The sequence below is a fragment of the Desmodus rotundus genome, chromosome 5 (genome assembly GCF_022682495.2).
Source record: "Desmodus rotundus isolate HL8 chromosome 5, HLdesRot8A.1, whole genome shotgun sequence".
Lineage (NCBI taxonomy): Eukaryota > Metazoa > Chordata > Mammalia > Chiroptera > Phyllostomidae > Desmodus > Desmodus rotundus.
Genome location: NC_071391.1, coordinates 618,016 through 742,028, shown reverse-complemented (window position 1 = coordinate 742,028; position 124,013 = coordinate 618,016). Strand labels below are relative to the sequence as shown.

Here is a 124,013-nt window from a genome sequence, read left to right as displayed (position 1 = left end):
GCCAGGCCTGGGCTTGAGGACAGGGCCCCAAGAGAGAGGTGTCAAGGTGAAGAGAAGCAGATTTGGGTTGAGATGCTGTTGAGGAGGGAGAGGTGAGGGGCAGGGTGCCCCCTGACTTCCCAGACGTGCTGGGGGAGCCCCCACCCCAAGTCCTTGGTGAGCGGGGTCCCCAAGGGGCTGCAAGCTGGGGGACATTCCTCTCGGTGGCACCCACCGTCCTGCCCAGGTCATGTGGCACAGTCACCCGGGGCCTCGTGAGCACCCGGTGGGGGCTGGCCTCCTGTGCCCGGGGCCTCGAGCTGGAGCTGCCCCTTCCAAATATTCACAGGGAAGGGGGGTCAGTACAGCCACAGAGAACTTGGGGACACCCCAAGTCCCTTGGGTCAGGTTCACCCCAGTGCCACCTCCCCCCGGAGTCCCATGCAGGCCCCGCCAGGCCCCCTGTGCTGCCTCACTGTCCAGGTCGACCCACCTCCGTGTTTCCTCTGAGCTCAGGGGGCTCCTGCAGCTGGATGTTCAGGGACCCCACCCCCCTCCCCGGGGCACCGCCATTGTGCCTCAGCCCACAGCAGGTTTCAGAGGAGGGTCAAGCCAACACTGAAACCCACCAGCAGGGGGCGCCAAGAGCACACACTCATCCTGAGGGATTGTGCAAAGCGCTGGGCGTGAACAAACGTGTGCACAGGTGAGCAGATGTGGACCCCTGCATGTGTGTAAGCAGTGAGTGTGTACACAGGACCTGACGCATGTGGGGACCCTGCCCCTCGAGGACCCCGCCTCGCCACCCTGGTGCCGAACCTCGGTGCTCAGAGGAGCTCCATGGCCACCTGACCCCACCTGTCCCTCCACACTGAAGCCCCGTGGTCCCAGCCCGTCTGCGTCTGTGGGCTGGGCCCAGCCACCTGCCAGCCCAGGTGCCCCACGGGGCCTTGCACACCCACCCCCGGGGCACACGGGGCTCATCGGCTGTGGGGCGGGCACACAGCTGGGCCCAAGGGAGTCGGACCCTCCCTCCCTCCCTCCCTGCACGGCCTGGGCGGGTCACCCACCTCTCTGCGCCTCAGTCTCCGCGTCCGTACACGGGACGGGGCTTGTCTCCCCCTGTGCTGCGCACAGGTGGGGCCCCCGGCACAGTGACAGCTGGAAAGTGTCCGTCACTCCACACACAGGGACTCTTCCATGCGACACACTCAGTGGACACTCAGTCCCCAGCTACTCGGCCACCTCCCTCCGCCATGGCCCCGGGCCCACCCTGCCTGGCCCTGCCACCTTGGACCCTGCGCGGGGACCACACCAGGGGACACTCCTGGGGCTCAGCTGAACCAAAGGCCAATCAGAGCCCTGATGGCCGCCCTGTTCAAGAGGGCCCCACGGCTCCATCTGCGCGGCTGGGGGATGGCCAGGGCTCTGAGGCTTGGCCCTCGCCCAGATCTTCCCAAGGCTGTGACCCACCTACCTGTGACCCACCTACCTGGGCCCCTCCCAGAAAAGCCAGAAGGGCCCACACTGGCAGCCAGCCCCTGGGAGAGGCAACATGTGAGCATGGAGAGAAGACACAAGCGCCGTGGGGGCTGGGAAGCGCCCAGGATGGCCACCTCCTCCTCGGGAGGGCGCATGGTGGGACCCTGCCTGAGTGGGTCACACAGGCCCCGGGGCAGAGATGCCAGACCCTGGGGAGGGAGCCTGTCCCCAGGAGGCTGCGTCCAGCCTTGGCACAGCGTCCCGGTGGGGACACGTGCTCCTTCCCCCCTGTATTGTCCGGCCGGTCGAATAATTCAAATGACATACAACAGACTAACCTAAGGAGACCAAGTCTCACCGCGTGGACACGTGGAAGTGCCACACGCGTAGCCTCGAGGCATCAGCCGTGGCCTTCGCGCCAGCAGGCTGCAGAGCCGAGGGGCAGAGCCGGTGGAAAGGGGGCAGCTGGTGGGGACCGGACTGCCCGCAACCCTGCCCGGGGTCAGTGCCGTGGGGCCGGGCGGGCAGGGCTCAGTCACAGATGAGCAAAGGGCACGTTTGCCGTGTGGTCACGGCCGCCATTCTCATTGTTACCAGGGGGCCCGCCCGTGTCCCACAGGCTGTGAGCCAGGATGAGGCAGGGGCCAGCGCGCAGGAGGCCAACTGAGGCCAGGAAGGCCCATGCCTCGGGGCACTCTGTAGCTCTCAGGGACACCAAGACCGAGAAGAGGCAGGGAAAAGCGGGGGAATGGGAGGCTGTTGCCCTGGTCGGGCTTGGAGGGCGCCCCCCAGGCAGGGGTCTGGAGACCGCAGGGCCGTCTGAGACTCCGGTCCCCCCATGACAATGGCCCGGGGCCTGCATGATGGAGCCTCGGCTGTGACCGAGGCCTGGAGACGCACAGGCCAGCCCGCCCGCTTCCCCAGGGATGGCAGAGATGCACAGCACAGCCCCCAGAGCGGTTTCTGACGAGCAGAGCCACCCTGCACCGCGGCCCCACGTGAACCACTGAACACTGAAGCGTGGTGGTGGCGTTGAGCCTCGTCCCCCCTCACTCCCACGGTGGCGCCCCGACCCCAGCACCTCAGTGACCTAGATGGCAAGTAGTTAGGACCGGCTCACCAGCATGGGCCCTTATCCAATCTGACGGGGGTCCTCATACAAACAGGGAGACTTCGAGTCAGACACGCACTCGGGGGGACCGGCCAAGGCCGACCTCAGACCCCACCTCCAGGACGGGGAGAGAGTAGTGCCCGTGGGGTAAGCCCCGCTCCGGGCCGTGTGTTTGCTGTGACCACCCCAGCACAGCGACGCGGCCCAGCACTCACGCGTGGGAGACAGCCGGGGGCCCACGCCACGTGCAGGTGCGCCTGAGGGTGTGGACGGAGGGACTCCTGAGGCTGTGTTTCTCTTGCTCCTTTTTCGCCTTTTCCCACATTCTCCTTAGTGACCATGCACCTCGTTACAAGCTTAAATTAGGATTCCATCTCCTCGAGGAGCTCCACGTCCAGCGAAGAGAGCGGTAGAGGCCGACTCGCCTCCTGCTCGAAACAACGAAAAGATGGAGGAGGGCCCAGGAAACACAGTCGTCAAGACTGACGTGAAGAACTGGGCCCAGACGAGACGGGCGCGCACGAAGGAGCCCGTCCTTTCCCAGGCACGCAGGCCGGGGAAGCGGGGAGGGGCTGGGAGGCACTCCGCAAGGCCCCAGAAGACACAGGTAGTTGGAGGGCACGGGACACTGGAGAGGACAGAGCCACACAGAGCAGCTGGGACTCGGGCAGAAGACCCCCACCCCTGCCCCACCCCGGGCAGGGCGTGCAGCTGAGGACCAGCCTGAGCTGAGGAGGAGCCACCTCAGAGGGTGAGAGGGAGCAACAGTGGGGCTCCCACAAGGCAGGAGCGGCGCGGGCGTCACCGCCCCCGCAACCACGTTGGGAAACTTCAGGATCAGGCTGTGATGGGCACAGGGCTCCGTGGGGTCCCGCCTAGGCTGAGCCCTGCTCCAGTCACACCTAACGATTCGCAGACGTAAAACCCAAAAGGACCAGGCTGCTTCCAAGACCCCTAACTGTGCCCCAGAACAAAGCTCAAGATTTATGGGAGGACGAAAATGTCCAGCCCCCCCACCAGGAAGATTCACAGTGCCTCACGCCCAACCGAAGCGTACCAGACAGGCAGAGAAAAAGGACAAGTCAACCTATAATCGGAAGAAAAGCCAGTCATTCAGAGCCAGCGGGAAGCAGGCACAGGTGTGAGCATTTGCAGACAAGGACGTTAAGCTGCTCATGCCCGCGTCCCCACGTTCGGACTGCGGTAGGAAAGGTGGGACGTGTTAAGCGGACACATGGATGCTCTTTTAGAGAGACCCAAACTGCAATCCTAGTGATGAAATGACAGGTGTGAGAGAAAAACGTGCTGGAGAATGTTCACGGCAGCTTGGAGCCGCAGAAGGAAAGGTCAGCGCGCTCTGAGACAGGGCGGCAGACGCTGCCGCCCCCCCACCCCGTGACGCGCGGGGAGACAGACGAGCCCCAAACACACGCGGCCCCCGAGTGAGCCGTGAGGACGCTGCGAGCGGCCTGGCGTGTGTGACTGGAAAACGGGCTGAGAAATACAGTGGCCCCTCGGTCCTCCTCGTTAACTCGTCCCGGAACTCGCGACGGGTGCCGAAACCAGCCAGTTCCAAACGAGGACGGCGTTGAGACTCACACGAGTCCGGGCAAGTGCGAACTCGGCGCTGCGACGTGTGTTCTCACCTCCGCCCTCCAAGCACAGGGCTTCAGGCGCTCTGAAGCCGGCGAGGACCGAGTCGTGACTGTGACCCATTCGAATTTAACGGAAACCAGAAACCCACAGATGGGAGACGCTCACGTGCCCCAAGTGCAAGAACAGAGTAAAAACTCCGCCCAGACAGTCATCAAATTGCCTGAAACCAGTGATGAAAAGAAAATCATGGCATGTCGCCTGAAGAGGAACACAGGAGAGGACGGCAAACTTTTTTCGGAAACTACGTGTGGGGAAGACAGCACAGCATCGTCATTAGAGCAAAAAAGAAAAAGCAGGCTTCCGGCCAAGATGGAGGCGCAGGTAGACACACTGTGCCTCCTCACAGTGCACAACCAGAAACAGGACAATAGCAAATTTAAAAACAAAAAAAATAACCAGAACTGCCAGAAAATAGAAGTGTATGGAAGTCCGACACCAAAAAGTTAAAGAAGAAACACTCACTCGGGCCGGTAGGAGGGGCGGAGCCGGGCAGCCGGAGGGAGAGGACTCGTGGCAAGGCGGGGGCTGGAGGACCGGGGCGGGGAACGTGGCGGCTGGTGGAGCGGGCAGTCCCACGTTTGTGTGCGGATGAACCGGGAGGAACAACTGGGGAGCGAGACAGACTGCAGACCAGGGTTCCAGCGCAGGGAAATAAACCTGCAGAGCCTCTGGCTGTAAAAACCTGTGGTGGTTGTGGTGGCGAGAGGAACTCCCAGCCTCACAAGAGAGTCCGTTGGAGAGACCCACCCTCTCGGGAATCAGCACCAGAAGGCCCGAATTTGCTTGTGGGCAGCGGGGGAAGTGACTGACAGCCAGTGGAGAACCGAGCAAGAGGCACTGCTCCCTCTCGGACCCTCCCCCACGGACAGCATCACAACGCAGCCACGTGGGTTGCCCCCCACAGGCAAACACCTAAGGCCCCTCCCCTTACTACGTAACAGGTGCACCAAGCCAAAAAAAAATGGCCCAAATGAAAGAACAGATCAAAGTTCCAGAAAAAAACAGAACTAAGCAACGAAGAGATAGCCAACCTATCAGATGCACAGTTCAAAACACTGGCAATCAGGAAGCTCACCGAATTGGTTGAGTATGGTCACAAAATAGAGGAAAGAGTGAAGGCTATGAGAAGTGAAATAAAGGAAAATGCACAGGGAACCAACAGTGATGGGAAGGAAACTAGGGCTCAAATCAATGGTTTGGAGCAGGAGGAAGAAATAAACATTCAACCAGAACAGAATGAAGAAACAAGAATTCAAAATGAGGAGAGGCTTAGGAACCTCCGGGACAATGTTAAATATTCCAACATCCGAATTATAGGGGTGCCAGAAGGAGAAGAGGAAGACCAAGAAATTGAAAACTTATTTGAAAACATAATGAAGGAAAACTTCCCCAATCTGGCACAGGAAACAGACTTCCAGGAAGTCCAGGAAGCTCAGAGAGTCCCAAAGATGCTGGACCCAAGGAGGAACACACCAAGGCACATCATAATTACATTTCCTAAGATGAAAGAGGAGAGAATCTTCGAAGCAGCAAGAGGAAAGGACACAGTTACCCACAAAGGAGTTCCCATAAGACTGTCAGCTGATTTCTCAAAAGAAACCTTCAGGCAAGAAGGGGCTGGAGAGAAGTATTCCAAGGCATGAAAGGCAAGGGCCTACATCCAAGATGACTCTATCCAGCAAAGCTATCATTTAGAATGGAAGGGCAGACAAAGTGCTTCCCAGATAAGGTCAAGTTAAAGGAGTTCATCATCACCCAGCCCTTATTACATGAAATGTTAAAGGGATTTATCTAAGAAAAAGAAGAGCAAAAATGTGAACAGTAAAATGACAGCAAACTCACAACTATCACCAACTGAACCTAAAATAACAAAAATAAACTAAGCAAACAACTAGAACAGGAGCAGAATCACAGAAATGGAGATCACCTGGAGGGTTATCAGCGGGGAGGGGAGGGGGGAGAATGGGGGAAAAGGTACAGGGAATAAGAAGCACAATTGGTAGGTGGAAAATAGACAGGGGAGGTGAAGAATAGTGTAGGAAATGGAGAAACCAAAGGACATATATGTACGACCCATGGACATGAACTAAGGGGGGGAATGCAGGTGGGAGGGGGGTGGAGAGCAGAGAGGGATAAAGGGGATTTAAAAAATGGGACAACTGCGATAGCGTAATCAGTAAAATATGTATTTAAATAAAGAAAAAGCAACTATCATTCTAGAAAAACACTTGCCCAAAGCAAAGGCAAAGCGAAGGGGCTCTCGGTCAGGCAGCCCCGGCTCCGCACAGCCCTTCAAAGATGACCGCAGAGGGCACAGCTTCTGGGACGGGGGCCACTTGGGCACCTCGCCGCGACCGTGTTGCTCGTTATTTAAGTCTCAGAAAAGATGACCGAACAAAAACGACAGCCACGTCACGCAGAGTCTGCCACATGTTGAGCGCGCCCCGGTGGGCAGGTCCTGTCCGAGCGGGATGGCCGGAGTGCCTGGGAAAGACAGGCTGTGATGCGTGAAAACGAACACTGTAGCCCCTGGAGCGACCACCAAGGATCTGAGGGGAAGAGTTGCAGCAGACAAGGCAGCAAAGGAGGCGAACTAAGCTGGGAAAAGCACTCAGTCCGTCTGAAGGAAGGCAGAGGAGAGGAAAGGGGAGAACGGACGGGAGAAATAGGAACCCAAGGGCAAGACGGCGGTTTTAACAGAACCGCGCCAACAGTTGCATTAAGCATAGTCGTTGGAAACTCCCATAAAAAGTACCGGTTGTCCCTGGCTGCCTGGGGCTCAGTGGATTGGGTGTTGTCCCGCAAAGCGAAAGGTCGCCGGTTCAATTCCAGGTCCAGGCCTGTGCCCGGGTTGTGGATTCAGTCCTGGTCGGAGTGCGTGTGAGAGGCAGCCAACTGATTTTTCTCACGTCGATGTTTGTCTCCCTCTCTCCCCTTCTCTCCTCCTCTAATTAATAATAAATAAATAAAATCTTTTTTTAAAAGGCATTGATCTCAGACTTCATAGAAAAGCAAGACCCGCCCCGGCCAGTACGGCTCAGTAGGCAGGTGTCATCCTGTAACCAAAAGGTTGCAGGTTCTATCCCCAGTCTAGGCACGTCTGGGAGGCAACCCACCCATGCTTCCCACACGTCAGCGTTTCCGCCTCTCCCTCCCTCTCTCTGCAGCAGCAATGAACAAAAGGTGTGTGGGTGGGGTCCCCACGACGGGGTTAGTGCCCTTATGACAGAAGACCCCAGAGCTCCCTTTCTGTCCCTCTGTCCCCACATAAGGACGGCCTACAACCAGGAAGAGGCCTCGCCCACCCAGCCTGCCGGCCCCCAGACTCAAACTCCAGGGCCCGGGGAGCCAGCACCTGTCGTTGACAGGCCACCCACGCAGGTGCCTCGCTGCGGCAGCCTGAACTAGACACCCCCGACAAGTATGCCCCAGTGCCACCCCTCTACATGTTCCCAAGCAGGGTCACCAGCAGGGCCGGTGTCCACCGCCCTCCCCAAAGCCCCCCTCACAGGCCACCAGCAGAGAACAAACACCGCTAACCTGCTACCCACCCCCCTCTGTGCTTGAAAGGCAAACGCTGCCCATATGATCCCGCCCAGGCCTGAGGCTCCCGCCCATCCTGCTGCCGGCCCAACTCCACCTTCCACCTGGCCAGCCGTATATGTTTGCTTTCTGCCCGACATCCACTGGCAATTGGCATGGACCGGTGGGTGGCGGGCGAGGGTCTGCTCACCAAGAGTGGGGGTGGTTCTCGGGGCTAGGTGGGAACAAGCCAGGGCTAAGGGCTCAGCCATCCGTCCAGACACATGTACATGAGCCAGTGAGCATCAGAGGGGCAGCCTGGGGTCCCCACGATGGGGCTGGAGGGTGTGTGAGCAGGAGGCAGCACTTGGGGGTGCTGGTCATGTGGTGCCCACTCTAGCCACAGTGGGGCCAAGAAGGGGTGGGATCAAGGGGTCAAGCATGGTGGCCAAGCTGAGGGGCTGTGCTGAGCCCTAGCCGGGTGGGGCCACCCTGGACCCTCCCCCCAAGAGCAGTTGCCCCCCACACACCCCCAGCTGAGCCCTCCCCGATAGGCAGGGCACCCCGTAGCTGCTACCCCCTCCTGGCACCGGCTCCTGCTATCTGTGGTGTCCCCGTCAGGGCGCAGCCCAGGACCATCACCTAAAATGGGCCAAAAGGCCCGCAGGCCCAGCCTGCAGACAGCGCACAGGGAGCACCCAGCCTGCTCACCACACAACTCCACCAAGCCTGTGGCAGCCAGACATGCAGACAGAGGCGTCCTGGCTCCGGGCTCCTGAACTGCCCTGGCTGGGAGCCGGCTGCCACCAGGACCCCTCCTGCAGCCCCAGGTGCGATGTCCTCCTCACACGACGGCCACACTGTGGGGCAGTAGGAAGTGGTCAGTGCTGACGCTGCCCTGTGGGAGGCACGAGCCCAGAAGGAAGGGCAGGGGCCCAGGTGGCGGACAATGTCACCCCAAATTCAGGCCCAGGGGCAGAGGCCGAGAGTGCAAACATGGGGGCCTGGTGCTGGCAGCATCCGCGGGGGAAGGGAGTCTGGGGGGTGAGAGCCCTTCCTGGGGCCTGTCTGCCCACCTGTGGTGCTGGCTCTGGGGGGAGGGGGCAGGGGGAGGTCTGGAAAGGAGAACTTGGGGGCCAGATGGGCCTGCAGAACTGGGGTGAGGGTCCCCAGGGGGGCAAGATTACAGGGAGAAGGGGCTGCAGGCTGCTGGGCAGAAGTCTGGACCTGCTCGGGTGGCGGAATCTCCTGGGCCTCCCCAGGGCCCAAGCACCGGGCAAGCAACAACACCTCAGCCCCAGCAGCCAGGGGTCCAGGGTGGTCCCAGCTTTGCACCCAGTCAGCGGAAGTCCTGCAGGCTCTGCCATGGAGCAGCCCCATCCTGCCCGCCACCGGGGCCCCACCATGGACAGGCAAGGGCAGCTGGCCAGGCCTGGGAATGGCCGCACAAAGGCCACTTCCATGCCCTTGTCGGGATGGTTCCCCAACTCGCCCGAAAGCCATGGCTGTCGGTCCTTTGATGTGACCGGTGGTCACTGCATCCCCATGTGAGGGCAGGGAGGCCCCCTGACCAGGGAACGTCACACCTGACTGGGGGGTGTCGGAAGGGTGCGCTCCAGCGCGGGCTGACCAGCGTGGGCTCTGGCACCTCGTAACCAGAGTCCAGCACACCCAGGGTGTAGGGGCTTTCAGCCCATGACGGGAGCTAGGTGGGCCCATTCTGGAGCCTTCCGGAAGCACCTGCTTGGGGTGAACGCCGAGCCGTCCCCAGGCTTCCAGTCTCCAGCAAAGGTCAGGACAGGGCTGCCCAGCAGCCAGGGCCACAGGGACAGGGCCCAGCCTCCTCATTAAGTCAGGAAGTGGCAAGCGGTGTGCAGGCCCTTCCCCTGGTCACTGGCTCCGAGGCTGGGCCAGGTCTCAGGGCCCGAAAGGCTCCCTGCCTCAGAGCCATCCTGACCCAGGGTGACGGGTGCTGCCCGGGGCCGGCCCTGCCCACAGAGGGCCCAGAGCAGGTCTGAGCTGGGGCGTGAGGGTGCACAATCGCTCCCTTGTGCGGCCCGCAGGTTCCGCTTCCCAAGGCTTGCCAGCGGGATATGCTCTTATCGCTGAGGCCGCTGGGAACAATGGCCATACACACTCTTATCTCCCCACTGTTTGCTCAGCATGTTTGAGTGCTCCCTGGTCAGCCACAAACACGCCATTCTCCGTGACTCCCCGTGATGCCTCCCACCCCGCGCCGCCCACCAACCAAAGCACCGGAAACAGAGCGGCCCTGCGGTCACAGATCCTGGAACACACAGCACGATTTTTTCCAGGAAACTCAAACTGCATCTCACACTTGCACAGATGCACGCATGCACACACGGGGACACCCGTGCCCTCACACACGCATGCACAACAGACACATGTGAACATGCTCACACGGCACACACAGCAGACACGTGTGCACATGTGCTCACATGGCGCATGCGCCACACACGTGGGTGTGTGTGCACACACGTGCACAGCACACGCACCTGGTGCACAAACAGCAGGTACACACACGCTCACACAGGCACATGATGCAGAGGCACACATACGTGTGCGTGCAGCACACACACACATGCATGAGCATCTCGGTCTAGGCTCTGGGCAGGGGCCCCATCGCTGTCCAAGTGACATCCAAACCCTGGCCAGGGTCACAACTGTGTTCCTCAAGGTGCTGGGGTGACACTGGAGACCCCAACAGCCCCAGCGCCTCCCCAGGCCCTGCAGGTCAGTGACCCAGGGGTGTCCTGGACCACAGTTCACTCCCTCTGGCCTCATCCGTCACCTGTCCCCCAGGTGCTGGGACACCCAGAGACCAGAGAGACAGACCCCCACGGCGTGAGGCACTGCTGGGAAACCCCACAGCTCCCGATGTGGGGTGCTGAGTAGAGAAGGGGTGGAGGCAGCAGCAGGAGGGAGAAGCCGGGGACACTGGGGGCTGTGGGGGGCCCCAAGGTGCAGCCAGGTCAGGGCCTTGAGACAGGTGCCTGTGGCTGGGCAGCAGGCAGGCCAGTGGCTGAGCAGCGTGCCCCTGGGGGACAGTTGAAGCCGCTGGTGGCCCTGCACCATGGGCCACCAGAGAACAAGGCCCAGGGTTCAGTTCCACTGCCAGCCCAGCCACGAGGACCCCAGGGGACAGCCTCGCTCACCACCTCAGGCCACACCCAGGCCCAGCAGCTCCATGCGGTGGGGGATGACCTGGGTGGCCCTCAGAGCAGAGGCCCGGCACCCAAGTGCTTCCTCACCAGGGCTCCAGGCCCCCATACTGCCTGTCCTAAGGTCTGACACGTCACCTCCCCTCAGCCCCACATCTAGGTGCCAGTCTTTCCACACCCGGGCCAGGACTAAGGCCTGCAGGAACACCCACCCTTGTGGCTGTGGGACCCGTGGAGCTTCAGGAGCCCCTGTGACAGCAGGAGCTCTCCAAGGGACTGGGAACCCCCAGGGCAGGCCCTGGCAAAGCCTGGCCCCTTTCCGCATGCCCCTCATGCAATGAGCCCAGCAGGGGGCCTGAGGTTCCCGCCTCCCCCCACCCCAGCCCCGCCCCAGCCCCATTCTGTGATGGCTGCTGCCTCTCGTCCTGCCTGGGTGGGGTGCACTCCTGGGGCAGGGGTTCCAGGGCTGATCTAGCTTAAGGAGAAGGGACCGGGACAGCATCTGGCACCCGAGGGCCAACAGCTCACTGAGAGCAGTTTCTGTTAGAACAATTTTCTATTAAAACTAAAGTTTACTTCAGGTAAACAGGTGGCACCTCCTGCATTTGTGTGGCTAGGCCTCCAGCTGTGGGGAGGGGCAGCCAAGCCAGGCCATGCAGGCCCAGGGGTATGTGACCCAGTGTGCAGCCCCACATAGGGGGCCCAGGCCTGGGACTGGCCAGCAGCCCAGACACAGGTCCTTGGTGGAAGGGGCCCCGTGTCTCCACGGGAACAGAACCACCCTTGGGAAAGGGGAATCCCCCTGAGCCAGGCCCCAAGTTCCCATGTGGAGTCCCACTTGGGGCTGGGCTGCCCCGGAGAGCAGTCAGACCCACCCTGCTCCCCAGCTGAGAGAGGGATCCACAGAGGACCCAAAATACCCGTGACCTTGACCCTCACCTTGCCCTGACCACGACCCTCATCCTGACCCTTAGCCTGATCCCTTGTGGTGCCGGTGGACGTCCTGCCCATGGACAAGGGCCCTGGCCTGACACCCCTGCTCCCAGAGACGTGGCCCCCAGGAGCCACACCGTCCTCCCTGGGGGCTGGCACCCTGAGGCTGGCACAACCCTGTGGAAATGCCCCAGACAGGAAGCCCCCCCAAGGCCACCAGACACTGCTCTTGTGAGTTGAAGAGCTCAGGGCTGGGGGGCAGAAAACGGTCCTGGGAGCCCCTGGGATGCAGCATGACCACTGCTCCCCAGGACTGACGTCCCAGGAGACTGGCTAGGGAGGGGTCTCCAGGAAGGGCCCCTGTGCCCCAGCACGTGGTATCCGCCTCCAGGCCATTGTACTGTCTGAGCCCCACAGCCAGCTGCCCAGCGTGATGGCCTTGCACCTGGGACCCCATCTGAAGGGCAGTCTGCCTGCCTTGGTTTCTCTGCCGAGCATGGGGGTGGGGCCCAGCATGCTGGTGCCTTTTGGGGGTCCTGAGGTTGGGGGATAGAACCCACCCCAGGAGCGGTGCTAGCACTTTGGGCTCCTGGGCTGGGGCTGGCAGTGCCCAAGCTGACCCCGGGAACTGTCCCCCGGTGCCATCTCCCAGGACAGCCCCCAGGGATCACAGCCTGGAGCAGATGGGGGAGGTGTCTGCAAGACCCTGGAGGGAGGTGCCAGCCCCCTGCTCGGAAGCGAGCGATAATGGCAACAATTTTCCCAAGACGTCCGAGTCCTGATAAAGCAGCGCCCGAGATCCTGTTTGGACACCGCTGCGCCTGGCCGGTGGTGAGATTACAGGGCTGGGGCGTGGGGCGCGGGGCGCGGGTGGGCGCGGCAGGGGCACGGCCCACAGCCCCCATATAAGGCGTCCCGGGCTGGCTACTCTTGCACAGGTGTCCAGCGGCGGGAGGGGCCAGGTCCCGTGGTGACCTCTCTCCACTCACCATGCTGGAGCCGCAGCTGCTGCTGCTCCTGTCCTGCGGGGGCGCCCTGCTCTGCGCTGGTGAGTGCGGGCCTGTCAGCCGTGCCCAGGGGACGGCCAGATGCCCTCGGAGGCCCCTGGACATGGGAAAGCCTGCCTGGTTGCTCAGTTCTCCGATGTGGCTGAAGGTAGACTGGCCTCGAGGACGTGGACAGATGGGAGGCACTCCTCTCTCTCTGACCAAGGCCTGGGTCAGCCAGCCAGTGAGGACCAGAGGGCACCGAAGCCAAGTCCCGGGAGGATAGAGTCAGGGCTGCAGTGGGCGGGGGTCCCACAGGGACACGTGGGCTCCTCCACAGTAGCTGGAATGTCAGGGCTCGTGCTGGGCAGACAGTGGGGGCTCAGCCTGCAGCTGGGCACTCCCACCCTCCCCTTGGGCCACGGGTCCTGAAGGGTCGCCAGGGGCCCACCAGGGTGGCCATGGTGATGTGAGGGCACAAAAGCCCTGTGGAGACCTGGCTCCGTGCTTCCTGTCTGGGAGTGATGACCACTCATTGGGCACTGGGCCTCAGTCTCCCTGTCTGTGGAAGTGGGGACAACATCCCTCAGTGGCTACCCAGTCCCCCCCACAGGACCCCTTCCTCCTCCCCACCACCATACCCTCATCCCTTCTGACCAACACCCAGAACTGCCAATGCCACAGGCTCACGGGTGGTTTCCACACCTGCCCCAACCCTGGGAAGGGTCACTGAGGGGTGAGGGGGCCCAGGGGGAAGACCCTCCTCAGTGACCGCTGGCACCAGGCTCTGTGTCTTCTCTACCTGCCGGAGAGCCCAGATGGCTGAACCCAGGGGGACTCACTCCTCCCTGCTTGGTTCTTGGTCTGCTGTCCCCTCCCTGGTGGCCTCATATCCCCACCAGCCTCCCCAGGGAGCCAAGGAGTGTGCCCAGGTGCAGGGGGCAGGCTGTAGACACCAGCCCAGTGGGTCTCCCTGGGCCAACCCTGCCCCCGCCCTCCAGGCACAGTCATTCCCACCAGGGGTTGCTGGGCGCACTGAGGACCTTAGCCCAGCTGAGGCCACTTCCCCGACCTGGCCCCAGAACAGGGCAGAGAGGGGGGCACACTGGAGCCAGCAGGGGGAAGGGCAGGCCTGCAGGCCTGGGGAGCTGAGGGGGCCCAGGCTGTGCATGGGGAGGGTGTGGGTGGCAGGCTCTGTCGGAGTCTCAGGACCACCTTTGCTGGCCTGGGATGGAGGGGAGAGGAAGGGAGGGGCCCTGCCCTCCGGGACCAGAGGCATGAGGTGTGATGCCTGGGTCTTGGGGGCCCGAGGTGGTGGGGCCAGGAAGGAGGCCCCTGCCCGGCCAGGCTTGGGCTAGAACAGGTAGGGGCAGGGGGGCTGCCAAGCGTGGAGAAGGAACAGCAAGGGATCTGGCCACCACAGGGCCAGTCTGGGGTGTGGGGGCTGACGGCCAGCTGCCCTGCAGCTCCGTGGGGCCCAGCCAGGGGTCAGTGACTGCTCCAACAGCAGTAGGGAGCACAGCCAGGCTCCTGAGCGTTTTCCAAGGAGCCCCTGCTGGTGAGGTGTGAGGAGGGGCCGTAGTTCAGACAGAGCTGGAAGCCACTGGCCCGGGTGGGGACAGAGCAGAGGTGGGGCGGGAGGTGTGGCAAGGCCCTGGGAGGCGGCACCAGTGGGTGAGGAGCCGGTGAAGGGGCCACTTCAGTGGGGTCTGGGAAGCGAGCCTCTCAGGACCACAGGTGTGAGCAGAGACCAGCCCTGCCTGATACCCCGTGTGGAGAACGGCCGGGCCTGGGGTCACCACCCCAACGGGAACGTGGATCCTGCCCCCGCAGCCACCACAACCCACGTCACCTGGGCATTTCTCTGGCAATGGTCACCACAGCCCCAGGATTCTCTGGGAGGCTGACAGGTGCCCAGGTGGGCCAAGCTGGGAACACAGGGTGCAGCCAAAGAGAGGCATCCCGCCCCACAGAGCTCTTCTCCGGCTGTCCTGTTCTCCACCTGCCCACTGACCACCGAGCCCCTCTGAGCTCAGGGCCCCCCCCTTCACCTCCCCACAGCCACCCTCAATGAGATCCACGCAGGAGCCCAGCCACCCCCCACACTCGCCTGCCCACAGTCAGCTGGGCCAACAGCCCACTTTCCCCATAGCCGCGTCTGCCCTGCACTCGGGGTCGCCAGCCAACCCGAGGGCCCTGGCATGCCCGGAAGTGCAGGAAAGAGGGGAGCCTGGCGGGCTGACCAGCAGAGGCCCGGGGACCCTGACCCCCCACACTCCCAGCCAACCTGGCTGCCGTCTCCAAGGCCTCGGGCCACCCTCACAGCCCCTGTGCTTGTGTGAATGGGTGCGTGTGCACCTCACCTTCCTTGGGGGCTCTCGGGAGCAGGGACCTCGTGCCCACTGTGTCTCCTGTACCCAGCGGGTGACAGGCACACAACAGGTGCTCACTCCACACAGAGGTATGGATCTCGCGAGTGACAGTGAATGACCGAGTGAATGAGGAGGAAGCACATGGGACAAGTCGGAGGTGTGGAGAGCGCGCCAGGGCCAGGCCCAGGCCTGGGGCTCACGTATGGTCCCCACCCAACCCTGGGCCCTGCTCACAGCTCAGCTCTGAGCAGCAGGCCAGAGGTCCCAGCACTGACCATGCACCCTGCCCACGCAGGTCTCAACAACACCTCCTTTGCCCACCCAGGCCTCCAGGGACTGAAGGACTCGTCACAAACAGGTGAGGGCTACAGCTCTGCCTCGCGATGGCTGGGATCTGGGTTTTCCATGAGGGGCGTCAGTCACAGGAGAGCCTTGGCCAGCTGTTCCCCTGGGGGGACAGGCCTGTGCTGCTGATAGGGGGGGGACCACGGGGCAGGGGCTGGGCTACAGCATCGTGTCCTACAGCACCCAGCACTGGTAACACAGGGACCCCCACTTGGGGCCACGGGGACAGACCCCAGCTCTGGGCATGGGATGGGGCCTCATTCCCCTGCCCCGGGAGGGTATGGGGTGGACGGCATTTGTCTCTGAGCTGAGCGTGGGCTCCCCAGGGGCCCAGCTCTTGCAGCCAGTCTGCCCATGCCAGCTGGGGGGCACAGAACTCCACAACCCTACCCCTCTCCACAGCTCTGGGCAGGGGCTGGTGCTCCACATGGGGGGCTGGCCACTTCTCCACCTTTGATGGCCACATGTATGACTTCGAGGGGACCTGCAACTACATCTTCGCGGCCATCTGTAAGGACACTTCACCCACCTTCAGCGTCCAGCTGCGGCGAGAACCCAGCGGCAACATCTCCCGGGTCATTGTGGAGTTGGGGTCCTCTGCAGTCACTGTGCAGCAGGAGGGTGTCTTTGTCAGAGATGTGGGGTAGGCAGCGTGGCCAGGCACCTGGGGGCTGAGGGAGGGTGTGGCCAGGGGGCCGAGGGGGCTGCTGCTGACCATTCTCACCCCACAGAGCCGTCAGCCTGCCCTACACCAGCAACGGGCTGCAAATCACCCCCTTTGGCCAGAGTGTGAGGCTGGTGGCCAAGCAGCTAGAGCTGGAGCTGGTGGTGGTGTGGGGCCCAGGCGCCCACCTCATGGTGAGGACGTGGCTGGGGTGGTGGCAGCTGCACCTGGGGACAGACACTTGGTGGGCAGAGCTGAGGGGCTGCCCTCCTTGGGGTGGGGGCCCCGACCAGCCCTCCAGCTCCTACAGTGTGGCGCTGACCCCAGCCAGGAACCTGGGTGGGCCTGGGCTTAGCTGGCCGCTCAGTTTCCTCTCTTGGAGATGAGGGCCATCCAGGGAGAAAAGGGGTCCCCAGGGAGGGGCAGGGAAGGCAGCCACAACCTACACGCGGACAGTGTCCTGGGCCCTGCAGTGGGCACAGGCGGCCTCTGCATCTGGCCGCGGGGTCCTAGAGCCCCAGCAGCCCCCATCCTCCCCACCCTCCAACCCCCACTCACACGCAGTGGTGCCGCCCCATGGCCCCAGGTGCTGGTGGAGGCCAAGCACAAAGGCAGGATGTGCGGGCTCTGCGGGAACTTCGACGGCAAGAGGACCAATGAGTTTCTGAGTGAAGATGGTAGGTGTGGGCAGGCCCGGGCCCCTATGTGACCAGCTCCTTGGTGCTGACCTGGACCACCCCCACCGCAGGCAAGCTCCTAGAGCCCCACAAGTATGCGGCCCTGCAGAAGCTGGACGACCCCAATGAGATCTGTGCCCACGAGGCCATCCCCAGCCCCCAAGTCCTGCGGGCAGAGCATGTGAGTGAGGTGGTCGGGCTACCCGGGACCCGGGTGCCCTTCAGCCATGGGGGGCCAGCTGCAACATTCCAGGGCAAAACACTGGGTGTGGGACATGGCCTTCCCCCCATGACTCAGTGGCCCTCTACCCAGGCCCAGACCTGCGCCCAGCTGCTGACCCTGGTGGCCCCCGAGTGCAATGTGCCCACAGAGCCCTTCTTGCGGAGCTGCCAGGCAGACTTGGCTGCATGTGCCCAGCCAGGCCAGCAGCGCTGCAGCTGCGCCACACTGTCCGAGTACTCACGCCAGTGCAGCCTGGCCGGCCAGCCCGTCAGCCGCTGGCGGGGCCCCGGCCTCTGCTGTGAGTCCCAAGGGGGGCGGGGGATGGCAGCACCCCAAACACTGCCTCCTCCTTGAGGCAGGAGGCCCCCTGGAGGAGGGGCTGGGCAAGGCCATGGGGTGCCTGCCTTCTCACCAGGGCCCCATGCACCTGCAGCCCTGGGCCCATGCCCCGCCAACCAGGTGTACCAGGAGTGTGGCGAGGCCTGCCTCAAGACCTGCTCCAACCCACAGTACAGCTGTGCCAGCTTCTGCACCTCCGGCTGCTTCTGCCCGGAAGGTGAGGCGCCACTCCTTGCAAGACCCCTCCCACGAGCCCAGAGGCAGGGCATCAGCCCCCACCCCACCCAGCACGGGGCCCCACCTGGCACATTGGGACCAGAAACCGCCTGCCACTCCCAAAGTGTGCCTACGGCCATGGGTGCATATCCATGGGATAGTAAGCTGACGTCCGCTGGAGGGTCCAAGAGGCAGCTGGGAAGTGGTCTCTGAGCCAGACCAGAGACGGGGCCTGCGCTCACGTGGGTGTGAAGACGGATGTGGAGACGAGAGCCTCCTGAGGCACGGGTTGGGGGAGGGTATCTCTGCCACACAGCCCCAGGAAGCCCCTTTCTCCAGGTATGGTTCTTGATGACATTTCCAAAAACCTCACCTGTGTACCAATCGCCCAGTGCCCCTGCACGCTCAGCGGGGTGGCCTACGCCCCTGGGGAGGTCACTGCGGATGCCTGCCGCACCTGGTGAGTGCAGCAGCTTGTGAGGGCACAGGAACAAGAGGGAATATGGGGGGCCTGGGTGTCAAGGGGTCAGCAGAGGCAGCCAGCTCTGCTGGCCCAGAGCACCCTGGGGTGCCACCTGCCCCTGCAGCCCTGCCCACCACTCCGGGTGGCCCTCCCCACCCACAGCCAGTGCACCATGGGACGCTGGAAATGCGAAGAGCAGCCCTGTCCCCGGAGCTGTGCCCTGGAAGGTGGCTCTTTTGTGACCACGTTCGACACCAGGCCCTACCGCTTCCACGGGACGTGCACCTATGTCCTCCTCCAGGTGGGGCAGGCCCACCACAGGGACTGTCCCAGGGGTCCCGCCCGGAGGGGTGAGCCCAGGGTGGGGGTCTCACAAGGGGTCCCGCTAGGGGTGACACCAGAAGCCCCAGCATTCTGTGCTCACTCACTCCCCCCAGAGCCCGCAGCTCCCCGACGGGGCCTCCCTCATGGCCGTGTATGACCAGTCGGGGCACTCGCACTCGGAGACCTCCCTGGTCGCACTCATCTACGTGTCCAGCCAGGTGAGGCCGCTGCCTGCAGCTGCTGCGCCCACCCAGGTCCCCGGGCAACCATGTGTCCCCACCACATCCCCCTCCTGCTGCTCCCCGCATGGCCCATGGGTCCCCGCACTCCTGTCGCCCCAGTGACTCGGCCCACCCTCCCTCCAGGACAAAATCGTGATTTCCCAAGATGAGGTGATCACCAACAATGGACACACCAAGTGGCTGCCATACAAGACTGGTGTGTGGGCAGCCCCTGCGGGACCCGGGGGTGGGTCCTGGAGAAGACCACCCACTGAGCCCTCTCCCTGCAGGCAACATCACGGTGTTCAGGCAGACGTCCACCCACCTCCAGATGGCCACCACCTTCGGGCTGGAGCTTGTGGTGCAGCTGCAGCCCGTGTTCCAGGCGTACGTCACAGTCGGGCCCCAGTTCAGAGGCCAGACCAGAGGTGAGTCCCTCCCACGTGGTCCCAGGGCCAGCCTGGTGGCCACAGCCCAATGGGCTTGACCACGCCAGAAGCAAAGGGGCCTCAGAGCCTCACACAGACTCAGGAGGTCCAGCTCCTCCCGGCGGCCAGTCCTCCTGAGGGAGCCGGCCTTCTGCCCAGGGCGTGGTTAGGGGGATGCAGGGCAGAGCAGGGACGCAGGCCGGCCCATCCTCACAACCTGGCCTGCTCAGGGCTCTGTGGCAACTTCAACGGGGACACAACGGACGACCTCACGAGCAGCATGGGAGTGGCCGAGGGCACCGCCTCCCTCTTTGTGGACTCCTGGCGGGCTGGGAACTGCCCCACCGCCCTGGAGCGAGAGACCGACCCCTGCTCCATGAGCCAGCTCAACAGTGAGCAACGGGCCCTGGAGGGCTGCGGGGTGGGCGGGAGACCCAGGCTGGCCAGGCAGGAGACCCACCGGTCCTGTCCCCGCAGAGGTGTGTGCAGAGACCCACTGTGCGGCGCTGGTGAACAAGGGCACGGTGTTTGAGAAGTGTCACGCCGTAGTGAGCCCCAAGCCCTTCTACAAGGTGGGCAGGGCCTGCAGGCAGCCAGGAGGGCTGTGGTGGGGGCGCCTCGGGGACTCCGGGCAGAGGAAGGGCAGGCGCCCACGCTCCTGTCTTCCTGCAGAGGTGTGTGTACCAGGCCTGCAACTACGAGGAGACCTTCCCGCACATCTGCGCCGCACTGGGGGACTACGCCCACATGTGTGCCGCTCGGGGCGTCCTGCTCTGGGGCTGGAGAAGCAGCGTGGACAACTGCAGTGCGTGAGGCCATGTGGCAGGGGCAGCAGGGGCCCTGGGGTCATGCAGAGAGTGGGGTCACCATGAAGGCCCAGGGCCTGAGCCCTGTCAGCCATCCTCTGGGGACCTGACGCCCAGGTCCCCCACAGCCGTCCCCTGCACGGGCAACCAGACGTTCAGCTACGATAGCCGGGCCTGCGGCCATACGTGCCTCTCGCTGTCCGATCGTGCTGCTGAGTGCCACCCCAGCGCCATTCCCGTGGAAGGCTGCAACTGCCCAGAGGGCACCTACCTCAACCACAAGGCTGAGTGTGTGCGCGAGGCCCAGTGCCCCTGCCTCCTGGACAACCACAAGCTCGTCCTGGCCGGCCAGTCCGCCGTGGTCAAGGGCGTCATCTGGTGTGTGAGGCGTCCCGGGTGGCTGGCACTGCCCCATCCCACCCCGCCCCCAGCCCCTGTCCCGGGGTCGCCTGCTCACAGGGTCTCTCTTTCAGCTACTGCACGAACGGGCGGCTGAGCTGCCCTGGGCAGCCACAGATGCTCCTGGGTACGTAGCTTGGCTGAGGCAGCAGACCTGGACCACAAGGAGCCCTGGCCCCCACTGACTGCACCTCACCCGGCCCCTCTTCCCTGCAGCTTCCTGTTCGGCCCCCAAAATGTTCCAGTCCTGCAGCCAGTCCTCAGAGAGCAAGTTTGGGGCAGCCTGTGCCCCCACCTGCCAGATGCTGGCCACTGGCACCCCCTGCGTAAGCCTGGGGCAAGTGAGGGGCAGGGCACTCCCCATGGGGGACCTGTGCTGGCCATTCCTGCAGTTGCCAATGCAGAGCCTCTCTCTGGGCCAGGACAGGAAGTCCACAGAGCCCTTAGGAGAGGGGCCGAGTTGCCCCCCCAGCCAAGCACCCCATGATAAACGTGGCCAGTGGGGCTGGGAGGCTGGGCAGCTGGAGGGCTGTGTGCTCCATCTGTGGGGTTCCCTGCGGACTGGAGCCCTCAAGTTGGGAAGGGAGAGGAGGAGTCCAACAGCCCAGCCATGAGATCCAGACATGCCAGAACCTTCCCTAAGAGAGGGGTGGCTTTGCTAAGAGAAAGGCCGGAGCAGAGCAGATACAGGCAGTGAGCCTGGAAGGAATGCAGGGGGGTCTCCAAAGGGCTGACGGCCAGGCCCCCCTCCCAAGATTGCCACCCCACCTCCCTGCAGGTGCCAACCAAGTGTGAGCCTGGCTGCGTCTGCGCCGAGGGACTCTACGAGAACGCCAGCGGGCAGTGTGTGCCCCCTGAGGAGTGCCCATGTGACTTTGCGGGGGCCTCGTACCCCCGGGGCGCTGAGCTCCACACCAACTGTAAGACCTGGTAAGCCACAGCCCCACCCTAGGGACCCCAGTGGCCCAGGGCCGTCCTCAGGGTCCTCTGGGGCTGTCAGGGGGTCAGCATTCTGTGGGGGTGCATGTGGTCCAGGTAGCTCAGAACCCCAGAGTACCTGCTCCTTCCTCAGCACCTGCTCAAGGGGCAAGTGGACGTGCCAGGAGAGTGCCCGCTGCTCATCCACCTGCACCCTCTATGGCGAGGGCCACGTGGTCACCTTCGACGGGCAGCGCTTCCTGTTCGAGGGCAACTGCGAGTACATCCTGGCCACGGTGAGGCCATGGGGGGGGGGGGCAGGAAAGCCACAGGGGCGGGGCACAAGGAGGCCCTGGGGGTGCTGCGGGGAGCTCCCGGCTGGCTCCTCCTCAGCACTCCCTCCCCACAGGATGGCTGTGGCACCAACGACTCCCGGCCCACCTTCAAGATCCTGACAGAGAACGTGGTGTGCGGAAAGTTGGGTGTCACCTGCTCTCGGGCCATCAGAGTCTCCTTGGGGGTGAGCAGGTGGGGCGGGTGTCCCCACCTGGCAGCCTCTGTGACACTGGCCACTCGCAATGGGCAGCAGCATCTCTCCAAGCTGAATGGTCATGGGGGGTGGAGAGTGGGGAGTTCTCCCAGAAGTTTGACTCAGCCCTCAGGGCAGTATCCATGATGTTCCAGAACCTCCTGCCCAAGGCAGGCTCCAGAAGGCATGCACTGGCCCACGTGTGTCCCTAATGGACGTGTCCACCCTGCCTGGGAGAGCACGGGCAGGGAGGCAGAGTTGGCAGCATTTAGCGGCCCAGGCCTGGGGGGCAGGCAGCCGGTGACATCCCTGTCCCCCAGGGCCTGTCCATCGTGCTGGCGGATAGGAACTACACAGTCAGTGGGGCCGAGCCCCATGTGCACTTCCGGGTCAAGGCTGGCTCCCTGCACCTGCAGCTGGACATCGCCATCGGCAGCAGCTACAACCTGACCCTCATCTGGAACAAGCACATGACCATCTCCATCAGGATCTCGCGTGCCACAAAGGTACGGCATGCCTCCGCCCAGGCCGTCGGGGTGGGGTGGGGGTACCCACGCACCAGCTGACCCTGGCCCCTACAGGACGCCCTGTGCGGCCTGTGTGGCAACTACAACGGGAACATGAAGGACGACTTTGAGACACGCAGCAAGTATGTGGCGTCCAGCGAGCTGGAGTTCGTGAACTCGTGGAAGGAGAGCCCAATGTGTGGGGACGCCAGCTTTGCACTGGAGCCCTGCAGCGTGAACGCCTTCCGCCACGCCTGGGCCGAGCAGAAGTGCAGCATCATCAACAGCCAGACCTTCGCCGCCTGCCACAGCCAGGTGGGCCGCGCACTGTGGGGCCGAGCTCCTGCTGCACAACAGCTGGGCCTCGGGCCGATGGGGCGGGTGGACAGAGGCCACTGAAGGCTGGCCCCCACAGGTGTACCACCTGCCCTACTACGAGGCCTGCGTGCACGACGCGTGTGGGTGCGACACTGGCGGGGACTGTGAGTGCCTGTGCGACGCTGTGGCTGCCTACGCCCAGGCCTGCCTGGACAAAGGCGTGTGTGTGGACTGGAGGGCCCCCGACTTCTGCCGTGAGTGCCCTGTCCCACCCCCGATGGGCGGCCCCAGCGGCAGCTCCCCTCCCGGGTGGGTGGCAGGCTGAGTCCCTGCAGTGGGACCCTGCAGGGGACCCAGCACCTTCCGGGCTTCTGCATGGGCTTAGGGCCTCCTGTGGGCATCTGTCCCCCAGCCATCTACTGCGACTTCTACAACACGCACGCAAGGGCAGGCGCCGGCCGGTTCCAGCACACCCAGGAGCCCAACTGCACGTGGCACTACCAGCCGTGCCTCTGCCCCCACCACCTGCAGAGCCTCCCGGGGGCCAACGTCGAAGGTACGGGGCACGGAGAGGGAGAGGTTGGCCCAAGGGACTGATGGCTCCCTGGGCCAGGTGGAGACAGGCATGAAGGCCAGGGCACGACAGGTGGTGGAGGGGAGAGCCTGGAGCCAGGGGGCTGCAACAGGCAGGATGTGGGGGGTGAGAGGCCCAGTGCAGGGCGGCTGGGGATAGGGGACAAGGGGCAACAGCCTCTGCAGCTCAGGGCAGAGGCTGGGGCAGCTGCGACAGAGAGGGCAGGAGCCAAGGCCTGAAGGAGAGGGGCCTCCAGCCCCAGCACTGAGGCCCAGCCGCTCTTGGCACCACCCCCAGGTTGCTACAACTGCTCCCAGGACGAGTACTTCGACCACGACTCGGGGATGTGCACGCCGTGCAGTAAGCGCTGTCCACGGCCCGCACCCACCCACCCCGCACGCACCTCCAGCCTGCTCTCCAGCAGCCCCTCCCCAGGCTGCACCCTGCAGCGCTGAGACGGGGAGAACAAGCAGGCCTCCCCTCCCCTCCCCTCCCCCATGTGCCAGTCCCCACACCCAGCCCCCAGCTGCTGGGTGCAGAGCAGGAACCACCTGGGGCTCAAAGACTGTGGCCTGGAGAGCTGCCGTGAGGTGGGCACTGGACAGCATCCCGCTGCCAAGCTGCCACTATGGTCAGGGGGTGCTGCTGAGAAGGGGAGAAGATGGGGGTAACAGGACAGAGGAGTAGGGGCTGCCTCTGTCTCTGGCAAGCCCCCGACTCAGGCCCTGGGGACGACCAGAAGGCTGGGCCAGGCGGGTGGCAGGAGGGAAACAGCGCTGACCACCCGTCCTCTTGCAGTGCTGCTGCCCACCACACCACCACCACCGCCACCACCCACCACAGGTGATTGCATGCGCACTAGGTGCGAAGGTGAAGCAGGCACTCTCCTCGGGCTCCTCCCTGGACACCCATCGGCCCAGCCTGTCTCCGTCCCAGCGCCCCTGGCTGGCGTGTGGCACAGGGCTGCAGTGCACCTGGGCTGACCTGGGCTGCCCCCACTGTAGGAACGGCTGTGCCAACCAGGAAAGCAGAGGGGAGGGTCGAGTAAAGCTTAGCTCCTGACCAACCAACAACCACCCCGCCATGACCCCACTGCACGGCCACTGTCACAGCAAAGCTGCTGGGACCGCAGTGCCTCAGAGGGCCACAGGCTCACCCCTGTGCCTTCTGCTCTGTCTGCCTCGGGCGGGGAGCACTGCATGGCTCAGAGGCTCAGCAGGCAAGGGAGGGGGCTCCGCAAAAGGCTATGTGCACAGTAATGGCCCATCTGCCTTCCACAGAAGCCAAGCCCACCACGGCCACCCCCAGAACCACGGGCCTCCACAGCTCCACTGTACCCTCAGCCAGCTCACCCCCCACACCTGGGACCCCCACGATCAGCTTTATACCCACGGCCATGCCCATGGGAACATCCACAGCCACAGCCACGCACACAGCCTCAGCACCCTCCTCCGCCCAGGCAGGAACAGCCCTGACCACCCAGACAGGGCGCACCGTCTCTGCTGGAGGTAAGGCCACACATCGGGGGCAGGCTGTGTGCAGGACCGCAGACCCCGCCCCATGGGGGCACAGGACAGGGGCACTCCACCTCCCCACAGAGCGTGTGTTCAGGCACACGTGTGTCTGCAGGATAAGCTAGTCACAGAACGTGGCCCTTCCCTGCCATTACTGTCCTGAAAAGCGTGTGGGGTGTGCCAGGCGCAGGCAGCACGTGCCAGCTCTCCGTGAAGCCACCCCACTGTACGCAGTGGCACCCCCGTCCAGCTGCCCAGGGACCACGAAGGGACAAGACGTAGGTCCTGCAAGGGCAGGTGAAGAAACAGCCAGTAACCCAATAAGCCCGTGGTCACTGGAATGTCCCTGAGGCCACCAAGTCCAGGCCAGCTGAGAGAGGACATGAGGGTCAGCTAGAGGAAGACATGTGCCCCTTTCAAGGGAATCAATGGCACCCTGCTGGCCAGGGTCTGGTGGCACAGGTGGGGCAAGGACCTCGGACTCAGCAGGGAAAGGGGCCAAAGCAGATAGTCCAGAGAAGATGTTCTGGGCCCTGTTCTCTGCAGAGTCACCTCACACGACTTCTGCCATCACCATGCAAGCCACATCACCACCGGCCCCCACCGCCACTCCCAGGTCGACGGCCACAGGACCGACTGTGACAGAGGCCACGACGCAGCCCACAGGACCGCCACTCAGCACAGCCACACGGTCCACAGCTCAGTCCACAGTGCGCACCACAGTGGCAAGGCCAACCCCGACACAAGAAACAGCCACAGGGCCACCCAAAAGTAAGGATACCCCACCTTAGGGTACCCCTAAGGATACCCCCCACAGAGGGACACAGACAGGTGCCCCAACACCCAACCTAATCTAGGTGGGGCTGCATACAAGAGCTTGGCCTCCAACCACCAGTCAGGGACGCCTCCAGCTCAAACAAGGGGGCAGCCTAATCATCCATAAGCCTGAGCCCACCTGCTAATCACACTCATCCATCATTCTTCCTGGACACAGCATCCCCAGGCCCATCCACAAGGCCACACACACACCAAGTGGTGCCACCATCCCAGGAACCACAAGCTTCCACAGTCACTGGTTCTGAAGTGCAGGGCCCTAAGTCTGCCTTCAGGGCCACACGCCCAAAACTCTAATGAACGGCACAGGAGTGACACGATGGATGACCAGAGCCCATCACAAAATGCTCAGAGGGGGAAGGAGGGTGTCATGTAAGCTCTAAGGACAGGCAAACTCAACCGCCAAACATGACGGGAGAGGCCAATGAAAAGACAGCCCTTACGGAAGTGAGGGGTCATGCTGATTCAGGACCACAGTCCAGAGAAAACGACCACAGTGAAGGCAGGCAGACAGAACACTAGCCTCACAGAAAAATGTAAAAACAAATTAACAAGCACGTGATATTCCAACAGCCCACACCACCCATGACCGACCCGAATGGACAACAACCCACGAGATGCAACCCACGGAGCCATCGAGGTCACCAGAGCCCACAACAGGCCAGAAACCAGAGCCCACAACCGAACACACACGCCCAATAACAGCCACGCACAGACCTCCACACACTCCCTTCACCACGCCCTCCGCCCACCCGGGAACCCTGTCCACCAGCTCCCACTCCTCAGGTCCCCCCACGGGAACATCTCTGCCGACCACCACCTCCTTCCCAATCCCATCTCAGTCCACGACCACCCAATCCACCCAGCTTCCAAACTCGGCCACCTCCTCTGTCACTCCTACTTCTCACCCAGTTATCACAACGACCCAGCCACACACCCACTCTCCTTACCCATCCACTGCAGGACCCTCAGGCACCTCGCTGCCACGCACACATGTGCCAGTCTCAGGCTCAGTGCCCTCACCCTCCACTCCCCCAGGGACAGTGAGCACCACCGGAACCACCCAGGCCCCTCACTCTCTCAGCACAGCCACAACCTCCACCTCCCTCCCATCTCACCCTTCAGCACCTGTCCACTCAGGGACCACCTCCACTCCACACGCCACCCCGCCACACACCACCACCCACAGTGGAACGGGCACTTCTGCCACACACACGGCCACGGCCAGCAGTCCACACACTCCCTTCACCACGCCCTCCGCCCACCCGGGAACCCTGTCCACCAGCTCCCACTCCTCAGATCCCCCCACAGGAACATCATTCCGGACCACCACCTCCTTCCCAATCCCATCTCAGTCCACGACCACCCAATCCACCCAGGTTCCAAACTCGGCCACCTCCTCTGTCACTCCTACTTCTCACCCAGTTATCACAACCACCCAGCCACACACCCACTCTCCTTACCCATCCACTGCAGGACCCACAGGCACCTCGCTGCCACCCACACAGGTCCCTGTCTCAGGCTCAGTGCCCTCACCATCCACTCCCCCAGGGACAGTGAGCACCACCAGAACCACCCAGGCCCCTCACTCTCTCAGCACAGCCACAACCTCCACCTCCCTCCCAACTCACCCTTCTGCACCTGTCCACTCAGGGACCACCTCCACTCCTCAAGCCACCCTGCCACACACCACCACCCACAGTGGAACGGGAACCTCAGCCACACACACGGCCACGGCCAGCAGTCCACACACTCCCTTCACCACGCCCTCCGCCCACCCAGGAACCCTGTCCACCAGCTCCCACTCCTCAGATCCCCCCACGGGAACATCTCTCCCGACCACCACCTCCTTCCCAATCCCATCTCAGTCCACGACCACCCAATCCACCCAGCTTCCCAACTCGGCCACCTCCTCTGTCACTCCTACTTCTCACCCAGTTATCACAACCACCCAGCCACACACCCACTCTCCTTACCCATCCACTGCAGGACCCACAGGCACCTCCCTGCCACCCACACACGGCCCTGTCTCAGGCTCCGTGCCCTCACCATCCACTCCCCCAGGGACAGTGAGCACCACCGGAACCACCCAGGCCCCTCACTCTCTCAGCACAGCCACCACCTCCACCTCCCTCCCATCTCACCCTTCAGCACCTGTCCACTCAGGGACCACCTCCACTCCACACGCCACCCCGCCACACACCACCACCCACAGTGGAACGGGCACTTCTGCCACACACACGGGCACTTCTGCCACACACACGGCCACGGCCAGCAGTCCACACACTCCCTTCACCACGCCCTCCGACCACCCGGGAACCCTGTCCACCAGCTCCCACTCTACAGGTCCCCCCAAAGGAACATCTCTCCCGACCACCACCTCCTTCCCAATCCCATCTCATTCCACGACCACCCAATCCACCCAGCTTCCCAACTCGGCCACCTCCTCTGTCACTCCTACTTCTCACCCAGTTATCACAACCACCCAGCCACACACCCACTCTCCTTACCCATCCACTGCAGGACCCACAGGCACCTCCCTGCCACCCACACACGGCCCTGTCTCAGGCTCAGTGCCCTCACCATCCACTCCCCCAGGGACAGTGAGCACCACCGGAACCACCCAGGCCCCTCACTCTCTCAGCACAGCCACCACCTCCACCTCCCTCCCATCTCACCCTTCAGCACCTGTCCACTCAGGGACCACCTCCACTCCACACGCCACCCCGCCACACACCACCACCCACAGTGGAACGGGCACTTCTGCCACACACACGGCCACGGCCAGCAGTCCACACACTCCCTTCACCACGCCCTCCGACCACCCGGGAAGCCTGTCCACCAGCTCCCACTCTACAGGTCCCCCCAAAGGAACATCTCTCCCGACAACCACCTCCTTCCCAATCCCATCTCATTCCACGACCACCCAATCCACCCAGCTTCCCAACTCGGCCACCTCCTCTGTCACTCCTACTTCTCACCCAGTTATCACAACGACCCAGCCACACACCCACTCTCCTTACCCATCCACTGCAGGACCCACAGGCACCTCCCTGCCACCCACACACGGCCCTGTCTCAGGCTCAGTGCCCTCACCATCCACTCCCCCAGGGACAGTGAGCACCACCGGAACCACCCAGGCCCCTCACTCTCTCAGCACAGCCACCACCTCCACCTCCCTCCCATCTCACCCTTCAGCACCTGTCCACTCAGGGACCACCTCCACTCCACACGCCACCCCGCCACACACCACCACCCACAGTGGAACGGGCACTTCTGCCACACACACGGCCACGGCCAGCAGTCCACACACTCCCTTCACCACGCCCTCCGCCCACCCGGGAACCCTGTCCACCAGCTCCCACTCCTCAGATCCCCCCACAGGAACATCATTCCGGACCACCACCTCCTTCCCAATCCCATCTCAGTCCACGACCACCCAATCCACCCAGGTTCCAAACTCGGCCACCTCCTCTGTCACTCCTACTTCTCACCCAGTTATCACAACCACCCAGCCACACACCCACTCTCCTTACCCATCCACTGCAGGACCCACAGGCACCTCGCTGCCACCCACACAGGTCCCTGTCTCAGGCTCAGTGCCCTCACCATCCACTCCCCCAGGGACAGTGAGCACCACCAGAACCACCCAGGCCCCTCACTCTCTCAGCACAGCCACAACCTCCACCTCCATCCCATCTCACCCTTCAGCACCTGTCCACTCAGGGACCACCTCCACTCCTCAAGCCACCCTGCCACACACCACCACCCACAGTGGAACGGGAACCTCAGCCACACACACGGCCACGGCCAGCAGTCCACACACTCCCTTCACCACGCCCTCCGCCCACCCAGGAACCCTGTCCACCAGCTCCCACTCCTCAGATCCACCCACGGGAACATCTCTCCCGACCACCACCTCCTTCCCAATCCCATCTCAGTCCACGACCACCCAATCCACCCAGCTTCCCAACTCGGCCACCTCCTCTGTCACTCCTACTTCTCACCCAGTTATCACAACCACCCAGCCACACACCCACTCTCCTTACCCATCCACTGCAGGACCCACAGGCACCTCCCTGCCACCCACACACGGCCCTGTCTCAGGCTCAGTGCCCTCACCATCCACTCCCCCAGGGACAGTGAGCACCACCGGAACCACCCAGGCCCCTCACTCTCTCAGCACAGCCACCACCTCCACCTCCCTCCCATCTCACCCTTCAGCACCTGTCCACTCAGGGACCACCTCCACTCCACACGCCACCCCGCCACACACCACCACCCACAGTGGAACAGGCACTTCTGCCACACACACGGCCACGGCCAGCAGTCCACACACTCCCTTCACCACGCCCTCCGACCACCCGGGAACCCTGTCCACCAGCTCCCACTCTACAGGTCCCCCCAAAGGAACATCTCTCCCGACCACCACCTCCTTCCCAATCCCATCTCATTCCACGACCACCCAATCCACCCAGCTTCCCAACTCGGCCACCTCCTCTGTCACTCCTACTTCTCACCCAGTTATCACAACCACCCAGCCACACACCCACTCTCCTTACCCATCCACTGCAGGACCCACAGGCACCTCCCTGCTACCCACACACGGCCCTGTCTCAGGCTCAGTGCCCTCACCATCCACTCCCCCAGGGACAGTGAGCACCACTGGAACCACCCAGGCCCCTCACTCTCTCAGCACAGCCACAACCTCCACCTCCCTCCCATCTCACCCTTCAGCACCTGTCCACTCAGGGACCACCTCCACTCCACACGCCACCCCGCCACACACCACCACCCACAGTGGAACGGGCACTTCTGCCACACACACGGACACGGCCAGCAGTCCACACACTCCCTTCACCACGCCCTCCGACCACCCGGGAAGCCTGTCCACCAGCTCCCACTCTACAGGTCCCCCCAAAGGAACATCTCTCCCGACAACCACCTCCTTCCCAATCCCATCTCATTCCACGACCACCCAATCCACCCAGCTTCCCAACTCGGCCACCTCCTCTGTCACTCCTACTTGTCACCCAGTTATCACAACGACCCAGCCACACACCCACTCTCCTTACCCATCCACTGCAGGACCCACAGGCACCTCGCTGCCACCCACACACGGCCCTGTCTCAGGCTCCGTGCCCTCACCATCCACTCCCCCAGGGACAGTGAGCACCACCGGAACCACCCAGGCCCCTCACTCTCTCAGCACAGCCACCACCTCCACCTCCCTCCCATCTCACCCTTCAGCACCTGTCCACTCAGGGACCACCTCCACTCCACACGCCACCCCGCCACACACCACCACCCACAGTGGAACGGGCACTTCTGCCACACACACGGGCACTTCTGCCACACACACGGCCACGGCCAGCAGTCCACACACTCCCTTCACCACGCCCTCCGACCTCCCGGGAACCCTGTCCACCAGCTCCCACTCTACAGGTCCCCCCAAAGGAACATCTCTCCCGACCACCACCTCCTTCCCAATCCCATCTCATTCCACGACCACCCAATCCACCCAGCTTCCCAACTCGGCCACCTCCTCTGTCACTCCTAATTCTCACCCAGTTATCACAACCACCCAGCCACACACCCACTCTCCTTACCCATCCACTGCAGGACCCACAGGCACCTCCCTGCCACCCACACACGGCCCTGTCTCAGGCTCAGTGCCCTCACCATCCACTCCCCCAGGGACAGTGAGCACCACCGGAACCACCCAGGCCCCTCACTCTCTCAGCACAGCCACCACCTCCACCTCCCTCCCATCTCACCCTTCAGCACCTGTCCACTCAGGGACCACCTCCACTCCACACGCCACCCCGCCACACACCACCACCCACAGTGGAACGGGCACTTCTGCCACACACACGGCCACGGCCAGCAGTCCACACACTCCCTTCACCACGCCCTCCGACCACCCGGGAAGCCTGTCCACCAGCTCCCACTCTACAGGTCCCCCCAAAGGAACATCTCTCCCGACAACCACCTCCTTCCCAATCCCATCTCATTCCACGACCACCCAATCCACCCAGCTTCCCAACTCGGCCACCTCCTCTGTCACTCCTACTTCTCACCCAGTTATCACAACGACCCAGCCACACACCCACTCTCCTTACCCATCCACTGCAGGACCCACAGGCACCTCCCTGCCACCCACACACGGCCCTGTCTCAGGCTCAGTGCCCTCACCATCCACTCCCCCAGGGACAGTGAGCACCACCGGAACCACCCAGGCCCCTCACTCTCTCAGCACAGCCACCACCTCCACCTCCCTCCCATCTCACCCTTCAGCACCTGTCCACTCAGGGACCACCTCCACTCCACACGCCACCCCGCCACACACCACCACCCACAGTGGAACGGGCACTTCTGCCACACACACGGCCACGGCCAGCAGTCCACACACTCCCTTCACCACGCCCTCCGCCCACCCGGGAACCCTGTCCACCAGCTCCCACTCCTCAGATCCCCCCACAGGAACATCATTCCGGACCACCACCTCCTTCCCAATCCCATCTCAGTCCACGACCACCCAATCCACCCAGGTTCCAAACTCGGCCACCTCCTCTGTCACTCCTACTTCTCACCCAGTTATCACAACCACCCAGCCACACACCCACTCTCCTTACCCATCCACTGCAGGACCCACAGGCACCTCGCTGCCACCCACACAGGTCCCTGTCTCAGGCTCAGTGCCCTCACCATCCACTCCCCCAGGGACAGTGAGCACCACCAGAACCACCCAGGCCCCTCACTCTCTCAGCACAGCCACAACCTCCACCTCCATCCCATCTCACCCTTCAGCACCTGTCCACTCAGGGACCACCTCCACTCCACACGCCACCCCGCCACACACCACCACCCACAGTGGAACGGGCACTTCTGCCACATACACGGCCACGGCCAGCAGTCCACACACTCCCTTCACCACGCCCTCTGCCCACCCGGGAACCCTGTCCACCAGCTCCCACTCTACAGGTCCCCCCACGGGAACATCTCTCCCGACCACCACCTCCTTCCCAATCCCATCTCAGTCCACGACCACCCAATCCACCCAGCTTCCCAACTCGGCCACCTCCTCTGTCACTCCTACTTCTCACCCAGTTATCACAACCACCCAGCCACACACCCACTCTCCTTACCCATCCACTGCAGGACCCACAGGCACCTCGCTGCCACCCACACACGGCCCTGTCTCAGGCTCAGTGCCCTCACCATCCACTCCTCCAGGGACAGTGAGCACCACCAGAACCACCCAGGCCCCTCACTCTCTCAGCACAGCCACAACCTCCACCTCCCTCCCATCTCACCCTTCAGCACCTGTCCACTCAGGGACCACCTCCACTCCACACGCCACCCCGCCACACACCACCACCCACAGTGGAACGGGCACTTCTGCCACACACACGGCCACGGCCAGCAGTCCACACACTCCCTTCACCACGCCCTCCGCCCACCCGGGAAGCCTGTCCACCAGCTCCCACTCTACAGGTCCCCCCACGGGAACATCTCTCCCGACCACCACCTCCTTCCCAATCCCATCTCAGTCCACGACCACCCAATCCACCCAGCTTCCCAACTCGGCCACCTCCTCTGTCACTCCTACTTCTCACCCAGTTATCACAACGACCCAGCCACACACCCACTCTCCTTACCCATCCACTGCAGGACCCACAGGCACCTCGCTGCCACCCACACACGGCCCTGTCTCAGGCTCCGTGCCCTCACCATCCACTCCCCCAGGGACAGTGAGCACCACCGGAACCACCCAGGCCCCTCACTCTCTCAGCACAGCCACCACCTCCACCTCCCTCCCATCTCACCCTTCAGCACCTGTCCACTCAGGGACCACCTCCACTCCACACGCCACCCCGCCACACACCACCACCCACAGTGGAACGGGCACTTCTGCCACACACACGGGCACTTCTGCCACACACACGGCCACGGCCAGCAGTCCACACACTCCCTTCACCACGCCCTCCGACCACCCGGGAACCCTGTCCACCAGCTCCCACTCTACAGGTCCCCCCAAAGGAACATCTCTCCCGACCACCACCTCCTTCCCAATCCCATCTCATTCCACGACCACCCAATCCACCCAGCTTCCCAACTCGGCCACCTCCTCTGTCACTCCTACTTCTCATCCAGTTATCACAACCACCCAGCCACACACCCACTCTCCTTACCCATCCACTGCAGGACCCACAGGAACCTCGCTGCCACCCACACACGGTCCTGTCTCAGGCTCAGTGCCCTCACCATCCACTCCTCCAGGGACAGTGAGCACCACCGGAACCACCCAGGCCCCTCACTCTCTCAGCACAGCCACAACCTCCACCTCCCTCCCATCTCACCCTTCAGCACCTGTCCACTCAGGGACCACCTCCACTCCACACGCCACCCCCGCCACACACCACCACCCACAGTGGAACGGGCACTTCTGCCACACACACGGCCACGGCCAGCAGTCCACACACTCCCTTCACCACGCCCTCCGCCCACCCGGGAACCCTGTCCACCAGCTCCCACTCTACAGGTCCCCCCACGGGAACATCTCTCCCGACCACCACCTCCTTCCCAATCCCATCTCAGTCCACGACCACCCAATCCACCCAGCTTCCCAACTCGGCCAGCTCCTCTGTCACTACTACTTCTCACCCAGTTATCACAACGACCCAGCCACACACCCACTCTCCTTACCCATCCACTGCAGGACCCACAGGCACCTCCCTGCCACCCACACACGGCCCTGTCTCAGGCTCAGTGCCCTCACCATCCACTCCCCCAGGGACAGTGAGCACCACCAGAACCACCCAGGCCCCTCACTCTCTCAGCACAGCCACAACCTCCACCTCCCTCCCATCTCACCCTTCAGCACCTGTCCACTCAGGGACCACCTCCACTCCACACGCCACCCCGCCACACACCACCACCCACAGTGGAACGGGCACTTCTGCCACACACACTGCCACGGCCAACAGTCCACACACTCCCTTCACCACGCCCTCCGCCCACCCGGGAACCCTGTCCACCAGCTCCCACTCCTCAGATCCCCCCACGGGAACATCATTCCGGACCACCACCTCCTTCCCAATCCCATCTCAGTCCACGACCACCCAATCCACCCAGCTTCCCAACTCGGCCACCTCCTCTGTCACTCCTACTTCTTACCCAGTTATCACAACGAACCAGCCACACACCCACTCTCCTTACCCATCCACTGCAGGACCCACAGGCTCCTCGCTGCCACCCACACAGGTCCCTGTCTCAGGCTCAGTGCCCTCACCATCCACTCCCCCAGGGACAGTGAGCACCACCGGAACCACCCAGGCCCCTCACTCTCTCAGCACAGCCACAACCTCCACCTCCCTCCCATCTCACCCTTCAGCACCTGTCCACTCAGGGACCACCTCCACTCCACACACCACCCCGCCACGCACTATCACCCCCAGTGCCCATCCTCCCATCAGCACTGTGCAAAGCTCCACCTCCGGAGTCAGCCCTTTTCTGTCTCAGTCCTCAGCCTCCAGTGCCCGCCCCAGTTCCTCCTCTCCTGCTTCCTTAAACCCAAGCCAGGGTCCTGTGAGCCCTCCCCCAGGCACATCTCTGCACCCACAGCTGTCCCCCTCTTCTCCCAGCCATTCTGCACCCTCTGCCCCAGCCACAGGCAGGCCTCCTTCCCAGTCTCCCTCTCAGGGGGCCTCCCACACATCCACTTCCACTAAACAATCCTTTCCTCCTTCCCCATTGTCTTCAGCGGCCTCCACCTCCCAGTCCCCAGCCTTCAGCTCTGGCATTCTCACCTCTTCCTCCTCTGGACACCCTACGGTCTCAAATACTGCTCCTCTGTCTACACCCTCTTTCCCCACAGCTGTCTCCACTCCCCACACATCCTCCCTCTCGCCTCCACTCACCCCTACTTTACATCCTTCATCAGCGTCGATCACACCCCCTCTGCACATGTCTCCCACCCCATCGCACATCCCCGCCTCCAGCACCACAGCTGTTTCTTCCACATCCCGGACCACTGCCAGCATACCGGCCTCCTCCACACCATCCTCCCAGTCCACCACCTCCCAGTCCACTTCTCTCACCACCCAGGTACCCACACCCAGCCTCATGCCATCCACTCTGGGGGTGACTGCCATTCCCAGTTCCCCAGCAACGAACCTCACCACCAGGCATCCTAGTACCACAAGACTGCTGACCACCGCCTTCCTGACCAACTCCATCACTGTGCACGGTAGCTCCGCCTCCCCCACCGCGGGCTCTTCCGTGTCCTCCCCACTCCTGTCTGCACCCAGCTACTCCAGTAAGTAACGTCTCTACGGCCTATGTAGTGCACTGCTTCCTCCCAGCCTGGCCTCTCTCCTCGGCAGCACTCTGGGTCTCTCCCACACAGTCCCCACCTTTTCTTGTCTCCACACACTGCCTGATGACCACCGGGACTCTACTGTCACCTCCCTGCCTCGGTCCCCCAAGCTGTGATACTCACAGCACACCCAGCATCCTGCTGCCATCTCAGTGGGCATGTCTCCTTCCCTCCCCCTGAAGTCTGCATTTGTCCTGGGGACCACCTGGCAGCACAGGGTGCCAAGCACAGACTTGGTTGGAGAACCAGCTTTGCCCCTGACCAGCTGCAGGCTCTAGGCATGTCACCGCAGTTGTCAGCTATGGTGTCCCCAGCTGTACCCTGAGGTTGTCTGGGTCACACCTCCCGTACCTGGCTTCCCCACACCTCTGCTGTCTCCAGTCCATCCTCTGCCACATGTCAGCCTCGTCCTTGGGGCCTGTTCTCAACCTTCGCTGACGGGACCCCAGCTCCTCTCTCCCTGCTCCCCAGAGCCCTCTCCAGCAAACTCTCGTCCGGCTGCTGTGGGCACCCAGCCCCCTCCAGTTGGTCCCCTTTCCCACCTCTACTCCTGGACTTGGCTCTGTCACGCCCCACCCGCCATGTCCCCTGCTGCAATCCTGGCCTCCCTTCGAGGGGACCCCCTCTCCTCAGCAGCCCCCATGAGAGCTCAGAGGGTAGGGCTGGCAGGGATTCAAGATGCAACTAATCCCACCTCCCCCAGGCTGCAGAAAGGAGAGCAAAGACTGGCCAGCCATGCCTCACCCCCGGGGACAGCTGGGGGCCAAGCTAGCATTTGTGCAGAGCCCGCATCCCACTGCCAGTCTTGTCCCAGCTCAGCCCTGCAGCTGCCTCCAGCTTCCACTCTGCTCTCCTGCCTGACCCACCCTGTCCTCCGGGGACGCCACTCACCCCCATTTTGGGTGTTCCCTCCACAGCATCCATTACCTGGACTGGGCTCCCCTCCCAAGCCCCAGGCAGGATTGTTCACAGTGACACAGTTCTCCTGGAGGACAAAGACTAGGTTTAAGTTCTCCATGGGGAGGTGACCCCAGGAAGTGTGGTGAGGGAGCCAGAGAAAGAGAGAGAAATCAGAAGGGAGGGACAGCTAGGGCATCGGGAACCCATGGGGACATACCCAGAGTCCTACCCTGCCAGGTCTGTCCCTGCCAGTGGAAAACAAAGCAGGCAGGGGTGAGGCCTGGGCAGGGTGGAGAAAGCAGGGTGGCCACACTGTCTTTGCTCAAGAACGTCCTTTAGCTTTCATTCAGTCCCACAGTGGCATTTCCCAATGGCAACACTACTCTCCTGGCTGCCAGGGCACCCAAGTGGGCACACCAACTCTGTCCCTGGGGTGGATGCAGGCCAGAGCTCACAGATGCACACAGGGGTCACAGACCCCTGCAGGGAGCTCCCCTCTGGGGACACTGATATCCTCCCCCCGTCCTTCCCACAGGCTCTGGGTCAGACAGGACAGAGCCACCTATGCCCACAGGTAAGTATCACCTGACAGGGGAGGTGGCTGGGGAGGCTGGGGACCAGTGAGGGAATCTGCCCCGTCCTCTGAGAAAGCCCTTGACCTTGGGGGTACCAGCTGGCTTTGTCCCAGGTGTGAAGTCTGAGGTCAGTGGGGCTCAGACAAGGGGAGATGTCCAGGGTGGAGCCCAGCAGAGTGCTGACAGATCCCCAGGGCCATCCCCTGTCAGGGGCTATGCAGCTGGTGTCCTGCGTCCTCCTGGCCCCACTGGGCTGGCAACGCTCCCCACCAGCCCAGAACACACTCAGGGGACCTAGGGCCCAAAACTCGGCGAGTACATTAGCCCTTCCCTCTTGAGGGTCTGGCGCAGGGCCCCCCAAGGCTGTGCCTGCCCTGTGACCACACCCTGGGGCTGGTGTCTCACGGCCTGCCCCCTCCCCCGCTCCCCACTCCATCCCTACCCCCACCCCTGCCCCCGGCTCAGAGGTCTGCGATGTGAGGGAGCGTGAGGAGGAGATCACTTACCAGGGGTGCACAGTCAACGTGACCATGACCCACTGCGAGGGCGTCTGCTTCTCCTCTGCCAGGTAAGCCGAGGGCCCGGGCTGCCTCCGTCCACTGTCAGACTCTGCGTGTGGAGCCCACCTTGCCTAATAGAGGCTCCAAGTATCACTCAGTGGCTAAGCCTGCAGTTGCCTGCCTGACAGCCAAGAAGGTCGGGACAAAGGCCACACCCTGAGAACCCCACCTGGGTCTGTCCTTCTCCCAAGTGGCTGGGGAGGAGTGGGGCTGCCCAAGGCCATGGCCCTGACCCACGCTCCCTGTGGTGGATCCTTTCCAGCTTCAACATGGACACCAATCAAGTGAGCAGCCAGTGCAGCTGCTGCCGCCCCCTCAGCTCCTATGAGAAACAGCTGGTACTGCCCTGCCCAGACCCTGAGGTCCCAGGGCAGCCACTGGTGCTCAGGCTGCAGGTGTTCAGACGCTGCGTGTGTGGCCCTGGGCATTGCAGAGACTAGGGCGTAGCCCCCTGGGTGAGAGGATGAAGCATCACTCAGCCCCCAGCTCCCTCCCCCTGCACCCAGCAGCCCCTTTCCAAGTGTGGCCTTGAAGAGCCCAGGGCGTAGCCCACGCAGGCACCTGCAGGAAGGAGCTGCTGGGCAGGGGTCCTGCAGACCCTGGCCCAGCCCAACCGGCTGCAATGAACTGCTGGCCTCCTACCCCACAAGACCCTTCCAGGCCACGGCCAATCATCGTCCACACAGCCTCCCAACCTGGGAAGGCAGCTGCCCAGCCCTGCCAGAAGAAGACAGTGACCCAAAGAAGGCTGCTTCAAAGGGGGTGCCTAGGAGGAAAGGAGCACCCAAGCAAGGACAGGCGGGGAAGAAGCAGCAAGGAGAGGGGCCGAGCAGTCAGGGAAAGGAAGGGAGGGCAAGAGGAAGGTAGATGCAGGTACCAGCCATCAGAGATGCCTGTGCCCCAACAGAGCTCACCCTGGGGAGGGCACGAAGGCCACCTTGCTTGACGGACAGGCCCCCGTGGACAGATGGTAAATAAACTGGCACTGGCCAAGGCACAGACACTGCCCAGAACTCTGCTTGTCACCTCCATGCCCCCAGGCGTCCGTGACCCCCAAGCCATGCCTGCCCCACAAGAGCCTCCCTGTCCCAATAGGCCCTCTCACCTCCTCAGCCCACCGCCGCGGGCCCTCCCAGCTCAGTGTGCTCCTGGAAGCCCATGGCCCTGTGGGATGCAGCTCCAGGCTGTGGTTGGGCTCACTCCTCCCCGGTGAGCTCCATGGGCTCACTCCCCAGGAGGGATACCCCGGTCCCACAGGTCACTCAGACCCACGGCCCTGAAGAGGCCAACCACCCCATACACACTGCGCAGTGGAGGGCAAGACTGGGCCCACACAATGAACCAACATGCAAAGCAAAAGGCACGATCTCTCCAGTGCACCTCCACTTACCCAAAGCCCACACAGCGGAGCTCCAGCGGATGGCCTGTCCGGGGCAGGCACCTGTGCCGTTGGGGTCCCGGGCCAGTGCGGCCTACAGGATGGGACCTCAGGCTGCATGCGGGGTGCTTTCCCCTGAGGCGACCTGCACATCCCTGTCACTGTCCCTCCCCTCCAGCGACGACCCACACACCCGTCACCTTCCTAGCACGGATTTTTCCTTGGCAAGGAACACACTCTGTGACGGTCTGCACCTGCAATGGCACTCCAACGAGGGCCCAGTGCCAGGGAGGGTACCAACTGACACCAGTGTGAGGCCCTGCCCCACAGGCACCCACACGACAGCTGCAGAGCCACGTGCAGTGCCCAGCAGCTTGAACAAAAGCACACAGCATCATTCCTGAGGCTCGGCCATGCCAGTGACATTCTCTGCAAACCCAGTGCCACTGTCCACTGTGTCCAGCCAAGGGCTCCAAGGACAGGCAGGCGCTGGCTCCTCAGGTCAGCATGGATCACAGAGCAGCCCTGCAGGGGCCACAGACGATGGGGGTGGGCATCTGCAGTGTGGCGGGGGCCCCAGAACCCCCACGGCCTCCCGAATCGGCCTCCCCGGGACCTGCCCCGCAGCACAGGCCTCACAGGGGTCCACGGCACACCTCCTGGGTGCCCAGGACCTGCTGGGAAACTGGGGAGCCAATAGAGCCCCAGCTCCTCCAAGGCCCTTGGGTGCCCACAACAGAACACCTGCCAGCCTGAGTCACTGCCCTCCGGGAGCTGAACAGAGGCCCTGGAGCAGCTCCACTCCTGGGCCGGCCCTCTCAGGGTACAGACCTGCAACATGGCAGACAGCACAGGGTGACGCCCATGAGAGCTGAGCGACAAGAGCAGCGTGCAGAGGACGAGCTCCAGCTTATCCTCGGCAGGCTCTCCACTTCCTGACCTCCCTCCTCCACCATGCCGGCCAAGGTCATCAGCAATGCCGGCAACTGTGAGCCCAGGGAAAAATGCAAAGACCACAGCTTAAGACCACCAACAGGGAAGAGACCAGCTCTCCTTCCAGAATCTTTTCTGCTGGTCACATTTAACCCCCCCAGTCACAGGTGGGAACCATCCCCCAGCCACTATGTTGAAAACTACAAGTGAGTGAGGTCAGCCACTCGCCCTCTAGAGCCACAGTGACCGCCCCCCGGGTCATGCAGTCAGACAGCCTCAGGAACACCCCACAGGAACACGGCGCTCGACTCTAGCCGAGACGCACGGTTTGCGGGTGACAACACAGCGTGTCTAGCGTCTAGATGTGGAGCCCCGCCGCAGACACACCAGTCAGCCTATAGCTCTGTGCCACACACCAGGGACCTGAGCACAGGGCCGAGCCACATGGAAACCTTGTCACACATCTCCTGCACCTGGTGTCACCCTCCAAGACAGCCACATGGCCTCGTTAAGATTTGAGTCCCTACAACAAAATACTGCCACATCGCCAAGGAGCACAGATGAGCTGGCAGCAACAGAGCAATGGCATTCTGATAAAATTTCAAAAATGTACATTTTCGTTCAAACTTCTAATTTCCCTTTAATTTGTAGATTTAACCACAGAACTGTCTTGATTCTTATAAAATCTGATCCCAGGACCCACGCTCCCTCCTGACCCAGCAGGCTGGCTGCAGTCCAGGCTCAGCCTTTCTTTTTACACTGCGCGCCCGTGCTCCCGTCCACACTGGAGGGACGCAGCGGTGGAGGCGGGTGGTAGCCCTGCCCTGCAGCACACGTGGGGGCGCTTGCGTGCAGCACGGAATTTGGAATTCGGACAACAGCAGAGGTGAGGAGAGGCGGGCACACACGCCCAACCTCCATCCCCAGGGACTAAAACTGCTCCGACAGCAGAGCGCACAGTCTCTGGGAGACGGTCTCCTTGCTGGTCCGCAGTGTGAGCCGGTACATCTGAAACGAGAACGGCAGGTCAGTGGCCTCTGGGGCCCGCTCAGCACAGCACCCAGGCAGCAGCCATGCACACCCCTTCTCTGAGGGGTCCGCTGTTTTACAGGGACTTGAGCTTCAAACGGGCTTCCAGCGCCTGACGTGAAAATGTCTGACCATGACATGTACCAGCATGCACATGAGCCACTGGAACCTCAGATGCCGCTGGTGGTGTGCAGGTCCCAGTCCCTCTGGAGAGTTCTGGGGCAGCCCCTCGTAAAGCTATCTGGGCGTAGACCCTGGGAGCCCGCAGGTGCACACGGGGCCCCTCCCAGGTGAAAGGAACACAGACGTCTGCACGAAAGCACATGCAGAGGCCTCTGCAGCAGCTCTGCTCAGAATGACCCCAGGGACAGCCCGGCAGCAGGAGGGAACCCACCAGGCAAAGGGGTGCCTCACAACCGTCTAAGAAACACAGGGCTGACACATAGTGGCCTTGAGGGGAGGCCGGAGCAGACAGCGAGGGCACCAGGCAACTTCCTGGGGTGATGGGAATGTCAGGTGTGCCCGTGAGCTGGTGGGGGTTACACAGGTGCACCAAGCCCCTGCACTAGGATCTGCATTTCTGTGTGTATCACGCCACAGTAAAAACTTAAGTGTGTTTAGCCATTGCAACAGGAGGCCTGACCTGGGCCTGTAGATTCGGCTCCAAACGAAGTAAGCAACCAATCTGGGTGGTTCTGGTGTGGATGATACCGGCTCCCACAAAGTTGGCAGGATTAGGGTCAACTTCTTCAAGGAGTGCAGAACCAAACCCAATGATCTGCACAAAGGAAACGGGAGAGTTGGGGCGCTCTGGTGGCTGAGGAGAGAAATAGGGCCCCCACTCGGGAATGCCCCAAACAAGGCCATCATCACCTTGGCTTTGGTGATCTCTGTGTCCATGGGATGCTTCGCCTTGAAAATGTTCTGCACTTCTTGTTGAGGACTGGGAGACACAAAGGCCAGTGTCACACTCTCGGCCGAGTCCACGACCACAGGCCCAGCCTCCCTGCGCCCCCAGCCCAGGGGACAGCCAGCTCGCCTGCTCAGCTGCTTCCAGCGCTGAAAGAAACCCTGAGAAGCCATCTCTGTGGGCTGGAAAAATTTGTTGAGTGTGATGGGCAGCTTGACGGACACATTCTGGAAGGTTCCTCCATACCTGCAAGCAGCAGAGATGGGCTGAGCTCCGCCTCCGGACAGCCAGAGGCCCCGGACCCCAGCTAGAAAGCCAGCCCCGCTGCGAGTGGGTCTCGAGGGCCAGGGAGGGCTGTACTGTCAGCAGGGCAGGCGGGTGTACGGGGCCCACTCTGTCCCAGCACGCACCATCACTGACCAGAGGGCCTGCTCGCCAGCCCTGCGCCACTCCCAGGCCCGTCAGGGAACGCGCCCCTGTGGCTGAGCACTGTGGGGCAGATCACACCCCAGGACCGGCCTCAGGCAGGACGCCCCCACCTCAGGACGTGACTCTCCCTTCAGTCTGTGTCCTACAGCTCCAAGTTACCTTAAACTATGGTGGTTTTTCTTTTTTTCATAAAAAGATGAAGAAAAGATGTTGTCTACAGCTGACAACAAAAACTTGCCTAGTTTCCTAAATTCTACAAACTATATGATCTTCCATTCTCTGTTCATTTAATGTTTGAAAACATGCGTTTCCAGAAGTTCAACCGTACAGACGCCCAACAGAGAGCTGGCCGACCATGGCTACTCTATTGTAGTCACTGAAAAATGACAGCGACGAACCAGTACCACCACCAGAGAAAACAGCCTTACAGAAACAATCGAAACAGCGCGCACACTCCGAGCACAACTGCAAACACGCACCCAGGCCAGCGAGAGTCTCGGGGGACCCACCCCCCGCGGTTGACTCTGAGAGGCTGGCCTAGTAGTGAGCAGCACACAGGACCTGCTGGCCCCAACCCCACAGGGCAGGCCCCTGTTGGCCAGCTCGAAAGCACAGGGACTTGGACATGGCACACCAACAGGACCCAGGGGGCTGGACCATGCCAGCCTCACAGACTCCGGGCTCGCCATCTCTCCCCATTGCCGCACTCTGTAGCCAGGGCTGCAGTGCGCACGACCACATCAGCACCCCCTGGGTCCCCCTGCCCTATCCTCACCACAGCCTCTGAAGGACGCCGGAGCTGAGTGAGGATAAATGGCTCCCAGGGACCGAGAGTTTCAGGCCAGAGCTGGGATTTGGGACACCTGCCGGCCGGCAGGCACCAGCCCCAGGGCTCCTACCTGAACTGGATGTTGAGGACCGGCGCCTCGGTAAAGTCAGACACGCACTCGATGTTGACCACCTGCTGCACCTGTGCGCCCCCATCCACCGTCGGGTCCACAGGCTTGGTCTGCAGGCTCAGATGTGCACATGTCAAGGTCACCTCAACACGGGGACGAGGGTCTGAGCTGAGCCACCCCGGTGGTTTCCAGGCCCGGGGGAACCCAGAGGTAAGCGACATTCTAGACGGGGCTCAAGAGAGGCTCATGAGAGGCTCATGCAGCTGATCTTAGACCAAACCTTGAACAAAGCTTACCCCACATACGAGTAACTTTAATGACCGAAACACTTTGCTCGACGCGTGCTCCTCTCATGACACAAGTGGCCATGGCCTGCGATGAGGAGGCCTCTCCTCTGGCCAAGCCTGGGCCTTCCTCACCACTGGGTGTAGCCAGCCCAGCCTGGGGGGAAGGGAAGACCGGAGGCCGCTGTAACACTGGACAGAAGGGTTCCCACCACACTGCTGGTATCTGCAGGGAGCCACCGTGGCAGGTGCCAGCTCGGCCTGGTGTGTGGTGCACGCCCTGCTTCTGGCAACAGTGGCCTCTGGGGGCCTCACAGAAGGACAGCAGAGCTCAGAGGGACTCAGTGCCATAGGAGAGCAAAGCAAGGGAGAAGGGGCTCCAAGGAATCCGAGGAACCAGGCGCAGATACCTACAGGTTTTATGAAAACACCTGAGGTGACTACAGCACCCAAAAATACCTTGCTATTCTGATTTTTTTTTAAAACCTTCCTCAAAACCTCCTCCACCCCCAATGGCTGCTGTCAGGGCCGTGGGACAGATAGAACCAAGGATATTGGCCTGAAGGTCATCCGAGCAGATCAGTGTTGGAGTGAAGTTCAAGAACTGCGTGGAGGTTTTATTCCCATAAAATATGAACATTCGACCTAGGAGGAAACAGTCCATCTCACACATGGCTCTCACACACCCCAAGAGCCCCACCCCCAGCCGGGTCTCAGCAGAGGGCTGGGCTTGCCCAGGGACCCGGCGCTGCAGGTAGGTCCTTGGACCTGGTCGCAGGCCCTGTGGACGCCACACTCCCTCGTTACTTACCTCAGGATGGAGACCTTACACAGACCTCTGCACACATTTTTACACCGAGTTCAGAATGGAGAGTGACCCTCAAACCCCTGAGACAGCAGTTCAGCACGGCCCCTCCCACAACCTCAAGGTCAGCAGCCCACACCCAAGGAGAATCAAAGCATTTTCGGTGGGTGGCAGTGACTGAGTCCTCACAAGGCCCCCTAAAGACCCTGGAGGCGGGGTGCTGGTTCTCCCCCTTTCCTCACACTCGCACTTGTTTTTCCCCACCTTAACCATTTTAGGTGCACAGCTCAGTGGGAATAAAACACACTCACCCAGCTGCACACCCATCCCCTCTGTCATCTCCGGAACTTTCCGTCTTCCCAAACTGACGCTCTGTCCCCACGAAACATTCACTCCCCGCCCCTCCACCAGCCCTGGCTCCCACCGTCCCACGTTCTGTCTCTATGGTTCCGACTCCTCCAGGGACCTCCTGCCAGTGGGTCGGGCCGTATCTGTCCGTCTGTGTCTGGCTCATCCACTCAGCACAGCGTCCTCGAGGCCCACCCATGCTGTAGCGGGGGGTGGGAATGCCCTTCCCCTTTAAGGCTGAAAGACATTCCACTGAGTGGGGGGAACACACCCTGTGTGTCCACCGTCCGTCTACAGACGCTTGGGCTGCTTCCATGTGTTCGCTACCGTGAGCCCACGCCATGGGGAACAGACATCTTGTCGAGGCCCTGCTTTCGAATCTTCGGGGATGCACCCAGAAGGGTGGTCGCCTGGTGATTCTATGTAGCGTTGGGTTGGCCACAAAGTCCGTTCGGTTTTTTCCATACGGCGGCTCCAGTGGTGCTTTGTTGTCTTCCACTTCATTCCAAAGGAACAAAGTAGAAGACAACTGTTTCCCACTTCACTCGTTTGTTAGACTATGTTGTGACAGCTGTCATATCATCATGCATTTAAAAAAAATTATCAAAACTGGTGACTTTTTGCCCCAGCTGGTGAGGCTCAGTGGACTGAGCACCAGCCTGCGAACTGAAGGGTTGCCAGTTCGATTCCCAGTCAGGGCACATGCCTGGGTTTAGGGCCAGGTCCCCAGTAGGGAGCATGCAAAAGGCAACCGGTCAATGTTTCTCTCTTTCTCCCCTTCCCATGTCTAAAAATAAATAAATGAATCTTTTAAAATACATGGTGAATTTTTGTGTAGCCATTTTAATATTGAAGATGGAAGAAAATACACATTTTCAGCATATTATGCTTTATTATTTCAAGAAAGGTAAAAACGCAACTCAAACGCAATAAAAGATTTGTACAGTGTATAGAGAAGGTGCTGTGACTGATCAAACATGTCAAAAGTGGTTTGTGGCTCTGGCTGGTGTGGCTCAGTGGACTGAGCACCGGCCTACGCAAACCAAAGGGTCGCTGATTCAATTCCCAGTCAGGGCACGTGCCTGGGTTGTGGGCGAGGTCCCCAGTAGGGGGCATGTGAGAGGCAACCAGACATTGATGTTTTCGCCCTCTCTTTCTGCCTCCTTTCCCCTCTCTCTAAAAATAAATAAAATCCTCTTTTAAAAAGTGGTTTGTGACATTTCATGCTGAAGATTTCTTGCAGATGATGCTCCAAGGTTGGATAGACCAGCTGAAGTTGATAGTAATCGAGACAATTATTAAGAACAATCAGCATTATGCCATGTGGGAGACAGATGACATACTCAAAATATCCAAATCAATAAAGTTGTTGGTGAAAATGAAAAATGTCTTTTATTTTATGGAAAAAACTGGATGGACTTTTTGGCCATCCCAAACCTGCAGGACCTGCGCCCTGTCCGGCTGTGGCTGCAGCGTCTTGCGCCCCTCGCAGCAGCGTGTGGGCCCGCCCCCCGCTCCTCGCCAGCACTTGTTTTGCCTTTCCGACAATAGCACTGAAAGGCAGGAGTTAGGCTCTCACTGTGGTTTTGACCTGCGTCTTACATTAAGTAATTAAAATACATACCTAAATTCTGCCGAAATTCAGACTTAAGTCCAATTTGAAGCAGCTGGTTTTCAAACAACACACCGTTGTTTTTACAGACAAACCTGGCAGAAAGGGGGTAGTATGTGAGTCACTCAAAGCCTCGGAACTGGTCACAGGAGGAGGAGGAAGCCTCGGACCCAGACTTTATGGGACAGAGCAGCAATTATGCAACTGGAGAATGTTACTTAAGAAAAGTCTGGGTACCCAGAAAGCAAACACAGAGAGGGGCCATGCCTGAGAGGAAAGGGGAACAGGGAGCAAGCACAGAGCTGCCGACAGGGGTGGACTCTCGGGACAGAGCAGAGCTGAAACACCACAGTGAGCACCAGACGCACACCAGGCACAGCTGACAGCCAGCCTGTGGCCTCTGCACCGGGTCCCCCCTGCTCCTGGACAGGGCTCTCTTCAGTGAGACAGCCCGCCAAGGAGAAGGTGGTTGCAGGGAAAGCCCACCCAACACCACAGGCCCCACACCTCTGCCCGTTCTTCCCTGCTGACCGCAGCCCCTAATCCAGGGTCGGGGGCAGGAAGGGTCCCTGTCCTCAAGAAGCAGGAGACCAACTACCTGGCAAAGTTGTCCTCGGAGCCAGGAGCGAGAGGTGCGACCGCAGAGGGCGACTCTGAGAACACATCCACGAGCAGCCCGCTGGAGGAGGGTGGGGGGCCTGCGGGTGCAGGGGGTGCAGCCCCCAGTCCCAGGAGGTCTGCTGATGGAGAGGGAGTGGACTGGAAACCAGGGAAAGGGAGGGTCAGCAAGGAGCCTTATGGGCACACAGCACTCAGCTGGGGCAGCACCTGCGCCCCTCCCACTGTGCGGCCGCTGGGTGGTGAGGCACCCTGGCCAGTCCTGAGCAGCCACTGCACCCCGAGTCAGGCCTCAAGACCAGCACATGGCAAAGGTGAGTCACAGTCTTGCAGGACTGGAAAAATAACCCCCCTCTTTTCACAAATGTTATGTCAATGAAAACAAGGTCCTCAGGAAAGAAACAAAAAAGCAGCGTCTGTCTGGAGAACCGAGACGGTGCGCATCACTGTCAGCCGGAGAGAGGGCAAAGCCAGCAGTTGCAGCTTGGTGCCCTTCGCGCAGCCATGGTCACCGCGCACCGCCTCACAGAAAGAGTGGGCATTACAAGCCCACTGCAAGCACAGAGCTGCAGACGGGTTTGCAAAACCACAAATGCTTCTTTTGTGAAAAACAATGACTGCTGTGTGGACCTTGGAAAAGACAAGGGCAGAGCTGCCCTGAGATCATTCTCACTGTGACATCACGGGACAGGAGCGGCCAGGCTCTTGTCACACTCCCTGCCTGAAGCTCTGCCCCAGAGCTGCAGCTCGCCCTTTGACCCTGCACCTCTGGGGTGTCCACCCACCAAAAGTGTGGGGTTCTGGTGGTCACTCTGGTTACCTCACAGGCAAGAACCAGGGATCTGAGCCACACCGCCCTGCAAACTCGCCCTAAAGGACTTGAATGTCCCACTGGACACTCGCAAAGGTAAAAATCTGTTCACAACTTTCTAAGGCCACACCCTGATGCCACTCCCCTTTACTGCTGCTAACCTCTCACCTCCTGGAACCCAACAGCCCCGTGAGTTGGAGGAGGGCGAAGCCCTTCCTGCTGCAGTGGGCGCACCCCCAGGCACTGACCTCGCCTGTGCCCGCCTCCCAGCACAGCCCCACTCAGCACTGGCATGTGGAAATCCGTGCTCACATGAAGAACTGCTCGGTCCTCTCTCAGGTCATGTTAGAGCCGTGTACTGAGTTTCTAAAGAATTACCTGCGCAGGCAGGTGACACTATGTATGCATTCTATTGGGAGATGCAGGAAGCATCACAAAATGCACACCCAGCAGAGAGTGTGTGGGTCTGTGCAGGCTGGAGCCCCACCGGGTGGCAGCCCCACCTCCCTCAAGCGCCAGGGAGGCCCAGGAGTGAGGGCCCCCAGGCCAGGCAGAAGCGGGGGGCCTTGGAGCAGCTGTCTAGAGAAGGTGAGTGAGACATGTCTGTAGCACAGGGAGGGTCTGCAGGAGAGGCAGGGCGGTGGCCCCCGCTCACTGCACCTGTGACAGCACCCCTGCCCATGCTGTTACCACCAGAGGCTGACCGAGGAGAATGGGACCTGATCTCGGGTGGCCTGGCACTGTGCTACCAGCCGTGTAGGACAGGCACCTGTGCAGATGGCACCTGCAGCCTGAACAGGGGCCTCTCCCCTCTGCCAACTGCTGCAAGATTTTACCAGTCGTTCCTCCAAAACAATGCAGGCACTTTTTAAAGTAGGAAATCCCTTCTGCTCAATTAAGTCAAATCTTTAGTCCAAAACTCACAACAGATATAAGCAAGGTGTTGCTGGAGGACCCACCAGAAGGCCCTGTGGCATGCTAGGCCCACCGCCTCACTTCAGGACTGGGGAGACCTGCAAGGGGAGCCCACCTGGAGCTCAGTCTGTACTAGTCACCCTTCTCGCTCTGACAACAAAGAACTACAAGAGTAAAATGCAGCCCCAGACCAGGAGTACAGGACAGCTCAGGAGCCTCCAGCCTCCCCAGAGGCAGCTGGGCAGCAGAGACTCAGCCACGCACAGACAGGCAGGCAGCAGCGTGGGGCCACATGTGTGGGGAGCAGACTACTGCAGAGCAGACTACCTCTACAGCATCTAGCACCTTCGACCGGCTTTCACATCAAATCAGGCTCAGTGACATTTCAGGTACCGCCCCTGGAGAGGACAGTCCCAGCCAGGTGGGCCCTCTCCTGCTGTCTGGCTTCCCTTGCCTCAACCTCCCCAGCCCCTGCAAGCCTCCTACTTCAGAGGGCTCTCTGATGGAACCACAGCTACCTCAGCTACAGGTTCTCAACTCAGATGGGCAGCTCACAGTCACAAACATCCACCTACCAAGCACACACTGGCCAGGCGCCACTCAGAGTGGAGAGGAGAGCTCCAGCTAGAAGGGAAGGAGTGCGCTGGCCCAACCAGGAAGAAGGCCTGCCTCCCCACCCCACCCCCACCCCAGGACACCTTACAGAATGGGAACTCCTGTTTCAGTTCCATTTTCATGGATTCCCACTGAGCACTCATCCAAGCACCAAAGCCTGGATGCCAGGCCCACTGCATCCTGGGTGTTACAGTGTGGCGAAAGGCTGGGGGCACGTGTGTGCACACCGCAAAACAAAAATCAAGTAGGAAAGGCCCATGGTGACTGTCAAAAATAGACGTTAAAGCCCATTTCCTACGCTCACATCAATGCGCTCCGCTTGCAGTCAAAGCCATGAACAGGAGGGGGGCACCTGGGCTGCCCCCGGTGCAGAAGGGCCTGTGCAGCTGTCCTGGATGGAAGCAGGGAAGGAGTCCTGAGCTTGAGCCCCTGCACCCTCCCCACCCTGGCACACCCCGCCCCTCACGGTGAGTCTTGTCCCTTCAGACACAATGCCTCTGGGTGTGACACTAACACCAGCCCATGAACAGGGCACGTAGGAACTACCACCTGAGATCCCACCACTTCAGAATCCAGGCCATTCACACCTCTGGCAGCAGGAAGACCCTTGTGACCTGTTCACAAGCAGCACCGGCAGCCTGGAAGGGGACAGCTCCACACTGCCTTCCAGCTCAGAGCCACTCCATGCCTATAGGACAAGGTCAAAGGCACAGGGCACAGGTGAAAAGAAAACCCCATGGAAGGGATGATGACCACTGGGAGACAAAGCATGCATTTATCATTCACTCCAAAGCCAATGTGTCCTGAAACTCAAACTGCTTGGGCCACGGAATAGGCCATGGAACGGGCCTCAGCAGCAGACATGCCAAGCACTGGCCTGAATGGGGAGCCTCTGGAGAAAAAGCAGCAGGCTCAGGGAAGGGGCCAGACACCAAGTTCTGAACATGGGTTCCCGCATCCTTGGCCTCAGGGGCAGGCACAATCTGCAGCGCACACCAGTGGAGCAGGGTCAACGTCAAGGAACCCTGCCCAGGAGCACGGACCAGACATAAGCACACTCTTGACAGCAAACCACACATGACCTCTGAAGCTCATCCTCACCAAGGCCACCCAGTTATGGGAAGTGACATTATTCCCATCCCTGGACCAGTGTCCTGGAGAGGAAACCAAGCCTTCCAGGGCAAGCAGAAAGCCCCTGGGCCTGGGGAGCCAGGGCACATCACTGAGGGCACTGATACAGGCCAGCCGGTGTGACTGCTCTCTGGGAGCTCCCAGTCCAGCGGGGGACAGCAAGGAAACATGGCACTCTCAATACCTCCACCACTGCCAACGCCAAAGGGCACACGTGCACATACATGCGAGGGCCCCTACACCGCCTGCAGCAGGGACACACGCCCCTGTCCGGTCCACGCCTGCCCACTTCTCTGAGCGGCACCAGGCGGATCCATCTGAAGCCAGAACGGAGCAGGGAAGGCCTCCCACAGGAGGTGGTTCTGTGACAGAGGTGTGTGACCACGCTTTCCAAAACGCCGGGCCACCAGGGAGGGCCGGGAGCTAAAGGGGACCCAGATGATAACAGTGGAATGTGTGTGGCAGACAGACACAGGCCTGTCTGCAGGAAAACACTTCCTGGGGCTCCCAGGTGCAGGACGGGGAAGGCCTCAGGCTTGGAGCCACCACCAGGCTCTCAGCACATACTATTCTGTTTAACAAAAACTTCTGCCCCCCCACTTCCGGCCAAGATGGAGGCGTAGATAGACACACGGTGCCTCCTCGCACAACCAAAAGAAGGACAACAATTTAAAATCAAAACACAACCAGAACTGACAGAAAATTGAACTGTATGGAAGTCTGACAACCAAAGAGATAAAGAAGAAACACTCATCCAGACCGGTAAGAGGGGCGGAGATGGGCAGCCAGGTGGAGAGGATGCGTGGCAAGGGGGGAGCTGGCGGACCAAGTGAGGTGGTGGACTGTGGAGTGGGGCGGGCAAAGCTGCAGCTGGCCAGCGTGGCAGGCAGCTGATGGACCTGGTGACAGACTGCACAACCCAGAGTTCCAGCGCAGGGAAATAAAGCCTCAAACCACCGATTGAAAACACCTGTAGGGGTTGAGGCAGCAGTGGGAGAAACTCCCAGCCTCACAGGAGAGCTCGTTGGAGAGACCCACAGGGGCCTAGAACGTACACAAACCCACCCACTCAGGAAGCAGCACCAGAAGGGCCCAATTTGATTGTGGGTAGCAGAGGGAGTGACTGAAAACTGGCAGAGAGTGGAGCAAGCACAATTGCTCCCTATTGGACCCTCCCCCACAGACAGCATCACAACACAGCCACGAGCGTTAACCCACCCTGGTGAATACCTAAGGCTCTGCCCCTTTATGTAACAGGCATGCCAAGACAAAAAAATGGCCCAAATGAAAGAACAGATCAAAGCTCCAGAAAAAATACAAATAAGAGACAAAGAGATAGCCAACCTCTCATATGCACAGTTCAAAACACTGGTAATCAGGAAACTCACAGAATTGGTTGAATTTGGTCGCAAATTAGATGAAAAAAATGAAGGCTATGCTAAGAGAAACAAAGGAAAATGTACAGGGAACCAATAGTGATGGGAAGGAAACTGGGACTCAAGTACCGGTGTGGACCAGAAGGAAGAAAGAAACATCCAACAAGAAAAGAATGAAGAAATAAGAATTCGGAAAAATGAAGAGAGGCTTAGGAACCTCCAGGACATCTTGAAACGTTCCAACATCCGAATTATAGGGGTGCCAGAAGGAGAAGAGGAAGAACAAAAAATCAAAAACTTATTTGAACAAATAATGAAGGAGAACTTCCTCAATCTGGCAAAGGAAAGAGACTTCCAGGAAGTCCAGGAAGCTCAGAGAGTCCCAAAGAAACTGGACTCACAGAGGAACACACCAAGGCACATCATAATTACATTAGCCAAGATTAAAGAGAAGGAGAGAATCTTAGAAGCAGCAAGAGAAAAGGACACAGTTACCTACAAAGGAGTTCCCATAAGACTGTCAGCTTATTTCTCAAAAGAAACCTTACAGGTGAGAAGGGGCTGGAGAGAAGTATTCCAAGTCATGAAAGGCAAGGACCTACATCCAAGATTACTGTATCCAACAAAGCTTTTGTTTAGAATGGAAGGGCAGATAAAATGCTTCTCAGATAAGGTCAAGTTAAAGGAGTTCATCATCACCCAGCCCTTATTACATGAAATGTTAAAGGGACTTATCTAAGAAAAAGAAGATAAAAAATATGAACAGTAAAACGACAATAAACTCACAGTTATTAACAACCACAACTAAAACAAAAACAAAAGCAAACTAAGCAAACAACTAGAACAGGAACAGAACCAGAGAAATGGAGATCACATAAAAGGTTATCAATAGGGGAGTGGGAGGGGGAGAAATGGGGAAAAGGTACAGAGAATAAGTAGCATAAGTGGGAAGTAGAAAATAGACAGGGGGAGGGTAAGAATAGTATAGGAAATGTAGAAGCCAAAGAACTTATACATATGACCCATGGACATGAACTATAGGGGGGAATGTGGGAGGGAGGGGGTGTGCAGGGTGGAGTGGAGTGAAGGGGGGGAAATGGGACAACTGTAATAGCATAATCAATAAATATATTAAAAGAAAAAAAAAAGAAAACTTCTCCCCAGCAGACAAATGCTCTGTTGGCCCTGAATCTCGGGGACAGGGTGGCAAAGGAGCTCAGGCAGGGTGCTGGCTTCAGGGAGGGACCCACCGCGGCACTGGCCGAGGCCGGCTCAGGGCCCCCGTTGACGTCGGCGCCCCGCTCACGCTTGCCTTCCTCCAGGCCTGCCACCGTGCCTGGGCCCTTCTTCTTCTTGAGCTTGGCCAGGATGGACGACTCACGCTCTGGGAACGGGGGCATCTCCTCCAGGACTGTGGCCTGTGGAGAAGGCGCAGGTCAGCAGAGCGGCGTGGCTGTGGGCGGGGGCCAGTGCACCGAGGCCTACCAGGATGTCGGTGCTGGCAACTGTGCTCAGCCGCAGGTACTCGACTGCCCGCTGCTGCAGCTCCACATCGGCATTCTTCAGCTGGCTGTCGCTGCGCAGCACGTCCTGGATGGTGGGCTTCACCTCCGGGAAGAGGTTCACGAACTTGATGTAGGTGGACAGCAGCAGGGCCCTGGTGGGGACGCTGCACAGGTGGAACTTGGAGTGCAGCAGGTTGAACTGGACCAGCGGGCTGGGGTTGGGGGAGAGCAGATGGCCAGGAGCCCTTCACCTTCTCACCTGGGCAGGCAGCCTGAGCTGGTCTCCGAGGGATCCCCCAGGAGGGACAGAGCCACTACACCCAGAGAGTGGATGCTTCCTCTGGGGACAAAGACACCCCACACCCACACCTATATTTTCCACTAGGACCCCTTGCAGGGAAGTAGAGTGGAGGTGGTCTTGCTCTGAGCCGACCTGGTGGCCACGTCAGACCACTGGCATGAAAACCAGCAGGTGTAGCCCGGTATCAGGCAAGATGCTCCCTGATGCCCTAGGGGCATCTTACCTGGATCGTGGGTCCCCAGCGATCAGGTTCCCGAACTCGCCCAGGATGTAGCCGCCCACTTTGACCAGGTTCTCGTGGCACGCTGGGGCCTGCAGCGCCTGCACAACCGCGAGCAGGCCCAGGGCTGCGTCAGTCCTGCCCCGCCTGTCCTCCCGCCACCACAGGAGAGGTGCCACCAAGGAGCCCCAGAAGCAGAGACATGGCCAATCCCACCCCATAACAAGAGCCTCACTCCACAAAGCTGACATTCAGGCCCCAGGTTGGGGGGCAGGTGCCCCTCAGGGTCTTCCCAGGGGCCCCCGTGGGCTCTCACACACGGGGAGGCAAGCCTGAGACACCAGCCCTGGGCACTGTGCTCAGGTGGCCTCTTGAGAGCCAAGGGTGTCCCATCCCTGGTCAGTGACACGGATGGGGATTAGGGTGAGGGGCTGAGAGCCCAGCAGAGGGGTCAGCAGGACAAGAGCTGGGCACTCCAAGGATGGTCAACAGCAGGTGGAAGGGAAGCAGCTGCACCCCAGAACTACGCCTCCTCAGGAGAGCTGAGGTACCTCAAACACCGTCTTGGCAGCATAGCCCTGCACGTCGTCCCGGTTGATGACAATCTGAATGACGCGGTACCACACCTCTTCGCTCACGTAGTCACCAGCAATCCGGATCAGGTTCAGGATGGTGTCCACATACCACGTGTAGTCCACGGCATACTTCTCTGCCAAGATGGCAACCTTCAGCACCTGCAGGGGCAGCCGTTGAGGGTAAGTGCCTGCAGCCCCACAACAGCAGGGCCTCCACGCGGGGCTGCAGGACTGAAGCCACAGGGCCAACCTGAGTGGTGGGCACTCCCACCAGCTCTCAAAGGGGCCCAGACAGTTTGAGATTTGCAGATTTAACTGAGGGAAGCCATACCACCCTCCAGGAACAGACACGACAGGATACCTGTAGGGTCACACAGAAGAGACAGTCCCGGCAGCAGGAGCCCATGAGGGCCCACCCAACCTGACACAGCCAAGCCAGCCCTGGTCTCCCCCTTCTGCCCCCGGTACGCAGAGTGGCCGCACTCTCTGGGTCTGCTCTTCTGGTCTGCCTTCCTCACCAGTCTCCCTTCCAGTGTCCACAGAAGACCCACCGCTCATTTACCGCCACGCACCTCAGAGGGCTCCGCGGGCCACATCACTGCCCCAGAGCAACTGCACCAGGCTGGTCACAACCAGCCCCCAAGCCCCCATGTCACCCTCTTGTACAGGACCGCCCTGAACACCATCAGTTGCCCGCACCAGACCACATCCTGCCGAGCTGCCCGCCCTCACATGAGCGCAGCCACCTCCACACCACCGAACCTTCCCCATGGTGCCCCAACTTCTGCTGGACCCCAAACCACGCCCATCTGCTCCGCCTTCCCCTCAGCCTCCACACAACGCCCCATGTGACCCAAAGCACCATTCCTGAGCATGCCTCCTCCCACCCTCAGCTCACCTGCAGCCATGCACCTGGCCCTCAGGACAACACTGACCTGTGTCCCACTGCCATTGTCCCACAGGGCTCCGCCCCTCCTGCCCCCAGCAGCCCCTGGGCTCTCACCCTCTACCGCAAGCCTGCCACCACACTCTGCAAAAGCCCCCAGGATCCAGGCCCCACCTGCGTCCATCCTTGGCCACATCACAAGCAGGCCACTGCCCTGCCCATGCTGTGTCCTTCCAGGGACAGAAAGGCTCCCTGGGGGCAGGGCAGGATGCACATGGGCTCCAGGGTGGATGTCCAGCAGCTAGCACCACAGCTCAGACACACCTGGCCGGACAGATGGACAGACAGAGCACTTACTGGGGACAAAGAGTGCCTGCTTCACTCCTCATGTGATTAACACTAAGGATTGTCACTCACCATTTAAAAGGGCCTAAGAGCCAACACAGCTGTCCGATGCTCGAAACCAGAAGAAACCACCCCACACAAGACCGCACCGTCTCCGCTCAGCAGACAGACAGCATGAGGAAGGACACCCCAGCCAAGGGCTGCAATACCACGCAGCACTGAGGGCCAGCTCCTGGTGCTCAGCTTAGCTAGGGTGGCCACAGCCTTCACTAAATGAGCCCTACAGAGCTCAGAGAGTGACATGGCACAGCCACACACACTCAGGAGCACCAGCCCAGGAGCAAGTCACTCACAGCCAGCTCTGACGCCGGACACTCACTCCACAAAGCCCCCAAGGAGGCCTCAGCTGCACTTTGCTCCCAGAAAGACAAATAAATGCTTCTCCACCCTGGCCAGGCAGCTCAGTTGGCTGGAGCATCGTCCTGATACACCAAGGTTGCAGGTTCAATCCCTAGTCAGGGCACATGCAAGAGTCAACCAGTAAGTGCATCAATAAATGGAACAACAAATCCATGTTTCTTTGTCTCTCTTCCCCCCTGAGAATGGAGAGGCTGTGGGGCCTCTCACCTTGCCAGCTCCGCTCCACAGGCTGACGCTAAGCCCGAGGCCCCAGGGAGACCAGCAGCAGACCCGCATGGACCACACACAGCACAGGCCCTGCTCTCTGCTGGCCATGAGCAGTGGGACTCCCCGCCTCAAACTCGGCGCAAGCACTTGTCTTCCACAGAGTTAGTGTCTGCTGAGCTCACACAGTGTGTCGGGTGTGCGCACCCTCTTTGCAGACAACAAAATAACACTAGAAACTGAGACGGCTGGGTAGTACACAGGGAGGGTTCGGGTCCTGTTCTTCCTAGATACACCACCGAGGTGTTGGGGAAGCACGCCAAGCAAAGAAGGGTTAACTCAAAGGTCTGAACCCAGTCTTGCCCATGGGACTCTGCACCCAGGCGGACCTCAGCCACTCCCACTGAAGCCCCCGCGGAGCCTGGGCGGCAAAGGTTTCCCTGACTGCGTGGGCAGTGCCCGAACGGCTCGTCACTGGCTACTGTTCCAAGACTGAAAGCCTTCCCGAAAACATGGATTAAAAAGCTAAAGTAAAGGGAACTTTTACCCAGGATCTCAGCAAGTCTGTGGAACAGAACCAGAGCCATACTAAGGAGACACTTGAGCTGAGAGGCACAAGCGTCTGTGGCCGGTGACAGCTTGTCAGACTCACAATCTCTTCTCGAATGGAGTAGTCAGCTGTCTCCAAGTAGCTCAGCATCTCGGCCACGATCTGCTGGGCGTTGCTGCGGTCGCACATGGCGTAGAGGAGGTCCACGGCCCGCTGCCGCACGCTCACGTCCCGCTCCGTCTGGGGGACGAGGCACAGAGTGAGGGGCCCAGGACGACCCGTGGGCTGGCTGGACGGGCCTCCACTGGGGTCCCGACACTCACTCGGAGCTCTGCTCACTCACCATCCGAGTGCAGGGACCCCCACAGGCTCCAGTCAGGCGGAGCCCCTCACATGCCAGCTCACTGGCCCCCTCACCCCTGCACTGCCCGGAATCAAGCTCCGTCTCCTAGGGGACAGACAGGTCAGAGGCCTGTCTCCTGTGTGGTCACAGACAGTCACCTTCCATGTTGCCTAGGGGCGTGTCACCGTGCCCCTCGTGCCCCACCCCGGGCCTGCACATCCGTTTCTCAGCGCAAGATGGCCTAAGCAGCGCCAGTTCAGGGCCAAGTGACGTGTAAAAGCAACAGCGAGTCTGTGAGGCCATGGACTGAGCACACACCTGACCGGGGCCTGGAGGGACCCAGAGCAGTGTGAGGTTTGCTCCAAACCCCTGGGCCTTCCATTCAAATCAGCACCCAAAATGTCTGCTAAATTTGCACAAACACGAAGCGATAGTCAGACCTCTTCTTAGTCTGACTAAGCCTGGGGCAGGACAGCAGGCTCAGCAGGCCCCCTCCTGCTGCCAGCTCTCCCACGCGCTCACGAACAGCTGGGAAAGCCACGGACACTGACATGTCTGACGACAGGACAGACAGCCCCCACTTGGCTCTTCCAAGTCTGGAATTTTAATTCCTTGAAAAAAGTGAATTTTCTTTTGCAAACGGTGAGTTTTCTTGGAGAGATAGGCAGATTTCACCCTGCTAGCAGAAAGAACTGCCCTGTCGTTGCAGACATGGATCAGTGCGGCCCTGACAGGCGGGGGACGCAGTGCCAGGGCTGCAGCCGACAGGGGCCGCCTCACAGGTGGGGCACAGAAGGGCCTGGGCCACCGCACGGCAGTGCCAAGGGGAGCCGTGCCCCAGAGCAGCAGCCTGGCCCGCGCCCACCGGTAGTGCCCCCAGGGTGATGCGGGGCCCTGAGCGCAGAGCGCTTGCCTTCAGAGCATTGATGACCGTCTCCATGTGCGTCTTGACAGCCTCGTGGGAGAACTCGGAGCTGGCCAGTGTGCACATGCTCTCCAGGGCCAGGTAGCGCAGGTTGGTTTCCCGGTGCTGCAGGAACTGGCCCAGCTGGTTGCAGGCACGAACGAGCAGGTTGGGCTCGCTGAAGGGACAGGAGAAGCTGGTGAGCAGGGCCACGTGCACTTCAGCATGGCAGCAGCAACGCAGCGCCACGTTCAGTCGCCACGCCACTCAAGTGAAGACTGCGGGGCCTCCCAAGACATGAAAGCCCTAACCGTAAACCCAAACGTTGGTTTTGGTCCTCAGGTAGTGCCCACAGTCAGACCACTGGGGCCTTTCCAAGCACACCGGCGCAGGCCCACCCACTGTAGAGAAGCTGGGACAGATGGGGCACCCTCCCAAACCCAGATGCTCCTGCAGCGCCATCCCATGGCCAGGAACAGGACTGCGGCCAGAGGCCCCAGCCAGGAGAGATGCCACACAGGAGCCCTGACAATGAGGGGACACTGGAGGGGCAAATGTGGAGACACGGATGCAAAAGAGGCTCGTGAATATTTAAGTGCCAGTTCCCAGGAAATTGGGTTAGGTCTCTGCTCACTCCCTCCTTTGTCCTCACGAGGCTGTTGCTCTTTACGTGCATTTTCTGAAGACATAAAGGCCTCCTCTGATATGGAAAGTTCTGTGGGAAGTGCGACTCGCACTGCGTGCTGTCACAGGCATGTGCAGGAGCAGGGCGCAGAAGACAGCTGGGAGAGGGTTTGCATGGCCCGCGGTGCTCCCTGCACTGCCTCATAGCTCCATGTGGGGCCACACTGTCGCTGTCATGGGGCTTCTAGGACACAGCCCCACGAGCAAGGCCACACGCAGGCAGCTTGAAAGCAGGAGCTGCACAGAGACGGCAAGGCAGCAAATCCCCCCCCACTGCCCCAGGGTACCTGTCCCCTCTCTGTGTGGCACCGACACGCATGGTCACCTCCACACTCCCCTATGGCCTACCGCCGGCACTGGCTGCTGCTCTCTGCCACAGGAGCACTAAGGAGACACACTCGGACAGGCACCCGTCCTTCCTGTCAGCAGTGGGTGCTCAGGAGAGACAGCAGATGCCCTCGGGGGTGGTGCGGTGGCTCTGAGGGTCGGAGGGCATAGAAGAGGGGCCACGCAGGGGACAGGCACTGCTGGGGAAGAGGGTGAGGCCACGCACCAGTGCCTGCAGGGTGTGTGGCCACAGGTTGCCCTCTAGGCCTGATGTCAACGAGGAGGAGCACACGTGCCCGTGTTTGGGAGGAGTGCATGGTCAAGCTGGCCATGGGGAGAGCAGCGGCAGGGGCGCCTGCCGACCCACCTGTCGTGATGGATGATGAGGCTGATGGCCTCGAAGAGCACGGCATTCTTGGCGTTGGAGTGCTGCACCTTCTTGGACTTGGGTGGCTCCTGGGCCTTGTTGAGGATGGTCTCCAGGCACTCAGTCAGGCGGCCTCGCACCGCAGGGTCTTCTGGGCGAGACAGAAAGCCATCGGGCCAGCTCCCCCACAGCCCGCCCTGCCCTCCCAGCTGCCCGCCGCAAGGCCTGTCAAGTCGTCTCAGAGCAGGCAGAAACGGTGGCTATTCAGATTGTGCAGCCACTTAAAATAAGATGATTCAACAGCCAGGGAACTACATGTGCATTTTAATGAAATAACACACATAACGCTTTTTCCGAGATATAGGTCACATAAATCAAAAGGAAATAAAGTCTCACGCACGTGGACTAAACACATGACGTATAAAAGTTTAGGGAAAATATTTCTTTCTCCATGTGCTATCACCATATCACCAACAGAAATAAAGAAAATGTTACAAGAAACAATAAAAAGAAGAGGAAATTTTTAAATTTCTACTCAAACCAGAAGAAACAATTGACCAAAAAGAAAAAAACAACAAAAATACCAGAGTGTCAGAAATCGCTTGCGGGGGCCCGGCTGTGGGAACTGCCGCCCCCTCCAGTGGAGAGGCGCAGCCCCCAAGGTGGGCAGAGGGTGCAGAGCAGGGCCTGAGCCACCCTGAGGGACCTGCACCCACAGGCGCCAGGGTAGGTGGAGGTTGCCAAACTAAAGCACAGCAGGCAGGGCGAAGGCGTCAGAGCCTCGGGCTGAAAGGAGGAGCAAGAAGAAGTTCGCACCCACAGGCACGCGGGCAGGGCAGGGTCAGAGCCTGAGTCTGTGTCCTCCTATTTCTGGAGGAGGAGGAGGAGGCAGCACCAGTCCCACCGAGAGATCTGCTGGGCTGAGCAGTGTGGAATGGGTGTGGGGAGCGGGGGTGGGGGGACGGACCTCCCACACCAAGGCTGTGTGTTTCATTCCATACAAGAGACACTTAGTGTAGAGGTTACTTAAAATTAACAAGTACCCTGGATAAAAACAAATCAGGTTCAAATTTAAAGGTTACAACAACAAATCAACCTTTGTGGAAGGAATTGGGAGCACCTAACAAAATTTTCACATTCATGCTTCAACCAAGAAATTCTATTTCTAGGTACCTAGGCCCTGATCCAACCAGTAACATTTCAAAATGAACCGTGAGCACACACACATTTGGTGTGTATGCTGCAGCTACATGGCTTACCAATTCAGGATATAAAGTTTCTCATGGTTTCACCCTTTATTTTAAGAGCGTTTCAGCAACCTGCACAGACCTGAAACTATAAGAAAGCAGAGCCGATTCCGGATTGTAACCACAGTGCCGGCTCTCCACTAGCTGCTCTGGTAAAGCCAAGATGCACGGATGCACGGCAGAGGACCCACAGGACAGGGGCCAGCACCAGGACAGGGCTTTTAAAGAGACCAGGTGGAAGACCCCCTCCCAAGGGCGGAGGCGAGCCGTCTGAGAGGCCTGCGCTCCACCATACCTGGGGGCGGGTAGCACTGTAGCAGCCTCAGAAGCTTGACTGACAGCCAGGGAGCCGGGACAAAATAGTAAGTGTAGTCCTGCAGGTCTGTGGACGCAGACGTCACAATCTGTAAATCAACACAGGTGTGAGCCACTGCAGGCAGCTGTCCCCAGGAGAAGCCCCCACTGCGGGGACCCACACAGACCCACACAGATTCTGGTTCCACAGGTCATGCACTGACTGAAAACCTATTTCATTCAATGTGCTGAGAATATGCAACTCTCTCCTTTGCACTCCAGAGGCGAAAGGGCGGCCGCATGCCATGCAGTCCCACCTGCAGAGCATAAACCTGTGATGCTGCCGCCTCTCGGCACAGAATACTACAGCGCCTATGGAACCCGGTCTGCCCTCTGTGGGCCAGGGAGTGACGGAGACACAGCAGGGAGACCTCTGGTCCCTCAGGAGGAAGAACTGAGTGTCCCGACCCCAGCCCCACACCCCCATGGCCGCCATGCGTACACCCCTGCCACACGCTCACTTCCTTCACTCGCAGTTCCCACATGGCCCCCAGCAGCAGGCACTATCCCCAAGACATCACACGTCCACCACCACACAGCCCAGCGCATCCCCGTCTCCTGCATCTTCACCCTATGAAGCTCCTAGATGTGCCACTTTAAGTACACAAGTGAGCACATTCAAAAGGCTGGTTGTGGCATCTTCAAATTCTACACAGCATCAAAAATGAATGAAAAGCACACAAAAGAAATATGGCGACTTTATAATGTTGACCCAAACAGGCCAAACACAGAAGACCACAGACTGTGTGACCCACTTCCACACAAACCAAAGCGCACAAAGCTGAAGGATGGGCTCAGAGTGCTTCGGCAGCAAAGGGAGGAGCGGCGAGGACTGAGGCCGCAGTGAGGACAGGGCTCCCTGCCACAGGCAGGGGCCCAGGACACCCCACTGGGGCCCCGCAGGCCCCGCCTGCCCAGGGTGAGAGCCTGGAGCTGGGCTGCTCCGCTCTGGGCCCTTCCCACAAGGACAGGGCAGCTCTCCCCTGACTCAAAGTTGAAATAAGGCCAGCCAAGTGTCCTGCGTTCTAAAAAGTAAACGAATATATTAATTGCATGAAATCACTGCAACCAAACCCACCCTGAGCTCCATTCCCCATCCACAGACTTACTCTGCTCAATCTGGAGACGGCCAGAGACACGGAGGTTTTAAACTCTTCCGGGTTCTTCTGCGCTAAGGTGGTGATGAGACTCGTGGCTGCAGTCACTACGCCCTGAAAGGAGGACGCACGCACAGCGCGCGTTTCGGTCCCAGTCAGGCCACCTGAAGTGGACCTCTCATTTCCAGCCTGTTTTTCCAGTGACCCTTTAAGAGCCACAGACTGGCAGCCCGCAGACCGCCCAACCTTGTGAAGGTAGGAAGGCGCCCGCAGGCAGTTTCCTCTAGGCAGCTTCTCTCACCAACTGCCTAGCAAGCGCCAGGCCACCCCAGACCACTGCAGCTCGGCACCCCAGTCCCCGCCCATCCCGTCACCTCGTCCACCCAGTTGGCCGTCTGGCCGGCGGACAGCAGTGCCCGCCATCCCACTTTCTCATCAGCCCGCGTGGACTGTGGACAGGCATTACCTTTAGAGTCGCATGAGTCTTTACAGCCCAAAAGTGAGGCTGTGGAAAAAAGCAGCTGAAAAAGCCCATTCTGCCCCCTTTTTCTTTTAACATCCTTATCCAAGGAAATGTTTTTACTTTAGAGAGAGGAAGGAAGAAAGTGAAGTACCAGTATCAGTCAGTTGCCTCCTGCACACACCCTGACTGGGGATCACACCTGCCACCTAGGCGTGTGCCCTGACCAGAGACTGAACTCACAGCCTTTTGGTGCACAGGACCATGCTCCAGCCAGCCGAGCCAGCCGGCCAAGGCAGGCCCCTTGCGGAAAGCGGCCCAGGCTGGTGGCGCCGGGACCCTCCCGGCAGCACGGGCAGCCCTGGCTGCCGAATTAGCACGAGTCGTGGCTGTTTCCAGTAGACCCCGACCCCTACAGGGAGACGTCCGCTGAGTAGAGACGCTCTCAAATGTGAAAAGACAGGCTGAGCAGTACTACTTCCCAGTGAAGATGTGAGCAAGCTCAGAAACTGCCCTGGGGTCAGGTGCTCCCCTGCCCCCACCCCAACTCTGGGAGCACAGAGGTGGGAGCCATCAGCGCCAGGTGACCTCCTCGGAACCTTGCTGTGCCGTCCCACGGCTACTGGCAGGACGTGAAAGCCACACCAACGAGCCGCTGACTGGCCTCCATCCCTCACGGGCGAAGTAAGTGCCAAAGACTGCCCGGGCCAGACAGAGAGACAAAACGCTCCCACAGACTCCATGCCTAACATGCAGCAGGTTCCACCATAGCAGAGAGCTGCTTACCGCAGCTCCTGAGTGTCTGGGCCTGGCCTGGCTCACCAAATCTCTATAGGACGGAACGAGCAATCCATCAACAAGAGTTGGCTGGAGCTCCTGGGCCACTGAGCAGAGCCTCTGGCTGTCTCTGCATCCCTGCAGCATCTGTGCAGGGAGGAGGGTGGGCCCAGGGACCTGTCCACCATGTGGCTGCAGGGGCTCCCCTGATAAGGCAGCAGAATGGCCTGCACCAGAAACCCATGCACCTGAGCAACAGTGTCTGCACGGAGTGCTGTACCCAGAAGAGGCCGAAACACCCAGCCCCGGCCCATCCACCCTCTGCCACCTTTGTGTAACCCCTGGGTTCCGGGACATTTGAGGGCCCCAGACCCCAGCTCTGAGCCTTCACCAACTCCTGATCCAAACCTGGATGTGTGAAGCTATCTGACCCTCTGAGCCTCTGTTGCCTCATCTGCAAAACTAGGAAATGCCCTGCTGCCTCACAGGGTCCCCCTGAGGGTCAACTTGGGAGATGACGCCTCCCAGCCTCCCGCACTGCTTCTCAGCCCACCGGTGGCATCTGACCCAGCACAAGCTGGTGTAACCCAGCAAGTGTGGCTGGCCTGTGAAGTCATAGTCCTGGGCGTCCCATCCTGCCCCACCCACTCCGGACAGCTCTGCCCGAAGAGGAGGGGCTGCCCTGTCCCAGACACAAGCCTGCCCCAGGGGTGGGGCCAGTGAAGTGGGGACAGCTCACCAACTGTCACGCCCTAACAAGCTCTTACCTCCGAATCTCCAGGTAAAGATCATTTATTTTCAATTAGATTTTTAAGGTAGATTTCTCTCCTGGAAGTCGTACTGACCACCTAACATAGAGCCTCCCTCCACTCGGCAGGACAATCGTCCTGCTTGTCTCAGAGTGTGACTCTCTCACTTACACAACAGAACACAGGCAGGACAAGGCCACTGTGTCCAGCCCTTACTCCTGACCTTGCCTCCTAGTGCCACATCCCACACACCCGCTCAGTGCAGATATCTAACACAATCACTGAGTCACTCGAGGCCCGGTCCTCACCCAATGCACTGGGAACGCCCTCACTGCACAGGGCATCTCCGGAAAACGGGGCCTCTCTCTTGCTCAGCTGTGCACCCCAGCACGCAAGAGTTCCCCAACACCGAGTTCCAGGTGAGACAGACACTGCATCGACTCCTCCCCCCTGAAGAGGGCACTCCAGGCTCAAGGGCTGTGAGTGCATGAAACGCCCCACGGAGTCGTCGCAGTGGCCATTCCTGCAAAGGTGACTCTTTGCCAGAGGCATTTACCAAGTGCTGGTCATTGAGGAGGTGCACCACTCGGGACGCCCAATCGCCCGTGGGGACAAGGTGGGGAGACGTCCGGTACAGGCGCAGCAGACACAGGGCAGCACTCTGCTTTGCGCTGTCCATGGTGTCTCTGAAAGACAGACACAGGAGTCACTTGACAACACAGCCAGCAGGACCCGGGCCCCAGGGAACCCACCCAGAGGCCATGGCAGTGGGCAGGCTGCATAACATGCAGAGTAAGGACGCTTTAGCCTCTGCCGTAACTGCGCACACGCCCCTGTACAGGGGTGTGCAGGACACAGCCACCTCCAGGGACTGCACACCCACCTCACCCCAGAGAGAGTCTGCTCCCTGCTCCCTGCCCCAACTGCTGGAGGGCCCCTGGCTGTGTGGCTGTGTGCAGGTAACATTCCTTTCACTGTCCACCTGGAGATGCCCGCCCCCATCTCCAAAACGACCGGCCAGCAAGCACTGGTTCCTGCCTGCCCTCAGTGCTGCAGACCCCACCACAGACCCCAGGGGGGGCTCTGTTCTGGCTGGAGCACTGGCTGAGGACACTGCCTGGCCACAGCACAGCGTGCCCCACACAGGCCGTCGGAGCACCGGTCAGTGTTCACAGAGCACTGGGCACTCCGGCCTGTCCGCAGGAAAAGAAGGGGTGTGGGGGCTGTCTCTACCATGTACCTCCCATTGGCTTTTTCATTCCTAAATGAGTCTAAGCAAACACAAGAAACTCCAAAGCATATCCACCCCCTACTCTTTTGCAAAGAAGAACAACTTTAGAAAAGATTCCTCTTTGGGCTGCAAACAGCCTGGGGAGTAGGAGTGGAGGCCTGCCCACTCTGGCCGGACCACCCCCACCAAGAGTGGCAGAACCGCACCAACTGCCGAACTTCTGTCCAAGCAGTGGGCTTTGGTGGCTGACAAGGCCGTCGGGGTGTCTGCTGTCCACACCATCAGAGCACACAGGACACGGTTCTGGTCTAGGGTAGCCAGTTTCCTTCCATATTCATAACCCCGAGTCCTGATGGACACAAGGGGCCCCTGCCCAGCTCCCCCACAGCTCCAACACCGTCATGCGCAGCCCCTCTCAGCAAGAACATGCAAGAAGGAGCAGGAAGTGCAGCATCAACATCCTGGGGGGCTGGGGGAAACCGCCGCCACCCGGCTCCAGTCCTGTCAGAGCACACACCCCCATCCCCACCCCCCCTACACCCACCACCCTGCCCGCGCCTGGGCTCCACCTCCGGACACCGCCCCCTAAGCACTCCAGGTCACTGTTAGCTGGACTTTAAGAGTTGACCATCTTAGTGAATCAGGGCTGGCAGGTATCATACTACCACAGGCTTTCAGTGTAGGAGGGACTGGAGGCCCCGCAGGCCCCTCAACTGGAGACATGGCTCACTGGCTCCCTGCCTGCCCTCCTCTGCTCCGGACCCGTCTCCACGTGCCCCTTCATGCCTCTCAGTCTGCACACTGGGCCCATCTTCATTTCAGGGAAATCTTCCTGAATTTTCTTCTGACTACGTCTCAGAGATTATCTCTCTCTGCTTTCCATTTCATTCGTACAACAGGTATTTATCAAGAACCTCCTATGACCAGGCATGATTCAAATGCTGGAAATAAAGCCATAGCCACTGCAGACAGAAACCTCAGACCCCCAGTGCTTGCCATCTGAGGGCAAGCCGGGGCCGGGAGGGGAGGGAGGAAGGTCAGGGAAGGCCTCGCCAGACCTGGGCTGCCCTAATGGGTAAGGGGGTCCAGGGTGCCGTGCAGCCCACAGTGGGGAGCAGCCCTGCACCTGAATCCTCTCCAGCTTCCCTCTGGCCCCCACCCCTCAGCTCACTCTGACCACCTCCAGCCCTTCTCCATCGCGGTGCTGTGCTCTCAGGGACCCTCCGAGCACCCTGCCAAGGCTTCCTGACCTGTGTGTGGCAGTGCCCCTGGGCTCCCCACCAGCTTCCTTGGCTGTGCATTCGAGCTCTTATTTTCATCGGGCTGTTCTGTGGATCCTCCCTGCCAGACATCTCCGTCTGCCCCTGCTGTGACCCTCCTGTGACCCTCCTGCAGAGCTCACATGGCCACCCTGCCACTGTGCTTCCTGCACTCAGTCTAGCCCAGGCTCTTCCGCACGGCACGCTGACACATGGACCCCGGTCATCCTCGCCACGCAGCCCGTCAAGTGCACTGTAGGACATGGAGCATCAGCCCTGGCCTCCCCCAGCAGATGCCCGCAGAACAGGCTTTGCTGTGACGACCAGATGTGCTAGGACTCACGTCCAAGGTCCCCTGGGCAGCACCAGCCTTTGAGAACCACGGACCCAGAGCCCCTACTCCCATGTAGATGGGTATACTTCCTGACATCCTCCACCCTCGCCAATGAGTCTCTGAGGGTCTCTTCCACGTTCCCGTGGCCAGTCGTCCTGAAGGACCTCGTCCCCAAGTTCTGAGCAAGTGCCCTGGGCTGGGGCCCTCTGTCAGCCAGGCATGTCCCATGGACATGGCCCCCGGGCAGTCTCTAAGCTCAGCAGAGTGTCTGGAACATGAGGGGCACCCTCCCTCCCAAAACCCCAAGACCAGGGTGGCCCGGCACCACTCTGAACTCCCCCAGAGCTGCTAGCTCGGCCCCATGCAGGGACTCCCCGAGTCTGGGGGGCAGGGGTGGTTTACAAAGAATCCTCAGCACATGGGGTGTGGCCTTTTCCTCACCACGATCAGGGAAAGGTAAGAAGAGGTGCTGTGCACCACAGGACAACTGTCCCTTCTTCCACGGCCCGTGTGAGGCTGAAGCCACTTCTTGGTTTGTCTGCACTTGGCCGGGGTGGGGGGAGGCCAGACTGGAGTTCGCCTGATGTCTAACCTATGGCTGGTCTCCCACTGCATGAAGTGCTGAGATTAACTCATTCTATAATTTTTTTAAGTAGTCACATATCTGATTTATTTAACATGACAGAGACATTTTTCAACAAGTCACAGGACACATACCCAGCTACGAGGATTTTGGGGATCTCCCCAGCAAACGCCTCGGCCATCTCACGGCTGCCCACATTGGCGACGCAGTGCAGGGCCAGGCCCATGAAGGTGGGGTTCCGGCTGGCCAAGTCGTTCTTGATGGCATTGTTGATCAAGCGGATCAGCTCGCTGTTGGAGTTCACCAGCACAGAGATGAAAAGGTATCCCTGGGTCCGAAAAACAAGAGAATAGATGCTCGGCACCAGCCAGGTGCACATGGCCTGAGGCCCCTGGTGGCCCCACGCAGACCCGAGCAGCCTCCCTCACGACTGCACGCTGTGAGAGCCAGGGGAGGGCCCATCTGCAGGGCGGTGCAGCGCCATGCCTATTACAGAAGCACCACCACGCCTATTACAGAAGCTGGGTCTCTGCTTCTGGCCCTGCCATGAGAAAGTCCTGCAACCTTAAGAGGCAGTCGGAGGTCCCCACAGGAACCAGACAACTTGGCCCTCTCCCCAATCCCACTCGTTTGTCTGCTGATGTGTGTGAGGAACCCAGACCCACTGCTGTCCTGAACAGGAAGGGACTGTAACTTAACAGCTCTATGGTAAATTCCAGAATCCCAGGTGACTACTGTCCCCCCCTCTCTCTGGAATCTGTCTCTGCGCACCCAGCTTGCCCTCCCCACCCAGCCCATGTCACCAGACAGTCCACCCGCTCCCCACTCACTGGGGCAGGGGCACAGTGAGTTCTCCAGACCTGTTTAGTCTTGGGAGGAAGACCCGTGTCGGCACTGTTGCCCTTCCAGCTCGGCCCACCCAGCATGCGCACACTCGTAGCCAGTGCTTTCTGCTCAGACCATGTCACCCCCAGTCGACCCCTCTCCCTCAGTCTCAGCTCGGGACCTCTCCCGGGTGCCCTCCCTCCCAGCCACCCCTCTCTCCAGGTCCCCACTGGGCACAGGCCAGGGCTGTGATTCTCTGTTCACAGGGTGTCCAACGCCATCTCCCCACTGGCCCACATCTGCTTTTGGCTTACTATGTCTCCAGGGGTACCCTGGCACACAGCTCGGTCCATGGCAAACTCCAGTTCTTGTTGGGTAAACACTAACACTAAAGGGAACTCCTGACACCTGGGGTGTTTTTACTTCCGGTAAGCCAGGTCTTTGGGCAACAGAGGAAGTGTCACTGGGTGACACTGGAGAGGGTGTGAAGACACAGTGCTGCTCCGAGATGACCAGGGCCACCTGGGAAGGTACCTGAGGGCAGGAGCCAGCCCTCATGGGAGTGGTGCCCATTCCAGGAACAGGAAGCTGTGCCAGAGGCCGCTAGGTATGCTCTGGGGAGAAGACACCCTTCCCTTCCCTTCCCTCTGAGGCAGACCTCACAGGGGCTGGCACGTGGCAGCTGGCACCAGGCAGCACCAGTTGGAGCCCATGGAAATGTCCCAGACTATGTGGAAATTGTAAAGAAACAGCCACTGCATTAGAAGACCCTTGCCCAGGGAGAGCCCCTGGAAGGCCACGCTGGCACCCGGAGCCCCCTCTTCGACTCCAGCCTGCCCAGCCCCCACCCTCAGTGATACTCACAATCTGCTTCTCCGTGTATCTGTTGGAGCTCAGCAGGTTCACGGCCTCCATGTGCCCAAAGTCAATGTCATGGCCCAAGAGAAAGATGAAGAGCAACTTGCAGACGTACTTCTTTTTACTGTAGCCATCGAGAGCCTTGTCACCTAGAAGGGAAACCAAGTGCTCAATGGCAGGGACAAGTCAGGCAGCACAGGAGCTGGCCTCCAGCAGGGACCACGGCCCGCCAACCCATGCTGACCCTGCACCGGGCATGGGTGGCATCTCTGCACAGGGGGGCACACCGTAGAATCCAGATGTCTGGTCTCCCTAAAACACAGAAACAGAAGACCTGAAGCAGGAGCTGTAAGCTCCCAGGATAGGTCAGCCCTGAGCAGGCACCACTGGAGCCACACTCCGACCTGCCACAGTCCCCCAGGGCTCCTGGAGCCAGCCCTGCCTTACACCAACATGTTAACAACCGCCTGAATAAGTTTATTAATCAGGCAGACGAGCAGAATGTAATCTTCCATCTCACATCAGCTTTAGGACACATCACCCCCCATAAAACCACACAGAAGGACCCAAATGGCTCTACTCTCCACCCCAATCAGAGCCCAACGTGTCCTCACCAGACACTGTGGCTCATTCCAACCATGGCACCTGCAGAACAGAAAACACCCCTTTCGAGGCCCACTTAACACCGCCATTATAGACACCAGAAGCTCTAGGGCCACTTTAAAAGTGCACGATGCTCATTGGAGCCAGCCGAGAGCAAACTGTATAGAGGTGACAACCAGGGGGCTGGTGGTCTCACGGTGACTTGGTGGCCACAGCAAGAAGCCAAGTTCATGGTGCCCCAGCCCTGCCTGTGGTCAGTTGGGAAGCAGAGGCAGCTTCGGCCCTGGGGCCTGGGGAGCAGCTCTGTGCACTATGCAACCGGTGATGGTGTGAGTCAGGGCCACGGAACTTGGGCGTGGCCTGGTGAGGGCAGGCTGTAGGCTGCCTTTCTGGTGTCTGGTGCACGGTGACCCCAGGGCTTCCCCAGCAAGTTTCCAGCAATCAGCCCTCCAGACCTGGCCCCCAGTAGCACCCACTCCAAGGCCTGTGGACCAAGAGGCAGGGTCACCTCAGAGCTTGAGAATGACATTAAGGCGCCCTGCCTCAGGTACGACTCACATGTTCTGAGACGCTGAGGGCTCTGCCCCAATGCTCCCTGTGGCCGGAAACAAAAGCTCTGCTTAATACACACGGCCCAGATGTCTGTCTCCATCAAGAAAGTGTGCGTGCTGGCTCTACCAGCATCTTCCCTAACACTCCCAGCCCGTCCCCAGCCCCCTCAGGGGCAAGGCCAAGGCCGCAGTGTGCACGAGGAGCCCAGGGTCCTGGCAGCCACCACGGGGCACCGCTGAGCCTTGCTATTCACTCCACAGGAGCCCAAGGCCACCCCCAACTGTAGACTCATCACCAGGACCCCGGATCCCAGTGCCACCAGTCAGCTCCAAATGCATGCTGGGTGTACAGGTCCCAGGCAGAACCCCTGCGCACCTCTCCTCCGCTGTCCCACGAGATGGCACTGGAGAGGCACAACTGAGAAAGAAGCCCTCCTGCAGCTGAGGGAGAGGACAGGACTCTGCGATCCCATAGCAAACCCAACCCCATGCTGGTCGGAACCTTCGCACGGCCCTCTCAACATGACCCCTGAGCCCAGACGGACAGCTGCCCACACCAGCAACTTGACTGCCCACAGGAGGGCTCTGCCCTTTGCACACTCGTGGCCTGTGCCTGACCTGGCTAAGGCAGCCACTTCTGCTCTCTCCAGCAGGCTGCGCTACCCCCTTGCTCCAAGGAGAAGCCTCCAAACCTGTCCTCCTGGGGACTCTCGTTCAGCTCTGGAGGCCACACTGCCCCGGTCTCTCACCATCACCCTTACTAGAGCTCAGCATGACTTCTGGCAAACGTCCCTGTAGCCCACGGTGTGGCTCCCCTCCCAGCTGCGCCAGCCTGAGACAGTCCTCCACCGGTCAGTTTTGGCGCTGGGCCAGCCGGCTTTGTAGTCCCAGCACTTTAAAACTCACACTGAGGCTTTTCTGAGCTGTGGATGGGGATATCGACAGTGACAGCCATGTCCCTGGCCTGCCGGTGGATGTGGGGAGAGGGAAGGAAGGACAGCGGGTCATGTACCCCAAAGGCACCCAGTCTGTGCCCATGGCTGTCAGCTCCTCCAAGGCCCACGGCTCAGCAGGCCCTCAAAGAAGCAGGATGCTGTGCCAGGCTGAGCAGTGCTGGGACAGAGCGAGAGCACAATGCAGGCAAGAGGGGGCAGGAAAGACAGCAAGGTGCTTAGGACAGGTCCTCCCTCACCCATCTCTCAGAACTCAAATCTCTCTCCAACCATGTCGGCCATTCTGTCCATCCATGGAGCTCTTCACGGGGTTACTGCAGGCCTCAGTTCTAGAATTCCCACTTGTTCTTACTTCAAAATCTGCTGTGTCACCTTTGACATTTTCCAAGTTTCCTGCTGAAATTTCGGGGTTTCTTGATTACGTCTTTAACACGGTCAGCCTTGTTCCTGATCATAACCTGCACCTGGTGCCGGGTCTCCGGGCCTGCCTGCCGTCTCTGCTGTGGGCCGGATGGCCCAGGGACCTGCAAAGCCCGCTGCAGGGACCCCCTGCAGCCCCGCTGACCGCATCTCCCCCCGGACAGGACTGTCCTCTCGCGTCATCTCGGTGGAAGACCTGAGGTCCCATGAGTGTCCAGGCATTTGGAGCCCCCCCCTCCACCCCCACTGCATCATGACGGAGCTCACCTACTTCCCATCGCTTCTGCCCTGAGGGCACTGCCTTTGGGGGTCTCAGTTCACAATGGAAGGAATGGGGTCTCCACTTTGGTTGGGCTCTGGGCTTTAACTTTTTCTCTGCTAACCAGGGCTGCTCACACTTGGGAGCCATCCTGTGCACTGGAAGGTGTTGAGCAGCCTCCCTGACCTCCCCCCACTAGGTGGCAGTAGCACCCTCCCACCCAGGTTGTGACAACTAAAAATGTCTCCAGATCTTGATAAATGCCCCTGTAGGGCAGTCACCTTGTTGATAACTACCCTGGAGACTTCCCAGGTCAGCAAAAACCCACCTGTGCCTTGGGGGGTCAGCAAATGCTCTCAAGGCACAAAGAGCCGAGAGCAGTGGGCAGTGCTTGTGTGTGCTGGGTGGACCTGCCCTTGGATAAGGTTCAGTGACTCTGCTCTCCTTACTCAGTGATGCTTTCAAGGTTTTTTTCATGCTGTGTCTCTCTCTTTTTTTTTTAATCCTCCCCTGAGGATATGTTTTTTATTGATTTTTAGAGAGAGGAAGTGAGAAAGAGAGGGGGAGAGAAACATCGATGTGAGACAGAAACGTCAACTGGCTGGCTGCTGTACGCACCCAGCAGCCTCCTGCCGTCTGGGACGACACTCCCACCAACCGCCCACCAACCGCCGGTCTGGCCAGGACCACACTGTGCCTCTTCTTAAGATTTCTCAGTTAAAGGGTTGGTCTAAGTCTGCCAGTCCAATGTGGCATCTGAGCACGTGAACCGTGATGGGTGCACAGCGGGTGGGCTCCAAGTGCAAGACACACGGGCACAAGAGGTGCAAAGACTCAGTGTGAAAAAGTAGAAAATGCCTCCGTGTTTTCTTTTCCTATGATTATACACTGCGGTGACATTTTAGGTACGCTGGGTTAAATATGATGTATTAAAATTCACTTTTACTTTCTCAGTGTGAATACCAGAAAGTTCTGCATGCGACTCACATGGTATTGCCCAGGGACAGCATGGGTCTAGCATCTAATCTACCGTAGGGTGGAAGTGCCCCAGAGCGGAACACACACTTGTGCAGACAAGGGGCAAGTTCCCCTCACCTGCTACTGCTCGGGGTACACACGTTCTCAATCAGTGCCCACTGGTTAACGGACAAGAGGGAGCCTCCTCCCCTATACACGATGACCAGCTTAGACGGTGTGAAGGTGGAGAAAACAGTAGGCAGCTGGAAGACTCACCGCCTGAACAGCCGTGAACGTTTTACACCACCACCACGACTCCCGTGTATTAGGATTCCCGTCCTCCCAGGACTTTGCTGCTGTTTCCACATCTGGACACGGCCAGGGCAGCAGACACAGGCCTCTCCAGGTAAAGGCCGGGGTCCACTGCTGGCTCTGCCTTCCTGGGCTCTCCAGCCACAGGATCGAGGGCTCTGCCTTTTCTGCCCAACGCCAGACCCCTCAAGTGAGTAGTGTGCGTTCCAAAACGCCTTGATGGCCAGCGCTGACCCTAGCAAAGCCACACCATCACCTGCTGCCTCCCTCCACTTTTCGCTGCTGTGACCCTCTGGACCCTGGTCCTCCCAGGGTCTGCTTCACGGACAGCCCCGCCTGAGATCAGCAGTACCCCATCTTACAGCTCAGAAAGGAAACGCAGAAGGGTGAAGTGACTTGACGAGGTGGCGCAGCTCCTAAGCATCAGAGCAGGGATCCTCACCACCAGGGGACAGCCCTCCCTTCAAGGAGGAATAAAAGCCACAGCCCCTCACCAGAGAAGATGCACGAACGGCAAGCAAGCACACACACAGGTGCCCCACTGCTCAGCCATGTGGAGCATACACGTTACAGCAGCGGGAGGCTCCACGGCACACCCTCCGGAACCACTCACGTCCAGAGCGCGGACACCCGCAGCCACTGGGGGACCCGGCGCGGCAGGAAGCTCACCCACTGTGGCTGGGAATGCAGGCGGGGAAGCCTCTGAGGGAGACGGCTTGGAGGTTTCTGACGGAACCGGACGCACTCTCGCCCGGCCACCCGGCCGTCGTGCCCCCCCCCCCGCCCCCCGCATTTACCCAGAGGGGCTGAACACCCACATCCACACCCACACAAAAGCCTGCACACGGTGTTTACGGCAGCTTCTTCCTGCCCACAGAACTGGGAAGGGACCAGACGCCCTTCAGGAGGTGAAGGATGGATAAGCTGTGGTCCATCCAGACGGTGGACTGTGAATTCAGGGCTGAAAGGAAATGAGCTACCAGGGCAGGCAAAGCGTGGAGGAAACAGAAATGCATGTTCCTGAGCGAGAGGAGCCAACCTGAAAAGGCGACAGAGGGTCCCCGATGCCACGTCCACGACACCCTGGCAAAGGCAAAGTGTGGAGACATGAAAAGCTCAGCGGCTGCCGGGGTGGGGTGCACACAGGATTTTTAGGGCAATAACACCGTGGTGGTGGATGCCTGTCACTACTCATTTGTCTGCACCCAGAGAACACAGGATACCAAGATGAATCCGATGCCAACGGGGGCTCCGGGTGAGGACGGGTCAACGCAGCCTCACTGGCTGTGGCAAAGGCACCATCTGCTGGGGCCGTCCTTCGCGGGGAGGCTGTGCATGGGGAGGCAGGACATACGTAGGAAATTTCTGTACATTCCTTTTAATTTTGCTGTGACCATAAAACTGCTTTGAAAACATAAAGTCTTAATAAGAAAAGATAAATAAAAAAACTTTAAAGTAATGAAAGTTATAGACCTCGCCCTCAAAAATATACATATAAGCAAACGATTTCACCCATGATTTCAGGCGTTTCCCAGGCCTTTGGGAGCATCCCTGGGCCTGACTGAAAGTGTCACAACACAGTACTTCCCCTGGGAGTCAGCAGGGGCACAACCAGTCACTGATGCCCTAAACCCCACTAGTTTTCCTATCACCTGGCAGCACAGGGGAGCCTCCACCAAGGAGTCCTGTCTCCCTGTCCCCACGACCCTGGGGACTTTCAGCCTGTCTCTAAGTTCTGCACAGAGACTTGAACAGGGCCTCAGCCCGTAAAAATAACTGAAAAACTAAGGCATAAAGGGCGACCTGCCCTTTACAATTGTCATTTAGACTGCAAACTGACACTTCACCTACCTTCTAAAGGTGCACTCCCCACAAAAGGAGGGGATCAGGTAATGTTACCAACGCAGCCAAAACACTCTGACACAGGAAGTGCTCAGGTCCCTTGATGAAACTCCGCACAAATAAGCAGTGGCCTCGGGCGGAGCACGTCTTTATCAAGGCGCCTGCTCAGAGCCTCCGAGTGCGGGTCTGCTGGTGCGCACGCTCAGGTCCCGTGGGGCCAAGCCAGAGCCTCCGTGGACGTGGCTGGCCTAGAGCAGCGTCCCCCAGCTCCTGGAAGAGCCCAGGTCTCAACAGGCGCCACGCCAGCTGATCCACTCTGAGCAAACATCAAATGACTTGAGAACAACCAACAGGTTGACCCGAAACACTTTTAAATCATAAACAGCCATGAGAGTAACTATAAGTAAGAACTTAACTTTGGTTCAAAGTGAAAAAAAAAAATACAACATTAAGAGATTAAGACCTGGCTGGTGCAGCTCAGTAGGTTGAGTGCGGGCCTGCAAACCGAAAGGTTGCAGATTCAATTCCCAGTCAGGGCCCACGCCTGGGCTGGGGGCCAGGTGTCCGGTAGGGGACTCATGAGAGGCAACTGATCTATGTTTCTCTCCCTCTCTTTCTCCTTCCCCTTCTCCTTCTCTAAAAAATAAATAAATAAAATCTTTTTTAAAAAAGATTAAGTCCCTCCTACGTGAAATTTACAACAGAATATTCCGTGAAAGAGGCCACACACTTACCTTTGAATTTTGATCGAATGTTTGCCAGCTCCTTGTTTATTCTCTTTATTTCTGCTTCTTTACTTTTGCCTAAAAAAGAGCACAAGTGTGTTAACTGATGTCTGCACATGCACTTATCCCCTGAGGAGACTGACGCGGATCAGAAAAGGCAGAATCACTGCTTTCAGAAGCCAGAGGCACTGAACAAGCCACCTCTGACCAACCTGCCTCTGACCAGAGCCCTGTGGGCAGCGTGGCCTCCAGTCCACACGGGCAGCAAGTTCCCCTCAACAGCGACACCTTCAGTTCACCCTTTTGCCCCGGTTCTGGAACAAGCAGCACTCAAAACCTGCTGAACATTTCCCAGCTAATAGTTTACTCCCAAAAGTGACTTTCACTGCCACAGACCAGTTTTACAGTACCAACTCCTGCCCACTGTGGCTTCCAGCCCCCTTCCTTGTACAGCCCACCAGCCCTCAGCCTCAGACCACCCCTCCCGTCCCACAGTGCTCGGGGAGGCGAGGGAGCTCTCCACCACACACTGACAGTCGAGCTCCGGCTCCGTCCTGGGTCTACCATGAGGTGGCCTTAATCTCCCAAACACGCACCTACGGAGCACATCAGCATGGCATGGGGACTGGACCATGTCCGCTCTCCCCCACCGAGGCCAAGAGAGTGCAGGTGATTTCCAGGGCTACGCAAGCCTGGCAGAAGTTCAAGAAATCTTTCACCACGTGGGAGCAGGTGAGGCGTTGTGTTTCTTGTTACAGAAACACAAGCCTGTGAATTATCACTGCTTTTTTAAAGCAGGACCCAGTTTGCTATTAAAGACCCTGTCCAGGCCCATCCTTGGTCCAGTGGCTGCACTGCCGGGGGAGAGGTCCGAGCAGCCGCTCCCAGGTGCTCAGGCTCTCCAGTGCTCTCCTCCAGATGCCCCACCTGCCCACCCACTTGGCCTCCTCACCACCCCTTCTGGGACCCATCCTGGGATCCCCAGCAAGGCAGCCCCCTCTCCAAGACACTCCCAGAACACCATCATCTTTCACTACGAACTTGCTGATCAATAGGGCTTAAAACCTGCTGATTTACAGCAACACTCCTTCCCAGAAAGCCCCCAGCAGAGTGGCAGTAAGCACAGGGCCACAGGGCAGGCTCATCAGCAGCCGGACTGAGGGGCAGGGTCTTAGGTTAGGACCACTTCCCGCCCTGGGGAAGCTGCCAGTCCCTCTGGGGGTGACGGTGGGGGCTGCACAGCTTTAATAGAAAAGTACAACAGTCCGCTCTGGGGAAGGAGTGTGCAGCCTTTTGAGTGGACCAGGGCACCCCAACCTCCTCGGCCAGACACTCTCACTCACTGCCCTGCATTCCTGCCAGATCCTCCTGGGGCAGGTCAAGGACCAACTTGTTTGTAAACTTTTCTTTAAAAGTGGTATCTTGTTGAAGTAGGCTTTTGGACCTGGCAGAAAGGCCCATGAGAGGTAGCCTAGGAGCCTTCTGCTATACACACCTGAAGACTGCAGGTGGCTTCGCACAGCCTGGACAGAGTGTGGATGAAGCACTGTGCACTGGAAGGCATGCGTGTGTGTACACACCTGTGTGCCCACACGTCTGTCGGTGTGCGCACCTGTGTGTGTGCTCCCCACAGGCATACAGGAACCTGTCTCCGCTCCCCGCTCTGGCATGCCCAGTAACTGACTGTCGCCCCAAGGCCCTCTCCTCACGGCAGCAATGCCCGCATCAGGAGTACAGCCCACAAACACACCTGGCACTGGGTGGAAGTTTGCTTTTACTCCACGTAGCAAGGCTGCCCCAGGTGTCAAACTCTGCACACGCCTGGGGGATTCCGCAGGAGCAAAGTGCTGCACCAGGTCCCAGGTGCCCATCCCAGGGAAGGTCTTGAAGGAAGTCTGGTGTGACAGTGGTGGCTGTTAACCCACACACAGACTCACACATCGACTCACTACATTAGGAGACCTCTCCCGCTACGCACCACCAAGCCATCGTCCCCCGCGTGGGTGGTACAGCCTGCGCACTGGCTGGCCGGCCTTCCTGGGAACACCAGTTCCTGCTCACTCAAGCTGCACTTCTTCCCAGACACAGGGCCTCACCCACAACTTGGCCACCCCACACTGCTGGGAGCTGGTCTAGCAAAAAACCTTATCTTTTTAGATAAAGAATTCACTTGGAGGGAGGGGCGGGGTTTACTGCCCTACAAGCAGAAACCAATCTTCACCAGGTCAAGTGCCAGCAGGAGTCACCGGATGCAGTGACATGCATCACCGTGCCTGTAGTCTGACCTCTGTCCCACCCCGTGACGGCTCTATCACAATGTGGCAGGTCTGTCGGCCACTGAAGACACCCAGCCTGTAACAGGCGTCCCTGCAGTGGACTTAGGAGCCCTGCTAGCTAATGAATAACCTGGACTAGCCCTCAACCTCTGCCCAAAAACAAGCAACCTGCACGCCCAGTCAGCAGCACAGAGTGCGGCCCGCTGCGAGGTCCTGGGCTGGCAAAAGTGTCCTCCTGCCCCTCCCGTAAGAGTGCGCTGGCCAGTGACTTCCCCTGGCTTGTGAGCTGAACTGGCCAGCAGACAGCCACTGTCCTGGGAAGCAGAGCGCAGGGGCCTGTCTGTCACAGCTCACTACAGGACACCAAAGCACCAAAATGTTAAGGAGAAGTCTGAGATTCTCAGTAAAATTTGCTCTAAATAAAGACTTTTCATCGTGTATGAGTTCACTGAGTAAGTCAAAAGCCCAAATTGACCAAAAAGCCTATTTTTGAAGGAAGGTATTGTTACTAAAATCACACTGAAGGCGGTCAACAGAGCACACAGTGAAACGAAGCCAGGACACAACTGCGGCCCAGGCCCTGCAAGCCACACTGACCCTGACCCTGGGCCATCACAGTAGCCTCTCCACACCTCAGCCTCTCCGTCCATAGGCCACAGTGAGGGCCACAGCAGAACACAGGCAAAAAGCACACACGAAGCTGTGGGCCACAGGAAGCTGCCTGAGCGTCGTTAGGGACACTCTCTCCTTGTCCTCCTCCATCGGGCACAAGAAGTCCAAGCCTCAAAACAGACTCCTCCACAGCCAATGGAATGGCAGATCTCAAAGGAGAGGAGAAGCTGCTGTGCCACAGAAGGCAAAGCCGCGGTCGCCTCTGACCGATGCCCACTGGGTGCTCTCACCGGCTTTGTCCAGCTAGAACTCACTCGCTGAAAGCGCGGAAGTCGCAGGCTTTGGGGCACTCAGAGCACCACCGCGATGCGACTCTACACAGTGTGCATCTTCCCAGGAAGAAGCCCTGCCCCCACCGACAGTGGCTGGGCAGCCCCCCACTCCCACTCTCGCAGCGGCCTCTCCCACAGGCGTCACAGAAGCAGACTCTCCGCGAGGTCTTTTCTGATGGGCTCCTCCCACTTCACAATGCTTTCGCGGCAGCAAGGATCAGAGCGCCAGCCCTCTCGGTGCTGGCTAAGGTCACGTTACATGGGTGTCATCACCACACGGGCCGGGCCATTTCCGCCCTGTGGCCATCATGAATACTGTTGCTATAGACATTCCACCCAGCTTTTGTGTGAGCACATCTCCTTTCTCTTGGGTGGACACCTCAGAGCGGAACTGCTGAGCCACAGGGCCACTCTGTGTGTACCGTTTGGGGAGTGACAAGCTGTTCTCCCAAGGGCAGCGCCACTCTGCCTCACCACCAACGGGGAACAAGCCCGCCAGCCTCGCCACACCTTTGCCAACACACGTCCCTGCCACCACTCCGTCGCGGCCCTCCTGGTGGGTGTGCAGTGGTCTCTGGCTGTGGTCGATCTGCATCTGCCTGACGGCCCGTCACGTGCTTACGGAGCACGTGTACATCCGTCTCCAAGAAACGAATTCACACACTGTGTCCGTTTTTGATTCAATGTTGTGGGTGCGGCCACTTTATCAGACACATGAATTTCAAGTGTTTCTCTCACTCGTGGGTCGTCTTTTCGCCTTCTTGGTAGTGCTTCGTAGCACAGAATTTTTTACTTGTGATGAAGTCCAATTTACCTTTTTTAAAGATTTTACTTATTTTTAGAGACAGAGTAAGGGAGGGAGACAGAGGGAACATCAATCAGTTGCCTCTCACACACCCCCTATTGGAGGTGGGGGGGGACCTGGCCCACGATGCACGCCTGTGCCCTGACAGGGAATCCAGCCTGCGACCTCTCGATTCACAAGCTGGCACTCAACCCAGTGAGCCACACCAGCCAGGGCCAATCCATCTTTTTTACCACGTGTACTCTGTCATAACTAAGAAGTCATTTCCAAAATCACAAAAACTTATTCCTGTTTTCTTATTTCCCAGTTTCAGCTTCCGCATGTCGGTCTATGCCCGTCCTGGTTAACTCCATGCCTGGTGTGCGACAGGGTCCAGTTCCACCCTTTTGCACGTGGATCACGCAGTTAATCCCGGCACCATTTGTTTAAAAGACTGCTCTTTTCCCTAGCAATTGGCCTTGTCACTCTTGTCAAAACCCAGCTGACGGAAAATGCGAGGGCTCACATCTGCACTCTCGGTCCGGCCCAAGGTCTATGCGTGCCTCAGACCGGAACAGCACCGCCTGGCAGCACATCCAGACTGAGGGCTGGCCCGCGTGTAGCCTTCTGTCCTGTGGTGTCCCTGTCTGACGCTGGTGTCAGCACAATGCTGGCCTCCCAGAATGAGCTGGGAAGTGTTCACTGCTCTATTTTTTCAAAGTCTATAAAGATCAGTACTGACTATTTAAGTATTTGGTAGCATTCACAAATGGAGCTACCTGGGCCAGGCTTTGTTCTTGTGGAAAGTTTGTAAATTACTGATTCAATCTCTTTACTTGTTATAATTCAGGGGTTTTTTTTCCTTCTTGAGTCACTTTCAGTTATTTATGTCTTTCTAGGAATCTATCTTATCAAAGTTAGCTAATTTTTGGTATACAATTACTATTCAAGGTACTCCATTCTCATCCTTTTTATTTCTGCAAATTCAGTAATCATGTCCCTTCACTCATTCCTGATTTTAGAAACTTTTCTTTTAAGATTTTATTTATTTATTTTTAGAGAGAAGGGAAGGGAGAAAGAGAAACATCAATGTGTAGTTGTCTCTTGTGCGCCCCCAACTGGCCTGACTGGGAATCAAACCGGCAACCCTTTGGCTCCGAGGCCAGCGCTCGATCCACTGAGCCACACCAGCCAGGGCTGATTTTAGAAGCCTGAGTTGTCTCTTTTTTCTTAGTTGGTTCAGCTAAAGCCTTGTCAGTTTTGTTGATCTTTTCAAAAAACCAACCTTTGAGCTAATCTTTATTTTCTTCTGCTTACTTGGATTTGTTTGCTCTTCTTTTCCTGGCTTGTAAGGTGAAACATTAGGTTAATGGTTTGAGATCTTTTTTTAATGCTAGAAATCCCCCTCCCCCCAAGCACTGCTTTCACTAGGTCCTCTATGTTTTTGGTATGTTGAGTTTTTATTTTCATTTATCTCAAACTGTTTGTTTAATCTCGCTTGTGTTTTCTTCCCTGACCCAGTGGTTGTATAGGAGGGCACCTAATTCCTGCACATTTGTGGGTCCCCCCCCCACCGCCACCGTTCCTGGTCTCTAACCTCATTGCTCGGTGGCAGCACGCTTCCGATCCTGCTCAGTGTACTGGAACTCCTGCCGTGGCCTCACACGTGGTCTACTCTGGACATCCCGGGCACTAGAGCGGAATGTCTCCCCTCTTCCTGGGTGAAGCAGTCTGTGGGTGACCATCAGGCATGGTTGGGTCACAGTGCTGGAGACTCCCACTCATTGCTGACCTTCTGTCCAGCTGTATCTATTCCTGAAGGCAGGGTATTAAAATCCCCAACTACTAATGCTGAATTGTCTATTTCTCCTCGTGTGTTTTGAGGCTCTGTTATCAGGTGTACATATGGTTATAACCTTATAAATGTGCTTATAAAAGGGTCAGCCTCCTTGAGGGATTGACTTTTTCTCATTACAAAGTGTTCTTCTATGACCCAAAAAGTGACTTCTGTCTTTAAGGTTATTTTGTCTGATGTTAGTGGAGCTGCTCCAGCTCTCTTCCGGTGCTGTCTGCATGGAGCATCGTTTCTCTTCCTCTCACTTGTGCCTTTCCCTTTAGAGAGTCTCTTGAACACAGGATATAGTATCTTTGAATCTATTCTGCCCATCTCTGCTTTCTAAGTCAAGTGGCTGACCCACGCACATGTAAGATAATCACCGACAAGGAAAGACTGACATCTGCCGTTTTACTGTGTTGTCTCATGTCTGGTGTCTTCCACTGCTGTCTCCTTTCGTGCTAAACAATATTTTTAGCACACCAATTAATTCCCTTGTTTCTTTTACTACATTTTTTAGTTATTGTCTTAAAAGTTACCTGGAAATTTTAATTAACAACTTAAAACAGTCTAGTTTGGGTTAATATAAACTTAATTTTAATAGGGTAAGTTTTGCTCCAACACAGCTCTGCTCCGCCCTTGGCGCTATTATTGTCACACAATCACATCTTCATAGTAGTAAGCCCATCCGTGTAGTTTTACTTACACTCTATTAACGTTAATTAAAATTATTGCTTCATGCAGTTGTCTTTTAAATCAAATAGGAGATGAGAGAAATCCAGATGAAAAATGTGGTTATACTTTTTTTTGTGTTCACCCCATGCTCCTCTCCCCCCGCCATCACCAGACCGTGGTCCGTGCCCACAGGTGACGTATGTACGTTTCTTGTTAATCCCTTCACCTTCTTCCGTCCAGCCCCCCAGCCTGCCCCCCTGGCAGCTGCCAGTCTGTGCAGGTGTCCTCGCCTCTGTTTCTGTTTGGTTCGTCAGGTTATTTTGTTCATTAGATCCCACATATAAGTGAGATCATATGGTATCTGTCTTTTTCTGACTGGCTGATTTCACTCAGCCCAATACTCTCCAGGTCCATCCATGCTGTCGCAAAAGGTAAGTGTTCCTTCTTTTTCAAAGCCACGTAGTATTCCATTATGTGGATGTGCCACAGCTTTTTTATCCACTCACTTGCTGATGGGCACTTGAGCTGCTTCCAGACCCTGGCTATTGACTTGAATTTTCTAATGTGTATGACTTCCACGAACAATATTTGTTTGTCAGTGTGCACATTTTTAAAGCCTGTTTTCAAATGGAGGAAATGTATGAAAAATATTATAGCTCCAAGCAAGCTTCACTGGATAAAGGCAAATGCTGTATCAAAGGTGGAAGCTTACACAGAAACACAGTGTCTGTCACAAATTTGGGGGGTCTGTCTTCAAGTACTCTTTCTGCCCCTTCTCCTACCCCTCCTTTCTGGGACTTGTGGGCACATCAGGGCGCCTGGCGGCGCCCCACAGGTCTCTGAGGCTCTGCTCATGTCTTCATTCCGTTCGTCTTCTGTCCCTCGGACTGGACCTAGTTTGCCTGCAGAATGACCTTCATCAGTCTTCACAGGCCTATTCTCAAGTTCCCTGATTCTTTCTCTTGCCAGTTCAAGTCTATTCTGGAGCCCTCTGGAGAATTTTTCATTGTAATTATTGTATTTTCAACCCCAGAATCTCTTTGGGTTTTTTTTAAAACAATTTCTGGTTCAGTTATTGATATTCTATTTGGTAAGGGAAAATATCAGTCTCATATTCTCTTGTAATTATTTAGACAATGGTTTTTTTTAGTTCCAGGGACATTTATAGTAACCAATTCCTTGTCTAGTAAGTCCAACATCAGGACCCTTGCAAAGACAGTTTCTAGACTAAAGACAGGGTATCTTAGATGACAGAACGTGGCAGCTCTGGAAATGGGGGCACCCCTTCCCAGGGATGTGGCTGCTGCTGCTGTGGCAGCTGCTTAATGATTCCCCAGACCACGTCTGTGAAGTCTGGAACCCTCTCGTCACAGCCACCAAGATCTTGCTCGGCAGCCGGGTGCTCAGCTGAGGACCTCTTCAAACGCCTCCGGCCAGTGAGTGTCCAGACACTCCAAGGGACTGAGGCACACCTTCCCCACTGAGCCCGTGACAGCTCTGCCTCTGTCTCCACTTCCTCCCTGCGCAGGGGTCAAGGGAGCCCGAGGTGACAGGCAGAAGCCCTCTCCAGTTGGCCCTAGACACACACAGTCCTGCTGGCATGCAGCCTTCTAGGTCCACATGAACCTATAAGAGCTTTGCAAAGCCCCAGATGGCGATGGCGTGTCATTCCTGACATCTGCCTTTCCAGGTGCTGGCCAGGACCCTTTCAGGTCCTCCGCCTCCAACTGTGATAGTAAACAACGGCCCACTCCTCGTTTCCCTCAGGTACGCTAAGGACAGGGCTCTTCCCACTGAGGGAGGTCAAATGATGCTAAGCTCCGCCCACAGGCACCTGAACTGCGAGGCCACTGAGATAGTGTCGATGCCCTGAAGGGCTCTGGGGACCAACTCCGGACATCTCCACAGCAGGCAGTTTTCGCAGCGGCCACAGACCATGAAAGAGGAGAGTGAGAGGACGTCCAGTATGCGTGTCAGTTTTTCTTGAATAAAACCTCCTGAGATTGCTTCATTTGTACCACCAGTATCTCCACTGCTTTTGTGCAGGGGTCCATTCCAGAAGGGCATTTCTGCTACAGATTCAAAGCCACTGTGAAAAGAGAACTAGAACTTGACCATTCGTGTCTCCCGTCACTCCTGATTTCCAACCCTCCGGAATCCACCTTTGCCTTTCCATCCCACCGCCTCGATTCAGACCCTCGCCTTTTCCGTTGGACCAGAGCAACCTCCCCCTAACTGGCTTTCCTGCCTCTGAGCCTAGTAAAATCCATCCTCTGCGTTCAGACGACTATTCTACTAATACAAAAAAAAAACAAAAACAAAAACTGCATAGCGTCGCTCTCCTGTTTAAAATGTGTCAACAGTCCACATTCTACAGAGGAGGGTGCTACCTTCTCCTGCCACATCCCCACAACCCACTGGGCACTGCCCACACTAGCAACCCCCCAGGACCCTGTGAGTGTGTCCTGCTGACACTAGGGCTCTCCACAGGGGGATTAATGGTGCCCCCTCTTTCCTGGGCCATCCCCCCCCACCCTGCCAGAAAGGCAGGGCCTGGCGGGCGTTACCCACATGGTGTGGGGCCAGACACCTCCTAAGCTGATTGCCACTCCCACCCCTCTCACCCTCCACCACTCGGCACTCCAAGGACAGGGCCACATCTTGGGACCATCCGTGTTCGGCACGTGAGAGAAGCCGCCAGGCTTGCCACACGGTCTCCTTTCCTCCTCTGACCCAACCGCCTATCACCTCCCTCTTGGCTCACTCTACAGCAGCCACCCGGGCCTCCTGCTGTTCGCTCCACATGCTGGCTATCTTCCCCTGCGAAGGCCTCTGCGCTTGCTGTTCCCTCAGTCCAAAGTGTCCTGCACCTGAGTCCTGTGTGGTCCAATGCCAGCAAGCCCAGGCCTGGCCACCCTATCTGAAGCTGAAAACCCACCGCCCCATACCCCCCATCACCTTGCCCCCTTCATTTTCCACTACTGTACCTACTACCTGCTGACAGAAGACAAACTGCCTTGTCCTTGTCAGTCTGTACCCCCCAGAGCGCAAGCTCCACGAGAGCAGCAGTGGTGTCTGCCTCTCGGGGCTGCAGCCGCAGGGCCCAGGGCCAGCCTGGTCCCCGGGAGGTGCTCCGCAGGCCTGGGTGCAGAGGGGTGCCCGGCATGCAGTGTGTGCTCAACGCAGCAGCACACAGCTGACACTGACCGTGGCCCGGAAGAGTCCCCAGGGCTCTGCAGCAGTTGAGCTGGAGGACGAGGGACATGTGCTGGACACTGGGGTCTCCACCCGTGCAGGGACATTTTTTCTCAGTGCCCTCTGAGGGCCCCCTCCCCTTACCCAGCCTGTCAAGAGTCCCGCCCATTTGTCCCACAAGTGAACGCTCTACTCTCACCACCTCCATTGCTACCACCACCTCTTACCTAGACTAACAACTTTCCCGGCCTTTCCCAGCCGCTCCCAGCTGCGCCAGCTGGTTCCCTACAGAGAAGCCCAAGCAATCTCATAAATACAATTAGACCTGTCACTCACCCGGTTTCCTCCGCAGCTTCCTGCGGGACACTAGGAGAAGTGCATGCTCGCCACCCGCCTGGGCCCCTGCCCAGCAGCCCACGTTGTCTCTGTGGCGCTCCCTCACACCCTATGCTCCAGCCACACGGCCCCCACACCCCCCCCCCCCCGTCCTGAAGCAGAGCCAGCTCTGTCCCACCCCACATCTCTCCCCTCACAAGGCCAGTCCCAGGGGGCTTCAGGACCCTGCTTACCTGTCACTCCTTCAGGAGGCCTCTGTGAACGCCCTACCTGAGGTACTGTCCTGTGATCCCCTACCAGGATGAAGTATATTCTAAAAAATAATTCAATTTTTTAATCCTCACCCGAGGACATTTTTAGAGAGAGGAAGGGAGAGGCAGATACATCGATGCAGGAAAGAAGCATCGACTGCTTGCCTCCCCTGTGTGCCCGAACTGGGAATCGAACCAGCAACCTACTGGTTCCAAGACAACACTCTAACCAATGGAGCCATGTAGGCCAGGGCTATGTCTACTTTTAAAAGGTGGAGTTCAGGACCCTGGCCGGTAGCTCAGCTGATGAGAGCACCGGCCCAGGAAGCCAAGACTGCGGGTTTGCTCCCATGTCAGGATGCAGCAGGAACCAACCACTGAATGCGTCAGTAGGTGGAACAACACAGCGACGTGCCCCTCTCTCTCCCTTCCCCCTTCCTTGCTAAGATCAATTTAAAAAACAAAATAAAGTAATTCTGGGAATTTAGATATCCGAACTCCTCTGGATTGACGCCTCACCACGAATAGGGGTTAATCAACTCTGGCTTACGCACAGAGAGAAGTTTCCGTTGACTACATTCCTTCATCAACAAAAACTGCTCACAATGCACACAGCGTCTATGAGGCCAAGCCCACCGAGATGCCGCACTCCCCTGCGCTGGCTTCCAGGTTCCAGGGCACTGCGGCCCACGCCCGTGGAAAACAGGTGTGCAGAGATGCATCCCGTCCCGTTGTGCACAGGGGACATGCCCCTCCCCCCCCCTCGCTTGCTTCAGGTAAGAACCAGAATAAATGCCACAGAATCACGTCCCCTTTAAAATTCCACTTACAAACACACGGAAAACAAGCTGTACGGGAGAACTACCTGCCCAAGGTAGATTTCATAATAAAAGGTATTATTACTTCATTTAAAAGTGAAAAAGTACAAGTACCAAAAGTTAAATTATTCTTTCCCAAGGCCTTCTCCCAAGTGGTGATTAATCCACAGTATAAATGATGGTTGCCAAGCCTCATGTGTGTAACACATAAAATCAGTCAAAAACTTATTTAAAAGGAGAAAACCATATGGCCATTTTGGACACCGCACTGAGATGGCAACATGGTAACTGCCTGCAGGAGGGAGGACCCGCAAAAAGCAAAGCTTCTCGGACAAGAGCTGAAGAGTCTGGGGTGGGGGGGTGCACAGACGCCCCGCGGCACACGCAGCAGAGCCACAGCCAGGCAGCCCACCCCCCATCGCCAGCAGACAGCCACAAGGCCCCCCTGGAGGAGCCCGAGCACTGAGGGTGCAAGCCAGGCAACGCACTGAGTGGAGCACGAAAGGGGGCGCCCCCCCAGAGAGGCAGCATCTAGGCTCACAGCACCCACCCAACCCCCCACCCCGAGAGGACCTGAGAGCTCATCCTGAGGAAGACAGGAAAGCTGGCGGTGCCCTGTGGGCCCCCATAAAACACAGACCCTCCCCCAACAGACGTCCGGAGGCAGCAAGGCCTCCTCAGAAGCCCTGCCCACGTTGGCCAGTGCTGGTGCGTGCTCGTGGACAGGCACTGCCTACAAGGCACCCAGAATGGCCCACAGCACGAGCCAGAGACCCAAGGAAACCTACAGAAAGGAACTCAGAGCACAGAGGCTGTGCAGACAAAGAAACTCCAGAACAATGAATATTTTTTCCCTAAAGATTTGATTTATTTACTATTAGAGGGGGGAAAGAGCGGGACAGAAACACCCATGTGCAAGAGATACACCAATTGGTTGCCTCTCGCACGCCCCCAACTGGAAACCTGGCCTGCAACCCAGGTGTGTGCCCTGACTGGGAATCAAACCTTTGGTTCACAGGTTGGCGCTCAGTCCACTGAGCCACACCAGCCAGGGCACAATGAATATTCTTACATAAATAAGAGAAAATACAGCTTTCAGAACTGGATGCCACCAAAGAAGGCACACAAAGACAGTAAGAAAGCCCTGAAATTATAAAGGTGAGAACAGAAATTCAAAGTTCAAAAGAAGGGCTAGAGGGCTACAGTCAGGGCCCAAAGCTGGGGGCTGAAGATCAACAGGTGCGTTACAAAATAGCAAAGCCAAAGGCCATAGCTAACTCCAAAAATATTAAAGCTGAACCATTCTTCTCACTGAGAAGAACACTTTCCAACATGAATTAAATGCTGCTCATTAATGAGATCCAATATTGAGACAAGTTAGAGAATGGGAGAAGGAAAAGCTTAGACAAGTTAAATCCTCACCTTCCACAGCAATAAGTCAACAAATAATGACTAAAAGGGGAAAATCCACAAATCATATAAACAAGTGATTTAGAATTAGTAAGTAATCACATTATTAAAGTAAGCATGAAAAGAGATGGCTATTAAATGAAAATAATTGACTCTGAGGTTTAGGAACAGGATGGGGAGGGGTCATGTGTTTTATAATTAACTACTTAAGCTACATTCCTGACTTTAAGTTCATTTTAAACATTTAATTAAGGACAACACTAGAAGAAGAAAATGAACAATAAAATGCAGTGGACTGTTTAGGTTGATAAGTAACTAGGCCTGCCCAGTTACTTATCACAGCACCCCTCTCCCTGCCCGGCTAGGACTCACCCTTGACGAGGAATATTCCAGTACAGGACCACCCGCTGCCAACCCACACCCCTGCCCTGGGCACCTCGGAAGATCTGGTCCCCACCACAGCCACCCCTCCAACAGTCACCCACCCCCCACTCCACTGCAGGCGTCCCTCTAGCCCGACCTCTCAGCCTACTCCATCCACCAGGGAAGCAAATCCAGAACGCCACTGCCCACGGGGCCCGCGCCCCGCACCCCACTGTGTCTCTCCCTCCCTGTCCTCACCACCTCTTGGCCAGCTTCACTCCCATCCCAGGAACCCAGCCCTGACCCAGCCCTGACCCTCGCTCTCCCTCTGTGCGCTTGCTTCTCAAAAGCCCTCCCTGCTGAGCCAGTTCTTGGCCAACTGGCACCAAGGGTGAAACCAGATATACAGTCGCTGGGCTGGCCTCACACCTGAAGCCCAGGGAGGCCCGCCAGCTCTTCCAGCCGCTTCTCCTCTGCCTCCAACACCCCTTTGCCCCCCTCACTGGAGGCTGGGGAGCCTGCTCCCTCCTCCATCACCTCCACCTGCCCCTCTGCCTCTTTCCAACCCTTCCTTCACTTCCTCCCTGGCCCATCTCTCCCATCAGCCTGCAAACATGCTCTACGTCCCCCACTCCCCAGGGGTCTTCACCTTTCTCACCTAGTTCATAACCCTCTAACTAGTCTCCTGCTTCCCCTTCCCTCCCGCTCCCTGACATCTGCCTCTCCCCCTCCTTCCAATTCTGATGTCCCAGGCTGTCCCCCAACTCCTGCTCCAGCCACCCCGGTCCCCCGGCCCCCCAGCCAGAACTCCAGCACACAGCACCCTTGAGCCCAGCCACACCATCTAAACTGCAACCCCCTGTTCCTGCTCTATTTTCCTCTTACACTTATTTATTTACCTCACTAGAATGTAAGACACATGAGGGTATTCTTGTATGTTTTGCTCACTGTGCAAATGTTGAACTAAATCAACCTTTTTTAAAAAAGATTTTACTTATTTGTTTTTAGAGAAGAAGGGAAGGGAGAGAGAAAGACAGGAAGAGAAACATCAGTGTGTGGTTGTCTCTCACGCTTCCCCTACTGGGGACCTGGCCTGCAACCTAAGCATGTATCCTGACTGGGAATTGAACCAGCGACCCTTTGGTTCAAAGGCCTGCACTTAATCCACTGAGCCACACCAGCCAGGGCTGAATTAAGCTTTTAAAAAAATCTGCCCTCGCTGGTGTGGCTCAGTGGATTGAGCACCAGACCATGAATCAAAAGGTCGCTGGTTTGATTCCCAATCAGGGCACAGGCCTGGGTTGCAAGCCAGGTCCCCCACTGGGGGTATGCAAGAGGCAACAAATGGATGTATCTGTCACACGTTGATGTTTTTCTCCTTCTCTTTCCCCCTCCCTTCCCCTCCGTCCAAAAGTAAATAAATAAACCCTTAAAAAAGAAATCTTAGGATGCCACACCCAAATATGAGGATCCTGTGAGTTACCTGCACAGGCAAAAGGAACTCTGCAAATGTGATTAAAACCAGGGAGTAACCCTGGCTGGTGTGGCTCAGTGGATTAAGTGCAGGCCTATGAACCAAAGGGTTGCCAGTTCAATTCCCAGTCAGGGCACATGCCTGGGTTGCGGACCAGATCCCCAGTAGGGGGCACACGAGAGGCAGCCACACACTGTTTCTCTCCCTCTTTCTCCCTCCCTTCCCCCTCTCTAAAAACAAATAAATAAAAAAAAATTTTTTTTTTAAACCCACCAGAGAGTTATCCTGGGTCCCTCAGGTGGGCCCCATCTAATCAGATGAGCCCTTAACTGCAGGTAACTCTCTACTTAGAGGCAGGAGACCGGAGGCTAGAGATACGGCTGAAGAGGTCAGAGATCCAGATATTGAAAGGGACTCATGGAGGCACTCCAGGAAAGCACGAGAAGGAACATGGGGCAGACCCGCCCTGGGAGCTGAGACCTGCCGTCCCTGTCCCCGCCTGGGCCTCAGCCCAAGGAGGCCACAGGAACAGGCAGCTGGCTCTGCAGACACCTGGTGAGACTCTAGGCAGGGCCCCTGCTGAGCCCGGCTGTGCGCAAGACAGGAGCACTGGAGACAGGAGCACTGGCTTGTCTGCTCCAGTGGCCACTGAGACCCGCAGGCTCTGCCCTTGGCAGCCACCGCCCTTTCTTTCCTCCTTACAACAAAATTCCTCAGAGAGGTGAGACTCACGTTTCCCAATCTTTCTCCCTTAACCCACCACATCAGATGTGCCAGTTCAGCCTCTCCCATGACCCACCTGCTGGCCCCCTCGTCCCCAGGAGAGCTGGCCCAGCACCAGGGTTCGGAGGCCGTGGAGTCCACACGGGCTCCACAACTTCCTAGGCAGTCACGTGGTCTGGGGCCCCTGAGCCTCTGCTTTCCCATCTGTAAGGAGGAGGCTCACAGCACTAACATCAAGGATTCCCATGCAGGTCAGAGAAGTGCAGGAAGGGCTCGTGCCAGGAGCAGACACACCCTGGGCAGGAGAGCGCCAGGAAGCTGTGGAGAGGCCCTGGCGTCTGTCTGGTTACTGACCCACCCGTGCACACACCGTGGGAAGGGCTCCATCAGACAGGAGGGGAGAGAAAACCACGAGCCCGCCACCCACAAGCCAAAGGGAAGCCTCAAACCATAGGGCATCGAGCAGAGTTCCAAGGAGTGCAAGCTCTCAAGAATGGGGTAAAATGAGCCCCAGACTAAAGGCTGGTCTGGTCTCTCCTTGTAAGGCTCAAGTTGTTTCATCCCAAAAGCAAGCTCAAGAACATTTGAAGAAATACAAAAATATTCAGCACCAACAAGATGAAATTCATAACATGCAACATCCAATAAAAAATTACTAGGCATGTGAACAAACACGAAAGCACGAACCTTAATGAGTAGGGAAAAAGTCAATCAACAAAAACAGGCCCAGAAACGACACAGATGACAGACTCGGGAGGGAAGGACACTGAACAGCACTATGACTCCATTCCACAGGCTCACAGGGGTGCAGGAGACGACCAGCCGGTGGAGGCCCGGCAGCAGAGGATGGTGAAGGAGGGCTGAGGCTCCCTGGGGTCCGAGGTGGAAACGTGTGGAGGGACTAGCAGGGGGACCACGCACTGCAGACACAGCTCCGACGCTCTGCGGGTGAACACATGGAACAAAACCGACTGGACAAGACAGGCAGCAGGAAAGCGTAGGCCTGGGGCTCCCCACAGGCATGTGATCGGAGCCCCACAGAGGGGTAGGGACAGAAAAGTACCTGAAAAAATAGCTAAAGAAATAATGGCCAAATTTTTCAAATTTGATGAAAACTATAAACCCACTGATCTCAGAAGCTCAAACCCCAAGCACAGGAAACCTGCAGACAGGTACGAGGAGCATCATAAATAACACTGACTAAAGCCAAAGAAAAGGACACTCAGAGCAGCCCCAGGAAAGGACGGCCTCATGTGCAGAGACAACAATGAGCACAGGGGACGCGAGCCTGGGACCCGGGCAGCACCCTCCTCATCCTGGGGCAGAATGCAAAGAAGGCGGCCCCTCGCCGTGCCCATGTCTGCACAACACGTGCCCACACCGACTTGCTGCCTCCAGCCTGGCCCTGCCGTGATGTCAGGGCTGCAGCCGGACGGCCGCTCCTGAGCCGAAGGCCTCCGAGGAGCCCACAGCCCCGCTCACCCTGCTAGACGCGGCCGCAGCACCCCAAGGTCCTGACCTCCCCCTGCAGACAGTCGCCTTAGACACCCAGGGTCATGGCCACATGACCTCCTTCAACCTCCTCCAGGCAGCCTCACCTGACCCCCTTCTGTGGCACTGAGAGCCCTCCCCTCTCTTCCCTGCTTTATCTTCTGCACAACAGATGGACGAGTGGGTGGAGATACAAATGTTTCTCTCACTTATTCTATCTGTTCCCACAAGAGTCTGTTAGTTCCACTTGGGGTGGTGAACACACCATACGATGATGTAGTACGAAACTGTACACCTGAAACCTATATAATTTTATTAACCAGTGTCACCCAGTAAACTCAATAAAAAAGAAAAAAAAAGGATTTAGTTCTGCAAGCACTAAATTCTGAAACCAATGAAACTCCAGAGCCTGGAATAATCCTGGCTCACAGCAGGCACTCAACAGATTTCTCAAATGAATGAACAAATCGCACAATTATGTCAGGAAATATCTGACGTAACTGAACAGATATGTCAGAAAACCAAAAATAAATTTTAAAATACACACACACCTTCAAAACACTGTTCACTCTTGGGGTTGCATCAAAACTACAGCAAAACATTAAGAACATCACATCAGTCCTGGTGGGCATGGCTCAGTGGACTAAGCGCCGGCCTGCAAACCAAAGGGTGGCCAGTTCAATCCCCAGTCAGGGCACATGCCTGGGTTGCAGGCTGGGTCCCAAGTTGAGGGTGTGCGAGAGGCATCCGATTCATCTATCTGTTGCATGTTGATGTTTCTCTCTCTCTCTTTCTCCCTCCCTTCCTCTCTCTCTGAAAGTAGATACATGTAATCTTTTAAAAAAAAAGAATGTCACATGAACAACTGTTTTCTATACTACTCATTAAAACCGGATTGACATGAGACGCACAGAAACGCCACCTCTGAGAGTCCACATTAGACAACATCAGTACCGACAGAAGAGCACCTCTGTCCCCCACCCCGACCAGCCGCCACACAGGGGAGCCACACCCTGCCCGTGGACCTCGGTCTTTCAGAAAGGCCAGCCCTCAGTCACAGCACACCTGGGCACCAAAGGACTGGGCACCTGGGGAGGCTGGTGGTGTGGCTCCACCCAAGGACAACCCAAATGGTCTTCAGGTAAGGAGGTAACCAGGGTCTGAAACAGCTGAGGACAGACGCTGCCAGCTAGCTGAGGGAAGTGCCTGTGAGGAGGCAGCTGTCGCCTCGCGTCTGTGCCACTCAGCAGGACTCAGCCACAGAGGACTGACGCTCCCCAGCTCCACGAGGCTCAAACCCTGGCTCTGGCCTGGCTGTACTGCACACGGCAAAAGAAAAAAAGCTTCAGAATTGTATTGCTCCATAGCAATAAATGCAATCCAAAAGCATTCCAAAAACATTTGCTAAATTTTTTTTTTGCTCTCGTTTTTTGCTATACTTTTTCTATTGGCTGTTTTAAAAGAAATTCAACATCAACTTAGTGCCATTTTTAATACTTTTTAAGCTGTAACAGAAACACACAATCCCGCTCTCAAACACAGCCATGAAGGCAGACAGGCCACAGAAAATGTGAAACACAAACCCCAGCGCGGCTCCCAGTGCTCAGGAGCGCAAGCGCTTCGGACACAACGCAGAGAGCAACCGAGGCCTCACGATGCCCGCGTGCCACCCCCAGAAGGGACTTTAAAGGTAAGAAAAGCACCTTGCAATGTGAAACAAAAACCAGGCCTGAACGCTGGCCTCCAGTTTCAGCACCCAGTAGACCACCACCACAGCCTGGGGCAGCAGGGAAGAAAGGCCAGCTCCCTGACCCCAAGGACAGGTGGCCGCCTGACCGGCACAATTCTCACCAGGTTTACACCCCGGGCCCGCAGGCCCAGAGGGCAAAGGGGAGCGAATGGGAACAGAATCAGAGTTTGACTCAACCCCCAGGAAGCGTTAGTCCTAAATGACCGCATCCAGCACAGCCAGCTGCCTGGAGGCCCTGGGAGGCTGAGGGAGCTCCACGGGGCCAGAACCGCCCCAGGAAGCGGGTCTCAGCCTTGCCACAAAAGTGGGCCTCCCCTTCTGGGGCCCAGGGTGGATGTGTGCGCATCCCTGGCCTTCATAAATCTATGGCACGCCTCCACCCCAGGAGATGAACTGGACCCACCCAGGGGCCTTTAGGACCCCACTGCCCACACGCTCATTACTTGGTGACAGTGGCCCACCTCTGCCAGCAAGGCTGAAGGAAAACATGTGAAGCACGGGCAGGAAGTGGCGTGTGAAAGCAGGCAGGGAGCAGCGTTTCAACTCTATCTTGTGACCACAGCAGCACCTTGGCCAAGGCTGGGACCCCCTCCCTTTCCAGCATATGCATCTCATTGTCCCAGCGTCACGTCCAGCATAGGCCGCACCTGTGCACACACTCTCACCCTCCGCATCCAGCCACCCTGCCAGCTCTGTGCCGGAGCACAGGAGCTGGTTCTGGCTCAGCCTCAGTCCCCAGCCCCATGGGAGCACCAAGCGGAACCTCTATGCCCAGAAAGTCTCGCTGCAGTGGCACACACTGCCTATACAACGCTTCCATCACGTCCACTTTCATACCAAAGTCGGAAAGATGTGCGAAGAGGTAAACGCCAGCACCAGCCAACACATCTGGTTCTATCCTGGAAGCCCTGGGCGCCACGTGACCTCCCTCCTCCCACAGCAGCTGGGAGAGGTACTCACCCCACACCCACCCACCGTGCCTGACAGCAGCCATCCCCTGTAGAGCTCCCACCTGTGGGGTCTTACTCTCAAGCCTCCGGGATCTTCGGTCCGGCCCGACCTGCTGACCAGACAGGGGCAGGACCGCAGGGGCCATGCCTGCGTCCCCCTCCCTCATGCCGTGGGTGGGGTGGGATGGGGTGGGAAGGGGGGACCAGACACACTTCCACCAAACAAAACACACACAACAAGGCCGCAGGCCAACAGGAAGCACCCCAAAGTCTAACCTGGGACCACCTTCTCCAGAGGCCTCTGCCAGTAGTGTGCTCTCCCACTCCCTCTGCCCCTCGCTCCAGCTCTTGTCCACCTCCAAACCAGAGAACCCCGGGGCAAGGGCCCACCTCAACCACCCCGTGTGTATATGGGGGTCCTGAACACAGGAGGCGCTTGGTCACAGGGAAGGTTTGTGTCTGAGCCCCTTGGATGCCATTTCTCTGAGCCCCACACAGTAGGCCCCAGAGCAGGCCCAGATGCATCCCGATCTAAAACCTAGGTCCCCACTTGTCCCAGAATGTGGACATGTGCAGACTTTGGGGGAGCACGGCGCATGGGCCCCACCTGTCAGCCCGCTGCAGCATCCTAGAAGCAAGCACACCTCAGAAACGCCACCCGCCAGGGAGGCCACACGGAGCTTCAGGCAGTGCACAGCCAGCGTCACCAAGGACTTACAGAAAAAGATGCTTAGTTCTTAGAGCGTTCCAAGTTTGAAATTTGAGCCATGGGAGGACGGCCTCATCCCAGGAACCTGCAAAAATGAGCAGGGGAAATCCTGAGGAGCTCAGGCCAGCCCTGGCTCAGGGGCTGACACAGGAGCCACACCCTCCATCGTGGTCAGGGCGAACCCCGCAGGCCTCCCCTCTGGTCTGTCTCTACTTGATGTTTCAGAAGCCAGGGAAATGCCATTTAATCCACACGGGCAGCCTTCCCAATAGCTCTGCACCTTCAGAATCTGACACAGCCTGCTGCCAAAAAGCCAGAGTGAAAATCATTTCAAGAGGAAAGGAAAGCAATTCTAGGTATCCGGCAGGAGAAGACACTTATCACCAGGACACATCAACTTGTCACAAAAGACTGACTGCCCCCTTCAGAGGAGCGAGAAGGGACACGGGAAGACACCTGGACAGTTCCTAGAAGCAGCAGGCACCAGCCTTGGCAGGAAAACTCAACCTGGACCAAGCCCTTCCTTCCTCCTCCGCCTGGTGGCTCGTCTCTCCACTTACCCTCCGTCACATACTTCCTTAATCAGTTTCTAAGAAATACATACTGTGCATGAGAATGCAAAAGAAAATATGCCAGAGGAGCATTCTTTTTCAAAAGGTCAGCAGTTTTAAACGGTACACTCAAGGCTAAAATGAACCTTACATTTTTTAAAAGTTTAAAAGTTACAAAAGAGACTGACAAACTCTGACTGATCTTATTACTAGGCAGGAAAATTAAGCACCGACTTTAATTTTTATACTGAAGTTTAAGCTGAATTTACATTTTTATGTTCAGTTTCTCTATGTCCAATTTCTGACTCATAAGAAATGGATTTTTGCTCTGGCCTGTGTGGCTTAGTTGGTCCTGCAACCGAAAGGTTCTGGGTTCAATCCACAGTCAGGGCGTATATGATCCCTGGCACATACGGGAGGCAACCAATCAATGTTTCTCTCTCTCTCTCCTTTCCGCTCTCCCTTCCTCTCTCTCTAAAAGCAACTTCTTAAAAATGTCCTTGGGTGAAGATAAAGGAAAGAGAGAGAAATGGATTTTATGAACAAATAACCTTTTTTAAAGTTTAGTCATGCTAAAGTACAATGCAGAGGGTTGCCAAATTCCAACAGAGCTGACAGACTTGAAAGGAGCCAAGCTCTGTGAGGAGCGCACGGGCTGCTGAGGGGCACTCCACCAGATCGGCAGGGCGCCTGCCGCAAAACCCCATGCCTTCTCCAAGAAATGGGGAATTTAGGTTTTTGCCACATGGCTAACTACAGCTTTCCACTGCTTCGCGCCAACCGAGTGCGTGCCGGAGGGATTCAATAAAACTCCTCCCAGCACTGCGGGGCTGGGGGGGGGGGGGGGCCCACAGGGACACAAGGGCTATTTCCTGCCCCCCACAGGGGTCTCAGAAGAGTAGGGACCCCTCACTTCCTCTGAGGTCCTGATGTCCTGTAGGCAATTCTGAGTGTGACAACACTTCTGAAGTGTTGCACATGGCGCACGAAGCTCCGCTGTTGACGTGACAGCCAACGGCAGGCATGCAGACGAGCATCAGCGGCTGCAGCCACACGGGTTTGAGCTGCGCTGGCCCTCTTCTGCGTGGGTTTTGTCTCGTACAGCCTGTACGATGCATGTACAGCCTGCCCTCCGTGTCCCCGGGTTCCACGTCCACTGCTGGGAACCACTGGACGTGGAGGGCCCACTACGCACCGATCTACACCATTTTACGTAAGGGACTTGAGTGCCCACAGATTTTGGTGTCCATGGGGTCCTGGGACCAATCCCCCTCAGACACAGAGGGGCAGCTGCAGTTAAGTTTCTGGGGAATCACAAGTCGTGTGCAGATTTACAGCCGCACGGGGCTCGGCCCCACTAACCCTGGCTTTGTTCAGGGGTCGATCGCTATGACCCTCCTCCAACACACCACGTGTAGAAACAAACGGAAGCTCCGAAATAACGGAATAAATGGCAAATAACTACGACTTTCCCAGGGCCAGCAGCTCTGTCGATTTCTTTGACACTGATTGAAGAGTGTGGCTGCGGGCAGCCTAGAGGGACCCTAAGGGCACTGTGCTGAGCCAGGGGAGCGTCCCAACAGGACTGTGGGGGGCCCTGCAGGGGGCTGTGGGGACCGAAACAGATGAGCAGCAGCTGGGGGAAGACTGGCTGCAGGGGGCAGCCTGGCGGGCTCTGCGATGACGGAACAGCTCTGTGTCTTGGTGGAGTGGGAGCTCCACGAAGCTACCCGTGGGAAGAGCACGTGGGCCGACACACACACACACACACACACACACCACCACGGCAGCCCGGGGGAGGTGTGAGCAGGCCCAGTGGCCGCACAGGGGTCACTCTCCTGGCGCTGATGCCGAACTGTAATGGGAGATGTCTGCCTCAGAGGAGGTGGAGTGAAGGGCCCTCCCCATCCATTTCTTTGCAACATCCTATGAATCTATATTTGTTTCAAAATAAAGAATTATTTAAAGCCCTGACTGGTGTGGCTCAGTGGGTTGGGCGTCATCCCATAAACCAAAAGGTTTCCGATTCGATTCCGATCAGGCCACATGCCTGGGTTGCGGGCCAGGTCCTTGGCTGGGGGTGTGCGAGAGGCAAGTGATCGATGTATCTCTCACACATCAGTGTTTCTTTCCCTCTTTTTCTCCCTCCCTTCCCCTCTCTAAAATAACTAAATAAAATTTAAAAATCGAATTATTTTAAAACTGGGACTAACTAAAAGGAGCGTGGTTTTTTAATGCCAGTTAAGAGAGAGAGAAACAGCTCACTAACTCCCACACACTGAACTCACATTAGCTGAACTCAGCGGCCTCTGGGTCGCAGTCCACCAGGAAGGACCGAGTTCGTTCTGAGGCACTGAACTGGTTTGCTACTTGTGCCGCGAAGCGGGAGCCAGGTCCCGGCTGCCCAGGCTGGGAAGGGTCGTCCTGCGCAGCTGGCCGGAAGCAGGCCGCGGGCGCGAAGTGCGCACCCATCAGGGCAGCTCCTAAAGGTCTTAAAGGGGAAGTCTGAGAAACCAGTTCAGAAAGATGGAAGGGAGTCGCGACTTCCGAGCTGACACCGAAGACCTTAGTGACTCTTCAGTTCCACGGCCACCCCCTCTGTCCCCTGAGGAAACCGGGGCTGCCCAGCGGCAGCGGGTCACGGAGCAGGTGAGAGGCCCTCGGAGCCCAGCGCCTTGCGGCCAGCTCGGCGCCCACTCTCCAGAGCCCGGCACCGGGGTCACCAGAAAACAGCACGCACACAGCATCGGAGACGGGCAGGGGCAGGGGATGCCGGGCCAAGCTCTGGCCCAGGTTCCTTTCCAACCCCCCGCCCAGCCGCCCGCCCACACTTGTTCAGCCGCCGACCCCCTGCTATCCCCACAGCACTTGGCCCTCCACCCGCCCTTCACCCGGTGTCAGCCTGAGAGCCATGTCCTCGGGGACATCTCACCTGTCTGCTCCTCTCCTCGGCACGCGCCTCATGCCAGACACTGTGCGGGCAGGGGGCGGGGGAGGAGCAGGACAGATGCCGACCGCACCTGTGGAGCTCAGGGGGCGGGGCGCAGCACCCCAGGCTCGGACGGGGAGGCACGGTGCTGCAAGGGATGGGCGGGGGGCTGGGCAGCGAGGCCAGGGCGCTTTTCAAGAAGAGACCTGCCAAGCCCCCATGAGGGGCTAGGCACCCCTTCTTCCATCAGCTCCTTCGGGGAACAGACTGTCTTATCGGCTGGTCTACACTGGGGGCTCTCAGCAGGGACAAGTCTGCCCGCGGGGCAGCGTCTGGACACGTCTTTGCTTGTCAGGACGGAAGCGCCCGGTGTCTAAGCACAGGACAGCCCCACACAGCAAATGCCCAGCCCGAACGTCCGCGGGTGGCGGTGGGGAAAGGCCGTCCGCAGCCAGTCAACAAGCGCCTTCTAGCCGAAGGCAGACCCGGCGCAGAGCACAGGCCCGTGGCGCCAGCTGGGAGGCCCGGAGGGTCTCCACCCCCGCGCCCTGCCCCACGCGTCTCTCTTCCAAGACGAAGGACAGACTGGCAGCTAAGTTAGGGCTGCAGAGGGGCCCCCTGAAGCGGCGGCACAGTCACGCAGCTCTACCAGATGCGTTAGGAATAAGACGGTGGTCTTCTTGGAAATCACGTCCCACAGCAGAGGGAGAGAGAAAGGAGAGCGCTGCGCTCCCCGCAGAAGCACCCAGGGCGTTTCCACAGCCCCTTCTGGCAGAGCGAGGGGGGGGACGGTCCGAGCCGCCCAGTCCGGTCCCGCACCCCAGTCGAAGCGGGGGGAGGTTACAGACCTTCTCGGAACCGTAGTCCGGCCCTGGCCGGTGCGGCTCAGCGCAGTGAGCGCGGGCTGTGAACCGCGGGTCGCCGGTTTGATTCCCAGGCAGGGCACACGCCCGGGTTGCGGGCCACGGGGCCACGTGGGAGGGAACACACAGCGATGTTTCTCCCCTCTCTATCTCCCTCCCCGCCCCTCGCTCTAGAAATAGCCTGAGAATACATACAAATACATTTATACACACACACACCTTAGTCCTAGAGCAATCCACAAAATCACAGTCAGCGCCCCAGACGGGAAACCGGCTTTGTGCTCCCGTTTTCGATTAAGTCTGAGGGACAGTCTCTGAAAACCAACGGGGCTGTCTGCACACCCAGCACGAGCCCGCTGGGCACAGGCTCTCCCCACGCCCGCCCAGGCCCACCGTGGGGTCTCCCCGGGGAGCCAGCCATTCCGCTCAGGGGCAACAGGCCGGGACCCGGCACGCAGCCGCTCCCCACTCCCAAAGCGAAAACCCACGCTGCTGCGGGAGAGGCTGGGTTAAACGCTCCATTACTAGAAACACGGAGACTGCTCAGAGATGACATCATGCTGGGGAGGGGCGCCTTCGCAGGAACCCCTCGCGGTGCCACAGCCGCCCGCGCCCGCCACCGCCAGGTGCTCGCCTGGCGCCCCGCCCCGCACCCCGGCCCGAGCCCCCGGCCCTGCCTGCATCCCAGACTCGCCTCCCGCACCCGGGCCTGCACCACCAGCCTCGGGCCCCCGCCCCCCGGACGCCCGCCCCGCCAGTCCGCACCCCCGGACCCCCGCCCTCTGATTCCACACGCCCCCCGGCCCCCGGCCCTCTGAGTCTGCACCCCCGGGACCCCGCCCTCTAGGTCCGCGACCCCCCCGACCCTCACCCTCAAAGTCTGCACCCCCGGGACCCCGCCCTCTAGGGCAGCACCCTCGGACCCCGGACCCGCGCCCCTCGGACCCCCGCCCCCCTCAGGCCTCCGCGGCCGCTGCCACCACTCACAGTTGCGGATGTCGGAGATGAAGACCGCCAGGCCCCGCATGCCGTCCCCCTTGGACACGGCCGGCATCTTCGGGCCCCGGGGAGCGGCCTGGGCTGACAAGCCTGGAGGAGCAGCGGGCAGCGGGGAGCGGGAAGCGGGGAGCGCCGCCGCCGGAGGAGCCGCCTCAGCCCGAGCCACCTCAGGCTCCCAGTGCCGCTCTCAGGGCGCCGCCGCCGCGCGCGCGCACGCACGCACGCTCGCTCGCGCGGCCGCCGCGCGGGGGGCGAGCACGTTGAGGGCGGGAGTGTGATGATAGGCGCGGGGGCGCCCCCTGCAGGCCGACGCCGCGGGCGGGGCCGCGCTGGGAGCCACCGGCTCGGTCTCCCAGGCCCCCACGACCCGCCCAGCCTCAGCTGTGCGGCAGCTCGCTGCCCGCCTAGGGGGGCCGGTACGCATGCAGAGCTCCGAGCCCCTGACGCTCTTGGCCCTAGCCATGCAGAGCCAGGCCCTACCTGAAGTGACAGGACTGCTCACCCCCACCCCACGGCAGCACCGGGTGACCGCAGGGCCAAGTCTATACAATCCGACCCCTCAATGCCCAGCCAGGGCCCTTTGCCACTGCGGCCACCACGGGCCCCTGCACCCCAGGGAGGCAGAGGACAGCCCACACTGTCCTAGTGCAGCCCACACTAGGGGCCCACACTGCAGGGGCCTTGGCGGGCCTGGACACCCCAGGAGTCTGTTTGGATAGCAGGTGGCCCTGCCGAGCCCTCCTTTGTGAAGCCAGATGGCTTTGAAGAGGAGGCTCCCTCCGAGTTATCTGGACCCTGCACCTGGAAGTGGCCCAAACCCACCGGTGAGACCTGTCCCACCCTGGCTCACTTCCTTAGTTCCCGGGGAGAGGTCTGCCTGCATGGACCCTCCCAGGAGGAGGAAGGGGCAGGCCCCTCCCACAAACAAGGCACCCCACCCAGGCTCTGGGCCTCCAGGACCCCTGAGGGAAACTGGAACCTGTGGAGACCCAAACCCTTACAAGACAGCAATTCTACCAATTGCCAAGACCTCCCAAAGAGCTGGGCCAGTGAAGGGCTTCCTGGAGGAGAGGAGACCCCCCAGGCCCTGAGTTCCCACAGTGGGAGCTAACACTACCATGGCCAGGCCAGGGAACTTAACAAGCAGACCCCTACTCACTCCCAGCAGCCAGAGACCCATGAGGAGCCTGGACAGAGTGCTGGCCCAGCCTGAGGTAGAGGGCTTCTTGGAGGAGGAGCTTGGGTCTGAGCAGGCATCTACCTTCTGTCCATGGTGACTCTGTGCTGCCCAAGCCTCCCAGGGAGTGTGTGTGCATGTGTGTCTGGGGGGCGGGGGCAGTCTCAGGACCTAAGGGGAAACACAGGCGGCGCAGACAAGCCCTTCAAATCGCTCATCACCATGCAGCCATGGTGACGGGACCGCGGCCACTGGGCCTTCCCAGACCATGGTCACTGCTCCGAGAGGCACAGGCCACTTGAGTACTGTGCAATGCTTGGAAATGTTTTCATTTCTTAAATTGTGTAAACTGGACATCTATTACATTGTAGCCACTTGTAGTCACAGCACAGTTCCCCAGGGCAGGAGTAGAGCCAACATCTCTTCCCACTGGGAGGTGAGGGCCCCATAGATGGGTCTCAACACTTGGATTGAGAAGGAGGAAATGAAGGCAGGGAGCCCGGAGCCCAGAGCCTGCAGTGTGGCCAAGGGGTCAAGGGCGTCCTGCAGCGTTAGCGGGCCGTGCTTGGCTCCTACCAAGACCTGAGCCCACTCAGGCCTCCTGTGGGGTCTATGAGAGACTCAGCTTCCATAATGGGTTTCAGACAGTGAACCTTCTAGAAAATTGGGGTTGGCAGCCTGGTCCAGGCACATGGCTAGTGGCCCTGAGCATCCATGCCTGTTCGGGGACATAGAGGTGGCAGTCCTTGGCACCTGGTGTCCACCTGTGGTCACCAGGGATGACATGCTTGGGGAAGGCCAGTCGCTAGGGACCAAGCACATCCTGGCCATGGACTCCGGACAGCAGGAGGAATTCAAGAATTCTGTGGGCGTTGGGTGCTTCAAGCAAAGCTGTACCTAAAGAAGGAGAGTGAGGAGCTAAGGTCCCTAACTGCTCATGTGACAGTGACCAGAGAGGCCCGTGACTGCAGATGTCATCTGACGGCCACAGAGCTGAGCCCAAAGCCACACACACAGCTGGATTTGGATTATTGCGAAATAGCCACAGAAATTGAACCTGAGGCCTCGCTACGTCTTACAGGAATGCTAGCGTGCTAGTGGGGCATGTGTGGGGCCCAGGGAATTGTAATGCCTTAATAGGGGTAACTTAGGGGTCCCTGGGGGAAGACCACCGACCCCTACTTTCCAAGGGCCTCCAGTCAGCCTCACTTCTTTGGATGAAGTTATCCCCATAGTTGAAGACCCCATAATGATACCCAATGAAGGAGTTGCTTTGTAAGAGAAAACTCAGTGGCCCTCAAAGCCCCCTGGCCGCCTCCATCCTCTGAGACCTGGGAGAGTCAGGTCCCAGAACAAAGCCGCACCCAGATAGAGAGGGCTGAGCCCCCCTGGCTGCAGTAAGTGGAGTTTATGTCCTGCAGAGCGTGTGTGGGACAAATTCCCAGGGAGCAGGCCTCAGACAGCCTGCCACCTGGATCAGCTGAGCCGCCGGGGCAGCCAACAGCCCGGAGGCTGGAGTCGGGGTGGCCCGGGTTACCACAAGGTTGAGATGCCAGTAATGCCTGGATATAGCGCAGAGAGAGGAACTGGGAGATCTACTGCCTCCCACGGACGAGGCATCTGCAGTCAAGGTGTCAGCAGGGCTGGCCCCTCGGGGCTGGGAATAAGGACCTGGCCCTGGCCTCTCCTCAGCTCATGGACGGCCATCTTTCCTCTGTGCTCGTTTCTGTCCCAGTTCCCCCTCTTTCTAGGGCGTGAGTCAAGTCAGATTAGGAGCCCACCCTGCCCCACTATGAATGCCTCTTATTTCAATCTGCCATTACCCTGTTTCCAAATACAGTCACATTCTGGGATGCTGGGGGGAAGGGCTTCAACACATGAACTTTTAGAGGGTACAATTCAACCCCTGACAGATGATGATGTGAGCAGATTTGGGGACCTGAGTTGGAGTGCCTGCCCCTTTCCACCCCATCTACTTGGGACAGGGCTCCATTTCCAACAACATGGGCGAACGCCGTGCCATCTGCCGTGCCAGCCCTCAGGCCACCCATGTTTACGCCACAGTGGCTGGGGGCTGTTTCACTCTGCCAAACCAAGGGCCTGGGGCATGTCGGGATGCCCCTCATCCTGTGCGATGGTTTGTCAAGACCACTTCACATCCACCTGCCTGGGGGCGTCCAAGGGGCTTAGCAAGCACTGTCAATCACCGGTAAACAGCCACAGAAGCAGGCAGCTGGTGACACCAACCAGCAGAGGTGCAGGAGACAGTAAGGAAAGTCCTCCCGCCCCCGAATGCAGCCAGCTCAGGACCCGCAGCACAGCAACCAGGACCCCTCCAGTGTGCCTGAGTTACCTGTTGAAAAATACACCCCTTGACCTTAAAGGCCAGACCAGCCATGCTGGCAGCTGGCCAGCAGGCCATCACCAAATGGGCCCGGCAGTTTGGCGTGTTTTCTGGTGAGGGTTTCCCTCCCAGGCCAACAACCACCTCCACCCACCACAGCTCCTCCCTCTAAGGGCCGGCCAGGTCTACCTGATAGAACATATGCCATTTGGAGATTAGCCTGAGAAAAACCGCTTTAGGAGAGACAACTTACCTAAAAACATCCATTTCCCAGGACCGCCGTAACAGTGACCACAAACTGGTGGTTTCTCTGCCCGTTCCAGAGGCCAGAAGCCCAAGATGGAGGTGTCGGCAGGGCCAGTTCCCCAGAGGCTCTGCAGGAGACTATTCCTTGCCTCTATTCTAGCTTCTGGTGGCTGTGTGACCCCAGTTCTGCCCCATCAGCTCGTGTCCCCATCCCTCCATGTCTGTGTGCCAAAGTTCTCCATCATTTTTTATTTTTTATTTTTTTATTTTCAGAGAGAGGAGAAGGGAAGGAGAGAAGGAGAGGAACATCAGTTGGTTGCCTCTCAAACGCCCCCAACCAGGGACCTGGCCCGCAACCCAAGCACGTGCCCTGACTGGGAATAGAACCAGCGACCTTTTGGTTCACAGGACAACGCCCAACCCTCTGAGCCACACCAGCCAGGGCTCCATCTCTTTTCTTTCATAAGCATTCCATTCAGTGGATTCAGAGCTCACCCTAAATGCAAGATGATCTCATCCCAGGATCCCTAACGACATCTGCAGAGACCCTCGTGTCAAATAAGGTGGCCTTCACAGGCACTGTGGTTTTGGGACATGCTGAGCTTTTTGAGGTCCACCATTCACCCCACTACGGCCACCAAGAAATGCTGCCCATTCGACCGCAGTGACACACACATACCGTCCTTCCCCTTTGGGACGGAGTGCATGAAGGCTGGTTAGGGAATGATGAGGAGCATGAAACCTGTGCCTGACTCCACGCAGCACAGCCCTGTGCGGGGCCACCTGCCCGTCGCAGATGCCCACTTTGGGGCCCAGCACCTGCCTGGCTGCTGACCTACATGCTGGGCAGCACTCAAGGCCCGAGTCACAGCGGTCCCTGGCCAAGGCCAGACGGGCTGGTGGGGCCCACACGTGGGACACAGACAGAAAGTCTGCTGTGCTGGCCCTGGAGCTCTATCCAGAAGCTTCCGCTGAGTGAGCACGCCCACTGCCTCTCCCTTCCCGCTCTGGACTTTGCTTATCCCAGCACCTCGGGAGGATGTCTCCGTCCACCGGTGGGGGTCGGGGGCGGGGGGAGGTGGTGAAACTCAGCAGCAGGAAATCCTGATGTGCATTTCTCTTCCTGGGTTTCCGGCCTCAAAACTGGAATGTTTCGGGACCCAGGAGTGATAGGACGTGGTCAGTGATAGTGGTCTTGGCCCTGTTCTTGGGACAACCCCCGGCCAAAGCCTCCCTGATAAAACAAGACAAGTCACAGTTGTCCCTGCTGGGAAGGGTCTTGCCTTGTTCCAGCTCTTGGCAAATGAGCAGAGGCCCACAGCAGCCTGCAAGCCTGGGGACCGCACCCTGGCTCCAGGCCAGAGGCAATGGCCTGCTGGCAGAAGACACAAGTCCAGCCCCCAGGAGCCCCACAGCCACAAGCTGTGGTGTGTTCTTGCGTGGTCAGCCACGTAATGGGCTCCCCATAGTAACTCAGGGACACCATAGTGGCTATCCTGGACAGGAAACGTCAGGGTGGGGACTCTCGGTTGGCCAGGTGCACCTGGGCGCTCCAGCCCTTCGAGTGTCCCCAGACCATGGAGGGTCCAGGAGCAGGAAGGTATGTCTCTGCAGGCTCCCTGGCTCCATGCGGGATGTTCCTGCCTTCATCTGTCCTCTACTGCCCACTGCAAACAGGCGGGGACAAGGAGGAGCTCGTGTGAGGGTGGGCTAGACCGGGGCTCACGTCTCAGAGTCTGGACCTCCGCTTGGACACCGACCTCACACGAGCCCTGGTGGGCAGGCTGCTCCACACGCCAGAGCGCCTAGACAAGGGGCTCAGACTCGGATCTAAATTAAATTTAAACAATTAGGATTTATTGATGTTATACATTCAAAACCTAACTTCTTTAACCTGTTACGTTTAATTTTACAAACAGTTATTCCCTTTAAAACTCTAACAGATTTTAAAGTCATTTTTAAGGTGCCTCTGCATCATATTTGGTCCCATCCATAAAATCAGTAAATTAAGCATTTTCAACATTTCAAATGGAATTTATAAATTAGGTATCTTTTACTACCTTCTTAAGTACTCTAGCTTGTCTGAATTGACCGTAAAATCTCAATGCTTGAAGAACTCACACGCTCAACAGATTAACTTTTTAAGTGTGGTGAACCCCTGTTGTCTTAAATGTTCCCATGCATTCTGGTTCCACTTAACATGTGAATGCTAACGCTTTGGTTCTGGGTCCCCTCAGCCATCCTGCACCTCATTCTAAATCTCCCTGTGGCTGAAAGACGTGCACACACCTCAGGAAGCCAGCCTTCAATCCGGGGCCCTCGGCACCAGCCATGGCAGCTGGGAGGCTGGCAGCTTTGTCAGGACCCCGGAATTCTGCCCAGTGAGGTCTCTGCAGAGGGGGCCAGTGTTGGGCTCCCTGCCCCACCTACCCACCTGCTCTTGTGGTCTTGCCCAGAGTGAATCCTGAGTGGATTTTACAATTCTTCAGCTCCAAAGACCCCTGCAGTCAATGGTACCCTAAGGTGACTAGTACCTTTCTCACTGAGAGATCTGTGATCTTGCTGGGGTCTCCCCGGCACCCATAGGCCTGCACAATTGGCAGAGCATCTGACATAGCTTACTGGGACCCGTTCCAGAGCTCTTCCTGACTCGAGGTCACTACCCCAAAGGTTGGGCCTCAGAGCTGAGCTGGGTGCCAGGAACACAGAGCTGCCCGGTGACACTTGACAGTTGGTACATGACACGCACCAGCACACACACCAGCCCCACCCACACTCTGGGAAGATTGGCAGGAAATATGGGGAAGAGAAAGAAGACAGGATTAGGAAGAAAGAGAACAAAGTTCGGTTCAGGGAGAAGACTGTCCAGCGGCGGGAAAGAGGAAACAGCTGAGCACTAGTCCTGGCAATAGTAGGGCAGGCCAGGGTGGGACTGGCTGTGTGGTTTGCAGCAGGAAACTGCTGGAAACGGCAAGGGATGGGTGGGGGATCTGCCCACTTGTATCAGGTGATTAAAACTGCTGGCTGCCTGTGCCATCCCAGAAGCTCGACTGCTCTTGCTGGGGGCTGAGAGGGGTTGTTTTCACTTGCAAGAAGGTGCCATTGTTCCTGGAGGCGAACATAGGCACAGCGCTGGGTCTTGGGCACATGGGGTTTTCATGTCACTGCTCCAGACACAATGTGGGCACCACTAGCCGATCGATGGATGGTGACCCAAGCCGAGTTGCACTCACCCAGGGAGATGTGGGGGATGGCGCAGGAGAGCTAGGCAGGGGGGCGGCAACTAGGGGGATAGGAAGAAAGCCTAGAGAGGCGATTTCCGCGTCCAAGAGAAAAGAACCTGGAAGCCGTTGAGGTCGGTCCCGCGCGGTCCCCTCGGCCACGCGCCCAAGCCAGGCTGAGGATCTGGAGCCTTACACGCTCCCTGGTGGTCACACGTGGCTGCAGCCCTGAGGTCGCACCAGGCGCCCAGGCTTCTGAGGAGCGCGTGCGCTAGGGAGGCAAGGAACCCCCTCCCGCACACGCCGTGGTACCCACGAGGAGACCGCGACACGCCCAGAAACCCCGCCTCCCCCCCTCCCCCCCGGCAAGGCTGTCGGGCTCCCGAGAGAGCCTAACACCCGCGGAACGCGCGGCACAGCAGCGCTCAACACCCCACAGAGGACGCGTAGTCCGCGCTCGCTCTCACGTCCTCCAGCCCCCGGGTCCCCGCCGCCTCCGAGTCCAGCCCCCAAGGGGCCTTTGATTCTCCTGGGTTCAGACCCTTGGCTCTCCTCCCGGCCCGTAGGCTGGCCCCACCCTCTCACCCCGGCTCCTCCCCTTTGGTCCGCCCCTCGGCTGTACGTCAGGCCCCGCCTTAATTCAGGCTCCTCCCTTCGGCCGCGTCCCTAGGCCCCGCCCCAGCGTGCTTTGCGCGCGTCGGTGGCGACGCGGAACTGGTGTGGCAAGGCCACGACGGGCGCGGGCGCCCTGGGGCGGGACTTCCGGCGGCGCTGGCGAGCGTCTTCCGGCCGTGCGAGAGGGTGGTCCGGCCGGCCACCGGGACATGAAGGTGAGCCCCACGGCGGCCGGCCGGGGTGGTGTCGGCGCCCGCGTCTAGCCGTTGCGCCCCCTCTGTGCATTGCCTCAGCCCCCTTCCGCGCAGTGGGCGCGCGGGCGGCGCGAAGCCGAGCGGTGTGAGAGCGGGCGTGGATGGGAGGGCTGTCTGTGCGGAAAGACGTGGGCGGTGTGCGGGCGCGGACGCGAGCCGCAGCCAGCGAGCGTGGACCCGCGCAGACGAGCGTGTGCGAATAAGACCCTGAGTGGGAGCAGCACGGCCTAGTGTGACAGGAGGCTGTCAGCGGGCGGTGAGACCGGGAGGGTGGTGGCCGCCCTGTCCCCAGGGGCTAGGGTCCCCGTGCTGCTTGGGGTGCCCTGGGCGGGACACCACTTCACTCAGCCCCCAGCCTTGAAAGGGTAGACTTTGCACACCGGAGGATGACTCGCCGCCCCTCGCTTCCCAGGTCACCAGAGCTGAGCCCAGAGAGGTCAGGGGACAGTGGTTGGTGGCACAACCGAACCTCTGCTGGACTCCTGTTTTCCATCGCCCTGTCGTTAGCGCAGTGGCCACGCGTCCTCCGCCCACCTCCTCAGCCTGAGGGCATGACGACGAGACCTGCCGGGTGTGGAGAGCCACCTGCTGCAGCCCGTGGTCATAAACATCCCAGCGGGCTGCGGTCCTGCCTCCATGTGCCTTCACCCCTCCCCGCGGGAACCCAGTTGGCTGCAGAATTTGCGCTCAAAGACGAGAACTGGGATGAGTGACCGTCACACTTGCCGTTCTGTTAACGACAAAGTCGGGTCAGGGTCCAATCTGGTGTCAGTGACAGACACTCCTGGCACATCATTCAGCATTTCTCTCAAATGGCACATCACCGAATAGCGAGAACAGGCGGACTGGTAAAAGCGAGTGTCTGAAAGTGCCCTAGAAGAGAAATGGTCAGAGCGCATCGCAGAGCAGGGGCTCTGCTCAGCGCCTTCCCTGTGCCCGCACATGTACGCACTCTGGATGCGTGAGCCGGGCTGTGGTCAGCACTCTCGCTGTGGGCTTCGATGAAAAACACTTGAACATCACCTCGGGGACTCCCTTTCCCTTGGTCACACGGCTGTAGCAATCGTCCCAGGACCTTGGAGCCTCAGGTGGTGGGCTCCTGGCCGCTGCACTCACCACTCACAGCAGGTCTGAGGCCCCGCCTCCAGCCGCCCTCTGGTTTGGGCGTGTAAGGGCTCTCTGGGTGACTGCAAGCGCACAGTGGTCAACACACGCCACACTGCCTTCCAGGGCCATTCCACACAAAGGAGGCTGTAGAGGGTACACGTTCCGACGTAACAGGGTGCGTGAGCCCAGCAGTCAGCTCTGGCAGGACCGTGGTGCCTTGGGCAGAGGCGCAGGTGGGGGGGGACACATTTCCCCACAGTGCACAGTGGGGAGCCATGGGAGGTGCTTAGATAGGGCCTCCCTGCGCGGGAGCACCCACACACCAGGCAGCCCACACGCTGGGTCCCCACCACCGAGTGCCAGCCAGGCAGTGGGTCTGGGAAGTCCCCTGTTGGTCAGGGAGCAATCCAGTACTCCAAGTGCTGCCCCCTGCTGCCTGCTCATCCCTGAGCTGTCCCCCCACCCCGGGTGCAGGGGCAGGTGGTCAGCGCAGTGCCTGCTGGGGCCTCAAGCTCAGTCTGGTCCTCCTTCCGTTGCTCTTCCTTTGGATGCAGAAGCCAGCAGGGCCTGTGTTCCTCCAGATTGACCCCATCTCCACCCTTTCTTCTTTCCTTCCCCATGGCATGAAGTCACAGGTGAAGGGTCAGGCAGAGGGGTCTCTGTCCACCTGTGTGAGGACAGCAGGTGGGGTGGCAGGCTGTGGCCCAAGGGGGGAGGGGCAGGGCATCTTGAAGTCCCCAGGTCACTGCAGTGTGAGCACCTTCAGCTTCATTTCTCATTCCTTTCCATCCCCCATGACCCAAGCCTGCACTGCAGAGCCGAGGAGAGGCTTGCAGTCATGGAGGGTGCCTGGCAGAGTGGGCCCCCCTCCCACTGCTTCATGTGGCTGCTGCCAGCAGGTCCCCCTTGTGTGCACAGCCCTCTGCTCCATCTTTGTGGGAGCTCTTTTTTCAGGTCTCTCCTGCTTCATGGTGGCGGGGCAGCCTGCCCCTGCCGTGGCCAGAGTCCCCCACCCTCAGGGCCCTTCCCAGACCTGAGGCTGTGCCCAGGAAGGCCAGTCTCACTGCTAGCCCATGTGCCCTTCACATCCACGTCTCACCCAGGATGACAGCCAGGCTGTGATGCTTGTTGCTCAGCTGCCCTGAGGGTTAGACGGGGAGGGGGAGGGGCCTAAGAACAGACCGCAAAAGAGTCAAAGCGGGGTGGGGGGGGGGGCGCGGGCAGGAGATGCAGGTGAACCCACAGAGGCCCCGCCCGCCCTGACCCACAGGCCTGACAGCTGGCTCGGGCGTCCTTCAGCGTCCCCCCCCCATGCTGGTTTCCGTGGGAGAACGGGGGAGTTTTAAATAAAGCTGGGCCCGTGCTGAGTGATTGCTTTTCGTAACGTTTGCGCAGCCAGTGCCAGTGCATCCTGCACATTCAAGCGCCTGTCCCTGTCCCCGTCCCCATGGGAGGGGGTCCAGGCTCTTCTCTGCCACAGACATCTTCCTGTGTTTTCTACATGGCTGTGGGAGTTTCCAAAAGTGGGACTTGGCAAGAAGATATATGTTGTGGAGGATAATGTTTGTGGGTGGGTTGTCTCCCAGAAAGGTTTCTCCATCTCGAAGTCCCAGAAACAGCTCAGGGAAGGTGCTGCCTGGGGTGAGAGGTAGGAGCAGGGTTGGGGACTCGCGGCTGCGTGTGTCTCTCCAGTCCTCACCAACGTGGGTGGAGATGCCGTCTTGACTCCGCATCCACTCCTCCAGTTTCTGGGGCAGCCGAGGTGCTGCCTCTGGGGCTCGGGGTGTCTATATGTTACTCCTCCTCACGTCCCTAGTTCAGTTTGCGGTGGGGCATCTTTCACTGGAGTATCTTGTCCCGACTCATGAGAGCTCTTGACGTGCCAGGCACAGGCAATGCGTAGCAACTCGCTGCCAGCTCTGTTCTGCGTGCTTTTTCTGGTTTATTTTTTGTATTTGCTTTGTTTCCTAAGTGAAACCTTCCCATACGTGTAGTAAGCACTGTTGATGTTTCCCTCAGGCACCTCAGCCCTGGCAGCAGCTGAAGCCCCGCTCACTTGGGTCCTTTCTAGTCTCCCTCACCACCCTGTTTGCTGCAGGGAAGCCCTCGGGCCGGGCCTTCTTTGTGTCTGATGGGGAAGGAAGAGCCCGAGTTCTCCTGGTGGGCTGGCAGCGGTCAGCATGGCCCTGGGGCAGCAGGGGAGGCAGGGAAGCCCCTTCCTGCTCTTGTGAGAGAAGCCAGGGGCCGCACTGCTGGGAGCCAGGCTCCGCTCTGACAAGGACCCCAGTCGCCAGAGGGGGTGCCCCACGCTGCTGGTGGCCTCCACGGGCTCTGCCTTCTCTGCAGGCCCCGGACCCCAGGTTGGACTCTGCCTGTCACCACCCCACCTGTGACCTGCCCGCCATGAAGGCGCTCCTCCACATGCTCTGGCTCGCTCTGGCCTGCGGCTCTGCTCACAGCACCCTGTCGAAGTCGGATGCCAAGAAGTCCGCCTCCAGGACACTGCTGGAGAAGGTCAGGGTGGTCTGGGACCAGCCAAAGGGCTGACCCGTTGTGCCTTCTTCCTGTGCACTGAGGCCCCATGTTCACGTGGCCTGTGAGCCAGCAGGCTGGGGCCTTGGCCCGGTGCTCCGGCTGGACAGCCTCAAAGGAGCAGCCTCTGGCGCTGGGGCCTGTGGCTGTGCCTGCACCTGGCCCCACTTCTCTGACAACCTTCTTTCTGCTTCTTTCGACACTGGCTCTGATCCCGCCTGGTGGAGCTCTATGACGGCCACGGAGCAAGTGGGCCAGATGTGCGCCCAGGGAGGCAGAGCACGTCTTTGGGGAAGGCTCTGCCCTGTGGTCTCCTGGCCGGTGGCACCGTGAGGGCCCCCCGCACAGTCCCTGACTGAGCGGAGAGGCCCCCTGTGCCGGTTCTGCCTTCTGCCGCAGACACTGGCAGTGTCTTCCCTGTGCCTGTCGTTTCAGACTCAGTTCTCAGAGAAGCCTGTGCAGGACCGGGGTCTGGTGGTGACGGACCCCCGAGCCGAGGACGTGGTGCTTGAGCATCGCAGCTACTGCTCGGCGAAGGCCCGAGAGCGACACTTTGCTGGGGACATCCTGGGCTATGTCACCCCAGTAAGCTGGGCCTGGGGGGGACGGGGTGGTCCCAGGGGCACAGTGGCAACTGGGGTCTGCAACCTCACCTCCCCAGGCAACCACCGCAGGGGGGGTACAGGGGGAAATGCGCAGGGGCTCGTCCCTCTGGGGCTCGTCCGCCTGTGCAGCTGGGCCTGTGGTGCCCCCGTCCAGAGGCGGCCCCTGAGCCCTCCAGCCCCAGCTGCACGTGGGCTCACCTGGCCTCTGGCCTCCGCCAGTGGAACAGCCATGGCTATGACGTCGCCAAGGTCTTCGGGGGCAAGTTCACGCAGATCTCACCCGTCTGGCTACAGCTGAAGAGACGTGGCCGTGAGATGTTCGAGGTCACGGGCCTCCACGACGTGGACCAAGGTTCTCACCTTGCCTGTTTGCACACTCCTGGGCCCAAGGGGTTGTGTGAGAAAGTGAGCATGTGAGAGGGTGGGGGTGAGTGTCTGTGTGTGTGAGTGTGACCACTGCCCATGTCGACCCACACCCCCATCAGTTGCCCTCGGCAGCTCACTCATGACGTTCCGGAGGAGGGTCTGGGGAAGGGCTGCACAGCGTGTCTGAGACAATAGGCACAGGGAGGAGGCCGCCAGTGTCCGCGGCAGAAGGCAGAACCGGCGCAGGGCCTCTCCGTTCAGCCAGGATATGTGGTGGCCTTCATAGTGTCGCCGGGCAGGAGACAAGCAGGGCAGGGCCCTCCCCGAGGAGCTGGCCACCCTGAAGATGTGCTCTGCCAAGCTGGTGCAGGTCTGGCCCACTCACCGCCGCGGCCATCACAGAGCTGGACAGGGCAGGTCCAGGGAGGAGCGAGGGCCCAGCCGCCCTGACAGTGAATTTTGGGGGCCCGCGCCTGAGTTTACGTGGCTGTCCCCATTTGGGGGCCCAGGAGGACACGTGTGTCAGCCAGTTGTAAAGTTTCGAGACTCAGAGCAGCTCCATGATGTCAGGAGGGCAGTGTCAGTCCCTGGCCCTCCAGACACCCCTCAGCCAAGAAACAGCACCAGGGCCAGAGCCGCCCTGGCCCAGGACGCTCTGCGGGGGCGGAGGGCCTCGGACCCTCTCCACCGGCTTCCCCTTCGCTCTCTGGCGCGCAGCCGGGCGTTTTCCCCCCTGAGGTGAATGAGGACCTGGGTCCCCAAACTGAGCGCCCTCTTCACGTCCGCAGGGTGGATGCGTGCCGTCAGGAAGCAGGCCAAGGGCCTGCGCATAGGTGAGTGCAGGGTGTGGGGCGGAGGCCCTGGCTGCTGTGGCCTTCCTGTGCGAGGGCGAGGGGCCCAGGCTGTTCTCCACGCCCACGGGTTGCTCTGCAACAGCTGGGAAAGGAGGCCAGGCGCCTAGGCTAGTGTTCACGGCCCTTGGTCCAGCCTGCGTCTTCTGGCCCTCCTACCCACCCAGGCCAGCGCCCCCTTGACCAGTTTCTTCATTCACCCAGTGAGCTTTTATCGAGGGCCTGAGGGCCAAGCCCGAGAGGGACGCCAGCCCTGCCCATCCTGGAGCTCCCAGCTGGCGAGAGAGGACAGTGTCCCAAAGTGCAGTGGGATCAGCAGGGGCTCGGAGCGGGCAGCCACAGGAGGGCCCTAGAACAGACCTGCAGTTTGCATTGATGGGGAGCCGTAGGGTCAGGTCTGGGAAGAAGATGGTCCATCAGGAACCAGGCGGTGAAGAGCCAGAAGAGCGGGCGCTGGGCAGCCAGGGACCAGCACTCGAGGGCAGAAGGATCAGCGCCTCAGTCTTTTCCCAACCAACCAGGACCCCTCCCTCTCTGGGCTGAGTGTCACTCTGCTCTGGGGGCTGACGGCTGCCTTGTGGGTGGAGCAGAGCACGGGAGGATCACAGTGCCTGTGCGGGCCTGTCCCCCCAGTACCTCGGCTCCTCTTTGAAGACTGGACTCACGAGGACTTCCGGAGCGTCTGGGACAGTGAGGATGAGATAGAGGAGCTCAGCAAGACCATGGTCCAGGTCGCCAAGGTGAGGCCTGGCGCTCCACAGGCGACACCCGCAGGCGTCCCCAGGGCGGGGGACTTCCTGCAGGTGATGCCTAGCTGTCCAGTGTGGGGTTGCAGGTGGGGGTGCCCCTTGGGCCCCAGGGGTTGGGGAGCCCTGGCCACTCCACCTCTGGCTCCTGTGGGGACCCCCGCCACCCCACTCAGAGAGGCACTTCTGTGCCTGTGGCGTTACCCTCGGGCCATGACCTTCCTGGGAGGGTGCAGGAGTAGGCCATCCAGCCCTCTGACCGACCGCCTGCCCGGCCCTTTCAGAGCCAGCACTTCGACGGCTTCGTGGTGGAGGCCTGGAGCCAGCTGCTGAGCCAGGAGCGTGTGTGAGTGGGCTTGGGCGGTACCGCGCGCAGGCTGGCACACAAGCAGGAGGCACTGCGGAGCACCAGAGCCTCCTGGGGACCTGGGGAGGGGCTGGCCTAGCCACCCAGCGCCCAGGTTCTGTGTCTACTCTTCCCTGTGCGCTCTCAACTGCACCCCACCCCACCGTGGGCCAGAGTGCCTGACGAGAGTTGCCTGCCAAAGGGGCGACCCCCAGGCTGGCAGGAACATGGGGGATGGCCCCACAGAAGATGTGGGAGAGACACAACTCCGTGGAGGGCTGGTGCCGCCCATGGGAGGTCACTGAGGGCAGCAGTGGGGTGTGGAATGGGCTGGGCCTCCCTTCAGGCCTGGAGGAATCCCACGGGGCCCCAGGCCTGAGCCTCGCCCCTCCTGCCTGCCTCCACAGGGCACTGGGCTGGGCTCCAGGCCTCCCGCTCAGGGCAGGAGGGGGGACACAGGGAGCAAGGCCCCCCACCTGAGACCCTTAGGCAGCTGAGCCAAGAGCAGGCATGCCCAGGGCCCTCTGCCCTGCATGTTGGGCGCAGGGACCCCTGCTTCCCTGTGCCCGGACCCCCAGGCCCACAGGTGATTCTGCAAGGCCCCCCGTCTGCTCCTGCCCTGAGGCCTGGTCTGGGGGTCAGAGGGAGATGGTCAGGTCTCCAGGAGGCCCTGTGCTCTGTGTCCACTCGGCCCAGCCCCACTGAGACTGGGGCATGCAAGGTCCTGGGGCACCAGGAGGGCCACCCGGGCAGCATGTGGACCACTGAGTGGCTGGTGCCCACAGGGCAGAAAGTGCTGTGAAGGGGCGCCCGCCCGACGGGGTCTAGGCCGGGTCTCCCGGCCTGACCACCTCTTTGTCTTCATAGGGGTCTCGTCCACATGCTCACCCACATGGCCGAGGCGCTACACCAGGCCCGGCTGGTGGTCATCCTGGTCATCCCGCCAGCCGTCACCCCCGGGTAAGGGCCGTGCTCGCTCGGGGCTGGGGACCCGAGGCTGCGGGCGAAGGCTGTGCCCGCACACATGAAGCCATGCTGGAAGCCCCCACATTGAGGGATGGAGCCTGTTAGACACACTTCCGCTCACTTTCAGGCGTGGCCCTGGAGCTCCATGGCCAAGTCTTCACCCGCTGGGCCGTGGGAGCTCAGGAGTCCAGCCCCGCTTCAAGTGCTCTTCCAGAACCCGTGGGACAGGGTGGGGGTGGCAGGGCCCAGGCAGTCTGGCTGCCAGGAGCGGGGACCACGGCCGCTGGGGCTGCAGGCAGGGTCCCCCAGGCTAGCCCCTTCCAGCAACCAGGCATGTGCTGGCCCGTGTGTGCCGGGGCAGGCCTGGCTGGCGGTTGGCGCTCCCCCACCTCCCAGGGCACCTCTCTCGGCATTTCTGCAGCGGGACCCACCCCACAGCCTGGGCTCCAGGCGGGGTCTGCTTGCGGATGTGTGATATCTAGGGCCCTCCCACCAGCGCTGACTTGCCCCCAAGGTCGCAGCCCGCTGCTGCGTGCAGCCACTACTGTCCTGTGTGAGTGGGGGTTGTGCTCAGCTCCAAGCACCGCTGGAGACGCCGGTGCGCAGCACAGCTACCTAGTTTGTGAGAGCCCTGGCCGTCCTCGAGGCCTGGCCCTGCACGTCTCCAGTGGCCGCAGCTCCTGGGCCTCCCAGGCCCCTGGACAGCTTGCTAGCCCAGCCTCAGGCTGTCCTGTGATGGGGGACCTCAGCCTCCCTTGCTGTCCTCCTACCACTGGCCACCCTGGGCTTCCCCTGGTTTCCAGCAAGCAGTCACTCATCGTCAGCAAGCTCTGTCAGTGGTGCCCTCTGTATTGAGGCCCACTCCCGCTCACCTGGGGGCACAGGTCACCTGTGGGTGTGGGACAAGCATGGAGGTGGTGGTGCGTGCAGCAGGGTAGAGGTCCAGGCTGGAGGGCTGAGGGGCCTGTGGCTGATGGTCCCTTCTGACCCTCGTAGGGCAGCTGGGCTCACGCTGAGCGGAGCAGCCAGAGGGGCAATGACAGCTGGCGGGGGGCCAGGGTGACCGGGCACGTGGGGATCAGATGTGAGCACCCCAATAGTGGGCAGGCCTTCCACCTGTCACCGGTTAGGTCCCCACCAGAGCTGCTATGGGGGCTGCCCTGCAAGCGGCATCCACGGGCCAGGTGAGGCCACGGCCAGTGACCATGGACAGAGGGGAGTCGGCCTGGAGGGGCCGACTGGGGAAAACACTTAGGGTTCCCCGCCTGGTAGGCAGGGTTTCAGCCTCGAGCAGGATGGGGGGAGGGTAAAGACGTGAACGGGGCCACAAAGGTTAAGGGCAGGAGAGGCACTCGTCACTAGGCAAGATGGGGTCCTCAGTAGGTCAGGGCACCCCACACCAGAGCCCAGGCCCAGGGACAACCTTCAGTCGGGGTGATGAAGGGAGGAGGTGTCCGCCATGTGAGACGCAACTAGGGGCAGTGAGTTGGGGTGGACGAGGCCCTAGAGACGACCCAGGGATGCTGTGCGCCCCCTGCCCCCACCTCTGGAGCGTGGCGTTGACCAAGCTGCCAGCCTCCGTCCCCTCTAACAAGAGCTGAGTCATCCCCAGGGTCTGACCCAGGCCCTCCTGGAGTGGAGATGGGGTGGGGCTGGGGGCGCCACCCAGAGGCCAGCAGGCTGTGCGAGGGCCCCGGTGGCCGTGCGTGTCTCCCGCAGGACCGACCAGCTGGGCATGTTCACGCACAAGGAGCTGGAGCAGCTGGGCCCTGTGCTGGACGGGTTCAGCCTCATGACCTACGACTACCCGACCGCCCAGCAGTGAGTGTCGGGGCTGGGCCTGCCGCCGCGACCTGTGCGCAGGTGTTACCCGCCAGCGGCCGGACGCTCAGTCCCAGGGCCCAGTCTGGTCTTCCCCAGGGCCCGTGGTGCGCCCTGCGTCACACAGCCTTTTCCTGTCAGGGGCCTGTGGCGGGCAACAGCAGGCAGCCCCTGTGGGAGCACCGTGCCCGTGCCCAGCCACACCACCGGGAGTAGTGGCCACGGGCAAGGGGCCTGCCCTGTCACCAAGAAGACCACGTCTGCCGCTGCGGCTGCTGCCTGTCACCTACCCCCTCCGCCCCCTGGCCTGTGCCCAAGCTGCGCTGCTCCCTGTGGTGGCCCTGGTGGGACCTGCCGCTGATACCCACTCCTCCTTCGCCCTGCAGGCCGGGCCCCAACGCACCGCTGTCCTGGGTGCGAGCCTGCGTCCAGGTCCTGGACCCCAAATCCAAGTGGCGGAGCAAGATCCTCCTGGGGCTCAACTTCTACGGCATGGACTACTCAGCCTCCAGGGATGCGCGCGAGCCTGTTGTTGGGGCCAGGTGAGCCGGGGACCCCACCACGCAAGGCAGCCTCATGTGCTGTCCCTCCCTCCAGGCCTTCATGCCAGTGGGTCTGCGTGTCTCCTGGAGGTGATGGATGAAGCAGGTGAGAAGCCCTGGCAGGTCTGACCGCTTGCTAGGTGCCCGTGAGTGGAGCCCCCTGAGCCTCGGGGTGGGGTGCCGTGCCAGCACTGCCCAAGCTGGGGCACCTCTAGCATTTCCTTCTCTCGGCGGGTCAGTGGACCCTCTTCGCAATGTGAGTGGCACATGGTCGGGGCCTGGGGGACCCCACAATGTCCCGGAGGCTCTCGTCACATGGACTCCCACGTTCTCCCGTTCAAAGGACAGCTCTCCGCTTCTTGCTGTGCAGCTCTGCCGTGTGGGGTCCGTGCTCCTCCAACCCGCAGCCCCAGCCGTGCCTTGTCCGGGAATCAGAGTGATGACTTTAGCTTTGTAGGATGACGCGCAAGCAACTGAGCCACGCTGGTCAGGGCTGTTTAGCTTTATTTTGCTGCTTTTTTGGGAGGTGTCTTTGCTGGGCACAGAGTTCTGGGTTGCCAGCTCTTCCCCAGGTCCCCCAGCCTTCTACGTTGTCACCTTCCTGCGGGATGCGTGCGGCGTGGCTCTGCTTCTGCCATGGTGGGGCTGGCAGGGGCCTGCACAGGGCCCCTCCCGCACCCGGCCTGCGTTGAGCTTTTTGTGCCTGCGGGTTCACACATTTTATCAGACTGGGAAGACGGGGGCCGGTTTGTCAGGTATTTTCCTGTCCCAGCACCCCCTCCCCTGCGGGCCCTCGAGTGTGCTGTCTGGGCGGGGGGTGCATCCCCAGCCGCTGACGCGCATGGCACTCTCTGGAGCCCTTCTTTTTGGTCTCTGTCCCTGTCTTCGCGTCAGCGGCCACTTCTTGCCATGTCACCTGCTCCTGACCCACCAGGCCTTTTCCTATCAATGCTGGCCCAGTGCCGGTGGCGGTCTTCCCTCGCCTTCCCTGTCACTCGTCAACTCCCCACTGTGTCGGAAGTTCTGTGTCCGCCGGTGGCAGCTCGTCCCCGTGGTCCTGTCACTGGCCCCCCGCGGGCCTGTGCTTTGGGTCGGGCACCATTTTGCCACAGGGGCAGTGCCTGACCCAGCTGCTGGGTGCCGTCCGTTCCTGGGAGACCACGTGAGCCGCTGCCTGTCCCCAGGCCCGGCCCTGCCAGCAGGCAGTGTGTCCAGAGACTGCTGCCTCTCTGTCGCCGTTCGCAGGGGGCCCTCTGGTTGGAGGCCATGTCTGTCTGGCCATCCTTCAGGTCCGCTGCTTTGTGTCCCTGTGCACTGCCCCTACCCTGCCGCAGCCCTGGCTGGCCCGCCCCGCTCTGTCCCCACATCCCTGGCCTGCAGGGGGTAGGCATGGGGTTGCTGGCCTCGAAGGACCACCTGTCTTGGCTCGGGCCACTGCGTAAACCCCACAGATGCTGTCCCCGTCCTGGGGGCTGGAGTCCGAGACCAGGTGTCACAGGGCTGGTCCCCCCAAGGCCCCTCTCCTGGGCGTGTGGGTGGCCCTCTCCTCGGCGTGTGGGTGGCCCTCTCCTCCTGGTGTCCCCCATGGCCCCTCTGTGCATGGCTGTGTTCTGATCCCAGACTCCACTTGTGGGGTCAGGCGAGGAAAGGCACCAGGCAGCCCTCGGCCCCAGCTGTTCTGAGGGGGTCCAGGGGCTGCAGGAGGGAGCTCTGATTGTGAAGGTGTGTGTGTGTGTGCTCCCGTGTCCATGTGTGTGCATGTGCTCCCTTGTGAGTGGTGAGGGGCATGCACGGCTCACATGCACACACTGACTGCTCCCCGGCAGGGACCCCCTCCGCTGTCCCCTCCTGCACGCGCTCCTCGTGGACACCCGCTGTAGCGGGGCTGAGGGAAGCGGGGAGGAGAGTGGGGCCCTGGGTGGGGCTGGCTGTTTGTCTGGGACCAGCCGCCCTGCCCCTGCCCACGCTGCTGCCCAGCCTCCCCTTGGCGGGAGCAGACGCTGCAGCTTGCAGGGCCTCCCTGGGGGCCAGTCAGTCAGTGCCAGAGCGGCCAGAGTGCTGACGCAGCAGGGCTGCGGCTCCCGCGCGGCAAGGGCGAATGGGGGTCGGCGCCCACTTGGGCCCCGCAGAGGGGCACGACGGGACCTGGGCAGAGCGGTCAGGCCATGGTAGGCAGTCAGGGCTGGCTCAAGGCTTTTCAGAGTGGGCCAGGGTCATATCTGCACCTTGGATATCAGGGGCTCTCCCCCTGCCTGCCTGAGAGCCCCAGGAGCTGCCCCTGCGCCACCCTCCCCTAGGCTGGGGGCCACGCCCTCTGTGGTACTCAGGGCGGGGCTCCTCTCAGCTGTTCGGAGAGGGGTCCTGGAGCCTGGGCCCCCAACGAGGTTTTGGCCCCATGTGGCCGCCTCCCGGGGGTCTGTGTGGAGCGGGTGCAGGGCTGTGGGGTCAGGAGGGACGTCCCCTCCCTCCAGATGCACCTGGAAAGGGCCTCCCAACAGGACCTTTGACCGGCCAGGGCTGCGCTCCTCCAGGGACATCGCAGGTTGACAAGTCACTGCATGGGAAGGGCCTCAGGGTGGGGTGACAGGCGTGGCTGCGGGCCCCAGTGAGCCCCCACCACGTGTGCCAGGCCCATGAGCCTGTGCCAGGGTGCCGGGCCTCCCTCCTCCCACCTCCACCCCCTGTGCCACCCGCCGCCCCCTTGTCCCCTTTACCTTCGTCCCTTTCGCCTCTGGATGGCCTCACCCTTCCATGACAGCCACAGGGAGGCGTTCAGGCTGTCCTGGGCGAGGCTCCTGTGAGGTGGGGTGCCTGCAGGCACGAGAGGGCACCCACACCCACACCCCGGCCCCGCCAGGTACATCCAGACGCTGAAGGAGCACAGGCCCCGGATGGTGTGGGACAGCCAGGCCTCGGAGCACTTCTTCGAGTACAAGAAGTGAGTACGCCACACGGGCAGGCTGGGGGCGGGGGCGGGGGCGGGGGCGGGGGCCGGGGCCGGCCACCGGCTCCCCTCTGGCCCTGAGGGCAGGGGCCTATACAGGGGCTCCTCCAGCCAGACCTGAGACCTGGGTTATGGGGGCGGGGCCAGGAGGAGGCTAATGCCCCACCATCCTTTGCAGAAGCCGAGGAGGGAGGCACATCCTCTTCTACCCGACTCTGAAGGTGCGTGCAGCCCCGCCATAACCCTGCCCTCAGGGAGGCTGAGGTGGGCAGCGGGGTCAGTGCGTGGTCTGACCTGCTGCCCTCGGGCGAGGGCCTCAGCCCTGAGCGGTGCGGGGGCTGCGGGGGTGGTAGGGGAGGGTGAGGGGCAGGGGCTGATGGTGCCCTCTACCTGCAGTCCGTGCAGGTGCGGCTGGAGCTGGCCAGGGAGCTGGGCGTCGGGCTGGCCATCTGGGAGCTGGGCCAGGGCCTGGACTACTTCTATGATCTGCTCTAGGCCTAGCCCCAGGGCAGCCTCAACTTCTAGGCAACGGGGGACGTGTGGGCGTGCAAAATACAGACTTCTCTGTCTTCCTGGCCGTGTCTGCCGCAGTCCTTGGATGGGGACAGCTGAGCCCTGGGACGCCCACCTCTTTGGCAGCGACATGCGGAGAAAGCCCTGGGTGGGGACACCCCGAAAACACAGTCCCCACCCCACGTGGCCTGGGGTCCAGTGTGGGTTTGGAGGCTTTGGAATGGTCCAGGCTCTCCGGTGCCTGGACTCCTGGCAGCGGTGGCTGCGCCATGTCCTCCCACCACCCACACGGACCACCCTGCCTGCACATGAGCTCTCCAGGTCCCGCAGTAAGGGGTGGGGGCCGCTGCAGAGACCCACCTGAGCGAGGCCAGACCTCGCTGGACTGCTCACCAAGTCCCCTCAGGGGGCCTGCTGGCCTCAGGGAGAGACCCGTTGCCACGCTCACCCGGGTGCTGCACTCACTGGCCGCATGCTGTGCGTGAGCTCGCAGCCACACCCCAAATCTCTGGCTCTCCTGAAGCACTTGGGGTCCTGAGTCAGGAGCCCTGGGGCAGGGGACATGTCTCTGTTTTTGCTGTGGGACATGGAAGTGGGTGGGTGTCTGTCCTTGGGGGTCAGGGCCTGGCCATGCCCACCAGTCCCTCCACAGAGCTTCGCGCCCTCTGGAGCTACCCTGAGGGAGAACTGCCTGCTTGACGTGGGTGGAGGGCCAGCCTCGGGGCTCCCCCACTTCTGCCAGGCCCTGCAAACTCCCCCCAGCCCCCATGCAGAGGCCCCAGGGCTGCCCCTGGCCAGGCCTGGTCTTGGGTGACATGGAGCAGCCCGAGTCCTGGGAAATGGACCTGGTCCCCCAGATCGGGGTGGGGCCGGCCCTGAAGGGAAGGACAGGTGGGGGTGAGGTGGGGCCCTTGGGGGAAGCCAGCGTTTGGTGTGCGTGTGCCTATCTGCACGCAGGCCAGCAGCTGACCAGCTCGTCCCCTCAGCCCACACCGGTGGCCCCGGGGGGCCCCCAGCTTTGAAGGCCTGAGCAGGAAGGGAGGATGCCAGGGATGGGGGAGCACTGGGTTCAGATGTGTTTGCAAGTCCGCAGGAGTTGGGGGCCCACTGTATGGGTGGGGTGCTGGTGGGTTTGGAGCTGGGCCAGTGACGAGACACTGGGTATGTAAGTGGGGCTCCTTGACTTGAGGTTTGGAAATTGGGGACCAGTGAAGGGGGTAGGGGATTTGAGTGAGGCATCCTGGGGCTGGACGCCCAGGGGCACCACATAGGGAGAAAAGTGAGCTTGGGCACCGCGTGGGGGTGCTGCCGCCGGTGGGGTTAGTGCTGGAGGACAGGCTGCTGCCCCAGTGGGACCTGGGCAGTGCTCCAGACCACAAGTGGGGACCAGACACCAAACGGTGCCTGGCACCTGCAGGGACCCACAGGAGGCTGC

At 59.5% G+C, this 124,013-nt stretch overlaps 3 protein-coding genes across 14 annotated transcripts; 2 read left to right on the top strand and 1 right to left on the bottom strand.

Moving 5' to 3' along the window:
* The first annotated feature begins 12,815 nt into the window (after window positions 1–12,815).
* On the top strand, window positions 12,816–39,094 carry LOC112317440 (mucin-6). 3 transcript variants are annotated; one of them, XM_053925469.1, is made up of 35 exons: window positions 12,816–12,913; window positions 15,519–15,581; window positions 15,971–16,211; window positions 16,300–16,426; window positions 16,819–16,909; window positions 16,981–17,090; window positions 17,223–17,430; window positions 17,566–17,688; window positions 18,027–18,147; window positions 18,313–18,451; window positions 18,588–18,692; window positions 18,840–18,912; window positions 18,986–19,123; window positions 19,354–19,515; window positions 19,601–19,695; window positions 19,796–19,928; window positions 20,058–20,307; window positions 20,403–20,455; window positions 20,545–20,654; window positions 21,107–21,258; window positions 21,401–21,542; window positions 21,656–21,766; window positions 22,096–22,281; window positions 22,357–22,596; window positions 22,697–22,853; window positions 23,012–23,155; window positions 23,471–23,533; window positions 23,972–24,016; window positions 24,454–24,681; window positions 25,234–25,458; window positions 26,095–26,161; window positions 35,712–35,842; window positions 37,338–37,376; window positions 37,843–37,945; window positions 38,200–39,094. In XM_053925469.1, the coding sequence occupies exons 1-35, from the start codon at window positions 12,856–12,858 to the stop codon at window positions 38,375–38,377; spliced, it is 4,611 nt and encodes a 1,536-aa protein (XP_053781444.1). In that variant the 5' UTR covers window positions 12,816–12,855; the 3' UTR covers window positions 38,378–39,094. The 3 variants fall into 3 exon arrangements, with proteins under 3 accessions (XP_053781444.1, XP_053781446.1, XP_053781445.1); XM_053925470.1 differs by having other exon boundaries at window positions 12,842–12,913; window positions 15,549–15,581; XM_053925471.1 differs by lacking the exon at window positions 23,972–24,016.
* Window positions 39,095–40,848: 1,754 nt separating this feature from the next.
* Window positions 40,849–101,597, bottom strand: AP2A2 (adaptor related protein complex 2 subunit alpha 2). Of its 8 annotated transcripts, XM_045183319.3 has the most exons (23): window positions 101,371–101,582; window positions 96,050–96,125; window positions 76,067–76,135; window positions 69,442–69,584; window positions 67,887–68,080; window positions 64,902–65,031; window positions 62,372–62,473; window positions 61,204–61,312; window positions 59,662–59,812; window positions 58,293–58,461; window positions 57,139–57,276; window positions 54,608–54,790; window positions 54,060–54,157; window positions 53,516–53,747; window positions 53,281–53,448; window positions 47,163–47,323; window positions 46,577–46,659; window positions 44,355–44,444; window positions 43,516–43,639; window positions 42,317–42,433; window positions 42,151–42,220; window positions 41,921–42,055; window positions 40,850–41,256 (listed from the first exon to the last, which is right to left on the bottom strand). In XM_045183319.3, exons 4-23 carry the CDS (start codon window positions 69,490–69,492, stop codon window positions 41,179–41,181), a joined length of 2,583 nt encoding a protein of 860 aa, XP_045039254.1. In that variant the 5' UTR covers window positions 69,493–69,584; window positions 76,067–76,135; window positions 96,050–96,125; window positions 101,371–101,582; the 3' UTR covers window positions 40,850–41,178. The 8 variants fall into 8 exon arrangements, with proteins under 8 accessions (XP_045039252.1, XP_045039250.3, XP_071077464.1 ...); XM_045183317.3 differs by lacking the exons at window positions 96,050–96,125; window positions 101,371–101,582 and adding an exon at window positions 77,808–78,149 and having other exon boundaries at window positions 40,849–41,256; XM_045183315.3 differs by lacking the exons at window positions 96,050–96,125; window positions 101,371–101,582 and adding an exon at window positions 77,553–77,726 and having other exon boundaries at window positions 40,849–41,256.
* A 7,485-nt stretch (window positions 101,598–109,082) lies between these two features.
* Window positions 109,083–122,640, top strand: CHID1 (chitinase domain containing 1). 3 transcript variants are annotated; one of them, XM_053924754.2, is made up of 14 exons: window positions 109,085–109,200; window positions 109,652–110,521; window positions 112,693–112,860; window positions 113,314–113,463; window positions 113,703–113,835; window positions 114,638–114,682; window positions 115,334–115,440; window positions 115,731–115,792; window positions 116,660–116,752; window positions 118,478–118,579; window positions 118,966–119,121; window positions 121,979–122,059; window positions 122,244–122,286; window positions 122,462–122,640. In XM_053924754.2, the coding sequence occupies exons 3-14, from the start codon at window positions 112,750–112,752 to the stop codon at window positions 122,558–122,560; spliced, it is 1,182 nt and encodes a 393-aa protein (XP_053780729.1). In that variant the 5' UTR covers window positions 109,085–109,200; window positions 109,652–110,521; window positions 112,693–112,749; the 3' UTR covers window positions 122,561–122,640. The 3 variants fall into 3 exon arrangements, with proteins under 3 accessions (XP_053780728.1, XP_053780729.1, XP_045039150.1); XM_053924753.1 differs by lacking the exon at window positions 109,652–110,521 and having other exon boundaries at window positions 109,083–109,200; XM_045183215.2 differs by lacking the exons at window positions 109,085–109,200; window positions 109,652–110,521 and adding an exon at window positions 112,366–112,506.
* Window positions 122,641–124,013: the final 1,373 nt, after the last annotated feature.

Bases quoted from the DNA above. Each gene is read 5' to 3' on its own strand.
- LOC112317440 (XM_053925469.1), top strand. From the start codon at position 12,856: ATGCTGGAGCCGCAGCTGCTGCTGCTCCTGTCCTGCGGGGGCGCCCTG. The intron at 19,929-20,057 runs GTGCGTGAGGCC...GGTCCCCCACAG, and splicing joins AAGCAGCGTGGACAACTGCA to CCGTCCCCTGCACGGGCAAC. The intron at 26,162-35,711 runs GTCACCAGAGCC...CCTCACCACCAG, and splicing joins CAACCCACGGAGCCATCGAG to GCATCCTAGTACCACAAGAC.
- AP2A2 (XM_045183315.3), bottom strand. From the start codon at position 77,694: ATGCCTGTGGGGAGCACACACACAGGTGCGCACACCGACAGACGTGTG. The intron at 53,449-53,515 runs GTAGGCCTCGGT...CCTTCTCCACAG, and splicing joins TTGCCAGCACCGACATCCTG to GCCACAGTCCTGGAGGAGAT. The intron at 42,056-42,150 runs GTGATGATGGCC...TCCTTTGTGCAG, and splicing joins CAGAGATCACCAAAGCCAAG to ATCATTGGGTTTGGTTCTGC.
- CHID1 (XM_053924753.1), top strand. The intron at 113,836-114,637 runs GTTCTCACCTTG...TCACGTCCGCAG, and splicing joins CCTCCACGACGTGGACCAAG to GGTGGATGCGTGCCGTCAGG. The intron at 115,441-115,730 runs GTGAGGCCTGGC...CGGCCCTTTCAG, and splicing joins CCATGGTCCAGGTCGCCAAG to AGCCAGCACTTCGACGGCTT.